The 128,799-nt window shown below is 38.5% G+C and overlaps 5 protein-coding genes across 14 annotated transcripts in view; 2 read left to right on the plus strand and 3 right to left on the minus strand.

Annotated features, from left to right (window-relative positions):
• Nucleotides 1-10,677, plus strand: part of LOC135223449 (esterase E4-like) — a 13,001-nt gene extending 2,324 nt beyond the window's left edge. For both annotated transcript variants that reach the window (XM_064261849.1, XM_064261850.1), the window contains exons 4-13: nt 40-236; nt 438-593; nt 790-975; nt 3,859-4,058; nt 4,731-4,884; nt 5,780-5,968; nt 8,219-8,294; nt 8,557-8,784; nt 9,345-9,480; nt 9,728-10,677. In XM_064261849.1, coding sequence (XP_064117919.1) covers nt 40-236; nt 438-593; nt 790-975; nt 3,859-4,058; nt 4,731-4,884; nt 5,780-5,968; nt 8,219-8,294; nt 8,557-8,784; nt 9,345-9,480; nt 9,728-9,868 — 1,663 coding nt within the window. In that variant the 3' untranslated portion in view covers nt 9,869-10,677. The remainder of the gene's footprint in view (nt 1-39; nt 237-437; nt 594-789; nt 976-3,858; nt 4,059-4,730; nt 4,885-5,779; nt 5,969-8,218; nt 8,295-8,556; nt 8,785-9,344; nt 9,481-9,727) is intronic.
• Nucleotides 10,678-13,799: 3,122 nt separating this feature from the next.
• LOC135223451 (venom carboxylesterase-6-like) lies at nt 13,800-20,191 on the minus strand. 2 transcript variants are annotated; one of them, XM_064261854.1, is made up of 12 exons: nt 20,045-20,191; nt 19,421-19,617; nt 19,080-19,235; nt 18,708-18,893; nt 18,399-18,589; nt 17,552-17,705; nt 16,265-16,449; nt 15,649-15,728; nt 15,161-15,388; nt 14,508-14,643; nt 14,063-14,235; nt 13,800-13,935 (listed from the first exon to the last, which is right to left on the minus strand). In XM_064261854.1, the coding sequence occupies exons 1-11, from the start codon at nt 20,056-20,058 to the stop codon at nt 14,083-14,085; spliced, it is 1,680 nt and encodes a 559-aa protein (XP_064117924.1). In that variant the 5' UTR covers nt 20,059-20,191; the 3' UTR covers nt 13,800-13,935; nt 14,063-14,082. The 2 variants fall into 2 exon arrangements, with proteins under 2 accessions (XP_064117924.1, XP_064117923.1); XM_064261853.1 differs by lacking the exon at nt 13,800-13,935 and having other exon boundaries at nt 13,985-14,235.
• Nucleotides 20,192-29,649: 9,458 nt separating this feature from the next.
• LOC135223453 (LIM domain kinase 1-like) lies at nt 29,650-111,368 on the minus strand. 5 transcript variants are annotated; one of them, XM_064261857.1, is made up of 20 exons: nt 111,321-111,368; nt 108,183-108,285; nt 94,766-94,880; nt 93,715-93,845; nt 93,014-93,096; nt 90,994-91,102; nt 74,454-74,483; nt 69,905-70,003; nt 49,540-49,672; nt 48,034-48,142; nt 46,588-46,714; nt 45,885-46,020; nt 44,395-44,490; nt 43,904-44,161; nt 42,112-42,218; nt 41,358-41,463; nt 40,654-40,808; nt 39,587-39,693; nt 37,998-38,433; nt 29,650-37,178 (listed from the first exon to the last, which is right to left on the minus strand). In XM_064261857.1, the coding sequence occupies exons 1-19, from the start codon at nt 111,346-111,348 to the stop codon at nt 38,018-38,020; spliced, it is 2,448 nt and encodes an 815-aa protein (XP_064117927.1). In that variant the 5' UTR covers nt 111,349-111,368; the 3' UTR covers nt 29,650-37,178; nt 37,998-38,017. The 5 variants fall into 5 exon arrangements, with proteins under 5 accessions (XP_064117927.1, XP_064117926.1, XP_064117928.1 ...); XM_064261856.1 differs by having other exon boundaries at nt 29,650-38,433; XM_064261858.1 differs by lacking the exon at nt 74,454-74,483 and having other exon boundaries at nt 29,650-38,433.
• Nucleotides 111,369-113,528: 2,160 nt separating this feature from the next.
• Nucleotides 113,529-121,528, minus strand: LOC135223455 (NF-kappa-B inhibitor-interacting Ras-like protein 2). Of its 4 annotated transcripts, none has more exons than XM_064261862.1 (5): nt 121,387-121,528; nt 118,394-118,485; nt 118,005-118,112; nt 117,112-117,351; nt 113,529-116,396 (listed from the first exon to the last, which is right to left on the minus strand). In XM_064261862.1, the coding sequence occupies exons 2-5, from the start codon at nt 118,427-118,429 to the stop codon at nt 116,163-116,165; spliced, it is 618 nt and encodes a 205-aa protein (XP_064117932.1). In that variant the 5' UTR covers nt 118,430-118,485; nt 121,387-121,528; the 3' UTR covers nt 113,529-116,162. The 4 variants fall into 4 exon arrangements, with proteins under 4 accessions (XP_064117932.1, XP_064117931.1, XP_064117934.1 ...); XM_064261861.1 differs by having other exon boundaries at nt 117,112-117,354; XM_064261864.1 differs by lacking the exon at nt 118,394-118,485.
• A 2,624-nt stretch (nt 121,529-124,152) lies between these two features.
• LOC135224123 (uncharacterized) overlaps nt 124,153-128,799 on the plus strand; it is a 402,902-nt gene continuing 398,255 nt past the window's right edge. Inside the window, exon 1 of the mRNA XM_064263017.1 lies at nt 124,153-125,239. The gene's annotated coding sequence lies outside the window, so the exon portion shown is untranslated. The remainder of the gene's footprint in view (nt 125,240-128,799) is intronic.

Here is a 128,799-nt window from a genome sequence, read left to right on the forward strand (position 1 = left end):
ACAGCAAATGGTAAGACCATGTCTTCCTTTACTGGACAGAGGTATCCCATACGCAAAGGCCCCTGTCGGAGATTTGCGCTTCGCTGACCCCATAGACCTGGTGGATCCGTGGCCAGGGAACTATCTAAATGCCAGTAAACTTGGGTCAGTCTGCCCTCAGTATGACAAGGAGGGCAAGAGTGTTTTGGGAAATGAAGATTGTCTTTTCCTCAATGTTCATACACCATCCCGTCTAGGTAAGATGCCAATATATGAAGTATGAAAACGCAAGTTCAGAAGAATTCAGTACGTATAAGTTTTCCCATTCGGTGTCAGTAAATGAAGTGTCGTCTGTACTGGTCTTTGAAACTAGTTCATATGCATCACTGATATCTCATTTGCCTATGAAAAGTGTTATTCATATAAGGAACACGTCTGACTTAATCTACCAAAAACAGATGAGGAAAACCGAGCAGAGGGCAGCCTCCTCCCAGTGTTTGTCTTTTTCCATGGAGGTGGTTACGTCAGAGGGTCATCGTCCCCCCACGGAGCTGGAAAACTCCTTTCTAGGGATATCATTGTTGTTACCGTCAATTATCGTCTTGGAGCACTAGGTCAGTGAAGGGACTAATTGAAGCACAAGATCTGTCAATTAGTTCATGGAAGTTCATCTCAAGAATATAAGCTTCGCATAAGTATAAGTTTGATATTGTCAAAAATATTGTTTCACTGTATCCACACGGTACTTCATACATCACAGTCCTAATTTCTTCTGTGTCACATCATTTTTCACTTTACTCTTGGAAACAGGGTACCTCAGCATGACGGATTCGCTTCTGCCTGGCAATTATGGGTTGCTTGACCAAGTCTCGGCTCTCAGGTGGGTACGGAGAAACATTGCTCAGTTTGGAGGGGACCCGGACCAAGTCACCATAGGAGGTTTCTCTGCTGGAGCTGCTTCTGTTCACTTTCATATGTATTCGCCTCTATCCAAAGGTATTATTATTATTATTATTATTATTATTATTACTCAATACATTGGACTGACGAGGCATCTTATCCATGGTTCCAGATTCTCACAGGGATCGTCCCAAGATTTGTTGTAAGGAAGACCGGGGTTAGTTGGCACACTTTTTACAATTTTGGTTATTGCGAATATAAAACAAACATTTTTGCAATATTCTTACCATCATTGAAAAAAATTAACATTCGTCTTTATCGCAGAGCAAAATAATTGTTGTTTCCTTTCAATAAGCTTTAGGAAAAAATAACTTTTTCGTGCCAACTTGCCCCGTATACGGGGTAAGTTGGCAAACATTATGGGGTAAGTTGGCACATTGATAATTAAAAGAAAATTACTACATTGCATGTGAATCAAATAGCAAAAAAACCCCTTGAATTTCCAAAATACAAAATATAAGGCATTAGTATCACTTCAATCATCATCTAGTTTTAATTATGGAAGGTTTCAAATAAATCTTCTTCAGTAGTCTTCATGTTCCCACATGTTACATGCCCGGCACTTGGCCCACACCTCTCCTGGCTTACCAAACACAGGCTGTCTTCAGCTGAGCTTTCTTCTGAATCAACAGGAGCAGTTCTTAAACTCTGTATCACGCTGATGACTGATCTGAAGCCCATGTGTCTTTTCGGACATCTCTCGATCTGTTACATACTCATCCGTAAAATCAAAATCTTGAAATAGTCTGTATTCAAAGGTGAAATTCCAGCAACCCTAAACCCATTGAAAACATCAGAATAAGTGACTGCTAGAGGTAAAGCCGAGGAAACATTACCATGAATGTCACAGATGGGGGCATACTTGATCCTGGATTACAAGTCATCCACGAATCACATGCCCTGTTAACGAATTTCTTCAGAGGTCTATAAACACTAACATCCAGGGGCCGCAACTTGTGAGAGCAATTTGGAGGAATTTGTAATGGGGGGGATTCCCCCCCCCCCCATTATTCATTAGGTAAGCGTGTGACACGAGCGGAAGGCAAACCAACACACAGTATTACACATAACCTCTCTCTCTCTCTCTCTCTCTCTCTCTCTCTCTCTCTCTCTCTCTCTCTCTCTCTCTCTCTCTCCAAGGAATCTCTCTCTCTCTCTAGCACCGACACCTCTCTCTCTCTCCACCTCTTTCTCTCCATTCTAACAGGTAATGAAAATGAGAGAGTCGCATCATAACATTAACGTTTATTAACAATGAATAAATAATGGATAATCAAGTCTTACAGACTAACTCGAAAAACCCCAAATAGTACAATGTCTGATAGTAATCATTAGTCACCAAAAAGTCTACACCCATCTGGGAACTCTTTGTCCCCCTCCATTTCCAGAACCGTCTGTTTCAAAGACACGAGAAACACACTCGTTAGCAAACATAAGTTTAAAGACAAAGTTAATGAAATGGAACATCTTACAAGATATCAAACAAGCCATCCCTTTGGCTAAAGTAATTCAACTTGGCTAAAGTAATTCAACTCACCCATGCAGCCGGAATATCTCACTCACTATTCCAAAAAACACTTAGGCACCACCATCGTGGCTCTGCCTTTTTCCCACGAATCTTTGTGCAAGTCTTCCCATAGACTTGCGTATGAAACTATTAAAGGGAAGAGGCACACACGCACATACGAACGCACAGTTCGTTAGCGCCTCGCAACACTAGTTGCATCCAGTTTCACAAAGGCACTTTGAGAAGAGTTCATAAACTGTCGTGCATTGACTTGTCGAACTAAGCATTTTTATCTCACGCCATCCCCAGAAACTGATTGTCAGCTACTCTCAGGTCGTTGCTTCTCACTGTTCTCCACATTCCATAGGTCACAGAGAACACATGGACAATATATTATTAATCAAAAACCCTAGGCCTTACAAATTGATAGGACAATTATCTCATTATCCTTCCAAAAATTCAGAAACAAAACGTAAATGATATAAATAAATAGGCTTACTATTGTTATCAAATAACGTGAGGCAAGTCTACACAAGTGCCAACTTGCCCCTCTTGTTTTGAGCCAACCTGCCCCATCCCTACCATTTCGTACAAAAACACTTACCGGTCCATACCATGAAGCCTTGAATTATTCATTTTAATGGTATAGAATCTTTAAACCATAAGGAAAACTATGCTATAACTGAAAAATAATCTTTCATGAATGCATAGATTTTACAGAAAATAACAGAAAGATAAAAAAAAGTACTTACTACTCAAAATCAAAATTTGTCTCATAAATTCGAGCTCCTACGTTCTATCTCTATAGAAATTTGCTGATAACTGAGGAACCACGTGGCATTTACACAATATATGTATTAGGGTCATCTATTGGTAAACTTTAAAGTTATTTTGAGTGTGCCAACTTACCCCTGTAGCCAACTAGCCCCGGTCTCCCCTACTAGAGATAGTTAAAAATTGGAGCTGAAAATATAGATGAAACTGAAAAGGGCAAAGTGATCCAATGAGATATAAAAGGCAGAAAACAATGCAAATGAAGCCTTTAGGAGTATCGTAGGTTAATACACAAGGCAAGCTGTAAGTGGAACACCAGTGAGCCCAAACCTGAACAAAAAAAAAAAAAAAAAAAAAAAAAACAGCTTCCCTACACACTGCCTCTCTTATCTGGTTTTTGTTTCACATTTTTCATATTACTGCTTTTGCACTAAATAGTTGTACAATTTGTTGCAAATTTCATCAGCTCTTGGTATCTTCAGGTGGTAGTGCATTACGTCTACACTCAAGCTTGATCTTATATTCTGCTTTGGAATCATGTTCGTCTTCATTGGATCTATATCTGGATATTTTCTCTACTGTAAAATCCATCACTTGTCACCATACTTAATTTCAATCGATTATTGCTTCATCTACAGGTTTATTTCACCGTGGAATACTATTAAGTGGAACAGCCTACTGCCCCTGGGCTCTGAGCCGCATTGGGCGTGATCCCTTGATCGCAGCACAAGTACTGGCGCACAAGTTAGGATGCCCCTCTGGTAATTCCAAGGGCTTACGGGAATGCGTTGCCTCCAAGACATTTGAGCAAATTGTCAAAGCCCAGGCTTCATTATATGTAAGTATTTTAATTATTCTGTTATTGTGGTTTTATGTATATTAATTTGTTTTCTCTCGATTGTGAATATGGATAGATTTTCCCTTTCTATTAACAAATTTGGAATTTGAGTCTGGCTGAAACAAATAAAGTTTCACTTTATTTTGCTTCCTATTATGATCTGGCAGTATTAAATACCTGGGAATGAATAAGGTAAACCACTTAATGAATTTATCAAGTGCTGGTCTATCACTTTTCTTGTGTAGTCATATTGCCCAGTCAGCTTATTGCCTGAAATATAATAAAGAGTTAATAAGAAGCAGAACAGTTAAGGTAATTTTTTTTATTTTTGGATAGGAGTAGTATTGTTAATTAGCCATTCATTTAACCTGCTACGAGAGAGAGAGATTGAGTGATTGATTGATTGATTTTACACACTACAACGAATTCACGGTAAGGAAAGCCAGAATTTTTGATAACCCTATGATTCTGATGTATATGATGCTAGGATTCTGAAGTCACTTATATTAAAGCCCTTTCAGCAAGAAAAACCCAATTATCTGTGCACTTTGTAATGTTTCTAAATTTTACTGTTTTGTCTTCTATGGAAGTTGTGATTTGAATAAAGTAACATATATTTGTACAATGAAGAATTAATTTTCGAAATGCTTTCTCAACCCCATCCATCCACAGAAGTACGATCTCACCCCAAAATGGTTTCTGCCAGTAATTGACGGAGGACTTCGCCCTGCACCCTTCCTCCCAGCACCTCTGGGGGAGTTAACCCTTCGTCCAGTGCCCTCACTTATAAGCGTTGTCCCCCAGGAAGGTCTGCTTCATGTCAGTCGTAAGTGAAGTCCTTTCAAAGGACTGTAAGAGCATTCTGAATTTTGAGCTTTAGAACTGCAGTATCTTCCTGTGATTCCTCTTCAATTCTCATGGGAGTAAATTGAAGATCTATCTCGGGAGCTTATTTTATTTCTGTTAATCCTCAACTTGGGAGAATTTGTAAGCACTATTCTTTAGTAATGGAGTGAAGAAACTGTATTCAGTAACTCAGGGCTCCAGCTGTAACAGAAGATTAGTCTTGCTTCTCTCAAAGGCATTTACTGAATTTCAAAATCTATCTCTACCATTAGAATTTCTCAGCATTAATCAAAAAAAGTCGAGCCGTGTAAAATTTGGAAAAAACGAACTGTAGGTATTTGTCTTGAAAAGATAAAGTAACATGTGTTAAAGTCATTAGAATGTTAGCAATACTATTTATAACTCATATTCCTGTAGGTCTCATTATGTACTTTCCTTTTCCTTCCTCTTTTCTCCCTTGTTCCCTTCCTTGAAATGATGGTTTTTTTCTTGTCTCTAGTTATCTTTATTTCAGTATTGTCTGTTGTGATTGAAATTATTTAGTTCTCCTGTTGGTTCATTTACATAAATAAATGTGTTTCAACGATTGTGTATTTGTTTTTAAAAAAATTATGTACAAGGAGAAAAAGTTCTGCTCATTTGCTGAGGAATTGTTTCAGCTACCATATCTCTTAGAACATGAATTTATAATTATTTACTGTAATAATAAAATTGAAGTTCCTTAAACAATACCTGAGAAGACAAAACAACCAATTCAATTTCAATAAGTGCACAAATTTTTTTTTACTTAGTCTTTGAAATCAATTATGGGAGAGAGTTGTGGAACTTTTTGGCTTGTGTTACTAGAGAATATAACTTAAAACTCTTTTTCCCAGTCATGCTTGTACTGTCAGAGCAGCTGCACAATGTGACAGCTCTCTACAATGAGATGGCACGATTCCAGTTTGTGAACTGGCCGGATCCTGAAGCTGAAGAACGCATGAAGGACCTGGCTGAAGCTTTTTATTTTAGCGAACATGCAAAAACATCTCGTGATGTTTTGGTGGAACAACTCACTGAGGCGAGTCCAAAACTAAAAGTTGAGAGTAATTTTCTTTCTTTTCTCCATTTTACTCTACAGATTTTGTATCAACTACAGTGAAACAAGACAAGCATTTTAGTGTGTCATTAACCTTTTATACATGGTTAAGAACGGGTACTTATATATACACACAAAATGACCACAAGCACTCACATGCTGGGCTTCGGTTATTCAAATCTACATAAACATATTATTATATATTGCTACTTTCAAAATGCATATTTCCCCTCTTTGAAATGTCATGTAGAATTGTGCAACATTTTTTCAGATTCCTAGATAGCTTAGAATAGGATGTTTTAAATGTGTGTTCAGATTTCGCATACCATAATGTAAAAGAATATATATATGTAACGTAGAATATAAAAAGAGAGAGATTTTCTTTGTCCGTTTGAAACAACGAGTGTTTTCCCTTTTATGTCAACACTTTGAGATTAGAGGGTCTGGGAGATCCGTTTGCTTCCCTGATCTGTCAACGCCTTTGATAAGCAAGCTCAAATCTTCATTTCTGTTTTGAGAATCTGTCATCGTATGTGATAAGCCTTCTGCTCCGTGTCGATCGAGTAGAGTACATGTCTGTTGAGCAGAATCGACTCATACGTGTATGTCTTTGATCTAAGCCACGTGCTCATTTCACATTTCTTTAAGAAATTGCGTCAGATTTCGAAGATTTTGGAAGAATTATTGTCTCAAAACGTTTTGTGTCATCTCCTCAGTCCAGTTTTCACAAGGGAAGATTTCATTATATCTTAGAACCTCGAGGCATTAACATCTCGCTCTCGCTCTCTCTCTCTCTCTTTATCTCTCTCTCTCTCTCTCTTTCTCCCGCGACATCCTTGAGATTATATTAACGTAACGTAAATTGGTCACTTGTAACTTAGAATTTCATATTTGATATTTCTTTGAGTTTGTTTAGTGTTATTTAGTTGTTTTTTTTGTGGAATCTGAACAAACATTGTTTCGTAACGGCGCCTGGTTTTTGTGAAAGTGTGAATCAAGCCCGCAGCAAAGAAAGAAAGAAGTTGGTATACCAAGGTATATTTTTATTAGTTGCAACTAATAACCAAAAGTTAATGGGAACAGTGGTTTGGTAAAAACTGATGGTTACAATGTTTTGAGTGAAAAGATTTACACTATTACACATTGCAAATTTCTGTTTTGTGTTTGTTTCATTTTGTGCATTTTTTCATTTTCTTGTTGAAGTGTGCCTTTTTATTTTGATACTGTCCACATTTTTCTGTATTTTCATTTACATTTGCAATTTATTTGACTTCGTTATTTTCATTGCTTAATCATTGCACATTTAATTAAATTTAACACTTGTGAATTAATTTGCATTTACTTAGAATTCTTTTCAAGTTTTATTATTGTTTAGCACTTGTGAATTAATTTAAAATTTTCAATTATTGCCTAACACTTTTGAATTTCAATTGAATTAATTTTCCTGAATTTTGTAATAAATTAATTTTGATTTAATTTTACTTAATTCAAGAATTAATTAAACTTTACTTTGTTTTCAAGTAACAGTAATTTTCCCTGATATTGGGAATTTTACTTATAAATTTTGAATTTAATAATAAATTTTTGTATTTAAAATTTTTACAAGTATTTCATTTCTAACCAGTATATTTGCATTTAATTATGATTATGATTATCTTAGGTAGAAACATAGAGTGGTAATTGATTTGCTTTCCTTCAATTTACTTGAAGTGACTTAGAACCAGGGAAGTACTTAGACTTCTGAAATCAGGGAAATACTTAGACTTTTAAAGTTGTTGATGGAGTGATGCCCTTTGATTAATTTAATTACTTACAAGATTACCTCACACCTGTTTTGATGAACTTAGTCTGGTTTTCTGCAATACTGGTAAGTTGTTAAGGGATCACTGTTGCCTTTTGAGTATTCAGTCGTTTAATACCTGTTATGAGGGTTCAGGTGTCTGGCTTCTGGTGAGGTAATAATTGATGAATGGTAACCAGATACTTGGCACTTCGTAACAACCAGGGCTGTTTGGATGCTGACCAATTCCAGATATTTGTCAACAAACTGAATGATTTGATTTAAAGAATAGGGCTTCCAATAGAAACTCTTCTCTGCTGGAATAACTCCTGGGTCTGGTCACAATAATATAAGTTAATTTTCTCCAGTTTAGAGTTTTTAATATTTTGTATAATCATCTAAGAAATATTACTTATCAAGATTTAGTAAAGAACATATGTCATTATTTTCAGGGAGTATCCAGTTACAGTTTCTTGAAATGCAGTTGGGAGGGAGCAGCCTCCCTTGCTGAATCTGGAGCACTTGTTTACACGTTAGTGAAACGATATTACATTTTTATCCTTATTTTTCTTGTTTGTAAGCATTCTATTAAGTGGAAAACTGCTCACAACATTAAAATTTCATATTTTGGAAACTAATAATAATAACTATTAATTTAATGTGATACAAGATAAGTAAAAATTTCATAGTACATATATATATATATATATATCTATATATATATATCAATATATAATAATAATATATATATAAATGGGAAATTAACTGATTCTGTCTTGTTCTCGTTTCGAAAGTTCTGTCATGACTCACCGTGACCCTAACACTCCAACATGGTCAGGACTCCTTTATAAGAGACTGAAGGAGATGGGAATCAAGACACCAGCTCTTGATGCGTACGTGTCCCATGGAGATGACCTGCTTTACCTCTTTGATTTTCCTTATGTTCTCAAGAAAGAGTCCAGCAGAGATCAGAGGGTGGGCCAGATGATTCTTCAGATGTGGGCAAACTTCATCATCACTGGGTGAGTTTCAGACCTCTTTAATTTTTCAGTCTTTTAGTATCTGCTATGTGGAAGTGTGCCTATTAAGATATTGGACTTTTTTGTTGTGAATATTTGTACATTATGAATAATACAGTATTCAAAGTTATAAATATAATTGGGTACTTTTGAGGAGTTGCTAAACTCCCATTTTGAACCAGAAATAAAAATTCTCAAATTAATCAATGTATGTAACCAAACTGTAAATATGGCTGTATTGGATACGGAGTGATTAGAAATAGGAGTTGTTATAACTGACGGAGCAGAGAAGTACACAAAAATTCAATGTTGTTTCATTGGAATTTCGAGGTTTGGTAAGAGGTGTTATAGAGTATTGGCTTGATTTATTTGTGGCTCATTACTTAATATGGGAAAAGAAACATCAGCTAAATTAAATTTCAAAACGTTCATAATTCTTGACATAATAATAAGAATTGCTCTTCGACACAGAGCAGTCCTTGCTTCAAAGCCAACAGCATCATAACATATTGGTATTTTTTTGTTACACTCATTGTTTATCATATTGTTTTTCCTTTCCCCAGAAATCCTCAAGAAGACCTGGGTCTTTTTTCCTTGGGAGACATTCCAAAATGGGATCCTGTTGTACCTCACCAGCCTGTTGGCTACTACAAGATAGCTGTTGAGCCCTCCATGGTACACAGACCTTTCGATGTGAAGGTAACTTACAGAATTTTCAAATTTTGTGGTAAATAAACATCAGTTTTTTAATATTCAAAATTTGTTTCTTCATCACATTGATGTCTTTTTAAGCAACTTCATCAACCATCATATGTTGAAACTTGTAATGGTTTCATCTCCTGTTTCAAGTAAACAAAAAAGATAATCTTGTTTCTACAGAAAGTGAGTGAGTTTAGGAATAAATTCAAGGATCAATAAAAAGATTGATAAATCTTTCAATTCACAGGATATGAACTTCTGGAAGAATATTGTGCCAAATCCTGATTTACGACATGGTTTTCGAGCGAGACAGATTCTGCAAGATGTTGGCAAACAAAGCATTGTGGGTGAATGCCAATCTAATGAGAATTGTGATTTGTCACCTTAGAGATCTCTCATGTGTAAGGGCAGAATATGAAATAGGTGTCTGCGTTTAAACCCTTCCTGCTATGTATCCTCTCTGAGGCCTGATTCTGTGATGTACTGTTGGCCAACGAAGAATTGGCGTAGTTTCTTCATTCATTGTTCGTTATGGAAACATTGCCATAAGCAGGTGTCAGATTATTTACTTAACAATAAATAACATTTCCTTTCAAAGGTCCTATACTTGAAATAAATTACATTTGAATTTAGTAGACTTATTCAACGCATTAAGGATAATTATTTTGCAAAGTAAGGAAAATATATACCGATGGGTCCACGAATTCTAATTTTATTCTCAGCTCTAGCTTCGTGACAGCCTAAGCATTTTGAAGTTGGCTTTGTTGCCGCTCAAGTCTTGACCCAACATATCGTACTGCACTGGGGTGTTGTCATTTCGTCTCCTACAACCGATAAATAATACATTAAGGCATTAACATTCTTTAATAACGATGATTAATTCAAATAATTTTGTCCTTTGATCAATAAAATAATTTGCATGACACATTTAGTGGGCCTAAATTTGATTTCTGATTTTCACACATGATTAGCCTAGGTCTATTTTCAGCAGTATACTCTCTCGAATACGTAATGTGAATGAATATTTAAATCGACAATATCTATATAAATCTGCTTTATTTGATAATTCCCGTTATATTTGTTTTAGTGGCCATGTTCGCCTTGTTTCTTATCCTTTTCATAATTGTTTAACATAATGTACTCAGACCTAGCTATTCAAAGTAAAAAAGCAATCATAAAAAAATCAAACTAATATAATTCAGTCTTTTATTCTTTATCAAAATCCTTGCATATCATCCTGTTTCATCTGGACACATTGGAAAGCTGTGGGAGTCAAAACTATTTCTGTAGCTATTCATTTTTTCTAAATAGAAATTAATGAAACTTAGTTTCACATGTATGGCTAGACTTACACCATAAGCATATAAGTAGCTGACAGGATAAGAAATATAAAAGGTGAAGTTCTCGTTTAAGTCTGTTTCATATGTTTTTTTTTTTTTTCCAAAAAAAAACTACTGCTTTAATCAGGAGTTTCTTTTTGACAGCTACAACAATCATACAGGGTGTAACACGAGACACGAGTGTATGCAAATATTTTGGGGAATGAAAGATAAAGTAACTTTGAACAGAAAATATTTTATAAACATACATTTTAAGGTTTCCGTTGTCGCTGCGTGGAATTTTAAAATAACCGTTATCATTAGAGATGCTCTCAGGCGATGGAGTTCGTAGCGAGAAGTCGGATCGAGTCGCCTGAGATGTGAAAGAGAGCGGAGGTGGCGTATAGGAGTGATGGAGGGAATGGGCAGATGTTACTAAAGTATCTGTCGTGAATTTCGAACTGATCATTCGAAATCCCCGCCATTTAACTTCACAAGTGTTGCGTTAAATTGGGGCAAGACTGAGGGATCTCGCGGGCGATTCATTGAACAGAAAGCTGTCCAATACACGACAGTTTATGACGCAATTCCTAAATGCATGGCGGGGAAGGAGCGCGTCTCATAGAAAAGAAGACGTTATGAATTTTCGTTAATAAATATAATTCGCTGATCACTAGTAAGAGATAAATTATCTATGTATAGATTTGGAGCCAAGGACTCCATAGTCATTAAAGAATTTGCAGATTACGGCCTTCAGCCAGAACTTTAAGTTAATTCATTGATCTTAAATAATAACGTAACAGTCATATTTCACATTCAAGAATAAAATAGATTTAGTAATATACGTAATGTCGAAATAATCGATGATTCCCGCCTAAATTACAAGGATTCTGTAGTTCACGCGGGGAAGCGTAAGTTTCCTTTGAAGAAGGGCGAAGTGACGCGTCATTCCTGCCCAGAATCTGATCCGTGTAAGTACCGTAAAAATTTGTGTGTCTCTCAATTCTCCGACTCCCAGCCGTCGCCATGCTAGGTCGAATTCCGTCTTAACAGTAAGTTAACTTTATCCACGTATATATGTGCCATCCCTGCGATGAGGGACTCTATTTATACAGCAAAAGAAAGCTGCCAGTGCAAGAAAGTTATTTGTTTGTGACATTAAGTCAATGGGTCTCGTATTGTGCAGATTTTTCGTCCAGTTGTGGACTTGGTGCTTTACAAGCACGTGACATCAAAGATCCTATGTGCTGTAACATACAAAGGCCATGAGAAGTTTCAAGTATTTGTATTAAATTGATAAAAGCAGTACGAAACTGCGTGTACTGTGGAATTCTGCTAAGAACTTTAGCTTCGGTGTTCTGTTAATGTATTTAAATGTTTATTTTTCGTAATAAAACTGTTATGTTGACCAAATTTTGTTGTATCTCACCCTAAGAGTTTTTAAGTGCGCGCCTCCTCAAGGCCTTGTCATCTGCCCAGAACATCCGGGCACGAATCATATAATAAAAGTCGAGAAAATTCCTGACAGTATCTCCCAATAAAATGTGTTCTTTAGGTTTTGAAGAAAAAAAATGCATGCATCATTGAATTTGTTTCCCTCCCTATCCTTGGTATTCACTGGCCACCGATAAAAAACAAAACAAAAAAAGAGTAAGCCTAACTGAATATCTCATCCATCAAAGGTAAGTGCTTATTCATTAGACACCTATCAAAGATTTCAAGTGTATTTTTAAAAATCTCTTCCTCTCCATCTAAAGTATTCATCAGACACCAGTTATAGGCGTAAAGCTAGTCATGAATCCTGGTTCAGCAATATCGTGCCGAGGCGCTAGAATTCAAAATTCACAAATGAATGTTGCTCAGCAACATTTACACTACTGTATTGTCTTGCTCTCTTGTGGTGCTTTGAGGAGTTCCGCTTCTAGGCCCATGTTCTAAACTTTGCCGTTCTCTAAACAATTTGATTCATCTATGTATGATTCTCTTTGGAAGAGTAAGCTTTCTTAATATCTCTCCAACAGGAACTTGCACCAAATGCAGCGCAATAATTGGCACTTGCTCAGCGAGGGATGTTTCTTTGATTAATAAATGACACATTGACATTAGATTCCCGTGCACATAACATCATAAGCTATAGTGAGGTTGCATTGGTTCACACTGTTAGGTTATCATTTTTTTTCTATTTTTTTTTTAAATTGATAGCATTTTGTGAGTTTCCAATGTTTTCTGTAAAATTTAACAAATGGAATCGTTAAACTACCTTCAACTTAATATTGAAATGTTAATGTAAGGACCATGTTTATACAATACTACTAGTGATAGGTGTCTCCTATCTATTTGGTAATTTATATCAGTGGTTGTGATATGACGTTTTTTATCACTTTGTTTCATTCACGTCAATTTTGCTATATAGAAAATAGTTTTACATAATAACATAATATGATGTTCTAAAGATACCAGTGACTGTTTTGAACGTCATTACATAAGATTTCTTCCATCTTATAAAAGAAAAATAGATAAATTAGGCATGAATCAGGCATGTGAACGAAAAATTATGAAACGCTGCCACCAGTTGTTTGGCCGACAGTACAAGTTATCCTATACAGGTCAAATCTTATAAAGAAGCAGATCTGCCCTCATGCATAACTGTGAAGTAATATTTACATTTCTGTTTAACTTCCGGTCGTGAAAGAATGAGGTAATGTGATAGCACTAGTTTCATCAACCTGTAAGTTATGCTAGATCTTTACTGACTCTAATATGAAGCCAGCACATTCATTTTTGACTGGGGATGTAATCCCAACACCAACCTCCAGGTTTTCTTAGTGTGGGTAGTATGGAACTTAAATGTAACAAGTTTCCTCACATCAGCCCGATGACAATATCTACATGTTCATGGGAGAAACATTATCTGTACCTTGCTGCTGATGTTATGCACATGTCACTCAAGCAAATGCTGACCAGACTCAACATTGCTCATTCTGGCTAATCAAAATTCCATTAGTGACAGTTTATATTAACAATTAAAGTATAATATCAAAGTGTCCCATTCTTTTCCAGATCATTATAGAAAGAAAATAAGCATGCTAATTACAAAAGAAAGGTGCCAACAGGATCCTTCCCCAATGTTTTGAAAATAAGCTCTTTACAGTATAAGCTCTTTAAATGGAGGTTTGTAAGGTGACTTTTGTATACAGAAAGAATCTTGTTGGATTCTCTTCAAGGAAAATTAATAAAGATTTGAAAAGTTTAAATCAGAACTGATCAGATGATGATGTGACCATTAGGGTGAACATGATTCTGAAGAATTTTCAGAAGTACCAGTGCCAGATGTTTCTGTTGAGTATCTTCGGTTTACTTCCTGAAGAATTTCCCTCGTTCTTGATTGAAGTCTGGACTTTGGACGAGGTACAATGTGTTTCCAAAAGTTCTGTTCCTGTAAAAAGCGAATAACTTCCATGAATTCTCTCTACATCTTCGATATTCAAACTATTCTTATACTTCACAATTCTTTTATACAGTGTTCATTGCATTTATGTCAGATGACAGCCTTCTAGCCAGTAGCACACTTACTACCACATTTTTAGTAATGTAATGAATTGAGTAGCGTTGTAACAGTATAATAGATGTTATAACGAAATTTTAAAGTTGAGGTTTTAATGAGGTATACATATACAGATGGACTGTTAAAAACACAGGCAAACTCACCTTTTCTCTGAATGGCCTATTCACCATTGCAGGCTCAACAGCAATTTCGTAGTAACCAACAGGGCGGTCAGGCTGAAGTGGTTCCCATTTCGGAATATCTGCTATGTTGTATTTTTCCAGATTCTCATTTGGATTTCTGGAATTAGTAAAAAAAAGATACATAAGCGAGAAATGGCCATGTTTCATCTCTGTTGTTATTTTAGATTAAACTAGCCTTCAGCCGACATGGGTTCTTGCTCCTATGGGCAGCCATTACGTTTCCATTACTATAGTGTACAAACGCAAGCCATCTGGCTTGAAGAAGATAAACGTTTTTCATATCCTTCCATACTTAGCAATGCTGATGGCATTTCTTGTATATGTTGCTTTGAAGAGGAACTTACATTGATTTGCAAATGTTATAATAAAGACAAAATATTGGTCAAATAGCAAAATTGACAATTTTGTGCTTGCAACAAGATAACTGTCAGAATGAAAAATTATTCTTCTACGAGCTCTTGAGTCTCTTTTCAGCACCTATTTCCAACCAGAGCGATATAACCACTATTGTTTTAAAGCTATACAATTGTGAATTTTACTTCTCCATTTAATATCTACATTTGTAAATCATTTTGCCAAGACAAATAGTGGTAATATTTTCAAACTCTACTAACCCACTAACTACAAAGTTTGTAATCATATGTAGAAGCATCTGTCCAACTCTTCGATCTCTCTCTGAACTTTCGCCGAAAGTGAAAGGGAAGTCAAAAACTTGGATCACGTCATCTCCGTGAGAGACACCTGTTTCTAAAAGGGGTGTCTTATATCCCAGAGCTTTCACCTTCTTATACATAGGGGCTGCTAAAATAGGAGTCCCGGGATCTCGATGCGTCATTACATATCTGTCCGGTTACAGAGGAAAATAGGATGGTATCAGTCCATTAGATTTATTGGTTGGTGAAATGACTGCAAACATTGAACATTAATTCATGTGTAAAAAATCAGTATTAAAAGATATACACACAAATTAGTAGCAGTTTGGAAACAGGTTAGTAAGACAAAGCAGCAGGTGCACTAAGGTAGCCTTATATCCTCTCTGAGACTTACTAATATTAGCATCCTTAACACAAGGAAACCAGACATCTTGTACATATATACTTACGTGTAAACTGTGGAGCCCGACTGTGCTAGGTACAAAGCTGAATCCCAGACGCAGTGTCCTAAATGACGATCAGTCCCTGCCTGAAAATGTTTATTTTATTTATTCCAGTGACTGTAGATGTATTACTTGAAAACAAAAATAATTTGCAAGAAACAGGAGTATCTTATACACTCTAATATCTGTTGCTTTAAAAATTGTTGCATTTAATCCATCAAGATAATAACTTGAGTGCCAAGGTAGCCTTCTCCTTGAACTACAGTTGGCATTTTAAAAGAGACCTAGTGTAATTTTTTTATTACCTTGTGACAAACATCCATTTGGAAGAGCATAGTTAGTCTCAAACGTGTGTCATGAAAACTAAGATAACCAATACCTTGCAAAAGTTTTGCACCATGGTCAGTGGTTTCGCTGTGAAAAACACTGGCTTGAGAATACATATATCCTTAGTGTTCCCTTTGAAGTAATCTTAGAAATTTTAACTATGACCATTTCCATATGATTCAAGAAATGCATCTGAACACACTAGTTACTGCCTTTAAGATATGTGATTTCCAAACATTGTAAAAAAATAGTTAATTCTTTAAAAAAAAAAAGGGAAGGTTTTCTCTAGTCTAACCTCTGTCAACTGCTCTATGAGCACCCCACCATCGATTCTTGCTTCTTCGCTGAAGTGAAATGCTTCACCTAAATCTTTCATAACTTCCTCTGTTTCTGGATAGGGCCAAGGTGTGAAGAAGGTCTTCGATGCTTCCTCATAGACCGCACTTACGTTGGCTGGCTGTTTGGCCAGTAGTATAGATTCTAAAAGAAACAGAACTTTAGGTTAACTATCAAGAGTTTCATTCATGGTTATAAAACTTATGGTGTGTAACAAGAGATTTAGTGTGGCTTCAGTTACTCATTGACAGGCTGAGCCACAGACTACATTCATCTTGATTACAGGTTAGATTAAAGCCCATTTTGAATTAGATGCAGACAGTCCAAAGATACCAAAGGTTGTATTCTCTCATCTCTTTAGAGACAGACAAAAAAAAATTATTAGATACCATCGACTGTCTCTAATAACATTGCCCAAAAACCAAACAAAAACTTCTTTCAGTTTACTTCTGAAGATTGAAAAAGAAACCCACAAAATCACTGTATATAACTTGTTTACTTATAAGTAGTTACATTTTTTTTACTCCACACTCGAGTACTTTCAGGCCCTCGAGTGTGGATTAAAATGTAATGTAAATACTTATAAGAAAACAAGTTATACACAGTGATTTTGTGGGTTTCTTTTTCAATTGCCCCAAAATTTATACATTTGCCAAGTTTCATGATACATATTTCAAAAGATGTATAACTCCATCAGATTCCGTGTAATTATTATGAAAGGACACATTTATGAAGTAAACACTTGTCTTTATGCATAAAAGATCTGTAGAAGGATGTTAGATCATTACATGATTAAGGGCCTGACTTGCAGCCTATAGTTGCGAAGATAAACAAAAGCAAGCGAATGCCATACCACAATTTCAAAAGTGTGTATAAAAAGAGAAGCAGACTAGGAAGCTTTGTGCTAAAACAGGATATAACAGAATGAAGAAAGATTGAGACTCTATGGATTCGTCTTTGAAATCATAAAAGGAAATAAAAGCTAGCAACCAAAATTTAGTTGCCAGAAACTGTATCCCTGACGCTGTCAAAAACGAAGACCTCGAGGAGAAGAATGATTTAAATATTTACTTTTTTTTTTACTGTAAGGTTTAAAATGAGCATGCATTAAGAATTTCAAAAACTTGAAAAGTTTTCTGCTGAAGAGGTTTTTACTACAGAACTTTTATGCAGAAGGTGAATCCAGGATTGCTAATCTAATTATCATTACAGTGGACAGCATCAGCTGTGTTTGGGATATACTTACGAACAGAGTAAAGTAGACCTTCATTTGGGACGATACCAGCAATCATAGGCACTGGAGCAGGGGACAATTCTTCTAGGGGTGCTGGGAGGAAAGGCGAAGGACGGAGTCCCCCATCAATAACAGGGACAAACCAGAAAGGAAAAGTGCCAAGTAGCTGTGAATCGAGACAAAAAAAAACAGTTATGAAGTGAACATACGGTACTTATGTCAAAGTACTTCAGTGCTTAGAAATAAATCAAATTTTTATTCTCTTGGTTATTACCCAGCACAGTAAAAAATTAATGGGAATACTTTAATTACTGATTTAGCAGATGGATTGAAGGTAGATATTTTTGTCCTAAAAACCAATTGCTGGGCCACAACATATAGGAAGAGAACAGAACCATGTACATATACAAATTCCTTGCATTTTTCCATATGCATGGAATCATTTTAAGAATGGCTAAAGTTGGAAGAAAGTTAATGAAGGATTCATGAATCTCATACATTACAGATTATCGTAAAGAGAATTAGTAAAAACAAAGCAAGGAAAACCTTAACGACATGGAACGATTGAAACACCTTTTAGACTTAGATAGCGATAACAGAAATATCTATATGAAATGAGACAGTAATTGTACCACACACAGAGGGTCACTCCATCCAAGTTTTGGATCAGTTTGATGTTGTAGAACTACCCTGGAATTTCAGAAGTTTTACACTGAAGAATATTTGCTGCCATTGTCGGGTGGAATTTTACTTCATAAACCCTATTTAAGGTATAATGCAAAATCTGTTAACTAAAGCATTATAGCAAAAGCATAACCATATTGTTAAAGTCATTGGATATAGACCTCAAACTTCTTACATGGATGGAACCTTGAGCTGCAACAATTTGGTCGCTGGTCTTTGAAGCTAGACATTCTCGTAATTCCTCGGAAGTCTCTGAAGGGCATTCTAATTTCTTGCCCAGCATTCTGGCTCCAACCTCGGGATCCATTTTCAAAGCCCAGTCACAGAAACTTGCGCCACTCATCATGATTCCACGATGAAACAAACCTGGGATTGAAAATAACAAGCAACAAGGTATTGAGATCTCATTCCATTTTCTAATGGCTGAAAGGTTACTGAATATAGCGAAAGCAATTCCTGTTTTTCTTTGTAGGTGGCCACTAACCTTTAGACAAAGGAGAAAGCGCATGAAAATTAACAGAAGCAGATCCAGCAGAAAAACCTCCAATGGTGACTTGACTTGGGTCCCCTCCAAACTGAGCTATATTCCTCTGTACCCATCGAAGAGCAGAAACTTGGTCCAGCATTCCATAGTTACCAGGTAGAACAGAATCCCCCATACTAAGGTACCCTATTTTAAAGACAGACACAAAAAAAGGAGGTAGGTATATAGATGTGAACATATATGGTGCTCTGAATTAGATTTTGTGGATCAAGTTGAACTAGAAACTTTCATGTCATCTTTGATGCTGGATATTTTATACCCGCTGATATAATGTCTCTAATGACAGTCAGAAATAACCATATCGAGACTGACCTAATGCTCCGAGGCGATAATTAATGGTGACTACAATAATATCCCTAGAAAGGAGTTTTGCAGCTCCATACGCCGAAGATGACCCTCTCATGAATGCTCCCCCATGGATATAGACAAAGACTGGGAGGAGTGTGCCCTCTGCTCGGTTTTCCTCACCTGTGTTTGAGATAATAGTAGGAACGCCTCACTGTTACTACATACTCTTCTTACGCCAATAAAACCGGTTGTGAAAAAGAATTTTCAAAGTCACAAACATGAGTTTCCTTTGTTTGAATGTAACTGAAGATATCAAAAGTGACAATTTATGAGAATCTAATGGACTCTAAATAGTGACAACTTACCAAGATTGGATGGAGTGAAAATATTGAGATAAAGGCAGTCTTCGCTCCCATAGACCTTTCCACTTTCTGGATCATGTAGTGGACAACTGGAGGTTGTCTTAATGGCAAGTAGATGTTTACCAGGCCAAGTTTCCAGAAGATCCACTGGTTCAGCAAAACGCAGCTTTCCCACTGGAGGTTTGGCAAATGGGATGCTCCTGTTTCAAAAAATAGCTTTAATAATTGATAGTCATGCTAATAATTCTTTTAATTTTTCTTTACTGTACTTAATTTCTGGAATGAAACACTAACATAGGCTAATATTTTCCCTATCGTATGTATACACCTGGTTTTTTAAACAGTTTCATCACAATAATCACATTTCATGAAATTTATATGAAAATACAGCAATCTGTGGATATTTCTCACAGAAAACTACTTTCAATATGAGAATTTCCCCTGCGTAATGGGTAGATGTGGTCCATAGAGAAATCCGCAAATACATGAGTCCGTGAATGCTGAGAACGCAAATACGAGGGGTCCACTATAGTGCTAATCCTAAGTATCTCTAATCCCGCACCATAATCAAAACAATTACGATGATAATTAACAGGTAATTTTTATTTTGTTAGTTATCAAACTTACTTGAAAGCGTGCATATGGGTGTTATTGTAATGCGGAGAGATCGTAGGCTCTACAAGTCCAGTGATGGTGCCTAAGTTGGTTCTTAAATCAAAGGTTTCGCTTGAACCTTGACCTAAGGGAAGTAAATATTCATTAAAAACTAAATTGCTAGTTCATAGATATTAGTTCAAAACACTAAATTGCTAGTTCATAGATATTAGTTCAAAACACTGACTCGTTTATGACCAGCTCCTTGTCAGTAGATTAATGCCAAGTTACTTTGTTTCAAACTAGCTGTTTATCGCGCAAAATATTTTACTCAAGGAAACAGGTAATCTTGGTTTAATATGAAAGTTTATGTGTTGACACAAATGGAGGCTAGACAGAATGAAAACAGACAGGTCTCAGAGAGATATCCAAGATGAAAACATAAAAATAAAGATAAACAAGAAAATTGTAAACTGCAACAAACAGAAAAAATGCCTGGCTAGTGGCCCAAATGATGGCCGTTGGGAGAGTTTCAAAAATTCACAAAGGAAGAAAAAGTAATGATGATATAAATTACCAAACATAAGAAAGTGGAATTAATGAAGAGGTATTACATTAACAATTATATAACTCTGAAATTAATTTAAATACCTTGTATAATAGATTAATAAAATAATACAAAAAGGCATTGACCGAGTTCATTATTAGTCACATTAGCATAAATAAATGTACAAATAATTGCTGTGGTAATATGATTGAAAGAAGAGAAAGAGATGAATGAGGGTTTTTTGACCTTATAAACCAAAATCATAATGGTCATCCTGGTAGTTTCATAAGATTCTGCTACTGATTTAAATTTCTGTGTGGGAAAAGAAATAAACAAACTTATAAAAACAACTCACAAAAGGTTATAAGAAATATCTGTAACCCTTGATCACTAGCTTAATGTAATACTAAACAGTAAAATAGTATAACTAGCACTACTTTAATATGTGAGAAAATAGAATTGCACTGATTCAACTCTTAAACTCAAACTTGCGTTGAATAAGTCTAAACCACAAGTAGATTGGTATGGTCAAGTTTCTTTCTACTCCCAGATGATCTGAGGGCAAAAGTATGATTACATCCCATGATGTAGATCAAGGCCTGACAGGAACTCTCTTCTTATAGATAAGATAGTAAGATTCTGACAGATGGGTGCAGATATCATCCGTTCAGTTTAAATTAATGTGAATCACAATCATTAACAGCCAAAAGAACTTGGTAAACTTCTCTAAGCACTTATTCTCCAAAATAAACACTATTGGCAAAATAAGAAGACTAATGTTTTCTACACGGACGGAAAGTGATGAAAATGTCTCTATTTTTAGTGGCCGTTATCATTAGCAAACGTCATAAGTCACTAGATAAAGTCGATAATGTGGTATCTGAAGGAGGATTTTGAGTGTCTACTTCAATGAAAATCTTTTGATTCAGTTCCCCTGGTGTTCAGAACTTTATTTTATTTTTTTTTCTGCCGAACCTCTGTCGGTTCTTCCCATGGAGTAGTAGTACCATCAGTGCACTGTAGGCATTACAAGGTTCTTTGCTGCGTCCCTTTGGCTCCTAGTTACAACCTTTTTCATTCCTGTACCATGTCTGTTCATATACTCTTTCTTCCATCTTACTTTACACCCTCTCCTAACAATTGTTTCAAAGTGTAACTGCGAGGTTTTTACTCCTGTTACACCTTTTAAGTAAACCTTTCAAATATCAATTTCTGTTTCAGCGCTGAATTACCTCATAGGTCCCAGCACTTGGTCTTGGGCCAAGATTCTTCTATTTTCCATTCCATTTTCTGTTGGTTTAATAAAAAAAAAAATTAATTGCAAGATTTCATGTATGCAGTTTTGAAACCCAAAAGTTTAATTTTTCAGAGTAGTAAAAAGTTGTACAGATAATGGATTGGTGTGCTTAAATATAATATTAGTATTTTTGCATTTATTTCAGGTGTATGAACTGTTATTGTATATTTTGTAACAGAAACGTAATTTTTCACAGCAGAAAATTCTCTTATGTGAAAAAAGACAGACTCATAACAAACACCAGTAACTTAAATTTCATTCAAAAGTTAGCTTGATACTTTGGGAGCATGATTATGGTCATATTTAATGTTTAAACTCTAGAAATAAATACCTATTATTAGCATTGACAAGGAGTAGTAACATTCCTTGAACCTACAAGTGAGAGAGCTGAATTAGAAATTGTGATATGAAAAGTCACTGGAGATGGTGAAAACATACTACGTAGATTTGTTTTCAGGATCAGGCTCAGGTAAAGATCGATGTCCCACCACTTTATCGTTGCCCAGTAACATGATTGAAAAAAATAATAATAATATAAAGGATTGTAAGGACAACGCTTTTCCCTATTTTTTATTGTATCCAATCATCAAGTCGCGTTGTTCTTACTTCCGTCCGATAGAGCATTCCGCGGCCTTTCCGCTGATGTATAACGCATATAATTCCATTATTTGTACGCCTTATTATCTTTAAATGTATGTTTATATGAAAAAACAAATCTACTGTCTCAGTCATTTCTGCTCTCGGTGAGAGTCTGTACTACTTATCCGTCCGCACCTATCTATGTCAACCCAGTTCTGTAAATAAATCATCAGTACCCAGCTACCTGTGTTAATCTCTGGTCCTCCCAGGATAAATAATTCTTGCAATCTCATATTTTTATTTGAAAATAAAAATAACTTGTAATCTCATATTTGTATTTAAAAAATAAAAAATAACTGTAATCTCATACATATTTGTATTTAAAAAATAAAAAATAACTTTGTAATCTCATATTTGTATTTAGAAAGTAAGTACCAATTTTGCTTCCTCAAAACAACTAGGTTTTTCATGTTGCATTTTTTAGCTGTCTAAATCATTTTATCTTATTAACTGCATAACGAACGTTTCAGATACTGTAGTTATCTTTTCGTTATCACCGCTTCTTATATTTTTATTATATCCATCCTCAGGCTTGTCCTTTAGTCTTTGATGTTATATATTATATTTCTTTTCAGAATTATTCAATTTGGTTTAATTATTCAACTCCCCCTCTTTTTTTTTTTACCTGCTCAAAATATTTGAACGTTTTTCAGCATCTTCCTTTTCTGTAGAAGCAAAGAACAAAATCTTGTTTCCTTTCATGGCAGTGGAGTAAGCATTTGGTGATGAAATTCAATATCAATATTAAGTTCTGTACCCAAACTTAACCAGAACTATTTTTAAAACAAACCTTTTTTTTACTGTTATTGGATTTGGCTCATCTTTGTACCTATTTTTTAAAACCTTTATAAGTTGTTTAAAATTTATGAGACCTTTCAAGGGCTCTTCTGATTTGCATTGGTAAAAATATGTAGGTCAGACCAAGTTCATGTGATATTAAGAATCACTTCTTGACCCCCCTTGTTTACAACCTCCAAAATTCATATCAGTCAGTAGACTCAAGTGCCAATCATGTCGGTCGACTCAAGTGCCCACGAAGGGCATCAGAAGTTCAGAAGGTTTGTAACTTGCTATAATTGACAAACCTTTTTTCCCCTTTGCCATAGGAAGGACTGATGATGAAGACTATTACCACCTTGTTTTTTTGTTTTTTTTAGTGACTGTAACAATTGCAATTCTAAATCATTTATGACCATTCTCCTAATCTGTTTATTTATGCTTTAGTGACTGTAACAAATGATCATTTTTAAATGGCATGTGTCAATGATTGGAAAATGCTGAGAGAAAAGAGATCATTTGAAATATTAAATGGTGTTGGTGATAATGACTTCTTTCCCTCCTCTTCCACTTGGGCTGCATTTGCCTTCACCATTATAAAACAGCTGAAGACTTTTTCAGTCAGAAATCCTTCTACAGATATTGAACCTTCCCTCATCAGAGGAAAATACTGACGATACTAAAAATAGTTTATAATAGAGTGAAGTGTGTCTGTTGTCATCTCTTTCTTTTTCGATAATAATACTTCAAAGATAGTTGCGCTACATTTTTAAATGCATTCGCTCTTAATCAGCCTTTAGGGGACGCACAATATCTCGCTACTAGTTTCTTATCAGCAAAGATATTAATTTTTTTTATTCCTCAAACTCTGGTTCTCCTTTCACACTACTATTCCTTTCATGTGAATGATGATTTCCAAATCCAGCCTGATCCAATCTCACAGCTCCCTTTCATTTCAAATCTAGTCTTCTCCTAGGGCTGGCCCGAAGGATTAGAAATTTTTTTTTACGTGGCTAGGAACCAATTGGTCACCTAGCAACGGGACCTACAGCTTATTGTGGGATCCGAACCACATTATGTCGAGAAATGAATTTCTATCACCAGAAATAAATTCCTCTGATTCCGCGTTGGCCGACCCGGGATTCGAACTTCGGACCACTGGATTGGCAGCCGAGCGCGAAAACCACTCGTCCAGCGAGGAACTTTTTTTCAGTTCTTATAACGGACATATATATATATATATATATATATATATAGATATATATATATTATATATTATATATACTACATACATACGCATGTACCTTTTCACATCTGTAGAGAGCATTTCCTTCGAGACATGAATGAAATTGTCATCGTCCCATGTAATTTGCTCTCCTGCTGCAACCCACTAAAATCAGTCTACTAGTAAATGCATAATTTATTGAGTAAAATAGGTATCGTCATTAATTTTAACAAAACATGAGGCAAGTTATTGTAGTTTCCCTTCTATTAGGAGCCCATGCTGAATGTATCAAGAGAGAGCAGCAGCTCAGTTAAGCCTTATTTTTTTTGAGGAGTAAATCACACAATTTCTACTCAACCTAATTTTATTTACAAACAATATACAACCATCATGCAATATCTTTGGCATGTCAGTCTACACATTTTTTTGAAAAACAAAATTTTTGGGATGGGTAAGCTTGTAGAGAATTATGAAACTGTTCCATAAATATGGAATGGTTCCATATAAAAAATTTACTATTTTCAGAGGATGACTAAAAAAAATTGGATATTTTCAGAGGATGACTAAAAAAAAATTGGATATTTTCAGAGGATGACTTAGGGAAGTTTTTTGTTCATAGTTTGTACCAAACTAATGACATGCAAAAAAAAAAAAATTTATATAAATTTTTAATCGGTAACTTGGCATTTTTTCTTATGTTATATACTTTTTAAAATCATTTAATAACTTTATCATTTTCAAGATAGAATTCAGCCTGCTTGAATTTATCATGGCCAATAGTATCACAAGATATAACTTGGGCCCAACTGTACCTTTGAAATATCGGCTACTGTTTAAGAGCTGATCATGTTTTTTCTGGTGATCTCTGTACTAGGCCAGCCAGTTTGTTTCTGCTTTGTCGGTGCTGAAGAACCAATTTGTACTCATGTATGTAAAATATTGACAACTTAGTATAGTAAGCAAGATACTAAAGCTAATGGGCAGTCCCTGGGTTACGACGGGGGTTCCGTTCTTGAGAGGTGTTGTAACCCGAAAATCGTCGTAAGCCGGGACATGGTCAAAAATCCTAAGAAAACCTTACTTTTAATGCTTTGGGTGCATTGAAAACTATGTAAACTGCATTCTTATTGCATTTTTCATAAAAAAAACCTTCAAATATTGATTATTTTGCATTTTTTATATCATATTTCCTGTGACAGATGAGCGTCGTAGGCGTCATGACCCTGGAACATGCGTCGTAACCCTGGAAATAATTTCTAATGAATATAATTGAAAAGCGCCTTAACCTTGGAACGTCGTAAGCCGAACCCAGGGACTGTCTTATTTAACAACTTGAATTATGTGCTTATTTCAGTGAAGTATATTGAAACCAAAGTTTTACCGATTCAATAAAAACTATTTGAAATGCACTATATTTAAAAAACTAACAGCTTTAAGAAACAGTCATGCCATGCATGCAGATTTTTCTTTCAATTGAATAAATCAAGTTACTGATCAGTTGAATTTCACATGTCAAGAAGCCTAGTGCTAACTAGTAACTGAAGAAGCAGAGGTAAATTTATGCGAGCTGTTGTCAAAAGTCAATATTGGCAGGTTAAGTTAGGGCCAAATTTTAGGGGAAATGAGTGAGCTTACATTTTGACACAGTGGGCATTTTATAAAGGAACTAAGCTTGTCTATAAACAGGTAATTATATAACCTTATCAATTGTCTATATACAGGTAATTATATAACCTTATCAATTCTGTCAGTAAGGAAGTAAGAAGCAGTAAATCCAGTCTTTGAAAAGAATTAATGGAAATTATTCTGTTGACCTCGGTTCCATAACGTTAACTTCTAGAGTTATAAATGTTAATTGTCCGCTTATGGTTATAACAGTTAGGTAAGCAATTTATTGCAGTCTTATGGTTATAACAGTGTTAAGTAAACGTGTTCATTGTAGGCTTATGGTTATAATAATGTTAGGTAAATTTACATTCCACATTGACCATTTAAAACAAGGTAATAACTCATAAATGTTAAGCTACTGTAAGGACAACGCTTATTCATAATTTTCTCTGTATATAATTCATCATTCGCGTTGTTCTTACTTCCCTCCGAGAGAGCGTTCAGCGGGCTTTCCGCTAGTGTATAAAGCTTGTATAACCATATATTGTGTACTTTTATATTTTGTATTTTATGTCTCTCAAGAAACACAAATCGGGTCTCGCCGACCCACTTTTACTCTCTCGCGGGTCAGTGACCACATTTCCGTCCGCATGCTGTATATTTATATTTCCCTTGACTGTAATAAAAATCAGTACACTTCTACCTGCCTCTTTGTCCACCTCTCACACTACTTTTAAAATTTTCCTATTAAGCCAGCTACATCAAGGTAAACTAATTCTCTACTGGATGAATCCATGTATCACAATCAGCTAACCAGATAGAATTTTCTGACTTGTTTCTGTGACAGTTAACATTCAGTGGAATTCAGAACAAGCTATGTTAAGTTTGGCAGGTTTTGACCAAAATGGAAAAGGAGACTTGTTAGGCTCATGTAAATTCAGTGCAGTCATGAAATGCTGTGTGTGGAAACCTAGTTAGTACTAGGCCTCTTCACATTTGAAATTCAGCTTGGAGTAACTTGATTTATTTTAAGAAAATCAGTGTGCATTGTATGACTATTTCTTAAAGCTGTTAGATTTCTTAATACAGGCAGTCCCCGGGTTACGACGTTCTGAGGTTACGACACTTTTCAATTATATTCATCAGACATTATTTCCAGGGTTACGATGCCTGTTCCAGGGTTACGACGCATGTTCCAGGGTTACAACGCATGTTCCAGGGTTATGACGCATGTTCCAGGGTTACAATGCATGTTCTAGGGTTACGACGCATGTTCCAGGGTTACGACGCATGTTCCAGGGTTACGACGCATGTTCCAGGGTTACGAGGCCTACAACACTCATCTGGCAGATGAAATATGACACCAAAAATGCAAAATCATCAATACTTGAGAGGTTTTTTGATGAAAAATGCCATAAAAATGCATTTTACATAGTTTTCAATGCACCCAAAGCATTAAAAGTAAGGTTTTCTTAGGATTTTTGACGATGTTCCGGCTTACGACGATTTTCGGCTTACGACGCGTCTCAAGAACGGAACCCCCGTCGTAACCCGGGGACTGCCTGTATACTATAGTGCATTTCAAATACTTTTTATTGAATCTATAAAAGTTTAGCTTCAATATAGTTCACCCGATATATGCACGCGTTGCCAGATCTCACAAGATACCTTGCTTTCATCTGCGATTTAACCGGATCCAGCTGGACACTAGAAATTATCCTATTGTTAACACCGAAGGTTTGTTCGCTTATGAACAAATATTTTCCCATAGTCTTGACATGGGATTTCGTAAACACCCAGAATGATAGTAGTCTTATCATTATTGCTGTTTCTAATTAGTTTATGGCTAATTGTGTTGGGGGTATTTGAAAATTATTTTAGTATCTTTCTGGCTATTGTTAGTATAGTTACATAACTTGTCGAGGTTGGGATTAAATGGGAGGGGTAAGAATCTGTTGGGTTTTTCCTTGGGGTTGTTAACAGGACAATAAAATAATTTCTTAGCTTGTGAAATAGATGTTTTCTGAAATAAAATCTGAATAAATCTGTATATCACAAAATTAATGTACAGAAAATCTGAAGAATTGGTAGTATACTTCTTAGCACGTTACTGGAAATGGCATGTAATTTAAATGAAAAATCTTTATACTTAAGATCAAGCTGTAAATGTGGTATCACTGCTTAGTGGTGGTGGTATCAGTAGGCGGCGTTAAGTCTTTGAAATGGCTCTCTTACTCGATTTATTCCTGTTTTAAAGTTTTTCCTCCCTGTAATGCCATAATTCTTTGATAAATTCTTGACTATTTTTAATTTCCCCTTTTAGCAGATCTGTAAAGAAAAGTATATTAGCTATCATATGGCTGCTGCACAAAGCTATATCGTTCAATCAAAAGCAGCCGTTTGGTGGTAGTAGTTTGCGCAGAGGTCTGTCTTTACATATTGAATTAATCAAAAGCTAAATCAATGACTGGAGTAATCAGGCATATTTTTTTCATGTCTGAAGTATGGTCCAGGAATCTGTTGTTTGTCATGTGCTGCATTTCCTAGGTGCAGCTCTTATTCTATTTCATTTTTTTATTATTGTTGTATATAGCCCTGGGAATTACCCAGAAGTAACATTATTGGATATAGCACATTGAGGTCAGCAATCAGTACCTTATCGATGTTGAACTGGTACTTTTGTAACAGCAAGCGCGGGAGGAGTATCCTAAGTGCAGAGTATCCTGTGCCAATCAGAATTCTCCCAAGTCGGTATGAATATAATGGCTATAAGATTGTTGCCTTCAAGGTACTTTGTTTAAAATGTATTTATGCTAAAACACAAGTTGTTTCGACCAAGGTTTTTACATCAGCATGCATATGATGTTTATGTTTGCCCTCAATGACAAGTAGAAGACCTGCAGATAAGACTGTGTTTGACCATCCAATTTTACTTTTAAGCAAAACTGAAGTTTAATTTTTTTACAGCAAGCATGGGAAGAACATTCTGTACAAGTGCCAAGTATCCTGTACCAGTCAGAATTGTATCATGGGCACAAAAATTTTATGGCTAAGCCTTGTGCCTTCAAGGTTCATTGTATTCATGTTCAAAGTGTTGTTTTGACCAAGAAGTGCACACAACCATGTGATTTTTGTATTTTCCCGTGACCAGCACACCTACGTATTGGATGCTGTTTGTCCATTCAAGTTATTCACTTTTTAAGTAAGCTTTTATAATTCAACATCTTGAATGAAAGGGTTGTATCAGTATATCTGCTGCGTAATTTCCTTTTTTCTCCAAACTACCAACATTTACATAATATTTGCTCCCTTCTGAATCAGTTTATGGCTCATTGATAGCGAGACGTGGTTTTTCTGTGGCTGAACTTTGCTGGGTAATTTGTAATCTAGGTCTCTTGTCTTTGTGGGTTTGTTTAGCTGTTGGTGGTTCCAGTTGCAACCCAGTCCCTTGTCATCGTGCACTTGTTTGACCCGGATCCCCATTTTTAGGAATGTAACAATGAGGAAGGAAGCAATTTTGAAGGATTAGATTGAAAGACTTTAAATATTGTAAAAGATTTAAAACCAGTGAGTTCTGAATGCAATGAATACCAAAATAATGAGATTGTCCTAATCAAATATCTATACACCAATATACAAAAGATGAACCTTTTAACATCTACGTATATGAGACCAATTTGCAAGTTCTGGAACTACTAAACAAAATACAGTACTATCATCCTTTGTTGAAATAAGAGCTGAGCCAAGATCCACAGATTATTGGCACAATGAGAAAATACTGAGGCACATATTGAAAGGTTTTCGTGGATTTTGATTAAAATTATAACTATACACATCTGTCTATTTACAATCAACAACAGTCTTCAAATAGATTCCATATTTGCTAAATCTAAAATGTAAAATCACACATACAAAATGCAACAATTCATATGGAAGTACTTTTTAACTCTCTCTTACATAATTATTTCACCATATAAACATCTATCTACACAATCTACACACAGACAGTTATTTTTGTTTCGGTTACCATAAAATCATCATAACCAAATACGTACATTATTATCTGAAAGTAAACAGCTCCTTTATTATATTGTAACTTTCAAATCTAGTTAGTTTATGGCCACTTCACATTATTTATTGCATATAGACAAGATAAAGATCTTCTGGGTCAGACAAGAATGACCACAAAAGTGATCTGGGATATATTAGTAAAAAAATCCTGAAAGGCATTCGCATTATCAGCTGGCAAGACAACGATGTTAAGCTGTACATATTATAATATAGAGCCAATTCTGCTTTGAACGCATCATAATACATGGGAACCACTAAGCAATCCCATTCAAATGCTTACAGAACTTGAGTTATACATACTATATCATTTTGCAGATTGTGTAACAGGCATTACATTATACACTTTAAATGTCATGATCTAAAGAGATGGAAACATGAAGTAGTAGTCTTCATGTCTAAAATCCTATACGATGCTTAAAATGTTGGCTTTGACAGAAGCACTCTTATGCTGCCTTAGAGGCAATTTCTCTACGCAATCCTGCTCTACAGCCACTTTCATGAGCAAACAAGAAATCTGGTAGCATTCCCAGAAAACCAGCCTTTAGATATATCTCTATATAGTATACTGTATTTCTAAATATAATTTCAAATATATAATACATCAAACTGAAACTATTCAAATATATTAGTGATCAAAATGAAATATCAATAAATGCTATACAGTAATTTCCTTATACTTCGCTTATACATATATAAATATTTATGACTATAGATTAAACCATCATGAAAAGAGCTTCTCTGACATGGTGAAACTCTTACATTAAATGTAATCTACTTACATCATACTTTTGATGTCAATTATATCATAAAACATTTCTATATGTATTACAATACAATACGCAATAAGAAGGACCACCCATCTTCTACATATATGCTAGTTTCTCAATATACAAATTAAGTTTAATTAATTATCAGTACTTGGACAAACACCAGAGCATACTCAACAAGTCAAACCATATCAGTCTAAGACGAACAAACAATAAATACACCTTCATTAAAACATAAATGGGTAGTTGTAGCAGGTCATGCACATTTACTACTTACTATTTCAGAAAACTTACTGAAAAAGACAATTCAAACACAATTCACAGACAACATTTAATTTCATAATCCCTTATAAGTTTCTCTCAATGTCCATTCCAATAATGCACTGAAAAATCAAGATATATGTATTTGTAAAGAAACAAATTACCGATAAGAAAAATTGGAGTAAAATTAAAACAAACCATTTACTAGTATACAGAAACCTGGTCACTTAAAAAAATAGCTTTGTTCACAACTCTACCTGAATGTGCAGATTCTTTTTCATTAGAGAGCCTACGTATATATATGTTCTGTCAACCATAATTGTACATTAAAACTCTTGTGTAAAAATAGAGGGAGATGTAGGCTTTGTGCCACTAACAGAATGCTGATAAAATATTTCTGGCTTAAGAAAGGCCATGAAGAAATCATCAGAGCCTACAACAATAATTCCACGGCTTGTTTTTATGGCAGCATACCATCTTAGAGAATAGTACGACAGTCTCTGTTAATAAAACTAAACCCACTTTCCACTACAGAATATGTCAAGAATGTCAAATTTCCTAAATCTGACTAGGGAAAACTGCCTTGCAAGTTAGTCACTAGTATGTATTTGTATTTTGTACCCTAATGCAGATTATACCTCCATTTAAACAAAATGGGAAAATTGACCATGGCCACTTCAATGACTTCACAAGATCTGGGGAATAGTTCTGCCAAGGTCTTAACTGATCACGAAATAGTGTGGCTGTTGCATTTCCTTTCCCTTCTTTGCTTCTGAGCTGGTGTCCTCCAAAAGTTATTAGAACTTTAAATAAAACAAAATATGACCCATAAGCCAAAGCAACACAACTCAAATTTAGATGCTTTCTAGTTCTCAAAAAGTATGCATGAAATCTAAAATTATGAAAAATATACTATACCTTTAGTAATGTTGCACAAAAAAATTAATTTCCATGCAAATACATACATTTTCAATATATCCTTGGTTGCCATAGATTTTTTTATGCCTTGCTCTAAGTAACTAACTCTAAAGCTTTCATTTCTTAATTTCATCTAAAGTTGTAAAAGTATAGTCTATTGTCATAACTTCATTTTACATCTAAAATGAGAACATTTAAGTAACGCACTGTTTATGTATGCCCAGCCAGTTTTAGTCATAAAATTATGCTAGAGGAATACCATTTTTTCTACTACATGTTTTACTCACTACTGATTAATATGTTATGCACATTTCTTCTCAATTACACTATCCATGACTAGTAAATAACTGTTCTTCAAACCAATTAATACTTTATAGACATAGCAACTGAAAAAGCAAGCCAAAAATGTTTATATCATGGGATTGTTAGAAACACTCAAATGTTTAACCATACAAAAGACCTTTCAAAAAATATTATAACAGAATAATAAAGAAGTTTAAAGGAATATAATTAGGAAAAGTCTCTTGACTTTCTCAGGTAATGTGTAAGCGCTTGATTTTAAGCATAGCTGCACCCTTTTAATCTTATCATGGACCAAGTTAGTAACTTATGCAGAAATGCTTTTTCTTCTTTCTACAACATGCAACTTTGCAATGCAGTCAGGTGAAAAGCAAAAGCACTTTCATCATCTCATACCGTTTTTAACAAAATGACACCCCTGAGAGAGGCATTATTCATGGCTCACAATCACAAAATGCCTTACAACTTATGCTTAAATTCTGCTAAAGAATTGACTCGTCTAGAGGTAGCACCTTCCTCTGAAAGTTCCCAAACAGGGAAAAGGTTTGAATCGTCATTACAGACAAAAGCTGTGTTAGAACACCAAAAGAATGATGACTGACCTTTGTCATACCTTGCTACCAAAAATCAAAGTTACACGTCCTGCTGGAGCTCAATTGTGCTGAGCTTGCAAATTAGTGCAGGCTATAAGGCAATTTTCCTTAGCAAAGATACTAAGTAAGCATTAAATCAGGTATTTCATATGAAGACAGGAACTTTTTCAAAATATAATGGGACTTGATTTTTACTAAAAGAAATAAGTTATAATTCCTATTCGGGGCACTCTAAGGAGGCACACATTAATCTTCTTTATAACTCAATGTGAAACAAGATGACTTTTAGTCAATATTGTCAAAAAATGTTTTATACATAAACTACTTGCTAGGCCTGTCAAGTTTTGTATGTTATGTTTCTTTGGAAAGCAATATATATTTTGCCTTCTCAAAACGAAATTAATAAAAACGAATTGACAGTAAGTATAGATAGGGTAGTATTGAAAAAATATATTATATATGCATATATTTTCTCAGATACTGTTTGCTTCATGCTTTATGACATTCTCTGATTACTTTACTGGTCAAGACTAAAAGAATCTCTTATCTGGGCTCCCTCCTCATAGCTTTTTGAGAGATGAAAACTATCTGTCCTATTTTATACTACTTGAATTTTGTCATCTCTTAACTGCTGACATGCATCATACAACAGTACACCAAGTTATTTTTTCAATAACTTTTCAAATGAAAATTTTCTAGTGTACATTTGCAAACTCTCTAAATTGTGCATTCTGAAATTATGTGGCAAGATCTTAATTGCTTAAAGAACATGCTTTCATGTTAGAGGGGTGTGCTTGAATGATAAGGTTTACAGGATGCTTGTAGTTGCTATTTGCTATAATATAAACAAGGTAAAACTGCCATGATGCAATTTACTAAGTGTATAAAATAATGTCAGTTCAGTCAAAAACTTTTGGTCACAACATACCTTGAAATGGTACCAGTCCTGAACAGATCGTCAAATTCATCTTGAATTGGGAAACCATTACTACTTTTCTTGAAATTTCCTCTTCCTCAAATAAACTCGGCCTTCCAGTTAAACAGTCTGAAGTGTCAACTTCATTGGAATTCAATATTTTGTAAACTCCATATCTTTATTTAGTGCAGATGGGCAGCACTACAATTTTCCTGCACAACTTGAGCATTTAATAATTATTAGAAAAATAACTGTCCACAATGGCTACATAACTTTTACAGATACAATTCAAGATAGATTCACAGAAAAATCTGTGGATATCATTTCAGGGCAAAAGATGTAGATATACTATTTGAACTAATATCTACTGTAAGTAAAACCACATACTGCTTTTATATAGCAGCTTATGCTGGCAACTAATGTCCATGTTCATAAAAAATTAAGGATTACTAATGATGTTTCACTGCAGTTAGAAGATGCAAAAACAATAAGGCAGTGTGAAGAATTCATCATATGTTTCACCCAGTTTGGATGGAGTGCACAAATGAGAAAGCAAAAGATAAATTTCAAAGAATGGAAAGAAGTTGGTTAAGCATCATTTCTATATGAAATGAATAACCTTTATATTTGCAAAAGTTAAACAGTAGTAATGAGTACCAAGTAATGATAAAAAACTGCATCAATAGAAAAATTAACATAATAAACTAACATCTTTATAAGTTTCTTTGCTAGGGCCTTGACTCAAATAACTGTCAGGTGACATTAGGGCTGACCTGAAACCTCCACAAATAAACTGGAACAGCAAGAGTAAAAACTCAAGCAATGAACATTTCACATAAAAGTGTCATGGATCACTCTCTGGATGTACTGATACCCTATAAATTATCAGTCAAACTAACCTGATAAAGTATTTGCTGAGGAGAACTTTGTATCCCCATAATGTTGATATCTTATCTATCATCATATACCATTTATTCATTACTAAAATGGGTTGACATATCATTTACTTATTGAGCAATCTAGCAAAAAAAAAAATTAGCTTATGTAAAACATATTCTGGGGAAAATACACTTCATTCCTGTGCAAAAGCTTCTTTTGTACAAAAATTTAATTTCAGGCAAGGAACTTCTAAGACACTCTCTGTCTTGCCACTTCACATTCACCTAACATGCCATTAACTATAGGCTGAAATATCCACCTAAAAATTACTATGTACTTTAAGGCTTCATTTAAAGGTTACCTTTAAAAGATAAAACAGGTACTACCTATTTAAATCCTATTCGAACAATATTGCAAAAGAATGTTAAAGAATGTTACCCAAATGTGGGTTACTGTAAGTGTTCTAAGCATGTTTAAGGTACCATATGCTAGACTATGAGGTCTGTTAGGTTAGCATATTAACATGCATTTTTAAACGTATATAAACAGAAAACTATAGGCAGGACTGAAGGATCTTCGCTTTCTGTCTTATTTGTTATGCTACTCTTAGTCTCCAACTCCAATATCTTGCCCCAATTTCCATCGAATTCAAGGAGTCCTCCACTTCAGGTCTACAGTTCTAAAAATGTCAATTACTGGCCAAGTTAACTATTCTATAATAAAATGGGTAACAGTAAAAATGGCATGTAAAGGGAATGAAGGAAGTCAGGGGCACATGCATTCAAAAGCAAACAGTGTTATCTTCATGCTATATAATAACGAAACTTCACGAGTTTTTATCCTCTGAACTTAAGTAGAAAAGAATACTTATCCAACAGGAAATAAAATTCTCAACTGTATGCACTCTGTATCATTAAGAAAGGAATAGTGTTCTTCGTTCCCAACAGTCTAGGCGCATCAATAAGCATAACTGAGTTTATCCTAGTCTGCAGTTCCTCTATCTCCTCTAAGGAGTAAAGAGAAAGTTGTATTCTAAATAACTGACTTCACAAAGATGTCAAAGCCAGAACCATGGATTGTGTAATGTTATTTTGTCCTTAGGCAAAGATATCCACTGCAAAGTAAAATTGTGGAGTAAGAAATACAACTTATGTCACATTTATCAATAAAGCCAGCATATTAAGAACACTACATTTCGTAGCACTTCACTTTTTTATGTAGGTGTAAGGGAATTAACTCAGATCTAATGAAAAAATTAAAAGATGGTTACATTTGGTGCACAAATTATAAGCACTAACACAACTCCTTGTTAAGGATTTAGAATGGAGTCTCATATCTGAGAGACAAGAGACAGGAAGGCTGCGAGATAAAAACGCATGCAAAAAATTCAGAGCAGCCCAAGGATTTCCAAGTTTCATGAAAAAAATCAATTAGGCAAATGGACTGAAAATGCACAAGCCAATGGTAGTCAACTTTTGAGAAAAATCATAACACAAGTTTAAAACACACATGTTTAAAACACACATCATTAAGAAAAAATGTAGCACAGACAATGCCCTACATTCAATGAGGAACAGCAACATTATTATCCAAACAAAGGTCTTTAAATTTAAGCTTTCTCAAAAGGTGCTTCCTCACTTGCTATGTTTGAAAAGTTTATTTTTTCACACAACATTTACTCCTCCTATATGCACATCAAGTGTTTTAGCACTTAGTTAATCACACACCCAGTACTCTTTCCTAGTAACTCTTTCAGGCCATACTACAAACAATGTTGGCTAACAGATTATGAACTATGTTCTGTACTTATCTATAAACAAATGTTATTTCATCATTCAACAGATTATGAACTATGTTCTGTATTTGTCTATAAACAAATGTTATTTCATCATTTAACCACATAAAAGAACACTTACCTTAAAATAAGAGCCACAACCTTCCCTAAAAACAAATACATATATTTTTCACAAGCACACTCACTACCAGTTAGGAACCCAAAGAGAAATAAAATAAAACAATGTCAAAGGAAAATCAACAGATTAAATATCAATCAAAACCAGGCGCACACAACATATTGTTAGAGCATGGAAAGTTAACCACTGCTTAAAGAACTTTTTAATCACGGCTCTCTTACCCAAAAGTTCAAAACAATGAGGAGGCATAAGTGGCAGTAAAAGGCACATAATTTCAAGACTAAGGCTAGAAATGATCTTGGATGATGAGCCCCATGTAAGATGTAAAAGATTTTGCATTGCTGGCAAACTTACACCAAGAGGTACTACAAAGAACATCCATAGACTGAAGGCTATTCTCCTTCATCATTCTTTTCTTTCAATAAGGTGAGCAAACTGACTTAGATGAGCTTGAGCCTGAAAATGAAGCCTAAGCTGAAGATATTTTCTACAAAACAAATTACACAATATTAATGTGCTTTCACTTTCTCCAGCTATGGACAAGTGTCCTCACTATAAAGAGTGTGAGTGATGAAGATCAAAGAGATCTAAACACTGTTCAACAAGTAAAATTTTCATCTAAAAAAGCAAAATTAGTTAAAAGGTCCAAACTTGATGTCTGGATACAAATTCAGCAGCAGGTTACACAGTGCTTAGAATTACAATATTATGTAATCTACTGTCTATCAAACATACAATAACAAGCCTCAAGAAAATATGAAATCGGCTAATAACAAAAGAAAGCAAAATAACAAAACTATCTACAATTATTCAACAGTGATAAACAAGATCAAGACGACCAGAACTCAAAACATACGATGATGAAAACTTCAGCAGCAGGTAACAATAAGAGGAATCTTGCAAAACTAAGTTGCTTGACTTTTCCTTTTTTTATGTATTAAATATTTGATCAAGAGTAAAGTCATGGATTTACAAAATGTGAGCAGTGATAGGAAATGATTAACAGTTACTGACAAATAGTGAATAATGACGTTAATGAAAGTCAATGCTACACGAAACAAACAAAAAATGGGTGGCCTTACCATAGTTCTCTATTTTTCTCTCTGAATTTCACTATATTATCTATAAAGATTCTAACATCACTATTAAAGGAATGCTGTAAGTTAAATTTGTACCAACGTTATAGTTATTAATACTTTAAAAACAATCTAACTTGGGTATTATCACATTAATAATAATACCAGTAAAGTAATTTTCAACAGTACATATACTTACATATAATACAGTACAGACTATCATAGTTGCGTGCATTCCATGAACTCAAGAGAGCTGCTCGCTTGAGACTTGGATAGCTTAGGGGAAGGAATACTTAAAGGAACTGGACTTATTTTCTCTTTTGCTTCTACGCTCGAGTTTATCACAGAACTGCTTTTTGCATTAACAGCTGTCCCTGCTGATGACCAACAGGGGGCTGGGGAAGTTCTTTCCGAATTAAGGCTTTCTCCAAGATCAAAACTTGTTTCCTTTACTGCTATCTCAAGAGAATCAAAGCTATCATCATGGAAAGCCTGTGATGTGGAAGAATTCCTACTGTGACTTCCACTGGTGTGGTACGTCCCTTCACTAATAGTTCGTAAAAGAGGAGGTGGATGCCTGCAATCTGCAGATATATCCTCAGGTGTTGAGACTTCTGATGAACTGGGGCTTCGACCTGAAAGTACCATACAATACAGCGATTCATTTGATATGTAGTAAGCATCAATCAAATCAGGTTTAATCTTTCATACCTTACCTAATTGTTAAAAAAATCTTTGTCTGGGCAACGTTTGGCAATAATACAGGTAAAATGGTAAACTATGATTCTGTGAAAAATATAACGTAAATGCTTATCTTTTACTGTACAACAGCTTTCATGACTTTTGCTGCAGTAATATTTCCACAAAAATTGCTATAACTTTGCATCAACCAATAGAAAATTGGACAAGTAACATAAATCGTAAAACAGATAGAAAGTAAACACATCCTATCTTAAAGGCGGTAGAAAAGTAACTGGCAGGTCACGGGACGCCAAGGGCATTCTGGGTAATACATGCCCCATGACCTGGTATAGATGCCAATAGTCCCTGGATCTCACAAGTTTAATTTTAATTCTACCGGTTTCCAGCTGGCGCTAGTATTATCCTTATGTTAAGATCGAAGGTATGTTTCGTATATGAACGCTAGGCGATTTATGAATCAGTTAATGGTGCCTCTGTTAGGTATCCTATGGCACCATTACTCTATTATCAGTGCCTATGTGCCGATAATGGAAACTCGGTGTGTTATGATGCCATAAATCACCGATGACCAGATCGCCATTAACAGAGTCCGCCTATAACCAGGGGCTGCCTACCTTTTAAATTAATTTAATGCACAGCACTTATCAAGATAAAGAAGATTTCTTGTCTTTCCTTATGGTCTTCATCCTGCTACTTCCTACATTCTTTTTTACTACATGTCATCTTCTTTCTTAGTATGTCTAAACTATTTCTACCTTCGAGATCTCAACATATTTTTAGTTATTATCATATGATATTTTCAAGTCTTTTAAGTACAAGCTTCTAAACCTCTGGAGTGTCTAGTTAAATCATAATCAACTAGATCTCTGTGATTCAGCATACAGAAAAACCCACTTATATTCATTTAAGACATACCTCTATCCATACAAATTTCAAAGTTTGAGAACAATAATTACAAATTATAATTTACCTTTAGAGAAACTAGCACCAATATCTCATTCTTCAGCAAACAGTTCATAAAAGATTATATAGGCATGTATACCACTAAAAATAATACCTAATTAAACACACCAATAAATACATTACCATTAAAGTTGTAAATGTCAACAATTAAGTTCGATGGAAGAGGAACACCAACAGTAAAATGCAGAGCCAAACTTTCAAGCCACACTTCAAGAATTTCAAATGCTGGTCTGCAAAAGAATTGAATCACCGCTTTAAAATAAAATACAGTGTTACCGTAACGTTAACATTTAATCTTTAAAATTTCCCTTGCAATACATATTCAATTTATTCAGACACCTGAATGGAAAGTAGCTCTAATGCAGTGAGGCATATATTATCATACTGATATAATGACCCATGATAATGGTAAATTATGCATAATATCAAATGCTGTATAAGAATATAAAAATACTATATTTTTTAATTTCACCCAAGCCAATTTCTGAATAAGACTGCTGTACTACCTAAACTTCCCTAGCAACATGAAACTGGAGTTTGTGTAAAATTTTGTAATAAATTTAAAACAAACTCAGTCAGCCTTTACAAGTTTGAATTGTTTTCATTATCATTGTCAGTTCCAAAGAGGTAGCTAGAAATAATTGTCAATAAATCCACCATGAGTGAACATTCTGCAAATAGTAGGTAACTCAAAAATAAAATGAATTTTTTCAAAAGTACGCGTTATGTACTACATTAATTCATGGTCAGGATTTGACTATCTCTAAAAAAGAGTAAGGTAGTAATTGGTTTCATAGAAACTTGCTTTAATGTAAAAACACAAATGTTTGTAAACTGTCACAATTTTATGAGACACATTAACTAAAGGATAAAACTAATTTTTCCCAAAAATTTGGCATATGGAACTCTACCAGTACGTTAGGTTACCTGGTGTGAGATATATGTACTGTATATGTACTGTAATTTCCAATTTGGCAGGAAGTGCTTTGCTCTATATTGAAAAATACAAGGATTTGTTTTATTGTTTCCATAAAAATCAAACTAGTGAATACACACTGAAAATAAGCATAATTAAAATAACTAACAAATTCAAAAGTAGTGTAGGTAAAAGGTTTACCAGTTTAAGAAACAGACACAAATGAAAAAATAAGATACCAAACACTGGAAAAACAATGATAGGATTTATGTACCTTGTATCTGGATTGATACCACAGCAAAGAAATGCTATTTTATAAAATGGTTCTGGACAATCTTCACAATACTTCGCTTGAAATACTGCTTCATTCAGACCAAAATCCATGGATCGTGGCATGTAATCAGGATCAGCCTCAACTCTTCCAATAATCTGTGATAGAAAACTTTAAGTCAGATAAAATCGAACACAGCAATAAACAAAAAAGAAGTTGAAACCTAAAGAGGAATTCTCCAAAATAAGACAACAGAAGTCTGGAGGCATAATGGAAGACCAAAAACATCTTTATTGAGCCTAGGTACCTCATACTGCAGTAACCTTCCAGTCGTTACCCCCTCTGATTAGTTAGGATTAATCGACTTGTCAGCTCTACGATGTTTACACTACAAGATCTCTTGATTGTCAACTTTAATATTTTACTATTAATGCAAAATTGAAAACCAGAGGGAATCACTAATCTTTGTTAAATATAAACTCTCTGTTCTTGAATTACTGTGAGCTTTCCATGAATATACCTTCTAATTTTTATCTCTATATTTCTAGAACAGCCTTAACACAATGCATACAAAACTATTCACTTCAATATAAAACCATTGTACCCAGAGCAAACGTTAGGAAATCTCTAAAAGAAAAAAAAAAGTCCAAAAACCAATAAAAAGCAATATATAGTAAAAACTCACAAACACATCGTCCAACTCTCACCTCGCATAAAATAATACCAAAGCTGAATATGTCCACTTTCTCATCATACTTGTTTCCTTTCATCATTTCTGGTGCCATCCAATATGGGTTACCCACAACAGTATACCTGTTGAATGATAAGAGCATAAACCAGTAAGGTTTTCTATTCATGACTCCAATGAAAAATAGTTTTAAACATAGATTTGCTTAAATGAAATGTTGCTTAATGAAAAATATATAAACTTCTTCATAATCCTATGAATTAAAACAAAAATTCTGTATTAAAAATGAATGGGCAGCACCAACCATCAGGTTATGAGAGACAAAATTCATAGATGTGTGTGTGTGTGTGTGTGTGTGTGTGTGTGTGTGTGTGTGTGTGTGTGTGTGTGTGTGTGTGTGTGTAGTTAATTCTAATCACTATATCATAATGGATTAAGTATTTAAAATATACAGTGCAGTTCAGATAAAAGGAAAATGCAATAACATGAGGGTTGTCTTCATAACAACAATAACAATGGAGAAAATGTGTTCTGACTCAATTAATAATTCTTTTGTGACTTACTTGTACCAGAAGTACAATTATTAGTGACAGAAAGAAACATTTTCATAAAATCAATGTGAATTTACATGTCTGATGGCAAAATAGACAAGATAAAGCCTTTGTGGCAAAAGTTAAAATGTTAATTGAATATCAATTATGTCTGAGGCTGAATATTCATTTTTTTTTATGTACATTACCATAAAAAATATGGGGCATAAGATACTCAATCACCTTTTTTTCCTCGCATGTCGTTTACCAAATTTTTTTCTTTCCGCTGTCCAATTATTTTGTGGCATTATTCTTGCTAATCCAAAATCAGCAACAACCACAGTCTTATCCTGTAAATGAGAATAAAATAGTTAATCTTAAAAACTTCATTCTTTAGAAGTACAACTACAATAGTCTTTAGTTTTGAGTTGCGATATTTTGTAGTTTCGGTGGCGATACCAGTTATGGTATTTTGAAGTTACAATGGCGATCCCAACACAACAATATTGAAAACATTTTAAATCTAGCGCGATGGGCACGGGCAGTAAGTATATGATGTATGCAGACTGCCGCGAGAGGCTGGGATATCTGAGTCTCTCGTGATTATATATTGTATAATTGTTATTGGTATTTTATGCACTGTTGAAATATGGTGAGTGTCCTATATATATGGACAGCATATGGTTGATTCTAGAAGGTGTCTGTTGATGTATTCAAGTTGTGTTGTGACATCATAGGCTGTGACGTCATAGACAAGATGGCGGCGGCGTCGGTGGGATGTAAACAATAACATGGAGGAGAAGGAGACACGTGCGTGTGGTGTTTGGTTGGTAGGGGAGAGCTCTCTGTCTGGTAGGAGTTTTTGGGTCGTTTTTGGGTCGTAAGTCTTGTTGTGCTGTTGATTTAAGGTGATTTCTGGAGTATACTGGAGTTGGAGAATGCGTACAGGTGGGTAGATTATTCATTTGTGTAAAGAAAGTTAGCCTAAGCTAAAATTCAAATCTCGCCCTGACCAATCCCTCACTCCCACACACCATTTTCCAACTACGTACCGCGATGTATACATATTTACATTTATGCTTATATTTATTAGTTTTTATTCATATATCATTCAGATACCATTTCAATGTTCTTTTTCTCTTTTTTCAAATATAAACATTCCATTTAATGAAAGATTACTTAGCAAGCTCATAACCTTTCTTGTTTGTTTCATATGAAAGTGTACGCTTATGCTGAAAAATGATAAAAATGAAAAAACAAAGGCAACAATTACAAATAAATAACATAATGCAATAGTCAGAATTAAAATTCTTAAAGCTGGGAACTTTTCAGAGCTTTCTCAACTACAATCTTTAATATATGATGATAGTAATAACTCGTACAAAGTAAATAGCAGTATATTTTCTTTTAATTACAACCACTGTATAATAATATACATGCAAATAAAGATGAATAAATGATGGAGATGTGGAAGATCTGGTGAAGATTATCCTTCTAATATAGTATTAAAAAAGAACTAGCTCAAATAATATGCTAGTAAACAAGTAAAAACTGAAGCAAGGTAAAGTTGAAGCAGGAAAACAAAGTTGGACCCAGGGACAATAAGTACACTGAAAAGAGTTATTTACATTAGGCCATACTGAAGGCAATACAATTCATTAAATGGTGATTAAATTATGTAAGAGCTTTCAGTAAGTGAGACAGATGCTTCAATGAGTGATTCACAACTTGGTTTCTTCCCCAACTGGAAATTAATGTTTTAGAAAAGTAAGAGAACACGAAACTTATATGAAAACTCATAACTGAGAATTACCCAAATCTAAGCTGACATATATCAGGGCTACACATTGCTTCAAGCAAGTTTTGTGTGGAGAGTGAACCCTCGTTACAATGGGCTATGATCATGATATTCCACCAGGATAGAGATAGTTTGAAAAAGTCTTTTAACTTACAATGTGGAACACACTTTACGCACAACATAATCATAACAAATAGTTCAGCAGTATCCAGAAAGAATAACTACTGAAAAACTTACCTCTCTGACTAGGCAGTTATGTGAATTGAGATCCCTATGAATAATATCACAACTATGCAGGTACGCCATCCCTGAGGAAATGTCTTTTGCGAAGCTAATTCGCTGATCCCAAGGCAAGGTCTTTTCCATATCATGTATAATTTCTTTGAGAGTACCTCCACCAATATATTCTGTGAGGAGATGAAGCTTACGGTCCTTATATAACACACCTATAAAGCGTAATACATTCTTATGACTTAGACTTCTTAGGACTGCAACCTGAAATATATAAAATATTAGTTGAACAATTTTACGAATATATATGAGTTTAATAAATTGAGTATGAATGCTTTTTCCAATGATAATATAAATAACTTTCTAAAAGAAAACTGTTTGAAGAGTTTTTTACAAAGTAAGAATAACTCACTGGCAAAAAATTTTTTAAAATATGAGAACTCATTTCATGAAACAATAACATGACATTTTAAAATGCAGCAAAGAAATATATGTACCTCTTTAAGAAAGTTCTTTTGAGCCTGTTCATCTACTCTGTATAATTCTTTCAACACCATGATTTCACCAGTCTCTGAATGTGTCATCTTATAAACCTGAAAAACATACAAGTTACATTACTATTTGAAGTTGAATTGAATATGGCATTTACGCCAAAAGGACCTATGAGGTCATTCAGCGCTGAAATGGAAATTGACAGTAAAAGGTTTGATAGGTGAAACAGGAAGAAAACCTCAAAGCAGTTGCACTGGAAATCAATTGTTAGGAGAGGGTGGAAAGCAAGACAGAAGAAAGAGAAGATGAAAGGAGGTACAGTAAAAGGAATGAAAGGGGTTGCAGCTAGGGGCCGAAGGCACGCTGCACAGAGCCTTAAGTACATAATGCCTACTATTCGAAGTACCAAAATGCAAGCATCTTGCTATAAGTATCTTACCACAGTCCATAGGTAGCAAGCTATACAACACCTCTTCCAATTGATTATAAGTGTGAGCCAATGCTCACTAAAAATAAAATTAAATAAAATATTACACTCTGGGGTGAGTGATGTGCCCCTCAACAGCAAATACATACAGGCAGTCCCCGGGTTATGACAGGGGTTCCGTTCTTGAGACGCGTTGTAACCTGAAAATCGTCGTAAGCCGGAACATCATAAAAAATACTAAGAAAACCTTACTTTTATTGCGTTTTTCATCAAAAAAACCTTCAAATATTGATTATTTTGCATTTTTGGTGTCATATTTCTTCTGCCAGATAAGCGTTCTAGGCGTCGTAACCCTGGAACATGCATGATAACCCTGGAAATAATTTCTGATGAATATATAATTGAAAAACGCCTTAACCTCGGAACGTCGTAAGCCGAACCCGTCGTAACCCGGGGACTGCCTGTAGTCTTGCATGAAGTAAACAAATAATGCAAGATTGATACAAGCAGCAACAGACAAGAATGGTGTAAAGATATTTGTCTGAACACAATATATCTACAAAAGGCCTCAGCTCATGGTTCCTACAGTATAGATATTTGAAGGCAATGAATATCCAAAAACAAACACATATTGGCACATGGTTGATAAGGCCATTTAATACAAAAAGTGTGTCCCAAATTTACCAGAGACGCTGCTCATATGCTGGCAGCTAATCAGAAACTGATCTATACTCAGTATGCAGACCAGTTCTGTGATAGTACATTGTGAGAGCATGATCATCACAAGAATCAGTGATCAATGGTAAGTTATCCAACTCGCTTGCGTGGATTTTAAAGATAGGGAAGCCTTACACTACAATCAATCCACGCAATGTGACTCATCATTCACAGAGTACAGAAAGCTGACATACCAGCCAACCCTGGACTGCTTTCATGGTTGAGAACACCATTGCTTGAATCTAATTGTGTCATGAGCAGAGTCCTCAAAATGTATCTGTCAATCAACATTATATATTACTGCATTTACTTAAAAAAAAATGTTTAAGGATAAACATTTATAGCCCTCACCTGTCCAAAGAAACCTTTACCAAGAAGTTCTCCCTGAGTGAGATCTGATGCGCGGAATATCCGATGATTCTTTGGTTCTACTCGGAATGACTTAGTTCTACTAAGATCATAGTAACCACATTCTCTGGAACAGTCACTGAAAAGTAAAAACTAAATAGGTCAAGCATTTTCATTATTTTTTCGCAACGGTATCAGTAAGTACCTTCCAAATGAAAGTAACATACTCTTAATGGAATAAATAGTATACAATTCCTATACACTGCAGAGACAGAACATCTTTACTATGTATATATCCTGTTGCCCATTGTCTATAATTTCTTAAGATTCATTCAAAACTCTTATAAATAGTATAAGATTAGCATTTGTTCAAACAGTAGGATGGAGGAGCTCTAATACACAAGGGAAGCTTGATTTAAGATAAAAAATTATAGCCTGTACCATCATTCATTATTATAAACATTTTACTTCCTGCTTCTTGTTATGGAGTTTGGCATAAAATGAAATCACTCTACAATCTTCTGTCTCATTCCTTGTAGCTCAATTTTCATCTGTTCCAAGTCTTCCTCTATGACCTTTCAGCAAGATTTTCCGGGCTATCCTACCAGTCTACATCCTGATCATCTGATTAACTGTTTCTTAGTCTTTGTGTAAAATCTCAAAACTATTTCAGTCTATGAAATATCATATGACTATGCATACTTACCCATCTAATAGCTTTGGTAGTGACGATGCTCTTTCTTTGCAACCCCTCCCTCTTCTCAGCTGTCGACTACGCTGGGTGCCTGATACATAACCTTCATCTCTTCTCTTAAAAAGCCTCTCCCGCATACCTGCAAATTAATTGTCATTCATTAACTTACACATTCCACTTTCCATGCAATTGGTAAACAGTATAGTACTTCACACAGTTACAGTTAACTCTTTCATATCCACTTAGTTTTGAGCACTGTGTCCCCAGATATCCGAGGTGTCTGGGAGCGCTTGACAGTGGGAAAAAATAATTATTTTGAAAATTCAGCAAAAATAAAAATTTTATGCCAACAACGTTCATTTTGCTGTCCTTTTTTTTCTAAATGTTAGTATTTTATGGTGGAATAGTCAGAATAAGAGTCTCAGCCCTCTAAATACAAAAAAATCTTTACTTTTTTTTTATATTTTCGTTCCTAACCCAAAAACTATGAAAGTCAGGCGAATGAATTATTTTTTATGAGAAAGCCAATAAAATTCCCTAAATATCGACATATAAATCAATGGAAAACGAATAAGTCCAGCCGGTGAAAAAATTTATAGAAAAGAGGATAAGAAACAGAGCGCTCTGCCCGGCGCATAGTGAGAATTATCGCTATAATTTTTTTTTTTTTTTTTTTTTTTTTGAAGAGCCCTATCTTGGTTATTTTTCATTGAAATTCCTTTGTAAAGATATGAAAATGTAGAGGAAACGTTGAAGAATAAAGGGAAGGTCAAGAAAAATGGCTTTGGATACGGCAACAGTTTCATTTTGAAGTTATAAATTGATCAAAACAAAAAAAAATTTTACCGTTGTCAACATTAATTGCTAGAATAACAATTTTTTTAAGAACCCTATCTCGGTTATTTTTCATAGAAATTACTTTGTAAATATACGAAAATGTAGAGGAAAAGTTGAAGAATAAAGGGAGAGTTAAGAAAAATGGCTTTGGGGTCACTGAGAGGGAAGTGTAGGTGCGATCAGCTGATTTCATTGTGAGAATTTTACTACGCCAGGGATTTGAGCATGCGCAGTACAGAAACTACTTTGCTGGCGTATTGATACCCGAGATACACGGTCCAAATATGATCTAACCTATGGAAATCGCTACTTGTCCGAAAAAAAAAAAAAAAGGCCCCTACCACACGTACAAAAAATTTCGGTAAATTTTACGTACTGCTACGTCAGTTGGATAGATGGGGGATAGAGTATTTTTACGTACTATTACGTCAGTTGGACATGAAAGGGTTAATGAGTTACACCTTTAAATTACAACCAAAGGCTACATATAACAGTTAAAAAAATTGTTATTCGGTGAATTGCATCAAAATGTTACGTGTACTGGAGTGTCACATAAAATAATCCCCAATTAGCCTAATTCTCATAAATTAGTCTGAGGTCTCACCAGTAAAAGTAACTCACCTTCTTTTTCTTGCTGCTCTCGCAATGGTAACGTACTACGGATGGACGACACAAATGGGAAACTTTGTCTTCTGGATGATACTTGCTCTGGATCATGCTCAATTGTTAGCTAGAATAAAATTATATAAAACTCTTAGACCATTAAACTAATGAATTTTTGTCTGGCATAATGATTTTCATATATCTTATACTGGGTTAAAAATAATTTATGCTTTACTTCACTGTATCCGATAATACTGTATGCATTCTCATATTATCATTGTGTTATAAATACAAACAGCGATCAATGTTTTGGTTTGGAAATCAATTGAGGGCGATTGCAAGGTAAGTTTACTTCACCAAATTTAACTCGATTCAAAGCAATTTTCTTGCTTCTAGTTAGCGTATACAAATCTCTACATACTCAACTTATAAGGGGCAAGGTTATTTTTTGTTAGATGAAGTATTTTTCTAAGTAGAAATATGACTTAAACACATATTGTTTTAAACTAAATTTATTGGTTTTTTTCATTAATAGATGGCGATGGGGACATGTTTTTGTGAAAAAAAAATCAAGAGATTCCAGGCTATTTTCACTTGATTTCATCATAACACGGGCTTTACGTATTTATCTTTTATTAGTGTGAAAGCAACAGTAAAATGTGTTATTTCATGCCCAGTAGTTATGATTAAAATACTTTTCTCTCCAACTTTATTCATGGTTGAGTTTGCAGGCATATCAAAGTTTACGGAAACTCCACGTTGCCGACGCACGAGAATTTATAGTCATTAGCAGTTTGAACATTGTTTTCTCAGCTTCAGCTACAACTTGCAGCTTAAATTTAGCAGTATATTTCCATGCTGATCTTTTCTCCATAGCAAATAAGGGTATAAGGTAAAATATATCAGTCATATTCCACTTAACGTTATTTGTAACATAACTAATAGCTACGGTAATGTTCTACTAACGTACAATGGTTGAAATGCAAACAAAACAGTTGTCATTATCCAATTTGGTTTTTCATAGCAAAACAGCTGTTTCTCATTCAGATGCTTATGGCTGTAAACACTTACACAAGTATAATGTTACACTAACAGTACTTGTATCATTATGTATCTTTTTAGTTTTTTAACTAATTTAACTATAAGATAGGATAGATAAAGAGATGGAGGAAAAGAGGCTAGTGTATTGTAATTTGGCCTCTTAAAAGAGGAACTAGTATGATAAATGAGACACAAAGTAAAATAACTTTTTTTGGGTGAAAAATTTGGGGTTGAACAATACGCGAGATACCTTGTTATGTGAGTACATACAGTATTGTACTGTACTTAACTGAAAGAGTGGAGAAATTTCCATAAGATGATCATGGCAATTAACAGAACATCTTCTTGATAATTATCAATAAATATTAACATAAATCTGATTATCTGCAGCAAAAACCTGTTCAAATATGACAAATTTATCAACAAGACTTCCTTACGTTCGTTTCAATAGAAAATCAAGGAACACTAAATAATTTAAAATACCTGCAAAACATCATCAGAGCAAGCAATAAGCGTTTCAATGTCTTCTATGCAATGGTCTTCAACTGGTCTTCCATTTACTTCTAAAATTCGGTCACCTACATGCAGTGACATCAAATCAACAGCCGAATCCAATCTGCGAGTATCAGAATGAATAGATTACCCACAAAATTCAATTGCAACATGGATTGCTTTAGATACTTCAATATAAATGAAGTAACACAAAAAAACCCAGTTTCAATAAAAATTTGTTAGTCACTTTCTTTTAATACACAATTACACCTAGTACGTACAGTAACAAACCTAAAACAGTTGCGAGTCGGCTTAAAGATGTACTATGCAAGGCCTGGAAAATTAGATACCCTCTACACATACGTTCCAACAGTGGTCATGTTCCATGAAAACCTAATAATTTGTTAGATCACAGAGTGGACTCTACAACACTAAAGTTAGGTCACAGGGTGGAATTTGCATATGTTTTAATTACACTTTTCCTGTTCCATGAAAACCTATAATTTCTTAGATCACAGAGTGGACTCTACAACACTAATGTTAGGTCACACAGTGGAAACTCGCAAAATAGATAACTTCTACGCCATTACACTGGTCCTGTTCCATGAAAAACTATAAATATGTTAGATCACATAATGGAAACTACAGCACTAATGTTAGGGCACAGGGTGGAAACTTAATGATAACAATAATTTGTATGCCAAATAATCAAATTTTGAGTATCTCAAGTCACTTTAAAACAAGTTGGAGAAAGTGACTGGGGGTCTATTTACGGTACAATACTGAATCTTAGAAGAAAGCAAGCAAGAGAGATGGATTTTGCTGACCATGAAAACTAGTCTTTGATATTAAAACAGCCAAAAAAGGCTAAAATTAGGTTATGGAATTATTAGTTTATGCCAAGGATTGTAACATTTCCATAATTAATAATTGACGACTTGGAACGTCTTGTGCTAATGATGCATATTACCAAGGCTCTTATTTCTTTACATGGAAAACTATCCCTGGGTATCATGAGACTGTCAGGGATGAGAATGGTAAATGGATGTTCGTATTCAGGGTCAAAAAAGACCCATCACAATAATCAAAAACACCACAGAATGCCCAAATGGAACTACGTATCACTATAAAAAAAAAAAAAAAAAAAAAAAAAAAAAAAAAAAAAAAAAAAAAAAAAAAAAAAAAAAAAAAAAAAAAAAAGAGAGAGAGAGAGAGAGAGATAAAAAAAAAAAAAAAAAAAAAAAAAAAAAAAAAAAAGAGAGAGAGAGAGAGAGAGAGAGAGAGAGAGAGAGAGGCATCACACTAGTAAGTGTAAAATTATTCATGAAAAAATACACCGCAAAATAATTGTTTTTTTCTTCAGCACTCAAGGGCAATGACTTTTTACGTAAACTCCAAAGCAGTTACAAACTTTAAAGCAGGGAAGTTAAGGGAATTGTTTGCAGCTTATGGAAACGGAGTTTTTTATAAGCAGCACATAAAAAAGAACACGTCATTAAACAGATTTGTAAGGTTTTAAGATTTTACATCATATTCAGGTACATTAACCCTAATACAGTAGAACCTTCCCTTATGCAGGGGATGGGTACCACAACCAACCCCCAGTGAATATCTAAAACCTGCAAATTTTAAAACCCCTCTAAAAAGTGCATTTAATCATGAAAATTATATGAAAATTATATGAAAATTATATGAAAATACAGTAATTTGTGAATACTTCTCAGTGGAAAATACAGCGAATAGGCTAGTCAATGAATCGTGAGTCCACGACTAGGCTGGTCGACTGTACATGCAATACTATACTATATTGGAATAATGGAGTGTAAATGGATACATAGTACATGTACACTACAAGGATATTGTGCAGTAGTATTAGAAACAATTTCATCAAATTCAACAAGTATGTAAATTAAATAATGGATCCCAATGGGTAAAAATTATAATCCTAAATCATGGTTTACCAAAGCTAAATTTTAAGAATTGACTATAATTTCAGATTTATCAACTATCAAGTATTATCACTGAATAATGATATTCTATTTGATGTCCCTAAAACCAATACTTTTGCTCATTTCAGACATTGATAATAGTCAGTAATAGAGTATTCCTAACTACAATATACATATGATAATAAAATGATATTGTTAGAATACAATAAAGTTTTGTACATACTTACCCGGCAGATATATACTTAGCTTATGTCTCTGACGTCCGAAAGAAATTCGAATTTCGCAGCACACGCTGCAGGTAGGTCAGGTGATCTACCCCCCTGCCGCTGGGTGGCAGGAATAGGAACCATTCCCGTTCTAGAACCAGATTTTCTCTTCCACCTGTCTCCTGAGGGGAGGCTGGGTGGGCCATTCATCGTATATATCTGCCGGGTAAGTATGTACAAAACTTTATTGTATTCTAACAATATCATTTTTGTACATGCAACTTCCCCGGCAGATATATACTTAGCTGATTGACACCCTTGGTGGTGGGTAAGAGACAACTATTTACTGAATAGACAGGTAAACAACATACGTTGTAGGTAATAAAAAAAAATAAAACCTTGGTTCCTACTTGTTCAGGCGGAAGATTCCATGGCTAATGCCTAGGAATCTGCTTCGCCTCAAGAGCCTCAGCGAGGATGTGACCTATGGCTAAGAGTTCTTGTGGGTCTGTCGATGGGGTCTTATCCATTTACTCGACAGAGCCTCTTACATGACAATATGCCTATGCCTAGTGGCATAATTAAGGAGCACAACACCGATCCCGATCACCTGATCCTAACACGAGGGTTAGTGCTTAAGTTGAAAAGAGTTATCCCCAAACTCCTTTCAAACAACCCAAAGAAAAAACACGACGTTAAATAAAATTTAACTCACTAGTTAAGGATCAGTATCGGCTCCCTATCCCAGCAATGTATCCGCAGACACGTATCAACCAAGAGAGAAGGATCTCTCGTAGGTTATCTTGACATCCTTCGGATATGGGAAGTCAACACAGAGTTGCATCTCCCGTATGTGACAGCTAATATGTCCTTATATAATACCCAGGGAGGTGAAGGAGACGTCAGTTCTTCAGACAGGAACTTTATTAATAAAACATACACGGGAGCAATACTAAAGCTCGAGTCGCAGAGACACCAAGGTTACGAGGGAACAAGCAATAAGGATTGTTATCTCTCAAGACACCAAGGTTACGAGGGGACAAGCAATAAGGATTGTTATCTGTTATTCCCCCGCCGTCCTTTTTTGTTTTACTTCGTTAAACAAACAGATCTATACAGAAGTTACTGATTATAATAAAATGGATAAAATATTGTAATAAATATAAAATTATCAAGCTAAAAAACTAAACGTACATTGTAATATGAATACAAACAATAGCATTTCATAATAAAAGAACTATAACAGTGTACATCACGTACAACATTCCTTTGCATAAATATCTAAGAATTGCAAAAGAGATTACACATATATTTAAAACCTGTTTCCCTTCTCTTTAATTTTAACATTTTCTAGCCTGAACTCATCGTTTTGAAAATGAACAAGATTGTCTTCATTTAAAGCCATTCTAAGTCTTCCCCTAACTAAGACATCCACCATGTCATCACTCTCTTTATTTTCCTTTGTTAATATGTCTGCTATCATGTCTTTAGTATTCAGCCAACTATATGATTCTACTTCTTTATGAATTAGTTTCTCCTTCAAGTCTGCCACTGCGTTTCTTAACAATTTTCTTTCTACCTGTTTTGATGAGGCTATACTTTCCAGCGTTGGTCTGCTGTCCGTGAACAGTTTTACTGGGATTTTTCCTCCTTTTTCTCCAAACATAAGTTGTTCAACACTTTTTGCTAAATAAACACTGTCATCTACTAATTTAGTTAAGTTCCTCGTTTCGGCGTCTTTGGCAGAATGGCAAACTTGTTTGATGGTTTTTGTTTTCCAATATATAGGAGCTACTATATCAGTTTTCTTGTTTCCCATTAAAATCAAGTTACCCCCAATTGACTTTGAGTCACATCTGTAACTCGCATCGCCGAGGCCATAAATTTTCAGGTCTTCTTTCTTCCCTATTTTACCGAACTTTATTTTGCTTTCTCTTGATTTAATTTTCTTCACTATCTTGTTTACTCTCTTTAGATCACCGATCGTAGCATCTTTATTTTTCATAGACATGTTCAATCCAACAATAGCCAAGTCGGGTCGGACATTTTCCGCCAACCACTGGATTTTTCCTGCATACTTCCTGAAAACTTTATATTCGGTTTTGTTAGAGGTTCGTCATTTCCAATTTTCCTTATTTCTTTGATTTCCTCATAGATTGGGCATAATCCTCCATGCTTACTTCTATTCCTTCTCTTGTTTTAACTATATCAATCCCTGTAAATCTGAATTCGGATGACTCCACCTTAGAAATCGTGAAATTTTTCATTAAAAGATCCTTGATCATATCCACAAATTCTCTCTTTCCTGAAATCGAAAAATCATCAACATGACATAAAATCATACCAAGTAATGAGCTGCCGTCATGGAGGTAGTAGAAGGCGCGTTATCTCCATGCAGTGTTTTCATTCCTCTTCCTTTAAAAATCTTGTCTACTTTAAGCCAAAATTTTCTACCTGCGTCTTCAAGCCCATAGATTGGCTTTTTCAGTTTCCAAATGGTTCCTTACCTGTTTTACATCTATTTGGGTGGTTCAACAAACACATCACGCTCCAGCTTTTCGGCCTGTAAGAAAGCTGCTGAAATGTCGACGCTCTCCAGTTCAAATCCTTCATTAGCCGATACTGCGATGAAAGTTTTGAAAGACTCTCTCAAGGCGGTTGGGGAATCTGATTTTGGTTTGCTCCGTTTCCTGGAATCCTCTAGCAACTAACCTTGCTTTTATCTTGGCCTTCTGCCCATCTTGTCTCTCTTTTTCAGTTATGACCCACCTTGAACCAATTTTCTCCTGTCCCGTATCTTTTACTTCTTCAATTGCTTCATAATACTCAAAATTTTCAAGTTCTTTTTCTTTAGCGTTTATAACTTCAGGCTCATGATGACGGCTCTTTGGAACTTCTACTACATATGTGGTATTTCCTCTACCAAGCACTCGTCATTTGACATTTTCAATCCAGTAAGTACCAATGTTATCTAGTTCGACATTTTCCTTAGTCTCTCTTACTTCAGTTTCTTCTTCGTTTTCATTAATCAGATATTTCCAGTCCCTTATTTCATTTTCGAAGTCAACTTCAATAGTTTTACCTCCCTCTAGTTTTATGAAGCACACGAATTTGCGCTTTGAGTTAGGTTTGTTCACTTCAGTCACCTTTCCTTTGTGTTCCTCGCCATTCTTGAAGGTCATAATTATAATTTTACTTTTCTTCGGTCTTTTTTCAGATGGAAGATGGTCTTTCACGGTCAGTTTGCCATAATTCTCTTCTGCCAATCAGGCTTACTAACAACTGTCGCTTCTTCTCTCTTTTCTAAGTTAATTGCCTCACTCTCGGACTGGTCAGTAAGAGCTGCCTTATCCTTTCGACGCAATCTCATCTTCTTTTTTCTCATGAGCTGAAGTCCTTAACGTTCCGTAAGGTTGTAAGTGACAAGAAGCTACCTTTTTCATATCTCCATTTGCTAAAATCCATACACTTCTCCCTTCCATCTTTTCCACCGTAGCGGGACCAAACCATTGTTTTCCACCTTTGTGCTGGTAAAATACTTTTTCCCCAGGTGTATATAGATAATCATTAAACGACGCATTTCTTGAGTTTAAGGCAATTTTCAACTTTTCACCATACTCAATTTCTCTATACTTCTTATTCACTTCTTTTTGATTTTCAATATGTCTTCTGACTGCTTCTGACTCCGAGATTAAAGATTCGGTGGCTACATTTCCACTTGTAATACCAGGAACTACTACAGCTCTCCCAGTGAGTAACTGTAATGGGGCATATCCTTTCACTGTTATGTTAGTATTATGACACCAGGCCGCTTTTGAAACTGCTTCGTCTAATGTAATTCTATCATTCTCTTCCATCACTTTCTTCACAGTTAGATCAGCGCTGTAATGATTTCGTTCGTTCAAACCATTACTCCAAGGGGAATATGTTGGGCCAAACCTGATCGTAATTCCCATTGCAGAAGCCAAACTTTCCATTTCCTTATTTTGAAATTCTGATCCATTGTCTGCCCAAAATCCCTCAGTCGGATATCCGTATTTCTCGCACCAGTTCTGCGTGATGGCATGCAAAACAGTGACTGCTGCTTTGTTCTTTAGCACAACTCCACTTATTAATTTTGTGAAGGCGTCTACCATCCACAGAATGTTATCCTCCTCCACTTGCTTCAGGTCAACTGTGACCTTTTGATTAAATTCAGTCACTGTTGGGATGGCAACTTTTGGTATACCTAATGATTTTTTATACTTTTGGCAGGGTATACATTCATTAACAACTTTCTTAATAATCTTTTTGGTTCGGTTGGTTACTACTCCTGCCAATGTGAATAAATGGAGGAGTTGAGTTTCTCCTTTATGGCCAGATACCAGATGTACTCTTTTTACTCTTTTATACTCTGATATCTCTTTATTGCTTTCCAGTTTCTTGACAAACATTACAATCTCTTCTTCGCTACATTCTTTATTGGTTTCCAAGACAACAGCAAGATGGTTACCTTTAGTGGTTATCAAATCTATTTCTAGGTTTGGAACCAAGCTTCTGATAACTAGTTTTTCCTTTCCTCTCTCGTAGTCTGAGAGGCACTCCATTTCTGGAGTTGTTCTTTAGAACACAAAAAAGGGATATTAGCTTCAATAGCATAAATTTGCACTCGTAGTCTACTGAACTCTGTTCCATTTTTCTTTCCTTTAATTATCAGTGGAACTTCAAACATTTTGTGGCATTCATAAACTTTGCTTGGTCCAAATTTGAACTTTTTCTTTTCTATTCTTTTAACACTAACTTGCCCTTTTCCAAATTGATTTTTCTTCAGATATTCTTCTATCCATTTAATTCCTGCCACATTTTTGGGTGCACCATTGTCAATAATCATCTCAGTTTCATTGATTTCATCCGTGAAGTAAATTTCAGGCATTTCTACTTCTCCTCTCTCATCTTCAACACTCACAAATCTGATGTTACTTAATCTATTCAGACAGCATTCATTTCTACACCTTTTCTCTCTCGATTCTGATCTGAGCCTCCTGCCGCCCTCCATCGGACTATCTTGCCGATTCCTTTCAAGCTCTTCACGATCTTCACTTCTCCTTTCCGAAGGTTCTCTTCGTTTAAAGGAGTCTATTCTGTTTCGGTTTCTATCGCCTGATCGAGAGTAATATCTTCTACTCTGATATCTGCTTCCTGAAACTCTCATGTTTTGGCTTCTATCTCTCGAACGAGAGTATGGTCTCATTTGATCTAGATGTAGATCTTTGTCTATTTGTATAAAATACGTCCAATTCCTTTTCGGGTCTTTGGTTTTCTATCTTTAGTTCCTTGAACTCCTTTTTACATATTTCTATTGTCACTTTATCTTCTACATTTTTTAGTTGTTTCATAATTGAAATTTTTTCTGTTGTTTCTAATTTAGACTTATCTAAAAACAAAACTGTAGTCCATAACTTCCATTGTGATCCAAAGTTTGCTCTATCCATTTTCACTAAAAGATTCTCGAATCTATTCAGATACTCTTCACCTGTTTCTTTATCTTTCTGTTCAAATTTTTGTATTTCAGAAACCAATTCAGACATTTTTTCCAAGATTGTTTTTTCAAATTTACCTTTTAGCAAGTTTATCACGTCTTCAATGATAGTTACACTGTTAGCGTTTACTTTTTCTATAACTTCTCTTGACACAAATTCTGATAATCCTCCAATCTCTTTGTTTGTCTTTAAACTATCCACCAATTCGAAAAATTTTTGAATTGGAGGAATGGTTGTCTGTGAAACCCATAGCCTTAGTTGATGGCAATAACTTTCAAAATCCTGGCCATTAGTCCAGATTGGGGCTTTCCGATTTTTAACTAAATTAACATGGTTATTTCCACTTCCAACTTGGTTTATCTCAAAATTAGTTTCAATGATTTTCAATAATTTGTCTAGTCTTTCATCCATATCACTCTTTTCATACATTATCCTGTTTGTTTCTTTACCGAAATCCCACTTTTTGTGAAAGTTTTTCTGATGCGAAATATTGGTTGCTCTGTTTTTAAATAGTTTATTGCACTGTCCACAAATTCTAGCCTCATACCTTTGATCTAACTGGTTTTTCGCTGCCTCAAAAAGTTCATTTGTTTCTAGCCATCGTTTTACCTGTTCCACTTCACCTAAATTCAACTCATTATTTTCACACTTGCTCTCATCCCCATTTTCTTTATGTCCCAATACCGGGCCTTTACACTTATGGCAAAATTTAAAAATAAAATTTCCAGCATTGTCTATGGTTCCAAAGTTAGCCAGTCGGGTCAACTGGTTCATAAGCTCACTTTCATCTTCAATGTATCCTGGTAAGGAAACTGCAGAGTATTCTGAAGACGCCATCTTTCCTCGTTAGGGAAAAAAATATGTATCAACAATTTCCGATTATAACTGCGTTTCACTTTATTGTAGATAGTAACATCAGGGTTAAAGGTTTCTTCCAGAAGATCCCAAGCACTCACAAACCTCATAACGCAAAAGGATTAAGCTACTGTGAAGACTCGTAATTACCACTCTTCGACTCACACAACTTCAGGCTCAGGTCGTCTGCCTCACCACGTATCAACAGTTCAGCAACATCACAACAAATTTGTTTTTTTTTTCATCAATTCATGATATCTGCTCCCCGAAGCACTCTGGTCGACAGAACCAATACGCCCTTTCCAGTTCATAAGCCGAAATCCATTGGTTTCCTTTCTCCCAGACGGTTTCACATTTGCGGTATCTTACACACAGAACTTCCGGATTACTCCCCCTCCCCGATGTTCGGGAACTTTTAGCTGCTCATCATTTTCCTTTATCTTTCGTAGTAAAATTCAATCTTCAAGACGATTGCCGCAGTCCCTCAAACCACGCTCTGCTACCATATAATCCCAGGGAGGTGAAGGAGACGTCAGTTCTTCAGACAGGAACTTTATTAATAAAACATACACGGGAGCAATACTAAAGCTCGAGTCGCAGAGACACCAAGGTTACGAGGGAACAAGCAATAAGGATTGTTATCTCTCAAGACACCAAGGTTACGAGGGGACAAGCAATAAGGATTGTTATCTGTTACCTTATGACATATTGTTAAGGAAAGAACAAGAATTCAGAAAAGCTCGCACTTCATGCGCTTTTAATTCTCAGCTGTTTGAAGGAATCATCAATGCACTTGTCAAGATGCTTAGGAGATCACATTGTCTCAAAGAGGCCAGGCATTCTTTGATATAGATCTCTTCTGGTGAAGCCTGGAGCCTGGCTAGCGCTTCGTGCCTGGCAGCGCCTAGCGCCTGTCTAGCGCCTCGCGCCTTTGCTTGGAGCCTTGCGCCTGAAATGGCCCTAGACCTGGCTGGAGCCTCGCGCCTGGGCTGGCGCCTGATTGGCTCCTCCCTCCTGGCTAGCGCCTCGCGCCTGGCTGGAGCCTTGCGTCTGGCTGGCGCCTTGCGCCTGGAGCTTGGCAGAAGACTTCATGATTACTGTCTATGAGTCTGCATGCCTCAAGAGTTTCAGCGAGGTAGGGACCTATGACTGACAAACCCTTCTGGATCATGTCAATGGGGGCTAGCCCGCTTACACGACAGAGCCTTCTCGGATCGTGCCAATGGGGACTAGCCCTCTTACATGACAGAGCTTTAGGTTTCTCTTTACTGGAAGGAGCCTTGCGCCTGGATGGATCCTCAATCCTGACTGGAGCCTAGCCTTGAAGGAGCCTGGCACCTGGATGGCGCCTGGCTGGCTTCTAGAGCCTGGCTGGCTCCTAGAGCCTGGCTGGTGCCTCGCGCCTGGCTTGGCTCCTCCACACTTGTTGGAGCTTCGAGCTTGGAAGAGTCTCTATGCTGTCTGGCGATGTCCACATCGGACACTCTTATATCTGTCCGATTTGTTCGCGCTCGGTGCATTGACGCCAGTTTGGAGGCCCGCTCCTTCTCAGTATCCGACCATGACAGAGTTCCTTGGAACTGTCCGCCTCTGGCGTTTTTCGCCTGTATTGGCATTTGGCGCCTGGCTGGCGCTACATTGTCCGAGAGTCCTGAACAACCACATAGTCTATCAGGAGACTGGAGAAGGGTGGAAGAAATTCTTCCCCTTTGATCTTTTGGCCCCTGGCAAGGGGAGGTGAATTTAGTAGTCAGGGCTACATCCTAGTTATGACGACAGGATATCTAACAATACGAGAGAGAAGAGGTCTTCCTCCGAGGAGGATCCTTCGTGAATACTTCCTTTGCTAACGAGATCCCTTCTTACATCTTGATGAGGTTCCTCGTTGCAGAATCTTCCCTATCCTTGCCCGAAGGAAGGGAAGGAGTCTGGAAGTCGAAGGAGACTCCGAGCTGAAATTGGGCGGAACCCTGATCTCTAGCTTTTATTGTATCCTTCTGAATACCTTCTGGGAAGCATTTCGAGCCCTCATCGCACCCCGAAGACTCTGTAGGCAAACGTTTAAACCATCTCTTCTTCTGTAGATGAAAAAGAAAAAATAAGTACCCTGCCTGGGCAACGAAACTTCTATCTGAAAGCGTTGCGTCAGGAATAGAGGGTTTTAGTTCTTTTGCCAGACATACTATGCTGGCAAGAACCCATTGCCGAGTCTCCATTGAATCTGATGCGAGATTCCAATGCACAAAAAATTCACTTGTCTTCTTGGTCGTTTAGGGCTAAGAGAAACAAAGAATTCCTTCATAAACTTTCTCCAAAGAAGTTTGATGAGGAGCAGTTCCATTTTGTCGGAACACGGAATATGGTGGCCACCTAAAAAGGACCCATCTTCCGAAGTACATGATATCCTACTCTTTGTCGTATTGCGGTATCGTATAAGATCCCGAAGATCTTAATCTTCTGTTATCTCTAATTCCCCTTGTAGAGACAGAGTATAGCCTTTTACTGCGTTCTTTGATAGCAGATATATACCTAGGTGATTCTTCCCTCTGAAAGTGAAGAAAGAACCTCGCTATGTGGTTCACAGAGGTATCGGAAAGAGGACAGTTTCCTCATTCCATCTAGCACGATCTGCAGCAATTCTATGTCTTAGCCATGACTATTGTCATTTACCTTGAAAAATCCTCTCATCATGTCCACTTCTGGTCAGTCTGCACGCGGAAAGACTCAGAGTGGAGAGGTTTTTCAAGTCTATTTATAATAGATTCTGATAGAATATCCAGATACTCTTGGAAAAGCCTTACGAAACATGCTGTGAGAAGAACGTGACTTCTGTGAATCCAACCTCTCTAAGGCCAAAATGAGGCATTCATCCTCTCTTCCTTTGACGCCCATTTATCTTAATATCTGTTAAGAATTTATAACTAGGGGAAAAAAGACTAAAGTTTATTCCCCTTCTTTAAATTAAAGATGTCGTATATTGCTACCTCTCTTGGTTCGAGGAAAAGGAAGCAGTCTATAGGAAGCCTGTTCGTCTTCTACCTTGCGAAGAGATCTATGAAGAAGACTTTCCGCAGGTTCTCAAAACTCTTTTCAATAAATGTTAGACATACGTTACAGTTTATTATCTTCAGATCGAGAAGGTTCTCACGGACATGCAAAATCTTGCATCGAACCTTTAAGGATCGTTACGTTCCGTGTCTGTTCCCAAATAGGTTCTCTTTTGTTAACGCGAACAGGGGCGAAAAGAGAGATTCTCGATGCTCTTTGCGATATGAGAGAGTCGTGGAATTGGCCTAAGTGATTAAAATGAATCATTTCATCATTCCTTGTAAGCGACCCCTTTCCGATTAAATGGGTAACGAAATCAGGAACGAATCTTGCCGTTACCGAGCCTCCGAGAGGCTACTGGTTTGTTTGTTTGTTTGTTTGTATGGTGTTTTTACGTGACTTCCGAACCACGTCGAGAGTGAACTTCTATCACCAGAAATCCACATCTCTCACTCCTCAATGGAATGGCCGAGAATCGAACCCGCGACCACCGAGGTGAGAAGCAAACACCAAACCAACCACTACTGGACTCTTAGGTTAATAACTCGCTAAAACGAGAAAATATCTTGGATGGTGCTTCTGGCGCATGTGCCAGAACATCTGTGCCCTTATGGTACCCGACATCCTTCACGTGTTAATTCCGTTCTTAGTAGAAAAACTTTTTATATACGTAGTATAGGTCCATTCAGGAAAGAAACAACTTCTGCCACTAAGAGAATGTTTCCCATCCGACTCACCCATCTTCTCTTGAGTCATATCCGATTCTAAAAAGGTTGTGTGCGTTCCTCGAAAGGATGAGAGAATTATATTATATCGTGCTCTGCCGTATTAGAATCCTTTATAATACTGTCGCATTGTGGTAAACAGCATTAATCTAGGAAACCTTTGTAAGGATACTAGGAATTCTGTAGTTAACCTCGGTATGTGCATAAGACTTGACCATACCGTAGTCTTAAAGTGAATTCTCTTCTACTACATTCATCTTCTCACTAAGCATGTACTCTAATAAGCCCTGCTTTCGTAAGCATGAGAGCATCATATAATATAGAGTTCCGCTGCGTTAGAATCCTTTAATAATGTTACCTACGGTAAACAGCATTGAAATGTAATATCTTTCTTATTGAAAGCTTCTTAGCAAAAGGCAGACAATATTTTATTTATGTTTGGTTAACTATCCCCTCAATCCGAGGCTAAAACCGCGATTGTAGGGGAGAGACACGGTTAGTTATTCCATCCCGCAGGAGAGAGACATGTAACCAACCACTCACGACCGACACCTACATGTTACTGCGACTGCGTTGGTCTCTAAGGCGCGATAGCAGTCTCCGTTAGCCGTCTGGCCTTACTCTTCCAGAGTTGCCAGCTACTCCATTAAATAAAGGAATCTTATAAAATTATAATCGAACTTCAGGAAGTTCTTATTCATGCATATTTAAGCGAAACAAGACTTCGATAAATCTAGAAGCTAAGTAGGTGTTGTCTTAACAATCCCTTTAAGCGTAGTCCTTCCTAGGAAATTCCTGGAAGGATACTGGTAATTGAGTTGCTCTGCAAAGAAGTAACTACGGTATGTGTGATTTGCCGTATCGTATTCTCATACAGCAGATACTCTACTACCTTCTTTCCCTGCCGAGGCAGATAGAGAAAGGAAAAATTTTTACTGTCTTCGTTCTTTTCGTTAATAGAATGATGAAAGAGTATATATATCTCCTTAAGGAAGGAGTTAATCCATGGACTCTTTAAATCTTTGTGATTTCCTCATAAATCGCGGAAGAGACAGAATTCCTGTTCATCTGTAGGGTTTACGGAAGGAAGTAGATATTTCCTATCCGCCATCATACCCAAACGTCGATGAGATTCTTATAAGAAAAACTCCCAAAGCTCTTGCCTCTTCATAACGAGGGAAGAGCATGAATGAAGGAGAGAGTCCGCATTGAGAGGAACTGCCAAACACAGGAGTCTTCTGAATAATGAAAAAATGGCTTCTCTCAGTATCAGAATCCTTCTGACAAACGCGACGGCCGCCTGTGCGACATCTTGCACCTTTGCCAGGGGAAAGTTGCTCAAGTTAAAAACTCAAAGAGGAGCCTCGTGACTGACCTCTCTCTCATAAGAAGATTTGGAATATTCTGGCGCCTGGCTCTTTGCGCCTAGCGCCTGGATAGTTCCGCGCGCCTGGAATGTTCCGCACGCTAGAAAGGAGACTCGCTCCTGGAACGTTCGCTTGCGTGGAAGGTCCCGTGCGTCCTGATAGTTCCAAGCGCCTACTAGACCCCTTTTAGAAAGAGCCTCTTGCCCGGAAACGTTCAATGGAAGGATCGTTCTGATTGCCACTGTACTATAAGGCTCCTTGCTCTAGCCGTCTGTTTTTCTGGCGCAATTTGCGCCAGGCTGGCGCTTCGTCTCTTTGAAGGCGCCTTGCGCCAAGAAAAATTTTCTAGAACGCGGCTCGCGCTCAGTTGCTAGAACGCGGCTCGCGTTTGGTTGTAGGAACGCGGCTCGCGCTAGTCTGTTTTCTGGAACGCGGCTCGCTGCTGGCTGTTGGAACGTGGCTCACGCTAGCTAGCTGGAACGCGGCTTCCTAAGTTCCTGGCTGGCTCTTGCTCAGTGTTCTCTTAGTTTTCAGAGAACGCGCTAGATCATCAAAACATACATTCTTCGTCTTTTCGGATGTAAGATGAAGAGACGCACTTTTTTAAGGATGCTTTTTCAATGGCTATCCTTGGCAGTCTGGGACGCTCTACAGAACCTGCCGAGGGGACGCCTGACCGGTGGGGATTCTCTGAAACCTCCTTACGGCTTTCGACATTCCTTCTCCCCTGGGCTTGGGAGCTTGAAAGAGGTCTAGGCCTGGGAGCGAGACAGAGCCGATCAGACGCACCCTCCACTGCAATGGGGAACACTAGTAATCACTTCTTACCTTTCAATAGCTCGCATTTTGAGCCACAATCCTTGTCTTCAAATTGCAATTATGAATTTGAAGTTTCTGCGAAGTAAGAAGGTGATGAGGATGCAACACTACTAGTACTGTTAATACTCTAATTGCTCGTTAGTACGAGTTTTCAAAAAACTTTTAAAAGAAACGTATCTAGTTACATGCTTTACTGACTCCCTAAAGTAGGAAGTCAGTATATTTCCTCAATCAATTCTAACACTTATTACACGTATTAATGAATAAATATTAATATTTTCCCTTTCTTGCAAACTATGTGAGTGTCTACCGAAAATTTTCGGTAGGTTACACGTCTATATTCTTCGAAATTTTCGAAGCCAAATTCATTAAAAAGTTAATAAAAGCGTATGCCGAACCAAAGACCCAGTACTTCCCTGCAAAAGACAGCCCAGAAGATCGATGGCGATGAAAAACGAAAATCAAGTCAGGAGGTAGCAACAACATATGTTGACACTACCGCGACAGAGAAAATCTGGTTCTAGAACGGGAAGGGTGGAATTCCTATTCCTGCCACCCACGGCAGGGGGGTAGATCACCTGACCTACCTGCAGCGTGTGCCGCGAAATTCGAATTTCTGTCGGACGTCAGAGACATAAGCTAAGTATATATCTGCCGGGGAAGTTGCATGTACAAAAAGAGATTTTAATATTGATATGCAATGAGTTTGTTTTAGCCATGATAGTATATACCTATTAATATGCCAGCTGTAAACAATCCCACAATTTGCTAGTGATTGTATAGACGGATGCAATGTTATATTAGCAGATTGCTTTTTGTCAAAAAACTGCATCATTAGGGCTTTCTCAATTAATTAAGAAATACATAAATACTGCAAATTTAATTGCAAAAGAACACATTAATTAGCTAAATATAACTTTGTTAAGCACTTAATTTCTACTGATTACATTTCAAGTACATTTATTTATAGTTTATTTGAGCAAATGAGTATAACTTTTAAACATTTTCCACTGTACCTAAGAACGGAACAACAAAATGTCTAAATATTTTACACTAACTTGCTCTTATGAAACAGATATTCATATATGTATATATCAATATCCTGATAAGTTTAATAATACAATATTATTCACATTTTTATTGTACTATCTAAATATTAAAAACTGAGTGTTATGAACTTATGTGGTGGTACAAGTGCGCATTTATAATGCAAAAGCCTGCATTTATTTAGGACTTTTTTTAGGGTTCACCCTCTTTTGTATCCCTTGCCTTGACTGTATCCCACTGTATTTTTACTTTTAACAAATAATTCCATCCTTACTTTTTTTATATCCTGATATTTTCAATCCTAAATAATGTAAAAGCTACTGACAAATATATTTCCAATGTCTTACTCCCATATACTGAACCCCGTCCATGTAAATTTTTATGAAATAAAGACCTAGTAAACATTGATTTAGTCGAAATTCCAATGATGTAATAACAGCTTTGAAATGACATTTTGTCCTGTCACTTCTGATGGGCACTAATAGGCTACTCACTTTGACATTTATGCACAAATAATAGAGCAAACACAATGATATAAAATTCCTGTATAGTATTCTGAATGCAATTCATAAACTTGCCTACCATAAAACCTTACAGCCTACATGCAGGAAAGCCATGTCCTCAAATCAATGTTATTAAAGATGTTACAGAAGGTCTTCCTAATCATATTATGAGCACCGTACTTGAAATTTGTGCTGTTAGCTCACACCTTTATAATCCTGCTTCATAATAAGAGGGTAGAAATGTATATTTATACACATCTCTTTATAGTTAAAATAAGATCCTGTCAGGGGCTACTATTTACAGTGTTTTACATGGCACACTGTAGACGGTTACAAAGTTTCCAGTCTCCTGTCCACTTTTATCTTGGCCTTCAAACTTTTTTAACTTTACCTTGTTCCATTCTCTTTTAAGAACTAATCCTTCAGGCAAGTGACACATCTACAAAAGGAGTCTAATTCATATTGTTAAATAAATAAATTACATTAATTCACTTAAACACAACCACACACACACACACACACACTAGTGGTTTTCAGGCCTCATGTAACCAATTACCACTTGTACCAGTTCCCTGAGGTTTGGGGCAGGTTACCCTAGCCTTAATGAAAAATCATAAATGAGGTAAACATGGTTAAATCTTAAATCCATTATTTCTGTGACTAAAAAATTACATTACCATACTAAATATTTATTCATTATATATCAAATTAATTTCCAATAAGTCACATGAAAACTTTCACTTTAAATTAATTCTGAAATATATCACCATTTACCCATATATACAGTGGTCCCCCTGTATTCGCGGGGGATGCGTACCAGATGCCCCCGTGAATAGTTAGAACCCACAAATGTTTGGAACCCCTATAAAAACACTAAAAACCGCCTATTTTGTTAGTTAAAACTCAAGAAAAACCCACTAAAAGTTTTCATACTTGGTTTTTTTAAGTTTTATCACAAAAAGTGCATTTTATGATGAAATTGATAAAAAAAACCAGGAATTTGTGGATATTTCTCATAGAAAAATACCGCGAATGTGCGAATTTTCCACGAATAATGCTGGGAAACGTTCCCGAGAAAAATCCGCTAATGTGTGAGTCCGCGAATCAGGAAAACGCGAATACGGGGGGTCCACTGTAGTATACAGAAACTCCTACGTCAACAGTGCAGTTAAAAATAAAAATACCTTGAACAAAATGTTGAATTATTATGCGTTATGGTTAAGAAAGCCTTTCCCAGAGCACAAAGAGGACTGCAACCAGTATATTATAAAAGGGTGTACTATCATCATCATCATTCCACAGTCAACAGACAAAACTGCATCAAATACTACATTCACGTCTCATTATGCTATGCTCTCTCCTGTAGTGTGTTAAATTAATATCACACCATAACAATCAACACCAATAGTGTATGTTATGTAACTATAAACATGCACAGGGCAAATGTTTATAATGTCAAATATACTAGATTATGAAGAAAAACTCACATTCCAGAATCAACAGAAATTTAGTTATGAAGTTTTACAGACAAACTAAGCAACTATTCTTTTATAATCTACAATTTGATTTCCCCAGTTGTCGAGCTATCACTACCTAATATGACCAATTCTTATTGTACTGCCCAAATGTCAACTTGAGGGGAAGGGAGGTGTAAATATGCACAAAAAAGTTCTGATGAATGAATAATTTTCCGTTAAAAATCGTTGACAAAACATTTGTATTCACTAACTTGTGTACAATGGCTTCAGCATCATGATTAACCCTCTTACGCCGAAGCGGTAAAAAAAAATTGTCTCCCGTGTGCCGGAGGTGTTTCAGAGTGAGCGCTGAAGCGGAAAAAATATTTTTTTCAAAAAATCACAGCGCGCTTAGTTTTCAAGATTAAGTGTTCATTTTTGGCTCTTTTTTTTTTGTCATTGGCTGAAGTTTAGTATGCAACCATCAGAAATGAAAAAAAATTATCATTATCATATATAACTAATGCGATATATGATAGCGCAAAAACGAGATTTCATATATAATTGTATTCAAATCGCGCTGTGCGCAAAACGGTTAAAGGTAACAAGTTACTTTTTTTTTCGTTGTAATGTACACTAAATTGCAATCATTTTGGTATATAACACATTGTAAAACGATAAAAGCAACACAGAGAAAATATTATCACAAAATAATGCATAAATTCGTAACGCGCGGACGTAAACAAATATTTTTTTCAAAAATTCACCATAAATCTAAATATTGTCCTAGAGACTTCCAATTTCTTTCAAAATGAAGATAAATGATTGAATATTACTATACTGTAAGAGTATTAGCTTACAATTGCAGTTTTTGACCATATCTGACAAGTTAAAGTTGACCGAATGTCGAATTTTTTTATATATATATATATTTTATATGCAATTATTTCGGAAATAAGAAAAGCTACAACCTTCAAATATTTTTTGTTTTATTCTGCATGAAATTGCGCACATTTTCATATATAAAACTCTATGAAATGCCTAATATGAAACGGAGCAAATATTCCGAGAATGGTACGTGCGCATTTCGGAGATTTGTGGCGGAGAATCCGCGCGCGGAGGGAAGGAAAGATTTTTTTTAAATTCACCATAAATCTAAATATTTTGCTAGAGACTTCGAATTTGTTTCAAGATGAAGATAAATGATTAATATATTACTAGACTGTAAGCGTTTTAGCTTACAATTGCGTTTTTCGACCATTTCGGTAGAGTCAAAGTTGACCGAATGTGGTTTTTTTTTCTATTTATCGTGATTTATATGCAGCAAACACTATTTCAACAATGAGAAAAGCTACAACCTTCAACTATTTTTTGTTGTATTCTACATGAAATTGCGCACATTTTCATATATAAAACTTTATGTAACGGCTAATTTAAAATGGTGCAAACATTACCACAATCGCACGTATGATTTTTTTGGAAGAGTTACCGCGCAGACGTAAAGAAAATGTTATTTTTTTTCATAAATTCACCATAAATCAAAATATTGTGCTATGGACTTCCAATTTGTTGCAAAATGAAGGTAAATGCTTGAATATTACTAAAATATAAGCGTTTTAGCTTACAATTACGTTTTTTCGACCATTTCGGTAGAGTCAAAGTTGACCGAAGGTTGAAATTTTGGCAATTATCGTTATTTATATGAAAATATCTCAAAACTGATAAAAGCTACAGTTATGAGTATTTTATTGTTGTATTTTACATAAAAATGCGCACATTTTCATATATAATACTTCATGTAACGGCTAATTTACAATGGTACAAAAATTATGTCAAAGTGACGAAATAATTTCCGAGATGTGTCACAGATACTTTTTAGTGCGGCAAGAAAGAAATTCGCGCTTGCGCGCCTGCGTAACGATTGTAAACAAAACAACACCTTGATCCATGAACTCCCAGCATCCCCCAAGGCGCATGATTCAAAAGTTTTAGGCTGGTAGGCCTATAAGTATTTTTCCGCAAATCTAAAAAAAAAATTTTGTAAGTCGACGTAAAATACGTCCAGTCGGCACACGGGAGACAAAAAATGTAGACGTAAAATACGTCCAGTCGGCGTAAGAGGGTTAACATCACATTGAACTTAAGCTTTAAAAACAGACCCAAACCATGTAATATTTCAAAGAAACTAAAAACAGTCAAGCAAACATGAATCTGACTTTAATTCCTTACCACTGAAAAGATTAACTAATCCTATACAGCATTACCGCCTATTTCCTGATGGATAAAAAGGATAAAGCTTCAAACTGCTTTTACCATGGTCCAACTCAAGATTATATGGATCAAAAGCAAGTGTACAAATGCTTCAGAGAAACTTTCACTAAAAGAATGCCTACAAGTTCTTGCATGTGCACCTATAAGAAGTTTCCACACTTGAGCTTGCATGCTTCTCAACCCCACTCAGCACTTTTGGCCAACTAAAAAGAGATTAAAAATAATTTTCTTTGTTAAATCAACCATTTACGATATAAGTGTATGTGAGATGATCAGAATTTATGTACGACAGGCCTACAAACCTCCTAAAACCTTATTTAGACATTGGAAATACAATGAGAACTGTTAACTGACCCATTAACCATCTAACGCCCAACAATATCTTTTACCTGATAACTATGCCTCTAACACATTTCTAATTATCAGTTGCTTATATAAAAAATTAAGGCATAAGGAAAACATAAATTAGTTTTAGCATGTGATTGTGGACCAACAAATCTACAAGTTTAAATCAAACATTTCAAAAATGAAATATGAAGGTTCATAAAAATGTTCTTGAATTGTTATATTTTTCCAAGTAAGAAAATTACCTTCTAAATTCAGGCAGTCCCCGGGTTACGATGGGGGCTCCGTTCTTGGGACGCGTCGTAAGCCAAAGATCGTCGTAAGTCGGAACATCGTCAAAAATCCTAAGAAAACCTTACTTTTAATGCATTCAAAACTATGTAAACTGCATTCTTATTACATTTTTCATAAAAAAAAAAACCTTCAAATACTGATTATTTTGCATTTTTGGTGTCATATTTCTTCTACCAGATCAGCGTTGTAGGCGCCATAACCCTGGAACATGCGTTGTAACCATAGAAATAATTTCTGATGAATATAATTGAAAAGCGCCTTAACCTTGGAACGTCGTAAGCTACACCCGTCATAACCCAGGGACTGCCTGTACTAACCATGTAGCAAAATACAAAGGGATGAACTATACTACATGGTATTTTAAGTATAAGCTTTAAATATCCTGAATATTTATGTGAACCTTCCATACAAATTCCAAAAGGCATAATGTTAAATGGATTCCATGCTTAAGCAGACAACATGACAATACAAGAACAACATTTTTAAAATAAAAGTCAATTTTCATGCAAACCCACACATCTTGAATACATAATCTGATTTCAGGCAAATGGCTCAGCAATAACACCCAAGATAGATCTTGAATGACAAATGGTCTCGCTGAGCATGCCCACACATTCTTGTGTCAACCTCAAACATAAAATGTGTGAGAAAGGGATAAAGGCACTGTAAGTTATAATTGATGGGTTTGTATGAAAAACACGTTGGAAAAACACGTTGGAAAAACATTGTTCACTCATTTGAAAGCTTTTGTTAGAAAAACATCTATTAGTCACTATGAAGCCATTAGAAGTAAATAGACTAAATTGCCACTTCTTGGCAGTCTACTGGGATGTCAGGAATTTGCAATGAAAAATCACTGGGTCCGTATCACAATCAGTTGTCTGTGGTGGGGTGTTAAGGCAATCTGGCTGATATTCACCTGAGCACTTTAGGAACTTCGTCATTAACTTTAGTATGCAGGACAATGATAAAGACAGGATTGTGAAGAGAAGATGATAAGACTATGATGGCATACGTCTATCCACACCTCAAAGGGTCTTGTAGAGCCAAAGTTATATCATCTAGGCAATATTGAGAGCTTCCATCAGGCAATAGACTACAACATGACCTGTCATGACATTCAATCCCATTGAGTCAACATCAGAAACTTGAGAGTTAGTACATCTTGCATACAAATTATATAAAAAGTGTTCTACCAATGACATGTACCTGCTCTAAGGATGCCAAAATGAGCAAGAATACACACAACAGCCAGCAAGAATGAAATAGCAGACCTAATAAGACTTGATCTTGAGCAAAGGAGGTCTTCCTTTGAAGCTTTCAAATAAGCCTGGGAAATGACCTGGTGTGGTCAATAAAAAATTAGTCTTCAAACCATGATGACTGTAGCAGTCTGTGTAAAGGAAGCAGTAGAAAGAGAAAGTCTGAAGTTTTTATAAAGGAAGCAGTTGAAAGAGAATGTCTGAAGTTTTTATAAAGGAAGCAGTAGAAAGAGAAAGTCTGAAGTTTTGAGTGAAAATGGTGACAGAAGGGTTACTTTATTATGAAGCTGTGAAGTACATTGAAGAACATTGCAGATGCTTGGGACGAGGTTAATCAGACAAATATAGAAGGGATCTTTAAGAAACTGTGTCTGCAGTTTTTGGATGACTTTCAGGGCTTTGAGGAGACACTAACAAAGTTGTTGGAATAAGCAATCAAAACTAGTGAAATACAGGAGAGTTTATAGTTTAAAAAAAAACAGGAGAATTTGTACTGTTCAGGAACACAAGTACGATAAGAATGGGGGAAAGTCTTTGGCAAAGCAAAACTTTAGATTACTTATAATTTTACAGTGTAAGTTAGAGGTTTTACTTCTGCATGTTAAAGTCAACATTACTAAAGTTTATCTACTTTTGTCTCCTTGCAAATCCTTTGTCATAGTAAAGCACTAAATAACCACTGTACCTCCACATCCATAATGACAATGCACAGGGCTTAGATTACTTGTTTAATAGTGACTCAAGCATTTCTTTTTTTATTAATTCAAGTGATGTATAAGATTTTCATGGTCATATTCTGATAAAATGAAACCAAAAGGAAAAAATACACCCTATAAAACACTCCAAATGGCTACATATCTGTTCAATTCAAAGGTCATCATTAATAAATTTAATTATCACTACTACTATTATTAGGGTAACTATACTGTAACAAATAATGTGAGCACGTAATCACTATGGGTATTCATATAGGAGCTAGTAGTGAAGGGGGCTGTCCCTGGGCTGGATGATGGAAAGTTCAAACATATAAGAGTCAGTTTCCCATGTACTTACTATAACAGACAAATATATTTGGATACACAATGCATTATTATTTTTACTATGATGTACTGCTCTTTGTTGTGTTCTACATCTTTCTTCCATCGACAGATTGGCCATCATCCTCATTTCTACGAACATCAAGTACACCGAAAAATTTAGCTAGCCTTAATCCCACCCCAAGAAAATAGTTATAAACAGTGTCTCCGCATATCACTTCAAAGATACGTAGTCCACTATTAATTCAGTATACTGTACTGCCATCGCCAGAAATGTTTCATTGGAGAGATCAAAAGATCAGTAGTACAGTAAATTGGCTACCTACCATTATTATTGTTATTATTACGTACTCATATATTATCATTATTATTATTATTATTATATTACTGTTGTTTCTCTAATCAATAAACACCACCACATATAAATAAAAAGCAAAAGTCTTAGTAATAAAAGCAAACAACTCACAACGACAGTGTTATTCACCATACCATTTATAATTTATTTATATATAAAATGGTGCTCACTATAAAACAAAAATATCCTACTCAAATTACATAAAAATAAAAAGCTTCCAACAGTGCTATGAAAAAACTTGCGTGAGAGAAACACAATTTTCCTAGGAAACTACTTGAACATTCATTCCTGCAGTCCTCAGAGCATCCAACAAGCAGTAAGTTTGCAACACTATTAGTGAGAGATGTGCTCTGATAGATTACAAATCTGGCTGGAGTGATGTAAGGATTGAAATATCATGCACAAACACACATCACTTCAGTATTTATAAACATGGTATTCAATTATTTACCTCAATACCATATACCAACATGGCAAGTGCATCTCTCCACAACAGTGTGAAACTGTCCAGTTAGATGCACACTTGTTAATAAAAGACTGTAGGGATGAATGTTTGGCTTCCCTTATACGACACAAAATGCGTGACAAGATACAATCAAAAGCCATAAAAGCTCGACATCTAGGTACTATTACAATACTATTCATACCGTGTACTCAAACCCTAGTAGGTCTAACTTCTCTTTTCAGTACTATTCAGATGAAACCCTGTAAATAAAAAAGTAAGATGGCAGAGGTTTAAACAGGCATGCAGTGCAAGGAAGAGGCTTTACTTGGTGTGGTGATCTAGAGGAAACAGTTACAATACTATAATAAAGTGGTTGTCAATAAGACTAGAATTATACTACATCACTGTGTTTCCTTAAACATTGCTTTGAGCAACTGAAATAACAGCTGTTTCTGCTCCATCTTCTTTTAACAAAATTTTGTGCAAGACAAGGCTACATATCTCGAATGAAAGACAAGTAAACACAAGTAGACATTTAGGGTCTTGCTCAAAATATGACAATGCCTGTTTGGCCACTGCTCATTTGTGTTGTGTTCAAATTAAAAAAAATATTCCTAGTCGTATGCAAACCTAAATATCCCAATACAGTATGTTATCTTCAAGATAGGTACATACTAGAGTAATTCAAATATAACACTAAGATAAAAGCTAAATAATAAAATGACAAACATACTATATTACAGGATATGTTTTTATACTTTAGGAAATTTTTGTGTCAAAAAATATATCAAAGAAAATGAAGTCAAAATGAGTATAATTACCACAAATGCTAAGGAAAAAAATCTTTTATCATGAAATACACATTCATGTACATTCCCTTAAGGAAGAATACAAAAACAGCCACTAAAATATGAATACAACAAAGTAGCAAGCCTTTTACTAAAACAATAAAAGTATTATTTCTTTAGAATGTCTAACAATGATGGAAAAATCTTTTGACAACTTTTAAGAATACAATGTAAAAAAATATTGTACTGAATATCATAGGAAATGGCTGGGAGTTAAAAATTTCTCCTACCATTCATTACTTGTGTCTTATTGACAACCTTTAAAATACAACCAAAACTAACATAAATCACATAAGATTGTCTGTGAAGACATACTGTATTTACAATATACTGTGACTAGAAGGTAAAACACTAAATTGGGTATGCTGATCAAATAACAAAAGCCAGATAAGGTAAATACAGTGCAAAAAGTGAAGACTTTATCTGACAATCCAAAAGAAACTGTAGTACTGCTTAAACTTTATCATCCCAATACAGGGTACAACACTGCTCTCTACTCTTGGAGCATGCCATGCAGCTACAAGAAAACCACTGTTAACTTATTGTTACTTACTGCTGCAATCTTTCCTTGAGAGATGGAACACTGAAATATAGGAGTGATAGTTAGTAGTCCCTATTAGTTGTTTTAAATTTGACTGGCCTTCCTAATGACTGTCAAGGTAGAATCCATCATCAACAAATGAGGTGTGATCCATATCATATATTTCTATTTCAAGTGCATGATGGAATTTACGTATTATTACTACAGTATCCAATAACGTTAAAAAACAATGCATCAAGTATTGTTCATACCACATAAATCTTAGTTTGGTGACAACAGATTCTACCTTGGAATCCCCTATGTAAGTCTAGTTAGAAATATTTCCAATCCTTTGGCATTCAGTTTAATCATCTTAGACCTAGAATTAGTTCTCCAAGCACACCTTAATGTTGGTTATAATAAGCATTAAATCTTTCTCTATTCTATTAACCAATTCAAGGCAGTATTGGTCAAAACAATTCCTCTCAATCCTTCTATAAGGCCACTATTTTACAATTTCGGTATGTATAATGGGAAATCAAATCCAATTATCAGAATGTGAAGTTAATAAGTTTTACTATAAACACAAGCAAAATATTAAAACTGCAGGCAATTTTGTTAAAAACTATAACCATCTATGTATTACAATGGCCCTTACACCACTCAACTGAAAAACATACATATTCACTCTAGATAACTACATAACTTGATAGGCTTCTAGAAAACATGTCTCTGACAAGGCATGAAAGTAAAATGAAGCCACTAGCATTGACAAAATAAGTTAATATACCCTGAAATGGAAAACTATTTCATGAACAGAACCTACCACTTTACTTATACCATAAAGTCAGAAAGAGAAATCAAGCCATGAATCCCAATCCCGCTAGCAAAGTGCTACTGTACAATAGGCATCAAGTTACAATGGGGTAGGTTCTTACATGCACATCTTAAGTCAAATTTTGACATATATCAGCTTGCAATTCAGTACATGGGTACTATGTATGGGCTACTCCAAAGCCTAAACTATTTTACCCACAGCCTACCATGGTTTAATCACCATGAATACATTATCATAAATTAACTTTCTAAATTTTTACGATATTGCAATACATATTATGTATTCATTTATTTAACTTCGAATTTAGTAAACTTGTCTTCTAACATTGTTGTGTTCCCTTTCCAAGAATTATACTTACCAACCATTGCATCATTCTTACTGTGCTGTAGACGGTAGACTAAACTCTTAGAAACTTGTTTTTAAGAAATTTATTAAAGTTTTTAAGAAATTTATTAAAGTTATCATTAATCTTCAGCTTTAATGTGATAATCTAATTTCCATTTAGCCTTCTAATATCATGGAAACCTCGTGTATCAACGGTAAGCCAGTGGTAACTGTGCACAAAATTAAATCAGCTTAACCCTATTTAAGTTGCCTCTAACAAATATCACACTTTGGTAATTCAGTACATATTGGAAAATACTTCACAATATGAAACTGATTTTTAGTTCTATCTCAACCTATTTTCCATCTCATCATAATGTTACAAAACGTTTTTAGGATGCTTGGGTATCACGAGTGAGCCACGTGAGTTAGGTGGTGTTTGCGTCTTCACAGGTATCATTCATGAATACCAGGGATTGACTCTCTAGTCACTTATGAACCATTCAAGAAATAGAACTGACTATGGTCATACGAGCTGATCCAGAGTTTCTTGTACAATGTAACATCAATAAAACAAAAACTAGTTCTTGTATTCCACAGATATCTTACCTTTTAGCATCACACTTGAAACAAACGTACGGACAAAACTGACTGCATTTAAAGCATCCTGGTTAAACTACCCATATATTATAAAGCAAAGCTTTATACAGTCTGTATTTACCAACTGTATGGACAAAATTGCCTGCATGTAAAATACAACGATTAAAAAATTCTCAGATAAAGAAGAAAACTTTATACGGAATTATCAACAGTATGGATAAAAATACCAAATTTGTAACTAATATGACAATTTGTCCAAAATTGCATTTTTCCTAACTATACAAACCTGAGGTCCTTTTACAATAGGAAGGTACTAGCGGCAGCTGGATAGGTCGTAAGCTTTCGAACAAGGGGTTCGGTAGTTAACTGCTTGTCCGACAGGCGCGCGCGCGCGACTGGTAGGTAAACAAATCACTTTTGCTTTTGGCCCAAGCAAAAACTGCAGAGTGAGGGGTGGCATGAGGTGGGGCTATGTGTAAAAGGACCTCAGGTTTGTATAGTTAGGAAAAATGCAATTTTGGACAAATTGTCATTTGTTCCGACACGGCATACAAACCTTCGGTCCTTTTACAATAGGAAGACTCACTTCTTGGTGGGAGGAATCTGAGTCTTTTGTGAACAGACTGGTGTTCGCCCAACCTTGGAATGCCTCCCTGGTCGTAAGAGCGAGGGAGGGATCCAAGCCTCTGTCCGATTGATCGGGGTGTGCACCGCAGGATCAATGGTCAGACCTCTGGACCAAGTACTAAGAGAGAGGCAAGCGTATCTCTTCGTACCAGCAAACAAGAACAAGTTCCTATTTGCAAGAGGCAACATAAAGTTATGTTATGGTTTGTCTCTTGTTGGCATCCACTTCCCCCCCCTTGTAGGAGGAAGTGGTGGATATTCGCTCCCATCCCTAGTGAAAGGGATAGGATGGGGCTCTGTCGAGTAGCTCACCGGCATCTCGTCCTTATCCAGCAAGGTGATGACCGTATCCCTCTACCACAGGTAGAGATGGGGAGAAAAAGATAGGAAGAGAAGCCAGTCACTCTCTCTTTCACTTATCTATTCTTACAGTCACACCAGGACTCGATGCTGTTCAGCCTGCTAGGGTCTGGGTTAGCTAGACAACGTGTTGAGCAGCCACCACGGGTCCTAAGGAAAACGATCCAAGGACCTGTGGGCAATATCCAAAAGGTAGAAGGAGGTGCCGGTGGTCTGGTTGTACCAGACCCCTGCCTTCAGTACCTGCGCCACGGAGAAGTTCTTGTGTAACTCGAGGGAGTGTACTTCTAGGTCATCTTGGTGCTGACGAAGAGTCTTCAACACTCAGCCTGGGATGTCGACTTTCTTCATGAAGCGCGGTCGCGCTTTCACAGGACAAAGCAGCATCTCCTTCGCATCGAAGGCAGTGAAGTCCATTAGGGAGGGGATTGTGAAGGACTCAATACCGATCGTCAGGAACCGAAGGGTTCAGAGTCTTCGCTACGAATTCGGTACGAAATCGAGGCGTCACGAATCCCCATCCCCTGGATGCTTGACTTCGCAGTAAAAGTCATGCAATTACCTCAGAGGAAAAGAAGGGAATGGTCGTATGACCTATCCCTCTTCTCAACTTCGGTGATGTCCTGTACCCATACTGGTCTATCCGTCTGCAGCGAAGTTGTTGTTCTCGGTAGTGGATAGGACACCGACACTCAATGTTGGGTGTCGATGGTATGGTTTACGTGACAAAAGCCGTTAGGACGAAGAAAAGATTGTTATGGAACAACCGAACTAAGTCCACAGCGAAGTTCGTAACAGACTTGGGAGCTCTGACAGCTGCCGACTGACTGCGTTCGGTAGGAGGCAAGTTGTCCAAGCACCCGAGCAAGTCACGTGACCTTCGCCTTAAAAGGGTTATGCCAAGAGACTAAACAAATAATTTGTTCGTCACCGATGCCAGAAGGCAAGGTGATGACTCTCTTAAGGCATGTGCCCAACAGGCGAAAGTCACTTGCCTTCTAGAGACCGAGGTCCTTGATGGCAAGATAACTCATAGTATAGTTGATTCTCGGCTAAGGAGAAACAACACTATGTGTCGTTGAAGACGAAGGTGTACAGAAAATGCAACCTACGTCTTCACAGCTGAACCGAGAGAAGGATTCTCAAGATTCTGAACCTGTGCTACAAAGACTGAGAACGCTAACCGCTATTCATTGCTGTCCGGTGAGGATCGTAGTTGCAATAAAAGCGGAGCGCTTTTCAGTAATGAAGACAGGGAAATACTGCCTGAAGAACTGCTTCTCATGGGCTGAACATTTGGAAGTAGAGCTGTCAGGTCGGAGAGTAGGGCGATGTCTTCTGACATATCTGTTAATTCGGGCGAGCAATGAATAATTGCACACCTACGAATACGAGATATTTTGAAGACAAACTCAGATGTCTGCAAAAATCATTCGCATTATCGCGGTGCGATGAAGCGGTTGACTAGTACAGACTTCTGTTACCGTGCGGTAAACAGAAAGATGAAAGAGTCCAAGAGATATCTCTGTTGAAAATTCTCGCAATGTCGAAGGCGATGAAATCGAGCGTCACAGCAGTAGATGGTCCTTCATTATTGCGAGAATCCCCGTTAATCAGAGACCTAAGTCCATGATTGTTGGGCAGAGATACGGTTCGGTAGTCAATCAAACCAGGGGAGAGAGAGACGTAACCGACCGTGCATCTCCGAGACCTAGCTGATACTGAGCCGCTATCAGGCAGGCAGTTTCCCTACGCAGTAGCTCTCGGTGACTCGTCATCCTGAGTTGCCAGGTAATCCATTATTCCACGAAGGAATGCGTTCGGCTAGAACCATCGAGCATAAAGAATACGCTCGAGCAATTATATTTAACCGAAACGGATTTCGGTAAATACAAAAGCTGATTTGGTGTTGTCATGACAATACCAAGTATCTAAAATCGAAACTGATAACTGCTGGGAGGTTGCAGGCAACCCCGAGTTGCAGTTCAATTAAGATACAATTCGTCTCAGTCACAAACCGTAGAGTTAACTACGGTATGCGCCTACCCCCCGGACAATTCAACTGTTAAAAGAATCATGTCGCGAGGGTAATATACGTAGTATATTTGTAGGTTCTGTACCACGACCTCCATCCTAAATTCTTTTCCCCTCGAGGAATGAGAATAAGGATTGGAGATCGACCACCTTCGTTCTCTAGTCAAGAGAGTGAAGGAGAAGTCTTTCCCAAAGGAAAGCCTTCAATGGTGAACAGAATACCGAAGACGATAGTTCAAGCCAAACTGGAAGTTCCCGTCCGTTCTTCTCTATTCCAGGTTAAACGCCTACTGTGAGATACTCTTCTTCCAGCAGCAGTCTTCTTCCAAATGCTAGAAATTACAGGAATTCGAGCATAAGCGAGGTTCCCGATTATCGTGTAACAATTATCGGGGATTCTCGCTCACTTTGGACCGTGGTCTCGCCTAAGTGTTTGGAGATCGTAAAAAACTCGAACACTCTGAGTGCGCTAGAAATTCCGTAGAATTCTAAGCACTCTGCGAAACCCCCCCCACCGAATTCGTCAAACGATATCGGCTGGTGGTCCTCTCGATTCCCGTAGGAATCGAGAAAGGGGCAGGATCCCTCCTCAACAACCGGGGCTTACGTCAGGTAGGACCCAAGATCGATCCCCCCGGTAGCGCAGCCCCTAAACGTGGGAATCTTACAGAGAAATCTCTGTAGGATCCCTCCCCTTTCCCTCGTAGCCGTAAGGAGAGAGGGAATGGGGGAGGAATTGGATACTGGCTCGCCTTCCCAGCGGAACTAGCAGTTGGAGAAGAAAGGAGCAGCCATCGCCTTACGGCGATGGCCTCTCAGAGCCTGGGAAAACGTATCGTCAGGAGAAAACAAAAACGTTTTCCCCCGAGGAGGGTTACGAACTCATACTGTAGGTAAGGGTCTGCCGCCACTGTGAACGTCGTCTGGGTGGGGCTGATCGACACCTGACAGGAGAGAGCCGATACCGTCCTCCGACTCATTCCAGTCCTCGTCGAGGTCGAAACCTCAGGAGGGACCGAAGGGGTATTTCAAATACGGTGTCCGAAGACACGTAGAAACGCCTCTGTCGCCAGTAGAGGAAGTGAAGTAGCTTGTTCGACCGGCCAGAACTGAGAGAGCCTTCTTGTCCGGAGACGAGAGACTACCTGGTTCAACACAGTCGGCAAGCTCCGATCGCGGCAGACCCACCGTCGATTTGGGTTCCCTCTCGGGCCCCAAAACGACTCGAGCCGAGACGTGGCTCTGCTGGTGGGAGCGGCGATCCTTCCCCGAGGTCGTTGTGCTGACGAATCAGCGCCATAACCTCGGCAAAGTTCCTCTAGATCTCGGAAGTCACAGCATCTTGCAGAGTGGGACCGTTAAGCCCTTCGAACAAGAGCATATTCCGAGAACCTTCCTCCTAAGAAGGGGGAACAGCGACAGCCCTCTCGGTCTTCCCCATCCACTTGCGCATACGTCCTGGCCGGTCAAGAAGAACCGTGCCTGGCACGTAGGGCGTCGTGGTGGGATCATGAGGGGCGCACCCCTCACGATCACTCCTCAATACCTCGCTCCTCCCGGTGTAACCCGAGGAGGTTGAAGGTACGGGAGAGGCAGACCTGACGCTCCCTCGTCGCTCGCTGGCAGAACCAGCAGGCTTGGAGGGCTGCAGGCGATCGTCAACCCGCGGTGGCGATCGAGCTGCAGGCCTGGTCGAACCATCTCGCTGTGGAGAACGGCTGGACTGGGAACAGCGGCCCCGATCTCGAGTGTCAGAAGAGCTGGTGCTGGTTGCCGTACCCGATCGCTCTCTGTGAGAGCGACGGTCAGGCGACCTGCAGACTCCACTGTCACAGTGAGACCGGTGCTTGTCCTCACGGCACGTCACGTCGCTGGTTCCAGCCGTGGCTGGCACCGGCGAACGGGAGGACCTCTTCCCAGCCTCAGCCCGTGGCCGGTCGTGGACCGTCACGTCCCCGGGTAGCCAGCTGGTCGCCGCGAGAGTGAGAGCTGGTCTGGTGAGAGTCACGTGAGCGACTGTCACCAGTCTTCCGCCCCGTGCCGTGAACCTGACGCTGAGCGGACTCAGAGGTCTGGTTCCTGGCTGCACGGTCGCTGGTAGGCGACCGTACACTCGGTACCTCCAGCGAACGAGAGGCCGAGACGGACCCTGATGCAGTGGCAGAACCACTGACACCAGGCGAGGAAGTACCGGTGTTAGCCGGTACCCCTCTGGTCCCAGTAGTCTTCTTCCTTGCGGAAGAAGAGACGGGCCCCGCTCCCGAAGGAGCAGGAGGACCAGGCGGAAGGAACCCTCCCGTCCACGGAAGACCCTCCCGTCCCACCGAGTGAGAAGTCGAAGGGGAAGAGGCGGCAGCCGACGACGATGAAGAAGATGAAGACGACGACGACGACACCTTCCTCCTCTTCTTCGTCAGCTTCCTCAGGACAGACGTAAGATCTGCTATCCAGGGCGGAGCCGGGGCTGCTGTAGCCGAAGCCACAGGGCCCGGACGCACCTGTACAGACAGACCAAAGTCTGGGGTAGTACCACCACGAACAGGGACGACATCAGCAGGTATGGGCATCTCAGGAACAGCAGGCACAGCCAGCACAGCATCGGTAGGGACAGCCAGCGCAGTCAACGGCAGGACATCCAGCGCAGCAAAGCAGGGACAGCCAGCGCAGTAAACTGATGGACAGTCAGCCCAGAATCGGCAGGTACGGCAGGCATCAACCGGAAACACATGAAGTGGAGCAGCAGCCAGCAACATCCTGGTACCGGCGGCAGGTCCAGGGGCGAGCTCTAGGGCAGCGGAAGTGTGGTCGCTGCAGCGCGGCAACCACGACGGCGGCGGCACGCCCCCCCTCTCGGTACGGCGAACGGCACTTCATCAGCGGCTGTAGGCAAGACTGTTACCAACGTGAGGCGAGTACACCAGGTGAGGAGGGACGTCGTCACCTGGTGCGTGGTCACCACTCCATGGGTGACCGCAGTAGGCCCAGACATAGAACCGCAGCCCTGACACTAGCACGCCCTGCAAATGGAAGGACGCCCATACCTCACCAAGGTCCACCCTCGTGGCAGTAGCACCTGCGGAAATAATAGCGATTAGTGGGGGGGAAGTCCCCTCGCGCGGGGGGGTGAGCCCTCTCCGAACGAGTGGAAGACCCCGAATACAATTGTACATCGGGCACCGAGCGCCCCTCCCCCGCGCTCGACGGATCGGGCGAGGAGAAGAACGCCGATAACCTCCCCCCCCCCCAAGGGGAAGGGCCATCTGTGGGAGCTGAGCGGGGGGGGTTCTCGTTCCCCACCCCCGCACAGCACCCATGTACCCAACAACAATATAAGAGCCCGAGAGCAATCGTGCCATCGGCCCGAATGCAAGGGCATAAGGATCAATTCCCTGACTGAGCGGAACTTGAACCAAATAAATATTGATGCAATCAATAATAAGTAATAAAATGAAAATGCATCTTGCATTACGATTCACTTCACAATGAATAAGGGCTCGGATCGAGCGCATTTGCGCCCTCGGTACCGAGCGCAAGGGTAAAAGGATCCCTTCCTTACCTTTTATGGATCAAGGTTTATGGAAACCTTGATCCATAATGAAATTGATGCAATCAAAAAAAAATATATGAAAATGAAAAAGAATACTGCGCTTGCGATTTCACTTCTTACAAATAAAAAGGGGAAGGATCAACTTCCCGGGAAATAGCGAAAACATTGATCCCGTAAACAATGCAATATCATAAAAATGAAATGAAAAAGAACTGCACTTGCGATTTCACTTCATTCAAATAAAAAGGGGAAAGGATCAATTTCCGGGTAAGCTCGGAAACTGATCCAAAATGAGTATTGCTACAATCAAAATAAATATATGAAAATGAAAAAGAATACTGTACTTGCGATTCCACTTCCATACAGAATAAGTTTCCGTGCCGAGCGCATTCGCTCGGCAACGGGCATACAGGTCAAAAAAATATAAATGAAAAGAGCACTTACTTACGATTTCATCTACACATTTCCACCCAAATATACGCTCGGAGCGAGCGCTCCCCCAGCCCCTCGGCACCGAGCATAACCCAATACGAGGATCATTTCTGGGAAAATGAATTCCCGCACTTACGCCCTTCAGTCCCGGCACTCGGTAATCGGAGGGCGTGGTGGAAACCAAGATCCTTTAATTCACACTTGAATTCAATGGAAATAAATATGAAATGATTGTACTTACAATTCAGTTTCACTAGATAAATAGAAAAAAGAAAAACACAACCATGCGAAAGCAACGACGATGAAGCGGGCAGAGAGCGATGATACACGTCCACACGCCAGCAGGCCGAAAGCAAAAGTGGTTTGTTTACCTACCAGTCCCCGCCGCGCGCGCCTGTCGGACAAGCAGTTAACTACCGAACCCCTTGTTCGAAAGCTTACGACCTATCCAGCTGCCGCTAGTACCTTCCTATTGTAAAAGGACCGAAGGTTTGTATGCCGTGTCGGAACAATTGTATTTTTCATAACTAACAAACCTGAGGTCTTAACATTAGGATTTACTAGCGCCAAGCTGGAAACCGGTAGAATTAAAATTACACTTGTGATATCCAGGGACTAATGGCATCTATACCAGGTCACGGGGCATGTATACCCAGAATGCCCACGGCTACCTGTGACCCATCAGTTATATTTCTAACCCAGTTTAGACTGCTAGAGGGGTGGTTCGAGGTGGGCCTTTAACTGTTAAGACCTCAGGTTTGTTAGTTATGAAAAATACAAATTAGTTACAAATTTGGTATTTGTTCATACACGAAACAAACCTTCGGTCTTAACATTAGGATAGACTTACTATTGGAGGGAGGTAAGTCTCTACTACTGACTGGAAGTTTGCCACCTTATCCATTTCCGAATATATAGGGAAATTCTAGAGAATGGACAATGAACCTAGGACCAAAGATATAAGCGGATCTATTGGTTTCCTCCCACTGGGTGTAGATACCATTCTACTGTTTACTCTTGTCCCTTGCGACTGGATCCACCTTCACCCCTCTTTCTTATTATCCCGAGGGGTGTGTTGCTACTGAAAAGTATATCATCAGCTAAGATAGCTTCACAGTATGGCTGACCATCTCACCTGCATCTAGTCCGTTCCAGCACATGACGGTACTCTCCTTCATATTGCCCGTAGTTAAAGGAGTAGGAAGAAAGTAGTAAAGAAAAAAGACCAGTCATCCCATTCATTCTACTTTCATACCTTCATCTTAGACTAGACGCAAACTGACCCGCCAGGGGCACTGGATGAATTATATTACTTGTTGGGCCGCCACCACTGGACCCAAGGAAAAGGTGTCCAAGGATCTATGGGCAACATCTTTCAAATAAAATGAGGTGAAAGTTGTTTGGCGCTTCCACACGCCAGCTTTCAGAATTTTATCCACACATGTTCTTCTTAAATCTAGGGAAGCACTCCACACCCCTGATGTCATGAGCTCTAGCTCCCACCTGGCTATCTGACCCTCTGTCTTCTGCAGTAATAAGCATTTCTGATTGTCTCCCTTAGCCAAAATGATATTGTATTCTTGGACACTTCCTTCTTGTTTCCGTCCTGTACTTACGAACAACCTCTGGCACCCCGGCCTGAGGTGCCTTGTTCTCTTTAAGTACTCCCTTAGTGCCCTGACGGGGCACAGGAGCATTTCAGCTTTGTCGTTGTCTACAAAGTCTGCCAAGGAAGGTATGGTAAAGGAGTCGAATCTGCCGTCTACTATTGTTGGATTTTGGGTCTTTGCCACGAATTCTGGGACAAACTCACACACCATTGATCTCCAACCTCTCGAGTGCTTTATGAGATATGAGAGGCCATGTAGCTCCCCCACCCTTTTGGTTGAAGCCAGGGCCAATAAGAAGACTGTCTTCAGGGTCAGGCTCCTATCCGTGGACTGCCTTAGTGGTTCGTAAGGGGGTTTTGTCAGACTACTCAGTACCTTGGTCAGATCCCAATCTGGGGTTTTTAGCTCCTTTGGTGGGCATGACTGTTCAAAGCTCCTCATCAGCATGGCCAACTCCATGAAGACGATATGTCCACTCCTTTCATTCGTAAGACTGAGGCTAGAGCAGCCCTGTACCCCTTCACTGCAGATACAGACATATGTTTTTCTGTTCTGAGATATATCAGAAAGTCTGCTAACTGCTGAATAGTGGTACCGAGTGGAGACACGTTCCCCCTACGACACCAATCACAGTATGCTGACCACTTCCCTTGGTATACTGTCGCAGATGATTTTCTGATATTACCTGCCATCTGAGTTGCTGCTTTCTGCGAAAACCCTCGCTCTCGGAGGAGATACTTGACAGTCTCCACCCGTGAAGCGATAGGGACTTTCACCGACTGGTGGTACCTCTCCACGTGAGGCTGACACAGAAGGTTGCTCCATGGAGGTAACTCTCTTGGCACATCTACTAGGAGTTCCAGTAGGTCTGGAAACCACTCTGCTTTACGGCCATAATGGGGCTACCAGGGTCATCTTGAGGTTCTGAGACCGCATTACCCTGTTCAGAACCTGACGGATTAGACAAAATGGAGGAAATGCGTACACGTCCAGATTGTCCCAGGGGTGTTGTAGCGCATCTTCTGCTGCTGCCTCTGCGTCCGGGACTACTGAACAATACACTTCCAACTTTTGTTTTTGTTGTACCTGGTTGCGAATAGGTCTATGATCGGTCCTTCCCACAACATGAGCATCCTGTCCACTACCTGTTGGTGTAGGGACCACTCCGTTCCCAGAATCTGATCCCTGCGGCTCAACTTGTCGGCCACTATGTTTCTTTTTCCCCGGAATATACCTGGCCTTGATGTCTACCAGGTTCTCTATAGCCCACTGGTGAAGTTGAACTGTCATCACATGTAACTGCCGAGAAACTAGGCCTCCTTGCTTGTTTATATAAGCTACTACTGTGGTGTTGTCTGACATCAATACCACCGAGTGTCCCTTTACTCTCTCCCTGAATTCTTGTAGAGCCAGGAAAGCTGCTTTCAACTCCAGCACGTTTATATGGAGTTCTCTGTCCTTGCAACTCCATTTTGCTGACACCATCAACTCCTCCATATGGGCTCCCCAGCCTTCTAGTGACTGCATCCGAGAAACAGCAAGAGGTCTGGGGAGGATTGTTGAAGGGGGACACCCACTGTCAGATTGTCGTCGTCCACCCACCACAGCAAGTCTTTCCTCACTTCTGCCGACAAGGGAATTTGCTCGTACGGGTGATCTACTGTTGGTGACCAAAACTCCTTCATCCTCCATTGTATGAGGGACCGAAGGTGTAGCCTTCCTTGTGGAACTAGCTTCTCCAGGGAGGTTAGGATTCCCAGCACCACCTGCCACTGTCTTGCTGGCTGTGTCTGCTTTCCCAGAAAGGCATTCACCACTTGTTTGCATTTCTGTACTCTTTGGTCTGTCGGGAATACTTTGGCTTGTGTTGTGTCTATCACCATTCCCAGATATTCCAAACGTTGACTTGGATCCAGCTGCGACTTCTGCTGATTCACCACAATACCTAGGCTGTGACAAAGCTGCAGGAGGGCCGCCCTGTCCCTGAGTAATTTCTCCCTGGACTTTGCTATCAACCAGCCAATCGTCCAGATATCTTATCAGCCTGATCCCCTGAGCGTGCGCCCACGCCGACACGAGGGTGAACACTCTTGTAAAAACTTGAGGAGACGTTGTCAATCCGAAGCACAGGACCTTGAACTCGAAAGCTTTCCCTGCAAGACTGAAGCGGAGAAATTTCCTTGAAGACTGATGGACTGGTACCTGAAAGTATGCGTCCTTTAGATCGACTGTCAGCATAAAGTCTCCGATTCTGACTGCTTGTAGAACCGTTTTCGGAGTTTCCATCTTGAAACTGGTTTTCCTTATAAACAGATTCAGCGTTGACAGGTCTATTACTGTCCTCCACTCTCCGTTGGCTTTGGGTACCAGGAAAATCCTGCTGTAGAAGCCTTTTGTCGGACTGCATACTTGTTGCACAGCTCCTTTTTCCATCATCTTCTTCACTTCGTCCTGCAGAATAGTGGCCTTCTGAGATTTGTGGGCATAAGTGACGTGGGGTAATGGTTGATCTGTCAGGGGCGGGGTACCTCGAACGGAATCAAATACCCGATCCTGAGAACATCCACCACCCACTGCTCTGCCCCTAGTTCCTGCCACACCTTCCAGTGATTTGCCAGGCAACCCCCCACTGGTGTGGCCGAGTGATGGGAGGCGCCCATCCTATCTTCTTGAGCCTCTCCCCCTTCCCCTATTGCCCCTTCCTCTGTTGTTTCTATTGTGAAAGGGCCGATGAGTTATCCTCTTTGGGGAAGAGGGTCTTGTGACTCTATTAGGGATGCTATGTCTCACTGGTTTTTCTTTCGAGACATCTGCTGTTGTCTTCCCTCCAAAGGAATAGTTTGACTGTTAGAGGTTTTCCTAACTGCCTGTTGCACCAACCTATCGTTAGTGTCCATCCTTCTTCTATCTATCGCTTCTTCCAGTATGACCTCTGGCAACAGTAGTTGCGATTCCAAGATATCCCCATTCCTCATTGCTAACAGGGAATCCAAATCCACATTGCGGCTTAGTCTAGCCAATGCTGCATCTCTCCTCATTAGCAGGATATTTGCCCAAACATTGGCACTTACGTTTGTCAGGTACGCAATCGCCTTGGACCCTGACTGTAGTAATCTAATGAACAATGGTTCATCTACTACTTTCCTTGTTGCTTCCGAGGATGCAATTTTCGCCACTGCTGTTGACCAAAGGTCTAACCAGGACGCAGCCTGAAAGACAGAAGAAGCTGTTGCTTCTAACGTGGCAGCCTCTTGGTACGTCATCGAAGGGCACTCCATTTTAACCTGATCCAAGGTTAATCCAGGCCTTAACCTTACAACATTAGGGTTCATTTGTCTAGACAGCAAAGGGACCTTCGGTGTCGTATAATATTTCCTTTGCTTTATCATTGGAGGGGGAATAAATTTAAATATGATCTATTAGATCTTAAGGAATTATCCCTCCCTGCAATCTTTGCGTTTACGTGTTGCAAGACCGATTCCGCATGACTCGAACAAGGCAATTCATACGACACCTTGGTATCCCTCTTTAGTCCAAACGCCATGTCAATTCCAGGAGGAAGCATACTGGCCGGTGTTTCTGTCTTCTCCGAAAGGCTATTGAATTGACGAATCAAATCAATAACCTCTGCATACGAGGCCAGAAACTCTTGGTTTTCTCCTTCCTCCGGCTCTAGTGTACCACTCTCCGTCACAAGAGATGTTGTCTCGCCTCTATCTTCTGACAGACGGCCCGGAATTCCACGGCCGCCTGCCCCGCCTACGGTCCGGGCCTCTTTGATCTTTGCTGGCCGCTGTTGGCTCGATCCCAGATAGTCAGCAGGGGAACGAGAACGTCTCACTCTTTCTCTGCTCACGGATCTAGAGCGAGAATCTTCGTCTAGATCTCCAAGATGAAGGCTCCCTTAAGACAGAGGTAAGTTCGTCTTTATTAGTCATTGGCATCGTTTTCGAGGCGGCGGCGAGCCCGGCCTCGGCCTTCTATCCAGACGGACACTGCCTTCCACGAACGTATCCGCCGAGGTTGCCAACTCTCTATTTTTCGTACTTTTAATAGGAGCCTTATCGTCCTTCGTACGTATTTTGAACGGCCTTACGGGCGAAACTGGGACCTGCATTCCATCCTCTGCTGCACCTTTCGCCGCCAACGTCGATTTTACCAGAGGTATCGCAGTTTTTGCGATCCGAACTGGCAACTCCGCCTCGGCCGCTAGCTCGCCGGCCGTCACCTCTCTCGCTTGTTCGGACTCTTGCGAACGGCTTCGTCTGGCAACCTTGTGCTTAATAGCCACTGATTTTCCGACCTTCTTGCTGACTTGGAAATGACAGTCTTCGTCCGAAGAAGAGGAAGAATTGATTCTTCTCCTCTTGGCCGAGGATCCGCTAGGAACTCCCGAATCCTCCTCCAACGCTTGACTGGCGCTCGCCGTGACGTTATCGGACTTAGCGATGACGCCGAACTAGAGGAAGAAGACGAAGAAGGCGAATCACACTTTTTCTTTTTGTCTCTCTTATTCATTCTCTCCTCTATAATCCTGTAACTTCTGCATTACCAGTTTGGCATTGACGGATCAGAAGGCGTATTAGCGTCTGGTGCAGCGAAAAAGGCCCGAGATCGGTCTGTGACGTCATCACGCCTGCCATCTCAGAGTGTGACGTATGTTGTGACGTCATCGCTCTCGTAGGGAGAGACTGAGAGGTTTCTGCTGGTAACCGCACGTTTGCTGCCAATTACCTCCCACGTTCTGCATCGCTGTAAATACTGAGTGGGATGGAGAAGCAGCGGCATTAATTCCCATAAAATTGCAAGCCCGGGGGATGAGGGAACATTCAGCGCTGCCGGACCCTGCTGGAACGTGACGTCATATAATGCGCAAGCAGACCATCCAAGGTTGGTACGCCTGGTAGGCCTAGCGCTGACCACGTACCATCTAACCTATGCGCTTGCGTAGCAGGAGCCTGGAACAAAGATGGCGGATCTCCCCCTCTACTTGCTGGGAACAAAGGAGAGTGCAAATTATTCATAAAATTACCCAAGGCCCCTCCTGACGTTTCCGATACAGAACCGCTAGGAGAAACCGAAGGGGTATGAGACAATTCAAAAGCAGGTGGAGAAACATATGGAGCAGCCTGGTTTATTACCGATACAAAAGAAGCCGGTAAGGTTTGGTCATCCAAAGATGGCGTCACCCCTTTCTTTTGTATTGGCTTTTCCCATAGAACTTCTTCCACTGTTCCACCGACCAACCGCGACAAACAGAACACGGATTAGTAACCGTACATACGTTTTCCCTGCACCTACTACACGTTGGATGAGGATCCGTCGACACCGAGGTTAGGAACCTAGAACAAGGGAAGCCACTGACTCCTGGGCATTTCCTTTGTCTCCTCTTCGAAGCGGTAGACGATCCCGATGTTGAGGCAAAATTCTCCATCATACCACGTATACACTCTTACCACACACTGATCACGCTTGGAGAAAGAAAAGGAATGAAAAATAAAAAATGAAATGGATAAAGAACGGGCAAACTGAAAAACCGGCTTTAAATGAGATAGACAGTAACACGTCTTATCTTAAAGGCGGTAGGAAAATAACTGATGGGTCACAGGTAGCCGTGGGCATTCTGGGTATACATGCCCCGTGACCTGGTATAGATGCCATTAGTCCCTGGATCTCACAAGTGTAATTTTAATTCTACCGGTTTCCAGCTTGGCGCTAGTAAATCCTAATGTTAAGACCGAAGGTTTGTTTCGTGTATGAACAATTACCTGCATTTAAAACAAATTCAGGACTATTTCTATACAAAATTATCAACATCAATGCTTGAACCAGAGCAAAACCACTTCAAATCGATAGATATCATGTTATTTAGACGGCCTCTGGAACAATAATGGAAATACCCTTTGGGGATAAAGCATGGAAAATCCTACAGTCTGGTACCAAAAGAAGAATTTACTATGCCGTCTTATTTACAATACAACATGTAAAGTTACAAGAAATTACTCAGTTGCCTATCATCTTGCCAAATGTTATTTCTGTTAAGAAGATTACTCTGTCAGTAACGCATGTCTTCCGTCCTTTTTTTTTTTTTGTGTGAAGTCTGGAAGTTACAATTTTCTTAAGAAAAAGAGAGAGAGCAGAGGGATGGTATAATAAATAAATTCAAAAAAAGCAAATAACTTTAGTGCAAAATACACTTACTCTGCAATACGTAAGCCTCTGCAATTACTTAAGCCAGCCAACGGGAAGCCCTTTCTAGAGTCGACACTTAACTTGATCCTACGTTGGTTAGCTGACTTAGCAGGTAATTCTGAAACATTACATAATTTGATATAAAATGTATTAAACTGTAAATCTAATTTTGAAAATAAGGGCTCTACACCGTACACTACTTTCAGCCTGAAATCACAGCCATCTAAACGAAAAGTGGAGGCACCTAATCACTTGGCAATAAGTGTACTATTCCTCAGTAAATGAGTAAGTAGAGCATGAAATTCTTTAGATGTTCAAGGCCAAAGATAAATCCAGTTAACAAATAACTATTTGTATGATCCCAAATACCTACCTACCTGTGCAACACTGGATCTACTGACAGCATTCTTTTCAACTGTCGTGTCACTCAAGTTTTCTAACTAAACTTCCCGCTCTGAAGCATTATTCCTTTCTAAAATCATTCCCAGCTTCTGATTTATAGGTGACGACACACAACCTCTTCTTCAGGTTGATTTTGAGAAGTTTTTATATAGGTTCTGTCTTTTGGGCATATTTTCCTTCATTACTGATTCATCTAATATACTCCTCTCCTATTCGCAACCAAATCACTGACTTGATACTCCATGACCTTGTATACTCTGTGCCCTTTCTATATTTCTCGCCCAAGGCTTGTCACATGCTTGCCCTTAGTCTATAACAACATTATTTTTTCCTTAGCCAACATCTGATATTTTCTAAATTTAAAACAGAATTAGGTAAAAATTTAATGCAATAACTACAGTTATACCTTTCCTATCCAATATAACTCATTAAGTGACTTCAAAATTCAACATTTTTATTATATGATTACTTGAATGCTGAAACTATTTTACAAATTAATATAACATATGGCAAAAAATACAAGTTTTATATTCATGCTCCACTGTTGTTTAGGTTTATTTGTGTTTTGGCAAGTATTATAAATTACATGGGAAAGGCTTTTATTCATGTGTAAATTTTTTAAATAATTTTTCTTACAAACCCATTACTTATAATTAGTCCATTTTGTAATCAACAAAACCCAAGACACTGGCAGTCATGAACAAGCCTGGAAAGATTCCAGTCTCTAGTGCTAGTTCACTGCTTCATTCTTTAAGTCATGTGACCAATTACCGAGTTAACAATCTTAACTGAAGACTACCCCACAGGATTTATTCTTAGGTTAAATTACATTTTATCTAATATATCGCAACTCATTAATACAGTATTTCAATAATTGGATAAGCAAAAAATGCTGAAAATATTGAAGAAATCTGTTTCATGGATTAGTCACTAATACTTCATGTGCATTGTTGGATGAAAATTAGGGTCATTAAATATGTTAAATTTTGTGATATCTGAAATTCATTGTATGTATGGATTGGTTAACATGGGTTACTTATCAAATATCTAGAGTCAGACTGATATAACCTACTTTAGGTCAGAATAAAATTACCACACTGCAGAGTTCTTTTTGGAAAGGACACCACAATCCAACAGTTGAATCAATCTGTTTCAATTTGTTGCTATCAGATTCATTACTTCACAATGCCTGCTATTTAGTTATTAATGATTTTGGGTCTCAAGAGACAGCAGCAAAACACTGCCTATACTCTGTTCTTTTCCATCTGTCCATCCGCCTGTGGTGTTTGCGCATGGTAACACTGCGTCCCGGACTTTAAATGATATCTTATTTCGAATATTAACGGTGTAATTCGCATACAGTAAATTATTAAAACACTTTTCAGTTGCAAATGTACACCCAGATATCCTTTTATGTACCTAAAACTTACACATAGCGTAACTATTTAAAGCCCGAGACGCAGTGTTACCATGCGAAAACACCACAGGCGGATGGACAGATGGAAAAAAACCGAGTATAGTTACTACTAGTATAGAATAATTATTAAAAGCCTATAACGGATGTGTTTTGATAACATGTCACATGAAACTATCTTACTCAATACAATTGGTGAAAAATTACACTTACCAATCAGTTGTATACTATGAGGTTTCTTGGTGAAAGAGGAAGATTTATTCAATGGCTGCATCTGTCTTTTATAGCATTGTCCGCTGAAAAGAGATAATGAAACTACTGTAGATCAGCAATCCTTACGTTAGCGAGTGCACAATACTTTTTTTTTTTAGAGAAACAGATTCTTATTACTGAGGTCCCTCAATATTATATGACTCATTACCAGAAGTATTTTTATTTCCTTTCAAGTAAAAAATGGCTGAAAATATCTCACCTGCCAGTGTTAAGAATTATGCTACCTTAAAGAAACAGGCTCTACTATACTGCTATATCTAACTTTTTAAATTATATCAGCTACTTTTATTCAATTCTATCTTTTATATTCACTGTACACCAAATGGGTATTTTGTGCAATGAAAGCTTGTTTATTTAATTAATGACCATCTTGCCTTCTTCCAAATCATTGCAAAGATCCCATGATAAAAAGAGGAATGTTTCCATCATTTTATAACCAAGACAATAAGAGAAAAAAAATCATTAGAAAGAGAAATGATGCCTACAATAAACTAAGCTAATAAAGCCAAGTAACAGCTTTTCAAACCTCACCCCTTTCTCTCTATAACAATGAAAATACCTACAAATTTCTTCAAATGGCCAAGGACGTTTAGCTTTTATTCATTTACCATCAAAATACAGTGTTTAAATCCCAAACTTACCAGTATAATTTAGACCTTTCAACAAGAGCATAAGATTCTCCATCTCCGATAAATGCAGAACATGAATCACACACAAAGCATTCTGGATGAAATTTGTGGTCCCCTGCAACCATGACTGGACCTGTGATTATCTAAAATATACAAAATGTTTTAGTAAAAATAAAAAAATCATCGAAAATAGAATAAACATTTTACAGAACTTTTCAGTTTCCCACAATAAACATTTCATTTTATATGAACATTAAACTATAAGGTCAGCAAAGTGCCTAAGCTACCGTATTAGATGGATGTTATATACATGACAGTATCCTTCACCAGTTCCTACTATCAAAATGAACTACTCCCAGTCTGAACTACATGTAGTTATTTCTTATGAATAAAACTTAATTTGGTGGGTGAAAAAATGCAGTCATTCTGATATGAACTTATTTCATTGCCACCACAGTAATCTTATATAAATGAACCTTCATCTGTTTGACATAAGAAACAGTGTTCCACTACAAGTGCTATTCTATGCATAAAAACATGGGCACTGACAAGGAAAATGCACTAGGTTTTCATGGCCAGAGTACATTGGGGAAGATTATTCACAAATTAGGTAGTGGTATAGAAAGGTTGTTGTCTAGAGATTATCTGCAGACTAGAAAACTTAAAAATAGACTTGACATCTCAAAAACTGAAATGGTTCAGACATGTGATTAGAAGGGACAAAAATCATTTGATTAAAAAAGTAGTCAACACAGCATAGACACTATGAAGGCATACAGGAATGCCTAGGAAACCAGGGAAAAAATGATACCATTGGAAACCTATACTACCTAATTGGAGTTCAAACCTAAACCCAATTGGAGTTCAAGCAGGAATAACACAGGGCAGTGGAGAGTAGAGAAAATTCATTCCACTAATTTTAGATGAAAACTCCGTGTCAATCATTATGATAAATGCAATCAAGGGTTCAGCCATATGAAAAACATCTAATCTCATTGCCCTCTCAAGGGATTGGATAATTTTTTTTTAATTGAAGTTTTATAACCTAAACTATAACACTTACCTGTCCACAATCTTGACATGATTCTCCATATTTCTTCCAATAATCATTTTTGCAGAAAAGGAGTCCATCTTTCTCAAAGTACCAGTTGTTCAATGTAATATCACAGGCACTGCATCTGTAGAGATAAAAAGAAAATTAAAATATATTACAAGACTCAACATTTCAGCATATAAACAAGGTCTGTTTATGAAATTCATTAACCATAATTACCCCTATTCCATGTAAATGAATCCTGTTACACAAATCTGAAGACTTGAAAGTAAGAAAAGGTTCCACAATGCATACCCAGTTCAACAGAGTCAACATCTGATTGCTTTAAATCTAACCTACTGAGTTGGCATTTAGGTGTAAAAGGATCTACGTATATCCACTACAGAAGAATCTGATTATTCATCTCTATCTTCTTGATCAGGTGTCAATTCTAAAGAAAACATAGATGCATGAGTAGCTGTACTCTTTACTCTCTTCTAAGTCTATCATTCTCTTTTCTAATTCGGCAATTTATCAGGGTTGGGGAGGAAAACACGGAGTCGTCTGCACCCCCAAAGGCATGATGGGCAAGCTCTTGGCAGGCGCAATTGTTCCTAACCCCTGCTAGGAGACCTGGACTGGGAACAATGGGAGGAAGAGGCACTATCCTAATAGTAACAAGAAGCCAGTGTACATCTATCAACTAAAGGCAAACAGGAGACAATGCACCTCCAACAAGAATGGCAGTCACCCGAAAGTGTCCCACAGTCCCTACTATGCCTTCTACACTAAAAAAAATAGATTCATAAGGTAATGAGAACTCTTCTTATAAGACTTGGATCTTGTTACTAAACCTGTAGCTTGAAGATGAATAGCAGGAGGAGAGAGAAGGAGACAAGGCTAGGGGAGGAATGGGATCTCACCCTCCTCCTCTGTCAATACGACCTACTCAACAGTGAGGAAGGGGAGGCTGAATGTGGGGAATTAGCACTTCCACATTCTCAGCTACAGGAAGAGCATCCCCCAGCTGGAGGTAGGTGGGGGGGAGGGGGGGGGGGGGCTACAAGCAGGGGATTGACAAACAACACTTACTGTTCACACTAGCTCAGATCAAGAATTCCAGAAAGGCCAAAACAGAGGATTTACCACCAATATTGCAAGGAGGCCTAGCCTTCCTTAATTGAATTATTGAAGCTAAATAAATATTCGGCTTTCTATCATCTGAGGAGGGCTGAATGGGTTTGATGGAAGAAATAAAAGCCTTTTTATGCTCAGAAGTGGAAGCACTTGGGGAGGGAGTGGAATGGAAACAGGCATCTGGAATGTTCTAGAAGAACTTGGTGTCACTTCGGGAGTAGGCCCACTGTTAAGGGAAGAATCTGAGAGCCCCATAGGCTTCCTTTGCCTTTGAGCATGATGCTCCCACTGAAAAATACCATATTTGTAACTAATTTGTATTTTTCATAACTAACAAACCTGAGGCCTTAACATTAGGATTTACTAGCGCCAAGCTGGAAACCGGTAGAATTAAAATTACACTTGTGAGATCCAGGGACTAATGGCATCTATACCAGGTCACGGGGCATGTATACCCAGAATGCCCACGGCTACCTGTGACCCACCAGTTATATTTCTAACCCAGTTTAGACTGCTAGAGGGGTGGTTCGAGGTGGGCCTTTACCTGTGAAGACCTCAGGTTTGTTAGTTATGAAAAATGTTATTGTTATAATACAATTAAGTTTGTTCATACTTACCTGGCAGATATATATATAGCTGTATTCTCCGAAGTCCGACAGAATTTTCAAAACTCGCGGCACACGCAGTGGGCGGCCAGGTGGTAGTACCCATTCCCGCCGCTGGGAGCGGATATCAGGAACCATTCCCATTTTCTATTCATATTTTATCAGTGCCACTGTCTCCTGAGGGGAGGTGGGTGGGCACTTAATTATATATATCTGCCAGTAAGTATGAACAAACTTAATTGTATTATAACAATAACATTTTGTTCATGAGACTTACTTGGCAGATATATATATAGCTGAATCCCACCTTCGGATGGTGGGAAGAGACAGAATAGGATTTGTAGGAAACTTAAATTAAGTAGATGATATACACCTTGGTTCCTCACCTGTTAGCAAAGTAGACTCTGTGATTACTGTCACTACAGCCTGCTTGTGCTTAATCAGAGTTGCCAGCCAGGTGGAGACCTGTAGTGCTGGTGCGCTCTGAAATGCTCTGTCAACGGGGACGTGACCTCAATGTGACAAGAGCATAGAGCCATACAAATGAGGGCAACGAAGCAACTGACCACCACCTGACCAACTAACAAAGACCCCCTGAACACTAAGCTAAAAGATGGGAGGTCTTCACCAAAGCCTCACCACAACCAAAAAACACATCAACTAAAAACTAACCTAAACCTAACTAAGGGATAGGGAGAGAGCTACCTTCAGCCCCCAAGACTGTGTCTGCAGAACGTATGGCCCAAGAGAACAACAGTCCTCGTATATCGTTCTCACATCTCTCAAGTATTGTGAGGCGAATACTGAATGCTCCTCCAAAAGGTGGCGTCAAGGATGTCCTTGATCGACATGTTCCTTTGGAAGGCAAGCGAGGTTGCAACAGCTCTGACCTCGTGAGCTTTCACTCGCAAGAGGCTCAAATCGATCTGTGTGGAAGACGAATGAGCCTCTTTAATGACGTCCCTCAGAAAGAACGCCAAAGCGTTCTTGGATAACGGTATATCGGGTCGTTTAACCGAACACCAGAGATTATCTGAGGGACCTCGTACTTCTTTAGTCTTGTGGACATAAAACTTTAGAGCCCTGACAGGGCACAGGACTCTCTCAGGTTCTTGGCCCACAAGGCTTGTCATACCCTTGATTTCAAAGCTCCTTGGCCAAGGGTTCGACGGGTTTTCATTCTTTGCTAAGAAAGTGGGACTCAAAGAGCAGACAGCATTGTCCCCTTTGAAGCCCACTCTCTTACAAATGGCCTGAATTTCGCTAACTCTCTTCGCCGTCGCCAGAGCAGTTAGGAAAAGAGCCTTCTTAGTCAAGTTCCTAAGAGACGCTTCATGTAGAGGTTCGAAAGGACTCGACATTAACAGTCTAAGGACTAAATCCAGGTTCCAAGAAGGAGGCCTCGCCTGAGGTATCTTGGATGTCTCAAATGGATCTCAGGAGATCGTGAAGATCCCTGTTATCAGACAGGTCTAGTCCCCTGTGTCGGAAGACTGCCGACAGCATGCTCTTATATCCCTTGATGGTCGGGACCGCCAGCTTCTGCACATTTCTTAAAAATAGCAGGAAATCGGCTATCTGGCTCACAGAGGTAGAGGAAGAGGAAATTCTCTCCTTTCTACACCATGCCCTGAAGGAAGCCCACTTCGACTGGTAAACAGCTCTCGAGGACGTTCTCCTAGCATTGGCGATCGCCTTTGCAGGCTGCTTTAGAAAAACCTCTCGCTCTGGCCAGTTTTTTCGATAGTCTGAACGCAGTCAGACCCAGAGCGGAGAGGTTTCGGTGATATCTTGCGAAGTGGGGCTGTCTGAGTAGATCTTTCCTCCAGGGCAATGTCCTCGGAAAGTCTATGATGAATGACATTACCTCTGTGAACCATTCTTTCGCGGGCCACATCGGGGCGATCAGGGTCAACCTCGTCCCCTCCGATGCCGCGAACTTCCTTACTACTTCCCCCATGATCTTGAATGGCGGGAAGGCATATAAGTCCAGGTTCGTCCAGTCCCAGAGCAGTGCGTCTATCGCGACTGCTCCCGGATCCAGCACAGAGCAATAAAGAGGCAACCTCTTTGTTCTCGACGTCGCAAAGAGGTCGACTAACGGACACCCCCACAGTCTCCAGAGCTCTCGACAGACGTCCTGGTGCAACGTCCATTCCGTCGGCAGGATCTGATCTTGTCGGCTGAGAAGGTCTGCTCTGACGTTCTGGACTCCTGCGATAAATCTCGTCAGGATCCTTATCCGTCTCGCATCTGCCCACAGCAGAATCTCCCTCGCTAAATAAAACAGAGGACGGAGTGTGTACCTCCCTGCTTCTTTAGGTACGCCAGGGCTGTGGTGTTGTCCGAGTTGACTTGGACTACTTTCTCTGCAACCTTTTGTTGGAAGAACTGTAGCGCCAGAAAAACTGCCGCTAGTTCCTTTACATTGATGTGCCAGGACACCTGTTCCCCCCTCCAGGTGCCTGACACTTCCTCCCCTCCCAGTGTTGCTCCCCATCCCGACACCGAAGCGTCGGAAAACAACACTAGGTCTGCTCAGAAGCGTTAGGGACAACCCCTCTCGAAACTTCCGAGGATCTAACCACCATCTTAGATGGTTCTTCACCGATTTGGTGATGAAAAGGGTTGCATCCAGATCCTCTCTGACTCTCCATTCGTCTGCTAAGAAAAACTGGAGAGGTCTGAGGTGTAGTCTTCCCAGGGAAACAAACTTTTCCAGCGAGGAAATGGTTCCCAGCAGACTCATCCATTCCCGCCGAGCAAGCTTCCTTCCCCCAGGAGAATGCCGAGACTTTCTCTAAGCCTTGCAGCTGTCGTTCCTGGGACGGAAACGCTCGAAAAGCCACTGAATCCATCTGAATCCCCAGATACACGATGGACTGTGTTGGGGTCAGATGCGACTTTTTCGAGGTTGACTAGAAGTCCAGGGACTTCGCCAAGGCCAACGTGAAGTGAAGGTCCTTCAGACACCTTTCTTCTGACGATGCTCTGATAAGCCAATCGTCGAGATACAGGGACACTCTTATTCCTGCAGAATGTAACCATCTCGCTACGTTCTTCATGAGCATGGTAAATACCATCGGAAGGACCGCCGCTTAAACCGAAACAAAGGGCTCGGAATTGCCAAACTTTGTCCCTTAGCATAAACCTCAGAAACTTCCTTGAAAGAGGGTGGATAGGCACGTGAAAGTATGCGTCCTGTAGGTCCAAGGACACCATCCAGTCGCCCGTCTTAGGCTCCAGAACCGACTGAGGTGTTTCCATCTTGAATTTTTTCTTTTCTACGAAAAGATTCAGGCTGCTTACGTCCAAGACTGGACGCCACCCCGACGACTGTTTCGGTACCAGGAAAAGTCTGTTGTAGTATCCTGGTGACCCCAGGTCTAGGACCTGCTCCACCGCTCTTTTCGAGATCATTTGTTCCAAAAGATCTAAAAGAACCTGCTGTTTTCTCCCCTTGATACGACGGGAAAGATCTCTGGGAGTCGTGAAAGAGGAGGAGGGTCTACAAGGGGATCTTGTACCCCTGTTCTACTATCTTGAGGGACCACGCATCTGTATCTCTCTCTCTCCACGCCCCCGCAAAGAACTTTAGCCTGGCTCCGACAGGCATCTGAAGGACTTTCTTTTCATTTCGAGGATTTAGGTTTGAAGGAACCTCTTCCTCTTGCAAGTCCTCTCTCGAGAGCAGCTCTCGAGGGAGGAGCGCTCCGAAAGGGTTTAACCTTCCTAGGAGGTCGTCCAGACGACGACGTGATAGGGACTGCAGGACGTCTAGAAGACTGGGCCAAGAGATCCTGGGTAGCCTTCTCTTGTAGGCTCACTGCCAGGTCCCTTACCATAGCCTGGGGGAAGAGATGGCTCGAAAGAGGTGCAAAGAGAAGCTCTGCTTTCTGCGATGCAGAAACAGACTTCGCTGTGAAATTGCATAAGAGCGCTCTCTTCTTAAGGAAAGCAGTGCCGAAATGAGACACTAACTCTTCCGAAGAACCATCCCTGACGGCCTTGTCCATGCATGACAACACATTGGACAGCTCCCCCAGACTCAAAGAATCAGGACTCCTAGATTGAAGATCCAGGGCTCCTAGGCACCAGTCTAGGAAGTTAAAGACTTCCAGAGTCTTTAACAGACCTTTCATGTGATGGTCGATCTCCGTTGGTGTCCAAGAAATCTTCGCGGACGACAAAAGGGATCTCTTTCTGGGCGTCTACCAGACTAGCAAAGTCCCCTTGGGAAGAAGACGGGATCTTAACTCCTACTTCCGATTTGGTCATACCAAATGCCAGCCTCTCCCACTCAGTCTTGAAGGAGGAAAGGGCGAAAGTCGACTTGCCCTGATCCTTTCGACGTTCCATCCAGTCCTGCAATTTCTTGAATGCTCTCTAGTGGACAAGGAAGTCTTCTCTCCACCACTTCCGAAACCTTGCCCGACTTCGAAGACGAAAACTGAGAGGGCGGAGACTTAGGAGCTGCAGGCTGGAACTTCTCCCCAAACAAAGAACGTAAAAGTCGTACCAGCACCTTGTAGTCGGAAACCGACGAAACTGACGGCTGTTCTTCCTCCACTGAGTCAGCCGGACTACTATGTTCTCCTTCCTCCCGAAGAGGCAAAGGAGATAGAACCTCTGGAGAGGGCGTGCGCCCAACGGGTCTAGCCTTCAACAAAGGCTTTCGAGGAAGACTAACATCCGCCTCTTCAAAGCGACCGACCTTCTGTCGATCTTTAGAGCTCGAACCACGAAGTGCGTCCTGACCTCGCTGCGCGTCAAGAGAGGAAACTCTAAGTCTCTCTCGAGGAGCGTCCTTACGCTTGACGCTCAAGCGTCCAGCTTTCGCTTTCAAAGCGTCCTTCTGAGCGCTCTCAAAAGCCTTCTCCACAGGCAAAGCGTCAAACAAAGCAACCCGACGAGCGTCTTCCAAAGCGTCCTGCCGAGCGTCTTCAAACGCGTCCTCCAAGGCGTCCTGTCGAGCGTCCTCAAAGGCGTCCTGACTCGCGGGCGGAGACAGCGACGAACGAGGAGACAGAGAAGGAGACTGCCTCGCCTCTTGACAGGGCAGTCTAGCGTCCTTCCTTTCGCTTAGGCTCAACTGCTGCTGGGCGAGTCTTCCGAGCCATTAAGGTCGACAATTGGTCTTGAAGCGACGCAAGAATACTCTTCGTAGGTGAAGAACCGAGAGGAGGTGAAGGGCTGCGCCATGCGAAGAAAGACGAGGGGCGGTGGGGACGCATCCTCCTTATTCTCACAGGAACAGCAACCTGCCTCTCCGAGGCGCGAGAGAAGCGCTTCTCAGCGTCGTCCTCGGACGACGTCCTACCTCTCTTCTGTGGAGGAAACGCGTCATACGACGCAGGCGACGACCGCAACGAGAGCGGAGAGAGGGGACGTAAAGCGTCCTCCCTAGGAAAAGTCCTTTTCAACGGACGCGAGTCACTCCGAGAGCTCCACCCCTTGCGCGGGGAGGGCGCCTCGGAGGACGAAAAACAGTCCTTTAGGATGCGAGCCTGAGCACGCTCCTTGGCAGCCTGGGAAGTAGCAACAGGTCCTACCGAAGGGACGCCAGATCGGTGGGGAGCCCCCGTAACCCTCTTGCGGCTTTCGACATACCCATCCCTGAGGTCTGGGAGTCCGACAGAGGTCTAGACCTAGAGGCATTATGGGGCCGATCTGACGCCCCCTCCACAACACTAGTGGGGCACGATCACACACTTTAGTCGAGCCGTTTTCAAGGGCCAACACTTTGGACTCTAGAGTGCGCAATGACTCTAGAATCAGAGAAAGGGCATTACCTTCTCCAGACACAGAACTAGGGCCCTCAGGCAACAACACAGGATTAGGTGAAGCAAATTCTACTGGTGTTAATATAGGCGAAATGTTACTTCCCTTACCTTTCGTAGAACCGCTCTTAGAGGAAGACCTCCTGATCCTATCGCGTTCTAACTTACGCCGATAGGATTCATACACCTTCCATTCATCCTCAGTCAAACTTTTGCATTCAATGCAACGATCAACTAGCAAACAAACATGCCCCCTACACCCCATACATACTGTGTGGGGGTCTACCGATGCTTTCGGTAGCCTCACCTTGCAATCACTCCTCACACACACTCTGAAGCTCACTGAACTTGATCCCGACATCACGTTCATAGAAAAGCCAATCCAAAATCCAAAAACAGTCCACTATCGCGTATGCCAATCCAACAATCCAGAGTCAAAACCAAAAGTCAATCCAGATACTTATAACGAGTCAAATCCAAAAATCCTGGGCGGAGGTCTGTAAACAGGTGTTTACCGACCGGCGACAGAAAAAATATGAATAGAAAATGGGAATGGTTCCTGATATCCGCCTCCCAGCGGCGGGAATGGGTACTACCACCTGGCCGCCCACTGCGTGTGCCGCGAGTTTTGAAATTCTGTCGGACTTCGGAGAATACAGCTATATATATATCTGCCAAGTAAGTCTCATGAACAAAATACAAATTAGTTACAAATTTGGTATTTGCTCATATACGAAACAAACCTTTGGTCTTAACATTAGGATAGACTTACTATTGGAGGGAGGTAAGTCTCTACAACTGACTGGGAGTTTGCCACCTTATCCATTTCCGAATATATAGGGAAATTCTAAGAGAATGGACAATGAACCTAGGACCAAAGATATAAGCGGATCTATTGGTTTTCCCCCACTGGGTGTAGATACCATTCTACTGTTTACTCTTGTCCCTTGCAACTGGATCCACCTTCACCCCTCTTTTCCCTATTATCCAGAGGGGTGTGTTGCTACTGAAAAGTATATCATAACCTAAGATAGCTTCACAGTATGGCTGACCACCTCACCTGCATCTAGTCCGTTCCAGCACATGACGGTACTCTCCTTCATATGGCCCGTAGTTAAAGGAGTAGGAAGAAAGTAGTAAAGAAAAAAAGACTAGTCATCCCATTCATTCTACTTTCATACCTTCATCTTAGACTAGAACGCAACTGACCCGCCAGGGCACTGGATGAGCTATATCACTTGTTGGGCCGCCACCACTGGACCCAAGGAAAAGGTGTCCAAGGATCTATGGGCAACATCTTTCAAATAAAATGAGATGAAAGTTGTTTGGCATTTCCACACACCAGCTTTCAGAATTCTATCCACAGACATGTTCTTCTTAAATGCCAGGGAAGCACTCACGCCCCTGATGTCATGAGCTCTAGCTCCCACCTGGCTATCTGACCCTCTGTCTTCTGCCGTATAAGCATCTCTGATCGTCTCCCTTAGCCAAAACAATGTTGTATTCCTGGACACTTCCTTCTTGTTCCGTCCTGTACTTACGAACAACCTCTGGCACCCCGGCCTGAGGTGCCTTGTTCTCTTTAAGTACTCCCTTAGTGCCCTGACGGGGCACAGGAGCATCTCAGCTTTGTCGTTGTCTACAAAGTCTGCCAAGGAAGGTATGGTAAAGGAGTCGAATCTGCCATCTACTATTGTTGGATTTTGGGTCTTGGCCACGAATTCTGGGACAAACTCAAATACCATTGATCTCCAACCTCTCGAGTGCTTTATGAGATATGAGAGGCCATGTAGCTCTCCCCCACCCTTTTGGTTGAAGCCAGGGCCAATAAGAAGACTGTCTTCAGGGTCAGGCTCCTATCCATGGACTGCCTTAGTGGTTCGTAGGGGGGTTTTGTCAGACTACTCAGTACCTTGGTCAGATCCCATCTGGGCTTTAGCTCCTTCTGGGGGCATGACTGTTCAAAGCTCCTCATCAGGGCATGGCCCAAACTCCCATGAAGACGATATGTCCACTCCTTTCATTCGTAAGACTGAGGCTAGAGCCGCCCTGTACCCCTTCACTGCAGATACAGACATATGTTTTTCTGTTCTGAGATATATCAGAAAGTCTGCTAACTGCTGAATAGTGGTACCGAGTGGAGACAAGTTCCCTCTACGACACCAATCACAGTATGCTGACCACTTTCCTTGGTATACTGTCGCAGATGATTTTCTGATATTACCTGCCATCTGAGTTGCTGCTTTCTGCGAAAACCCTCGCGCTCGGAGGAGATACTTGACAGTCTCCACCCGTGAAGCGATAGGGAATCTTCACCGACTGGTGGTACCTCTCCACGTGCGGCTGACATAGTAGGTTGCTCCATGGAGTTAACTCTCTTGGCACCATCTACTAGGAGTTCCAGTAGGTCTGGAAACCACTCTGCTTTCGGCCATAATGGGGCTACCAGGGTCATCTTGAGGTTCTGAGACCGCATTACCCTGTTCAGAACCTGACGGATTAGACAAAATGGAGGAAATGCGTACACGTCCAGATTGTCCCAGGGGTGTTGTAGCGCATCTTCTGCTACTGCCTCTGCGTCTGGGACTACTGAACAATACACTTCCAACTTTTTGTTGTACCTGGTTGCAAATAGGTCTATGATCGGTCCTTCCCACAACATGAGCATCCTGTCCACTCCGTTCCCAGAATCTGATCCCTGCGGCTCAACTTGTCGGCCACTATGTTTCTTTTTCCCGGAATATACCTGGCCTTGATGTCTACCAGGTTCTCTATAGCCTACTGGTGAAGTTGAACTGTCATCACATGTAACTGCCAAGAAACTAGGCCTCCTTGCTTGTTTATATAAGCTACTACTGTGGTGTTGTCTGACATCAATACCACTGAGTGTCCCTTTACTCTCTCCCTGAATTCCTGTAGAGCTAAAAGAGAAAAGCTGCTTTCAACTCCAGCACGTTTATATGGAGTTCTCTGTCCTTGCAACTCCATTTTGCTGACACCATCAACTCCTCCATATGGGCTCCCCAGCCTTCTAGTGACGCATCCGAGAACAGCAAGAGGTCTGGAGAGGATTGTTGAAGGCGGACACCCACTGTCAGATTGTCGTCGTTCACCCACCACAGCAAGTCTTTCCTCACTTCTGCCGACAAGGGAATTTGCTCGTACGGGTGATCTACTGTTGGTGACCAAAACTCCTTCATCCTCCATTGTAGGGACCGAAGGTGTAGCCTTCCTGTGGTACTAGCTTCTCCAGGGAGGTTAGGATTCCCAGCACACCCTGCCACTGTCTTGCTGGCTGTGTCTGTTTTCCCAGAAAGGCATTCACCACTTGTTTGCATTTCTCTATTCTTTGGTCTGTCGGGAATACTTTGGCTTGTGTTGTGTCTATCACCATTCCCAGATATTCCAAACATTGACTTGGATCCAACTGCGACTTCTGCTGATTCACCACAATACCTAGGCTGTGACAAAGCTGCAGGAGGGCCGCCCTGTCCCTGAGTAATTTCTCCCTGGACTTTGCTATCACCAGCCAATCGTCCAGATATCTTATTAGCCTGATCCCCTGAGCATGCGCCCACGCCGACACGAGGGTGAACACTCTTGTAAAAACTTGAGGAGACGTTGTCAATCCGAAGCACAGGACCTTGAATTCGAAAGCTTTCCCTGCAAGACTGAAGCGGAGAAATTTCCTTGAAGACTGATGGACTGGTATCTGAAAGTATGCGTCCTTTAGATCGACTGTCAGCATAAAGTATCCGATTCTGACTGCTTGTAGAACCGTTTTCGGAGTTTCCATCTTGAAACTGGTTTTCCTTATAAACAGATTCAGCGTCGACAGGTCTATTACTGTCCTCCACTCCCCGTTGGCTTTGGGTACCAGGAAAATCCTGCTGTAGAAGCCTTTTGCCGGACTGCATACTTGTTGCACAGCTCCTTTTTCCATCATCTTCTTCACTTCGTCCTGAAGAATAGTGGCCTTCTGAGATTTGTGGGCATAAGTGACGTGGGGTAATGGTTGATCTGTCAGGGGCGGGGTTACCTCGAACGGGATCAAATACCCGATCACAAAAGGGAACCACAAATGTGCTCCCTTCCTTCACATAATGTACTCAGAGTGGAGTCTACCACTAACTAAGATGAATCAACTTCAAGGTCAACCACAGCCTTCAAAGTAGCACTGATCATTTTATTCTCCATAAGCATAAACCAAGAATAAATTACCAAAAATTTGATAAGCTAAATCACTTGAAATGCACACTGAAAGTGCCACAGCACAAAAGAACAGAGGAAAATTCAGTAGTACTCATTCAAACCACAGGCAAATAAGGAACAAGAATGCAGCAAAACGCTTGTTAACTGTTTGGCAGCTATGGATGCAATGGTTGGCATGGGTCAGAGTTTCAATCTCCCCTCCTGGGTAACCTTCCTTGTTATCCCGATCACAGCCAGTCCAGCGCATGCACTGTACGATGTTCTATGGAGGAGTTATGGAGTTCCATTTGACAACGTCTGTGTGTGTGTGTGTGTGTGTGTGTGTGTGTGTGTGTGTGTGTGTGTGTATGAGAGAGAGAGAGAGAGAGAGAGAGAGAGAGAGAGAGAGAGAGAGAGAGAGAGAGAGAGAGAGTAATTGGTGGTTGGATGGTTAACGACTGTACTGGCTATTGGTGAGTTCTGGGCTGTCTGTTGGTGCTGTTGTTGTTAGAGTTCTGTGTTTTGAGTGAGTGTTTTTAGTCAGTCTTTGGTGAGAGCTGGTGACGGTTAGTAGTGTCCGGAGCTGTTTATTGGAGGAATTGAAAGTCAGTTGAGTTGTGTTATTGATTTGTTGTTTGTTCTGTTCAGTTTGATATTGTTGCTCAAGAGTTGTTGTGCCTGTATTGTTGGATTTGTTGTGCTTTTGAGTTCTTGAGTTTTTGTTGTATGTGATTGTTGTGGTTGAGGGTTGTTGTTGTTGTTATTCCTTGATGTTGTTAGTGGGTGTGTGTTGCCTTTTGTGTTGTTGGTTTTTTTTGTGTTGTTGGTGATTGGTGGTGCAGTGGTCTTGGGTTGTGATTGTATTCCTTTTTTGTTGTTGTAGTCCTTGATTGTTGTGTTGTTGAGTTGTGTGATTGTGTTCCTTTGTTGTTGTTGTGTTGTTGTGGTCCTTGGTTGTTGAGTTGTGGTTGTCCTTGGTTGCTGTGTTGTTGTTGAGTTGTTGTCCTTGGGTGTTGTTTTGTTGTTGGATTGTGGTCTTTGCTGTGGTTGATATCTCTGCGACCTCGACCGGCAAACAGCACAGGATAGCCCAGAGTATCTGGAGTGGTTGGTAAGTACATGTGTTTTGTGTTTTTTTTTTTTTTGTAGGTATGGGTCAATTGTCCTGCGTGTATTTTGTTGTGTAAAGAGGAAAGTGAGACTGGGGTGAGTTGGGCAGCTGGAGTGATTAGGTATATATGGGGGGGGATTCTGCAGCTTGTTTTTTGAGCTTGTGATCCCGCCACAGCTCCATATATAAAAGGCATACTGTTAGTATCCCCATAGGAACAAATAAACATACAATGATATACATTACACATTACTTGGAGGCTGAATCTTGGGAAAGTGATGAAACAGTGTTTACCCCATAGTGTCACACGAAAGAATGAAAGGTATTCAAGGTGCCACAGGAGGTCTAAGCATGCATAGTAATGACAGGTTGGTGAGACTGTGCTCTGTTGTACAGGGGAAAGGCAATACATACGTATATGATCAATGGGGTTGTAATGAACATGTACTTATGCATATATGAACTAACAAAGACAAGTAAATCTTGATCAATACACAGTGGTGCAACTTCACTTTGTTGCATGGTGAAAAGGCTACATATGATTAATAAAGTTGTAATGAACAAATATTTATGTATCCATGAACAGACAATACGAAAAACCTATTATGTATAGAGTTCCATACCTGAAGCAGTCTGTGTGCCAATCTTGACCAAGGGCTGAAAAGAACTCATCATCTTCTATAACATTCATGCATCCAGCACATGTTGTATCTTCACAGTTTTCATCTGTAAAATAAAAAGTTTTTATGTTTAAATGCTACAGGCAAAAGACAACATAATGATCTACACGTCCTAGTTATAAACTTATTCTTATTCATGCTTCCATAAGAGGAAAACAAGAAATGCTAAACACAGTCGCAGCATGAACCAGTACAGATGTACATAAAATGATGATTACAAATGGAGAAAACCTAACAGACTTGATGAAATCCCAAAAATTCCATTTTTTTTTTTTATTGGAATTCCTATTCCCACTGCAACCACATGCTATGTGTCATCACTTCCTAGAAGAGGTCTCACATCACCAGTAATGGTGTCTGCACACAGGAGTAGTTTATGTCTGATACTCAAGGTATCGGATGTGCTATGCTAGAGTGTTATCTAAATCTGTTCACCTCCCACATTCAACTGATGGGCCTCAGTTGTCTAATCCTTGCTACTGATTCTGCATCTCATTAATCAATTCCTAGCAATCTGTAAACTACATACAGTGGAACCCCCATATTCGCGTTCTCCAGATTCGCGGATTTCTCTCGGGAACATTTCCCCGCATTATTCGTGGAAAATTCGCACTTTCGCGGTATTTTTGTATGAGAAATATCCACAAATTCCTGGTTTTTTTTATCAATTTCATCATAAAAGGCACCTTTTGTGATTAAACTATTAAAAAACCAAGTATGAAAATTTGTAGTGGGTTTTTCTTGAGCTTTAACTAACAAAATAGGCTGTTTTTAGCATTTTTATAGGGGTTCCAAACATTCGTGGGTTATAACTATTCACGAGGGGGTCTGATACGCATTCCCCGCGACTACGGGGGGACCACTGTAATACCCTTTCTCCTAAAAATAACAACTACATACAGCGTTAGTATGTATCCTAAGAGACTGTTCATCACTGCTAAAAATTTCAACTAAGCCAGTAACCCATTACACATTTACTTGAATCCATCTACCCTCAAAAATCATACTTAGCCCTCTGCAAAGTTTACTTCAAGGCCAAGACAATGGTTTGTCAGCCCTCTGCAAAGTTTACCTCAAGGCTGAGACAATGGTTTGACACAACACTGGCCACTAAAAGTTCCCATGAAAATTAAGTTTAAGCATGCACAGGCTAATCAACTATCCATGTACCACAGAGGAAATATTGCCTATGAATGAGTCTTCACTTTCATAATAGCTAACACCATGCAAAATACCTATAGCAACAAGGAGGGGCAAAAACAAAACCATGAGCTGGTAGACAATGCCACAGCATTTGAACCTCCAGGACTTCCTCTATTCTGGGTGCACAGGAATCACAAGAATTTCAGTGCGTTTTTACATATTACCGAGAAGTTCCAGCCAGTGCCAGGACAAATATTTGAATGGAAACTTAAACTCACTAACCTACATACATATAGGCTACATACAATGTGCTCAAGTTTGCAGAACTTTCAAACTAGGTCTGGAAAACAACTGCTTCTCTTATAATTCTGCAAATCCCAATCATAAAGAAAGCAAAATGGTAGATTACATTGTCATTTCTTTTTTTGGTAGATCTAGGGTACTTATCCGCGGTGGCCTAGACTATGGCAGTTGCAGTATTTCTATGCAGTTTTACCTACTGAACAAGAATTTTAAGTAATATTTATTCGGACGACTGTAATTAACCCTCCAGTTGCCAGTACTAAACACGGCGAAATACATTGGACACCCTAATCCCTAGTGGATGTCATATCCACGGTTACGTTCCTTGCAGTCCGTGCGGACTGCTCCTGTAGAAATACCCTTTTTTTTTTTAAATTATATTTTGCAACTCCAACTCTGGTCCCATAGTCCAATACTGAGACCTTATTATGAAATACTTAAACCTCGCTGATTATGTAATTGGGTAGCATGCAAAGTAAGGAGACAAGTTTAGGCGTTGATAATTTCGCCTCCTAGCGAACACTTCCATGGAAGAGAAGTTAGGTAGATCCAAGTAATTGCTCTGCATCAGGTATTTCCTTGGCAATTGACTTTTTCTATACAGTAGGTTGCTTATTAAGAATTTACCAGTTATTTTTTGTCATTTGACTGTAAATGGGTTAGATCTAAGTAATAACTCTGCAACATGTATTTCTTTGGAAATTACAGTTTTCAATAATATTTGGGTTGCATATCAAGAATTTACCGTTATTTTTGGGGCTCGACTGTAATTAACTCCCAGGGGCTAGTACTAAACCAGCAAAGTGAATTTGACGCCCCAATCTCTAGTGGCAGTCGTGTTTGTGGGAACGTTCCTTGCAGTCCATGCGGAGCTATTGCCTAGAATTACCGTACTTGACATCCCAGGGGCTAGTATTAAACACTGCAAAATGCCCTAGTGGCATTCATATTTGTGAAACCATTCTCCCAGTCCGTGCAGCATTGTTGCTTAGAAATACCAAAAGTTACTCTAATTGCTCTGAACCAACCGAATAATGTCATGGCATTGCGCCCTAAATCAGGTTAGGAAGGTAGATTTCTAGTTAGGTCAGGTCTCAGGATAGCAATTAGGTAAGGTTAGATTTGGCAGTCGGATTTTTCGTGAATAACCTGTCTCCTTATTCTGCATCCGTTCAATGTGATCCTCACCTTTGGAGTAAATATGTTGGCCATTGCCGAACTTTGGGTACTACTAGGTACCTAAAAGTAGGGTATGTAGGAGGTACCTAGATGACCAGCAAACCGTACGTTAATGTAAGGCCTGACTATTAAACGGAGTTAACTTTGTTCATTTGATTTACATTCACATGAAACAGGAAGAAAAGTAGTCGTCAACGAACCCCATGAAGGAAGTCATCATTAAATGGGAACTGGTATTTGGGGGTAGGGGGCGGAGCTCAACAAATGTCAAGTAAGTTGATCTCCCATGAGTAAAGTCATCTAGGCCTAAAACGTACTGCATTATCTTTCGCTGAAAAGCAAACCGTGCCTTCTAATATACCGCTACTAAGAGTCTTTATACGACGCAATATTCGAAATATATAAGCAACCTATGTCAGCCTCGAATAATTAATCTAAAAAAGACAAAATACTTAACATGCGACGATGCAGTATCTTCTTCCATGGTGCTATCATGATCATGACACTCCACCTTAGTTGTAAGATCCTTAACAAAAGACGGATACTTTGACTTTAACTTCATTCGTAGGATATGATGATCTTTACAGCTTTAACAAATCATTAAGAATATAATCCAGGTAAACATCCATATCTTATATCAAACTGCTCAATGTGACTTTCGTAAATCAATATATTATGATAAATTTTCTATAGTTTTTAATTGAAATAAAATATTTCTAATCCACGATTAATAAAAATATTTAACGATAATTTATACCGTTCAATAAACGTACTATGTTATTTTCATGACATAAAAACGAGATTGGATGTAATTATCAAATATCATGTAGTGCCATTTTCATGTTTCCTGAATGTAAACAAACACTTCCTCAGATTTGTCACCGATTTTTACAGAACTTCCCCAATAGTTGGACATTTAAAGCAAAATGTATTTGTTAATTTTTATCGAGACATATTTAGTCAATTCTTTTGACAACATACTAAATGAATGTTATCAAAAGTAGACGTACGCCTTTTTACCGTCTTTTGTATTGATCAATAAATAACTTTGTCAGCTGTTGAAATTTAATTGTATGTATGAATGTATATGAATATATAAAAACTTAGATTTTTCCTTAGAAAATATAAATTAAATATACAAATTACATCTATATGAATTATTTACAGCACTTAGTGGATACTACGAAAGACAACAATTAAGTCTGGCTGTTGAGTTGAGGTTTTTCGTCGTTTCGTCTTCATTGATTGTTATTAATTATTTATAATTATTGCTACTTTTTTTATTTCCGAGGGTTCATAGTAGCTACAGATGAACTCCAAACCTTGAAGTGGATTATTAAAAATGTCGAAGTTCGCATAAATTAACCAGTAAATTTATTAAATCGTTTCTATTTTAAACTTGGCAACGTGAAGCTAATGCAGAAATGCTTCAGATTTCTGTAATATTTACGTACAATAATAATGAAAGGAAAGTGTCCAGGGTTACACGTTTTTAAATGACAGGAAATTTAAGTGTCCAACTGAGTGCTCTCACTGAAAGCCATCTAGTTTTGACGGTGCAGGACACATTTTATTTTTCTTATCCGCTCTAATGTACGTCACCCACGGAATTTGCTGTTGATAGAGCTTGTTTTTGTTGTTTCTCGCAGATAACGTAAAAGTCACATTAGATGGACATCTGCCGTCATTATCATAAGCTAGCCTTTCCCTTGCCATTTTCACTCTGTTCTGAGCACAATTTGTCTGACCTCACATCAGGTCTTGGTATGCAATCTTTTTCCTTGATTTCCTGGACCATCATATATGTCTATATCTTGTTACTGCTTTCCTGACTAAATGTAACTCATCCCCTTCTTGTCGTATCTCCAAACCATCTATACCCCCTTTACAGGGTTTACTGTCATATAGGGAACATCTGACATTCCCTAAATAAAAACATGGTAGTACTAAATGTCTCGTAGTGCCAGCACTCTCATAATCCTGAGGTGCCCTGTTGTTAAATTGCCTTTTACCTGAGGTATTTAATTTTCTTTATTGTATGGTATTATCATTATTAGCCAATTTCAATCGTGCTTGTTATAATATACTACAAATACATGGGTCCCATCAGAGAAAGCAGCCAAGTATGGACAATGAAAAACAAAAGTAAAGAATTATCTATCCAAGAGCAATAACAAGGCAAAAATAGTAGGAATTACATAAACTATGATACGAGACACATGTAAGCTTGCTGTAAAACTGTCATCACAAATGTTGATCTGAAAAAAAAAAGTATGGTACTACCTTAAAGTTTTATGACAACTTGCTCTGGTATTTTACCACCATTTTAGGAAGTTTTTTATGCAGTATTTATTTTGGTACTTGTTCTCAGCTGAATTTTGCATTTCTTTCTATATAGGCAGTTTTTCACTCTATTCTGTAGTGGCAATGTTTAACATGTTGAGTGCCTTTTCCGTTTGCTCTACCTCCATATTTCCATTTAAATATAAATAACAACACTGTAATTATCTACTTTAAAAAACTACATCATTATGTAAATACTTTAGTTTCATAAATTACATTTCATACTCTACTTACAACTTCCAACTCTTGTGCAGTACAGTAAATAGATGGTAAGTTCAAACCAATATAGTATACTACATGCAAAGGAAAGTAATACTAAAATTGATAACCTTGATTTATTTATAATCAATGTAGTACATAATAACAAAAGAGATAATATAGGCATACAGTAAAAAAAAAAAGTAGGCTTAGTTATCATGAAATTAATACTGCTAAGCAGGTAGCATTTACTAATATTATTTGTCAAGCTATATAAAAAACCTGCATAATGTTATTTTATTAGCAATGTACAAAATTACCATTCAAAAATAATGTTGCAATCATCAAATAAATATATTTACTATTAAAAATATTAAGTGTTTCCAACATACAAAACCCTCATTTTACATATGCCTTGAACTGTTGATGTAGCAATAAGTAGACTAAATCACTCAAAACTTAATTAAATGGCAAACAGATATACCATGTTGACAAACATCTACAAGGAAAATGGTAAGAACAACATGGGAGGTCCCACTCAGTTTTCAAGAAGGCATCTAATGATGTTCAGGATTTCAAGAGACAAAATCTTTATAATTCTTACATATATCACAAAGCATCTATGTTTGTAGACAAAAATGCTGTTCAGAGATGATTAGTAGAATCTTTCTTTGAATAAGACAGTGCAGATACATTTTATAGGTAAATAGTATGCCCAAGTTGTAATTTTAAGGTTTGAAGAAAATGTATTATGTTACAGTTAGAGGTAAAGTTGTAAAATTAGTCAGGCACTAAATCTCGGGCGCCTTCTAGAGATTCCGGAAGCAGGGAGAGATCTGATGCTAGGTATCCAAAATATTTATTGTTTTTATTACATACTTGAGAAATAATCCTGAACAGAATCACAAACATACCACAACTATGAAAACTTTACTCTAGATTCCATCTGAATGCTGAGGGCTCATCTGTGCCAAAGTGCAATACTTGAAAGAATACCAGTGTAGAATATTCAACAAAGCATTAAATCCTTGACCAGCCACCAGAGCTTATAAGTCAGCAGCAACAACAGAACTCAAAGAGAACATAAGCACCCACAGAGACTGGCTATGAGAGAAACATTGCACATGGATAATACCCTCTCCTGGATAAAAATGAAGTTGGATAATTTGGAATAAACTTATAAGAGTTTGTTAAAGAATATGTCTGGAATCAGAAGCAATCTAATAAAAAGGAACAATGTTTGTTCATTCTCTGAAACTTCATCTTCAAAGACTTCTTTGTAAAACTGAAACAAACAATATCCACCACAGAATCGGTGTTTTCCAAACTAATAATAACATGCTATTGATGAAATACAAAGAGATGTCACATATATACCATATAAAAATCACAAGGAAGACATTTACTTATTTTAATAAAATACTATGAACAGTATTTAATATAATGCATTACTGAACTATTATTATTTTCCAGAAGAGCTATAACTGAAATATACGTAACGTACATACTGTATCGTTTTACAGGAAGGTGCATAGGAATATGTGAAATACAATGCAACAAAATAAGAATGCTCTTAAAACTAAAAAGAGCAGAAGATGGTAGTTGACTGTTGTCATTCACAGAGTAGAAAAGTGCAAGAACAAAGAATGCCCTACCAGAATAGCAAAGCATTATGTTCCAAGCTCATCAGGAAAGTAACGTGCCCACCTCTGCATTAGAATTTTTCTAAAATGAAGCAGTTCATTCACACTACCAGTAATTAGATCCATAGCACCAAATAGGAAACCAGTTCAATTACGAACAGTGTGCTTACCGCCATACCATTAGTTTAAGGCAGCTGTCGAATACGAGGGTCTATCTTGTATACTACATATAGCAGAAACACATTTTACATGTATAACATGTACTGTCAACTTTTTGTCAATGCTGACTGTAAAGAAATTTGCAGAATAAGCTTTTGAACATAAACATATTCTAGTAAATTTTATTCAGCAGAATTACATGGTTTATAGTATATCATTTGATCTCTTAACAGGATAATAATTAGTATTAGGAATACCTATGGAGAAAATGGAATACAGCTTATCAATGGAATGAAGCATATCATACAGCATTAAAAGTACCATTGTTTTGCTCATTTACCATATAATCATTTAATCACCTCTATTTATATTATAAATTTCACATACTGTAGTTTATCCATAATCTAATATTTTAGATCTTCAAGTAATTACAGTAAAGCAACATCACATCTGTGACTAATTGCAAGTTACTGTGTAGTGAGAATCTCAGGAAAAGTCAGCAATCATTACGGTATTCTTCATTTGTTGCACTTGTACATGTAAATACATGTTATTAGACACCAAAGAAATGTTATCAACATAAATACATATAATGTGTTTGTAACAGAAATTAATAATGTGTTTGTAACAGAAATGATAATATCCTTTCACGAATGGTGGTTTGTTTTGCTAAACAGATCTATAATGAGGTAATGAGAAAAATATTAAGAACTTAACATGATTATATACTTATAATGATAAACACACATACTGGCTTGACACTATTTCATGAATACTGTAACATAACATTAAAATTTCCACTACCATGGAATGTAAATTACTAATGTTAACATAATATAAAAAAAAATAACAATACCTTATAAAACTACTATACATACATGTATATCAAAATAAAAACGTTTTATGGGGGGTAACAACATATTGAAAAATCCATGATTCCTGACTCTGGCAAACATCAATCTTTATTCTTCCGACCCATTGTTAACTGTGGGAAAGAAGTCTTGCTGGGTTGAGGATTTAAGCGAGATGCTAAATTCATAATAGGTTCCAAGAGCAATGACCTGTCTTTGACGTTAACTTCCCATATCCTTAACCTTTCCATGGCTGCCCATCGCTCAGCTGTGTTCAATTCGACAGCTCGCTCCTCTTCTGCTCTATCACTTTTGTTGCCCAAGATTATGATGGGTACCTGAAAAATTGAGTACACTTTAGTTACTGCTATTCTATTGTAATGATACCTGTCCATTTGCAGCTAAGAGGTTTATGCATAAGGGAATTTACAAAATTTAAACTGAGGATCTGTTATGATCACTAAATTCCAAAGGTATTGAATGAATTATACTTTCTTTGCTGGAAGATGGATAACTTCCTAGTATTAGAGTAAATATTCATCAGAGGAATTCTCGAAATTCTTTTGTATATTGAATAAATTTAACCCTAGGGCTAACTAAACTTTTTTCAACATTATTCATGAGTAAAGCATGAGGTCTGTGTTTATGGAAACGTAAAATCATTTTAAACTTAGCATTTTCATATTCGTAAAATCATTCTAAATGCAGAATATTTATGTTTAAAGTTTCTGATAAGTTGACAATATTAGAAAAAATTTATCTACTTAAACCTGAATGGCCTTGTGGTTTATAAAATTTACTGTTGTGATAATTGCAATTTTAGCATCACCGAACATGTTCATCTTTACTTATTATGCTAACATTTGCATGTCTTGCATTTCTCTAGCTGTTTGCAAAAATATGTCTGATAACTAGCAACAACATGAGATTAATGTTTGTTTTTTGAATGTCAAGTACATTTTATTTCTACTTCAAATGAGAAAAATAAAAAGGTACAATAATTAGTATTCCTGTAGTAAACACAAAGAAAGAAGAAAGGGAAGGGCCACTTACATCTTTTTTGTCTTTATTCTTATCAATATCCTTCTTGATATCTGTCAAAAGCTGGAATGATATGTTGTCTGCAATGGAATAAACAACTATGTACCCATCAGCAAGGCTGTGGTAATGAACTGGCAATGTTCGGTTCCGAGCATCTAATCCGGCAGTGTCATAAAATCGTAACTTCTCTCGAGTTCCACGCTCGGTCTCCACAATCCCCACATAGGTGTCCTCCAGCGTTGGGATATAAGGCTGCTGAACATAGATTAGATTCGTTAGTATTATAAAGAATTGAATGCAACTTAACAACATAATTCAAAAGATCAAAGAGGTAATTTCATTTTATAGTAAAATACCTTCAAAATTAACTTAATTATCTTAATAATGATCTGTCAGTTCCATCTACCTTCATATAGTAAGTAAACTTTTAATAAGATTCCTTTGATCACAAAAACGAAAGATAAAAAAACCAGTGAACAGAAAAAAAGAAGAAGCCAGTATTTAAAAATATGACAGTTGGCAGGCAAGGTCTGCTCTGTAACCAAAATTATTACCTATTCTTTATTGTGCAACACTGCAAAAAAGTTTGTTCCCAATTTTTCTGATTTGGCTTTTGAGTAAATTCTATTAAATGAATTCACAAATTCAATGAGGAAACTCAAAGCATAAAACTGTTGAGGACCATGATACAAAGCATACATCACAAGCAAAAAAGGTCTCTTTCATCATTAACTGTCACTACAACATATGATGTGGTTATTCAGCACTTGGTTGGTCTCTTCTAACTAAGCATGAAGACATAAACAAAGAGATTTTTCATATGTATATAAACATTAATTTAAAATTGGCAAATTACCATAGAATAATTCAACAATCTATCCAACAGCCAATAATAATGTACTCACTTTATCCAGCATGGAGTTTGCATATATCGCTCTTTCAAGAATTGAAGTTTTGCCTGTTCCTTTCCCTCCAACAACAATAACTCGACTTGTACGACCCATGATATCTCCCTATGTACAAAAAAATACAGCATTAAAATTTTTTTAACTACTCTAAAGCTAAATATTGCTTAAATAGACATTTAATTCTTCATAATATACAGGCAGTCCCCGGGTTACGAAGGGGGTTCCGTTCTTGAGACGCGTTGTAAACCGAAAATCGTCATAAGCCGGAACATCATAAAAAATCCTAAGAAAACCTTACTTTTAATGCTTTGGGTGCATTGAAAACTATGTAAACTGCATTCTTATTGCATTTTTCATAAAAAAACTTCAAATACTGATTATTTTACATTTTTGGTGTCATATTTCTTCTGCCAGATCAGCATTGTAGGCGTCGTAACCCTGGAAGATGCGTTGTAACCCTGGAAGATGCGTCGTAACCCTGGAAATAATTTCTGATGAATATAATTGAAAAGCGCCTTAACCTCGGAACATCGTAAGCCGAACCCGTCGTAACCCGGGGAGTGCCTGTATATTCTAAAGCAAAACTGAGCTAAAACATCATACTCAACCATCCAAATTTCAATAGGATAAAATATAATACTCAATACCTTAAATAAATATTAAGTACAAGATAGATTAAGGGCCAAGTCCAAGTTAATCCCAACCTTGGTCAAGTATGATAGCTCTAGGTTACGGCAGGTATAAAGGATTTGAACATATCCTCAAAAGTACTATAGGCATAATTTTTAGGCATGGTCCAGGGGAAAAGGATCTATAAATGGGAGGTTAGATTAGGATGTATCCATATAATTAATATGACATTACTGTAGTATTTGCCTTTTATCTTGTTTCTTTTTTTTCCTTGTGACTTCCAGTGATTAGATACATGAACCATGTATTTTTCCAAGTTTTTCTCATGCATTTTAAATGTTTTTTTTATCACTGATATTGGCACTACTAATTCACTTTTGGTTTTTCTGACTAAAAACCTGTTATCAAGTCTGGTTTCCCCGAAACTGTTTAATGTAGGGGTAAGGGAAACAAAATACAAATTGTATGACCTGACATTAATGGCAAAAAATGAAATATATATATATATATATATATATATATATATATATATATATATATATATATATATATATATATATATTATATTATATATATAAAATAAATAAAATAAAATTATTGGAAAAATACAAAATTTATATGATTATAAAGAAATTAGTTTGCTAGCCTAAGCACATAGGAGTCAGTAAATTTTTGCAAAGACCCCTTACTGAACTACATCTGCATTGCTATTTCTTTTTATATCATCAATTTGAACAATTTTTTTCTATTTCATGTTTGTCACAAATTATACTTTTTTTTTTCTCACATTAAAGGCACCAATTTTCATACCAAGTTATAAGTAAATGTAGTATAATGCATCACCATCAGTGAACTATTTTCTAAATAATGAGTATTTGACCTCAACCAATTCCGAAAATCGCTGCTAACGGTAAATTCGGAACACTTGCTGGATCACATCCAAGCCTATTTTTATTTACTCTAAACTACTGCAGGTCAATGCTTTCTACTTGAACAGAAGAATTACACCTCCCTGGATAGCCTAACCTGCCCAGAACAGCACATGTCAACAAACAAAAGTTACAATTTCTGCATTTTAACATTTTAATAAATAGGATACGTATTCCTTTCCAACAGAAGTGTTATAGAAAAAAAACTGACCAAAATGATGTGAAGAAAAGAAATAAGCAATGCAGATATAGGTAGCTAAGGTACTGTAAGCAATAATGGGTTCTTTGTAAAACAATAACTAGTAGGTAGTATCTATGTTTAAGCTATATTTTCATTTTCAACATGTGTATGGTAGGGTTTAGGAAGGGGTAAAACTGACGACTACTACCACGCCCCTCTGGTTTGGTAACTACCAGTTTCCATGCAAATTAGGCACCTTGCCTAGGTAGTGACAGTCCCTGGGGATGAACATAACAACAAACAAAAGACGTTAAGTTTCTTAAACATAACCAAAAGACTTAAACAAAAGACAATGAATGTTCCAGTCGGTGACTAGCAGGAACCAGGCCGTGGTAGTACTAGTCTTCAGTTTTGAAAGGTAGCTACTCCTATCTTAGGCTACTGGCCCATTGCTTTGTTGCAAAGCTTATAGGGTAAAAAACCGCATGGTACAGGGGTGGACCATGTACGATCAATGTGTACAACCCCAAAAAAAGTACATTATAACGCGTCCTAACATCGGAGATGGGCATCAGACGTGACTTGTTGTTGGTGAGAAACGGAGCTAAAGACCTCTACTCCGGTGTCAGGACGCGTTATAATGTACTTTTCTTGGGGTTGTACACTTTGATCGTACATGGTCCACCCCTGTACCATGCAGTTTTCTACCCTAGTACTATTGATATCTGGGTAATTCTAAGCCCTCATTCCGCAGTAAAATAGACTATGGCAGTTGACGTTTTCCTACGTTATTTTACTTACTGAACAAGAATTTAAAGTAATATTTATTTGGACGACTGTAATTAACTCACAGGGGCCAGTACTAAACGACTGTGAAAAAATGCATTGGATGCCCCAATCGCAATCCACACAGTGGATGTCGGTATCTTCCTGCCGGTTAACGGTTCCTTGCAGTTCGTATAGGGCGGAAAACTAGTTCTTTAGAATTTAACCCTGCAAGAAACGTATCCGCCCGCCGGATACGATCGACATCCAACTATGGGGATTGGGCCGTCCAACATATTTCGCCGTGTTTAGTACTGGCCCCTGGGGGTTAATTACAGTCGTCCAAATAAATATTACTTTAAATTCTTGTTCATTAAGTAAAATAACGTAGAAAAACGTCAACTGCCATAGTCTACTTTACCGCGGAATGAGGGCTTAGAATTACCGATATCTGTTCCTGGGACGTGTGCTTTGGTTGGAATATTTTGTTAATACTAAGAATCTTTCATGCAGCTTCATAAAGGTCCATAAAACTAACTTCACTATCGCCTCATTGGTACGTACCTACTAGCCTTGAGTATACTAGGCTATTTGATCACAGCTTAACATTCAATTATTAGGTACCTACATGGTATACCTAATATACCTACTATATAATGGTGGCCTACGTTCTGAATAAAAAACACGGGTAGACTAGTCCAGCCTGAGAAGGACAGGCTGATTTTAGAGAGAAAAAAAGTAGCTAGGTAAACACCCCAAATACCTAAACCTACACTGTACCAGACTGGAGTAGCTTAATTCTCCTGTTCTCCATGTAGCTTGTCCTAGGATAAATTGCTTATCGCTTCATTTTGCAAGCTAATCTATGTCTTACCTAAGAAAATTGTGTTAAGAGCAAGCGAACTGGATCAGGAACCATTTGTTATTACTATCACATAAGCAGTATGGTTACTATTGTCTTAATGGGGGCGGATATCAACAACGGTTTGTTTACATGTTCACGATGCCACAGTTACTAATCGTAAAAGACGAGAGAGAGAGAGAGAGAGAGAGAGAGAGAGAGAAAGGCGGTTGGTGGGGGGGGGGGGGGGGGGGGGGGAGACGGACCAGAGAAGTAGAGGTAGAGAGAGAGAGAAGGCGGTTGTTGGGGGGGGGGGGGGGGGGGGGGGTGGGGGGGGGGGGGGGGGGGGGGAGACCGGACAGAGAAGTAGAGATGGAGATTAATACTGGAAAGATAGGTGTAATTACAAATAAAAGTGCTTCATTAGGCATAATGAAAACAAAAACTCCGAACATTGTAAGTTTCAGTGTACTCACAGTGCGACCCGATATACCCGGGTTAAATATAAGCAACCATGTCTTGGCAACGCCTTTCCAGTTTCTTCAATTTAATTATTTCTCTAGTAGTACAAGACAAGAGCTGTAATGAAACAATCGCAATAAAGTGTTGAATTTTCCAAACAAAAATATGAGAGCTACTGCTTCAACGACCATTATGAACAGCCCCATCAAATATGAACTCGATGATTGACAGATGTAAACAAAATCAGTTTGGGGTGGTCTGAGAAAATATCAGTGCATATGCAGTACTTAGTTCTGGAAAAGATAATATGCTCACAATAAAGGCAAAGACGATGCGAAGTTAATTAAAATAACACAGTACACAAGCTGCAAGTATAGTATACGTAGGTGTTAGATAACATACTTAGATATCATCCACCATGACTTTTAAGAATCCCTCCGTCATAAAAACAAAAGTTAGTTATAATCACTTAATTAAATACTGTTAAATTCATTATCTTCGTTTCATCGCTCTAGATATTCGAAGCAGTCTGTTAGGTAGCTTTGCAAATCTTTGTGTTGTTTTGCTTGCTAAATAAGCAACATCTATGTATTAGAAGTCTATCGAGTTTGCATTTGTATCTCCGGGCTATTTCTTCCATCTCCTGCCACTTTTTCATTATAAAATCTACGGGAAAGGCAAAATGCAAGGGAGAAATTATATTCCCTAAGCTTAGAGCACCACACTCCTTACTGAAAATTCATTTGACAATACCCCCATCGACATTAACTTTGCAATGACTTCGTGGATAATTTCAGTTAGTTTTCAGTATCTAATAGGACTCACTAAGTCACTCAAGGCCTTCCAAGACATTACTCTGTGGACGCTGCCAAAGGCCTTCTCATCGGCGACAAAAGCTACCAGAAGGGAATTTCTTAATTCATTACACTACAGGTCTTACCACAAATATTTGATCCTACTCGTAGGCAACACCTGTCTTTTCTAAAGCTAGTTTGTTACATTTCATTCTCCAGCCTTCTGAGAATAAGCCAATATTGATAATTCCCCATCAGGCTTTGTTTCCTTATGCACTTTCTGCAAGAGTCTAGTCAGTATACATGCTGTCATTCTAGCATCATCTAGAAATGCAGCAGTCCCCAAGTGACTCTATCATAGCTTGGTTTTTAAGTATCTTTGTGATTAATTCCACTTCAGGAAATCCGAATTCATTCATAAACACAGTCTTGGGTATTGCAGCATGTTTGCCATTTCACTTTTATTCAGGCATTTTTGTAATTATTTTTCTATATACATACATATCAAAGAGAGTTTCATGTGGACATTAGCTCACCTGAAACTGTATTTACGTGGTATTCCCAGTGACCCGCCACTGGCTGTTATCCATGCATTACTGCCTCCCTCCGAAAAAGTTGAAAGATCTTACGTGGAGTGGGAGGGGCAGAGTTTCCTGTCAGTCTAAAGAGCCCTCATTGCGTTCTTCTTCTGCCGCCTCTGAATGACTTCTTGGAAATCGATACCCTTTCTTTGAAAGACTTTGTTTTTAAATTAAATCTGCAGATTAACTGGAGAATTAACAGAATTTTTTTCCTGGTTGTCTTTGGCTCGAAGCAACATCTTAAAAAATCGTAAACAAACCTGTTTATTAATAAAACTATCAATCTCTTTTATCAACGAATAGAGAGAGAGAGAGAGAGAGAGAGAGAGAGAGAGAGAGAGAGAGAGAGAGAGAGAGAGAGAGAGAGAGAAGGGCTGGACATTTCTAAAAATCTTTTCTATAACTCAGGATGCTGGGATGAGTCTAATGAATCTGAGGGGTCAGGGATAAGGGTCGGTTAAAAACGCTTAAGTCAAGATTCCTGGCCACATTCGAGCTGCAACGACTCATCTCCCCCCCCCCCCCCAACCCCTTTTGCAATGGAAAGGTACCGCCTGCATTAAACGCCCTAATAAGGGCTGCAATACTGTCTCTCCCGTCCGCAAGCACGTTCATAAACGGCGGCAGTTAAATCCTCGCGCCCTCGCTTTTTTTTTTTCTTTATCTCCCGGTGACTATGATACCAGCTCTTGGCTTGTGTTGATTATGGGTGGCGTTGTGTATTTTCAAACCGCGATGACAACCTTATCAAACGGTCCAGCAGTGGCGGGCGGACGCTTCATTCTGGGACAAGGTCGGAACGCTGCGAAACGAACCCCTTGTAACTCGCTCTTGGTCGACTTCTGAGCGAAGCTCTCTGGGAAGGATCGTTCGAACTCGGCGAGTGAGGATCAATATCGGCACGAGTGAATACCGAGGGAGACGCAGCAGCAGCAGCAGCAGCAGCGGCAGCGGTGCACAGGAGGAGGAGGGAACAGAAGGAAAGGCCTTTCCAGCCAGCGACTCTTCAGTGACAACTCGGGTCGAGGTGGGGTTGGTACTCGAGCGCACAAGGCCTGCTTTTGACCTCGTTAGTGGCCCCTGCCGAGGTCACGTGACTCAACGAGGTCGAGAGAGGGTTTGGGGTTATCAGCCCCGCCTGTCAAAAGGATCTGGAATAACGTCTGTCAGTCGATCGTTGGTTTAAACGCCTCTTTTGGCTGGAGGGGGCGTGTGATTGTTAAGGCTATATAGTATCCCCTCTCTGATATGAAACTAGTGTTCTGTTGCACTAGATGAGTGAGAGAAGGCGGTGCCTTTGATTTAGAATATTCTGTAGTGACTATCTTTTCCGTCTCTTTGATTGGTGCATTGCATACCGGTCGCTGATAGAGGAATAGTATTACCATAGAAAAGGGAAAACGAATATGTTATAGAAGTGAGTCTTTGTTTGCTCAGGAAGAGTATAAAGTTGTAAAGTGAATCTCGATAATAGTTTGCTTTTGTGATTTCTATAATTCCCTAGGACGACCAACAGCTGTAATTTCAATCAGTGTCGATTATTGTTAAATAGTTTTCCCGGATTATGAAAGGGAAATGTTTATGTTGATGTTACCGTAAGCAATTCATTGAGTGATGCAGTTTACTGAAAGACGTTTAGCTCCAAAAAGAATGGTATGAATAAATGAAAAAAGATAACCTGTTCTACTTGGCAGTTTGGGAAAACATCGTAACAAATTGAAGCTTTGGAGGTTAAAAGCTGAATCGCGAATATAATAAATTCGCCCTTTGTGTCTGCGAGACAAAGGATGTCTCCACAGGGAGCAGGAGGAGAATTTCAGTGTAAAAATCGCACCATTCGAAAAGGGGGTTAGAACGGAGCCGGAAAAATCCGTGACTATCCCACACAGGAGGAAGGAGTTCCATCAAGCAAAGTTCCTCCGCTAATCACAAGAAGACGAAACAGATCTTCCATTCCACGTGTCTGGTAGGGGAACAGGGGAACACCACCGCCCATACTCACTCCTCCTCCTCCTCCTCCTCCTCACATCTCTTCGCCTAAAACACGTGGTGAGTTAAACAGGCAGAAACTTTGGCTCTACTTGTCGATTCTTACTATAAGTCTAGCGATTTTTCATTCGGGTTTATTACCCGAATGAAAAATAGCTAGACTTATAGCTTGATGGTCATTCGCGGATTAGGCCTTGCCAAAGCGCTGGAGATTTTATATTAAACGTTTATAAATATATTGATATTTAGCTAATATCTGTCATCTAGGTAGTCATTCTTGTGATGGCTCCATTCTATATTATATTAAGGGAATCTGTCAGTTAGATCCACTGAAATTGATCATGTTCCATTTTCGTGTTCAGTCGATTGTCTTCGTATTCCGGATAACTTTAACCAAATGGTCCTCGTTCTTGTCATTCTGGTAGTTTGCAAAGAAGCGGTGAAAAACTAGGTAAAACTAAAATGAATCTCTGTTTAGAGTCCAAGAAATTTCGTATTCATTCTCTTCTTCAAAGTGGCTTGTCTTCTGACGAACTGGAATCTCTCGTCTACCCAGTATATACCTATTAATCCTGCCTAGTACTATGTAGTACTATTGCGATAATTGCCCGTAGTACATCATATTATTTAAACACTAATAATATATATATATATTATATATATATAGGATATAATATAGATATATATATATTATATATATATATATATATGATATATACCATATATATATAGATATAGTATATATATATATATATACTGCATGCGTGTCTGTTTGTGTGAATTTATAATTAATTTTACACTTGACGTTTTGGTATTCTCAAACATCAAACCAAAAATATTCCTTCAATATCATCGAATTCATTTCGACATCACTTGGCTGTCCGTGGTTTAATACTTGAAAACATGCGCGTGCACACGCGGGCGAGGGAGTGGCCCGTGCTCCTAACATTCCCGAATCTTGGAGATATGGAGATTTAATGAGGACATCCTCCATAACCTTCCAGCCAGCCGCCCTCTGCTAGGACCGTCGCTATGCACGAGCTCATGACAGATTTCGTCAGTCCAGAAATAGATATACAGTGGAGATATCGATCCTGGACCGGACGTAAATTCCAGAGATGTATGCTACTATTGCACCAGCCCTGGTTTCTTTGCCATGTCCATAGGTTAGGTTAGGTTAGGTTAGGTTGAGTTCCTCCAGTGAACACATTTTGGTTTATATTGGGTATGGGAAACATAATATGATTATTTTAAAGAAGATTCTATGGTTAATTTTTAAGATATGGCCTCCCGCTTTTTTTAGGGGGTCCTGATACTCGGTTTTACAGTTCGGGAATATTTCGACGGACATTCTTCAACTCGTATTGATCGATGACTAATCGAGTTCCTTCAGTGCCGCTCGATCGAGCTCAGAATTCTTACCCTTTCTAAGTAGGGTCTTTTATAGTGTTTTGTAATTCGTCGAAGTAGCAGAAAATATGATTAAGAAAGCTTAAATTTTTTCATTTATTTATTTTTTAATGTTCCCGAGTAGTGTCTTCGCAATTTCAAACCTTTCCAAAATGTTCCCCTTTTTAAAAATCTTTATAGGTATTGTAATTTGGTTTAGACATATCTAGAAACTGAAATGGTTTGTAAAACCGTTTTTACATATTTCTACCTAAAGTGGTTTTTGGGATTTCATATTTTCATAAAATAGTGAAATTACGATTACCAAATAACTCAAATATACTTATTCTTCAATCTTTCTAGAATGAGAGTCCTCTAGTTCTTTATTCCAGTCTAATTAGTCAGGTGACGAGGTTACCAAATACCTAAAGGCAGAATTGCATCTTTCTTGATCTCTTTGCTGTATCGCTTCTTGCTAAAGCTTTATAAACATAGAGTCACTGGTCGCATGGCGATTCATCTCCACTGGATTTTTGTTTCATAAATTTTTCAATCCTTTCATTGCCAGTTACGTTTAGCCTTTCTGCTTTCTTGCTTACTTCGCATTTTTCCTTTTTTCTCTTCATAGTTATACGTCTGTTTCATAGACGTATACGAAAAACTTCTGCGCTGTAAAGTCATTACGTTAATCTTTTATATATTTTCCTCCAAAGTTTAAATCACGTACTACTTACATCAAGAGTTTTGTTATTCCTTTATAAAAAAAACTCTAAAACTTTGATACGATTCAGCACACGAGACACAAGCTCACACAGACAGAGAGAGAAGAGAGAGAGAGAGAGAGAGAGAGAGAGAGAAACGTAATACGCTAGACGTTTTGATACACTTTCGCTGAGGTATGAGAAAACTTCATCGTGAAGTCTCGAAGAAAATGAAAACCGAGAGAGAGAGAGAGAGAGAGCATCCCAAATACCCGTGGAATGTTTAAAATGGATTCTGTGTCCATCGGGGCCGTGGTCATTTCTTAATATTACGAGGGAACAATGCCAAGAAATATTCGAAATCAAGCGAGTATCTTTCTTCATCTTCTTTCATCGCTCTGTATACGTGGAATTCCTTTGTAACTCTCATTTTCATATAGTCATAAATGTCTAGTATTTCATCTTGCAAAGAATTGTGGTTTTTCGGGCATACTGTACGCAAACACACATACACAGACCTACGTACATATTATATATATATATATATATATATATATATATATATATATATATTATTATATATATATATATATATATATATATATATATATATAAATTTACCACACAATCGCAAAGACCACTTCCCGAACGCGTTTTCGTTTCGTGGGGATGAACGCGCCCTTGTACTATTGAGGGGGGTGGGAGGGGGTTGGGGAGACGGGCTCCCTATTCACGTCGTCAAATGAATGTTCTATAAATAACCACTTACTCCACCGTGAAAAATCCCTCAATAACCACCAAGGCCTTTTGGAATCTCCGGGAAATAGAGATAGGATTCCCTTGAGATACGAATGAGGAATGAAATACTTATCCACTCTTTTTTTTAATTCCTTGAATACGAGAGAGAGAGAGAGAGAGAGAGAGAGAGAGAGAGAGAGAGAGAGCGGGGGGTGGGGGGAGTTGGAGACGAGGGCGGTGACATTTTTAATCTAGACTGTGTTTGGGTTTGGTGTGTTATGTTTTGCTTCATTTCATTGTATAGTGTATATATATATGATTCTGACAGTTCTGTTTTCCTCTGTATTGATGTATTGGCTCAACATTGAAATTATTCTTTTAAATCATCTTCATATCTATCAAACATTCTTATTTACTTAATAATTTATATTTATAAGTTCTTGTCTTCTTACTACATTTTTTTTATCTATTCTTTTGATATCCGTTACGAATCTGTCAAGTTAATCCAATAAACTCGAGTCGCCACAAACGAATATACGAAAGGTTTAATATTCTCACGAGCAAAAGCCATTGACGAGTGACTCTAAAAACGACGAAAAACGAAGAGCATTTTCCTCCCATAATACCCTACCAGACATCGAAAGAAGACGAACGGGGCAATAGACCGATGCTGAGGGCTTTTCCCCGACGCCCCCGAAAGCATGACGCAACCCTATGAGTCACAGGAGCAAGTGCATGTGTACGTGTATGTATGTATGTATGTGTACGTGTGTGTGTGTGTGTGTGTGTGTA

This window comes from Macrobrachium nipponense, chromosome 10 (assembly GCF_015104395.2).
Source record: "Macrobrachium nipponense isolate FS-2020 chromosome 10, ASM1510439v2, whole genome shotgun sequence".
Lineage (NCBI taxonomy): Eukaryota > Metazoa > Arthropoda > Malacostraca > Decapoda > Palaemonidae > Macrobrachium > Macrobrachium nipponense.

Coding starts and splice junctions, on each gene's coding strand:
- LOC135223451 (XM_064261854.1), bottom strand. Junction 18,590..18,707: donor GCTTTCTCCTTTGTCTAAAG/GTTAGTGGCCAC, acceptor TTTCAATCCCAG/GTTTGTTTCATCGTGGAATC. Junction 16,450..17,551: donor AGGTCTACTTTACTCTGTTC/GTAAGTATATCC, acceptor TGTTTCTTTTAG/AATCTATACTACTGGCCAAA.
- LOC135223453 (XM_064261857.1), bottom strand. CDS start 111,348: ATGGAAGAAGATACTGCATCGTCGCATG. Junction 46,021..46,587: donor CTACCAAAGCTATTAGATGG/GTAAGTATGCAT, acceptor TTTACTTTTCAG/TGACTGTTCCAGAGAATGTG. Junction 44,491..45,884: donor GTAAAGGTTTCTTTGGACAG/GTGAGGGCTATA, acceptor TATGTTTTTCAG/GTTTATAAGATGACACATTC.
- LOC135223455 (XM_064261861.1), bottom strand. CDS start 118,429: ATGCTGATCTGGCAGAAGAAATATGACACCAAAAAT. Junction 118,113..118,393: donor AGAAATATGACACCAAAAAT/GTAAAATAATCA, acceptor TTTTGTACATAG/GGAGATATCATGGGTCGTAC. Junction 116,397..117,111: donor AGAATAAAGACAAAAAAGAT/GTAAGTGGCCCT, acceptor TCAATTTTTCAG/GTACCCATCATAATCTTGGG.